We start from the raw sequence: 144,179 nt of genomic DNA on the forward strand, positions 1-144,179 counted from the left end.
TAGATCCCATGGGATCCAGGGCAAATTTGCAAATTGGATCCAAAATTGGCTTAATGGCAGGAGGCAGACTGGTGGCTGAGGGTTGTTTTTGTGACTGGAAGCCCGTGTCCAGTGGTGTTCTGCAGGGATCGAGGATGTTTGTCGTGTACATTAATGATCTAGACCTGAATGTCAGAGGTATGATCAGTAAGTTCACAGATCACACAAAAATTGGTGGTGTGGTAAATAGTGAGGAGGAAAGGGTTGGTCAGATGGGCCTTTATTAGCCCAAACATAGAATATAAGAACAAGGGGGTTATGATGGAGCTGTATAAAACGTTGCTTAGGCCACAACCTGAGTACTGTATGTTGCTACATGATAGCAGAGGATATTGCCTGGGCTGGAGCATTTCAGCTATGAAGAGAGATTGGATAGGCTGGGGTTGTTTTCCTTAGAGCAGAGAAGACTGAGGGGGGGGACCTGATTTGAGGTGTATAAAATTATGAGGGACATAGATGAGGTGAACGGGAAGGACCTTTTCCCCTTGGCGGAGGGGTCAATAACCAGGGGGTGGACAGGAAGGACCTTTTCCCCTTGGCGGAGGGGTCAATAACCAGGGGGTGGACAGGAAGGACCTTTTCCCCTTGGCGGAGGGGTCAATAACCAGGGGGTGGACAGGAAGGACCTTTTCCCCTTGGCCGAGGGGTCAATAACCAGGGGGTGGACAGGAAGGACCTTTTCCCATTGGCCGAGGGGTCAATAACCAGGGGGCAAAGGTTTAAGGGAAGGGGCAGGAGGTTTAGAGGGGATGTGAGGACAAACATTTTCACCCAGAGGATGGTTGTAATCAGGAACTCACTGCCTGAAAGGGTGATACAGGCAGGAAGCCTCACAACATTTAAAAAGCATTTTAATAATAATCTTTATTGCCACAAGTAGGCTTGCATTACAATGAAGTTACTGTGAAAAGCCCTAGTCGCCACGTTCCGGCGCCTGTTCAAATACACAGAGGGAAAATTCAGAATGTTCAAATTGCCTATCAAGGACGCCTTTCGGGATTTGTGGGAGGAAACCCACGCAGACACGGAGAACGTGCAGACTCCGCACAGACCGTGACCCAAGCCGGGAATTGAACCTGGGGCCCTGGCGCTGTGAAGCAACAGTGCGAACCACACTGCGACTGTGCCCCCCCCCCCCTCATTGTAAGTAATTGTTTAGCTCGATGGCTACAGGAGCAACACAACAACAACTTGAATTGATGTGGAGCCTTTAATGCAGCAGCAAACACAACCAGGCTCCCAGTTCTTGTGTTGGCCTTTTTTTCAATTAATTGCGCTGGTAATTTTGAATTACTTCAAATAGCGTGTTTGAAAACAAGGACTGCAACGGGACATTGCCGCTGATTGGAGTGAAATTATATTACAAATATAACTTCCAGCAGAAAGGACAGAGAAAAAATCAAACGTGTGGGAATGTCCACACCACCCGGGTCCGGGGCAGTTTGTGGGACCAGTACACTATAAACTAAAGCAGCATCCTGCTGAGCCTGGGATTAAGTGGGTTTCGGGTGAGGATATCTCCGCAGAGAAGGGGGGAGTCGAAGGTCGGTTTGGTCACTGTTTCACCATAAAAACATCAGGGCCGGAATTCACTTCATTGATAAGCGGCGGGAAGAGAGAATCCCGTTGCCAGCGAATGGTGGGCTGCGGAGAAACACGCGGCTGGTGGACAGGAGAATGCCTCCCCGGATGTGGGAAAGAAGGTAACGTAACCAAGCGCATAAAATAATTAGAAGAGATCCATGTTATTATGTTGTCTTTTGCACGTATGGAATATGTGGAGCTGGATTCTCCGATAATGGGGCTAAGTGTTGATGGCATCATAAAGACTGTAGAGTTTTACGACGGCGTCAACGGGCCCCCAGGTCCGCCATTTCAACGGCCCACAAGGGGTTTGCACGGGTGCCGCGGGAAGCGCCTGAGGGAGCGGCCGCCGTTACGCGGCGTCGCGGGCGCCTTAAAACAGATCACCCCCAACACACATCCGTCGCATGAAAATGGCCGCCCGCCGTGCAGCGCCGAGATTTCGGGACGGAGAACTGGACACCCTGATTCGGCGCCGTGGAGCAGAGGAGGGGGGGTACTGTACCCCGGCCACGGGACATCAGCCGTCAGCGTTCGTGGGTGGAGGTGGGCGATGCGTCAGCGCCGCCGGGCTGGTTGTCAGGACAGGCGAGCAGTGCCGCAAAAAGCTGCACGGCCTACTCAGGGCAGCCAGGGTGAGTACCCAGCACTGTGCCCCTGGCACCTACCCCACTACCCGACATATGTGAGCCCCCCCGCCTCCGCCAGTGGGACGGTCCCACCCCTGCCCTGACCCACATGGCTGCACCCACCCATGGCAGCCGCAGTAGCCTTTGCCTTGTGCACCAATGCCATCATTGACACAACCTCTGGGCTGCATACATTGGCCTGTCTAACACTTGATGTTTGTGTGCATCCCCCCCCCCCCCCCAGAAGTCTGCCCATAATCGCAGGGAGAGGGAGAAGACCGGGGGTGGCGGAGCGCCTGAACTGCTGCCCCTGACCGTGCACCAGCAGAGGGCACTTGACCTCGCTGGCAGACCTGAGGCGTGGGAGGTTGCCGATGCCGAGATCGGAGGCGCACCACCAAGTGAGGCGCGTCACAACACATTTGTACCAACCCACACCCCATCCCCGCTCACCCCTCTCTTCCCCCCCCCCCCCCTCCTCCTCCCCCCCACACCCCCGTCGGTCTAACCATACTTGCTGCCTTGTGTCTTACAGGACCAGCCGGTGATGTTCCGGACCCAGCCACCAACCCCCAGCCGGTGCCCCCCCAGGGATGAAATCACCGATGGGGAGGCGAGCCGTCACAACAGCCCTGTGCCCGCCATGAGCCAGGACATATCCACACTGGACACAACTATAGCCATCTAAAATGGCCACCTGCAATGGACCATGGGAACTATGGTCAAGCTGGGACACAGACAAGTGCACAGCCCCTGTGTATTGTGCAAAGAAGCCAGGCCTGACAGAAACTTGCATCTATTAAAAGTCAATCGCCATTTCCCCAGGTTAATAGAACTCGAATCAAGGAACTACAACAGCAGCAAACTAACCGGTTCCACGTCCCCTTATTTGGAAAGGCCTATGTGCCTAGGGCAATGACAGCTAGGACCCGCCCAGCCATCGAGGCATCCGCCCCCTAATTAGCCAGGATCAATGAGGGTGATCAAAACCCTATCGATCCATTGGATCTGGAGTTAGGACCGCCCAAAAGGGTGCGAAAGAGTAGGATAGGAAGCCCTGCGCACTAGGGATCGGCCTCTTTTGGACCAGCCTCTGTGCGACCAATTGCAGCATATCAACCAGCCAGGTTCAAGGACCCCCGATCACTACCTGAAGGACGAGCCCAGCCGAGACGAACCTGACGACTTCCAACCGACCCACATGGACACAGGTAAAAGGCCTTATCTCCCGTACAGAGCCGGTCACCCCGAAGTTAAGTGAAGGTCATCTTAGTTATTAGGTTTAGTTTGGTGCGTAGCCGCGTGTACCATTGCATATAACTATTGTGTTTTTTAATAAACTGTCTTTTGAACTAATATACCGGTTGTGTGATCATTTGGCCAAGACAAGAAACAGCTTCTGGTTCACATAGAAATATAGAAGTCAACACAACCACACCGGACACACCTACACAGAACACAACCACACTGGACACACCTACACAGAACACAACCACACCGGACACACCTACACAGAACACAACCACACTGGACACACCTACACAGAACACAACCACACTGGACACACCTACACAGAACACAACCACACCGGACACACCTACACAGAACACAACCACACTGGACACACCTACACAGGACACAACCACACTGGACACACCTACACAGGACACAACCACACCGGACACACCTACACAGAACACAACCACACTGGACACACCTACACAGGACACAACCACACTGGACACACCTACACAGGACACAACCACACCGGACACACCTACACAGGACACAACCACACTGGACACACCTACACAGGACACAACCACACTGGACACACCTACACAGAACACAACCACACTGGACACACCTACACAGGACACAACCACACTGGACACACCTACACAGGACACAACCACACTGGACACACCTACACAGGACACAACCACACTGGACACACCTACACAGAACACAACCACACTGGACACACCTACACAGAACACAACCACACTGGACACACCTACACAGGACACAACCACACCGGACACACCTACACAGGACACAACCACACTGGACACACCTACACAGGACACACCTACACAGGACACAACCACACCGGACACACCTACACAGAACACAACCACACTGGACACACCTACACAGAACACAACCACACTGGACACACCTACACAGGACACAACAACACCGGACACACCTACACAGAACACAACCTCACTGGACACACCTACACAGGACACAACCACACCGGACACACCTACACAGGACACAACCACACTGGACACACCTACACAGAACACAACCACACCGGACACACCTACACAGAACACAACCACACAGGACACACCTACACAGGAAACAACCACACAGGACACACCTACACAGGACACAACCACACCGGACACACCTACACCGAACACAACCACACTGGACACACCTACACAGGACACAACCACACTGGACACACCTACACAGAACACAACCACACAGGACACACCTACACAGGAAACAACCACACAGGACACACCTACACAGGACACAACCACACCGGACACACCTACACCGAACACAACCACACTGCACACACCTACACAGGACACAACCACACTGGACACACATACACAGGACACAACCACACAGGACACACCTCCACAGAACACAACCACACTGGACACACCTACACAGGACACAACCACACTGGACACACCACACAGGACACAACCACACCGGACACACCTACATAGGACACAACCACACCGGACACACAAACACAGGACACAACCACACTGGACACACCTACACAGGACACAACCACACAGGACATACCTGCACAGGACACAACCATACCGGACACACCTACACAGGTCACAACCACACTGGACACACCTACACAGGACACAACCACACCGGACACACCTACACAGGACACAACCACACTGGACACACCTACACAGGACACAACCACACCGGACACACCTACACAGGACTCAACCACACTGGACACACCTACACAGGACACAACCACACAGGACACACCTACACAGGACACAACCACACCGGACACACCTACACAGGACACAACCACACCGGACACACCTACACAGGACACAACCACACTGGACACACCTACACAGGACACAACCACACCGGACACACCTACACAGGACACAACCACACCGGACACACCTACACAGGACACAACCACACCGGACACACCTACACAGAACACAACCACACTGGACACACCTACACAGGAAACAACCACACCGGACACACCTACACCGGACACAACCACACAGGACACACCTACACAGGACACAACCACACTGGACACACCTACACAGGACACAACCACACTGGACACACCTACACAGGACACAACCACACCGGACACACCTACACAGAACACAACCACACTGGACACACCTACACAGGACACAACCACACTGGACACACCTACACAGGACACAACCACACCGGACACACCTACACAGAACACAACCACACCGGACACACCTACACAGAACACAACCACACTGGACACACCTACACAGAACACAACCACACTGGACACACCTACACAGAACACAACCACACTGGACACACCTACACAGAACACAACCACACTGGACACACCTACACAGAACACAACCACACTGGACACACCTACACAGAACACAACCACACTGGACACACCTACACAGGACACAACCACACCGGACACACCTACACAGGACACAACCACACTGGACACACCTACACAGGACACACCTACACAGGACACAACCACACCGGACACACCTACACAGAACACAACCACACTGGACACACCTACACAGAACACAACCACACTGGACACACCTACACAGGACACAACAACACCGGACACACCTACACAGAACACAATCTCACTGGACACACCTACACAGGACACAACCACACCGGACACACCTACACAGAACACAACCACACTGGACACACCTACACAGAACACAACCACACTGGACACACCTACACAGAACACAACCACACTGGACACACCTACACAGAACACAACCACACTGGACACACCTACACAGAACACAACCACACTGGACACACCTACACAGAACACAACCACACTGGACACACCTACACAGGACACAACCACACCGGACACACCTACACAGGACACAACCACACTGGACACACCTACACAGGACACACCTACACAGGACACAACCACACCGGACACACCTACACAGAACACAACCACACTGGACACACCTACACAGAACACAACCACACTGGACACACCTACACAGGACACAACCACACCGGACACACCTACACAGGACACAACCACACTGGACACACCTACACAGAACACAACCACACCGGACACAACTACACAGAACACAACCACACAGGACACACCTACACAGGAAACAACCACACAGGACACACCTACACAGGACACAACCACACCGGACACACCTACACCGAACACAACCACACTGGACACACCTACACAGGACACAACCACACTGGACACACCTACACAGAACACAACCACACAGGACACACCTACACAGGAAACAACCACACAGGACACACCTACACAGGACACAACCACACCGGACACACCTACACCGAACACAACCACACTGGACACACCTACACAGGACACAACCACACTGGACACACATACACAGGACACAACCACACAGGACACACCTCCACAGAACACAACCACACTGGACACACCTACACAGGACACAACCACACTGGACACACCACACAGGACACAACCACACCGGACACACCTACATAGGACACAACCACACCGGACACACAAACACAGGACACAACCACACTGGACACACCTACACAGGACACAACCACACAGGACATACCTGCACAGGACACAACCATACCGGACACACCTACACAGGTCACAACCACACTGGACACACCTACACAGGACACAACCACACCGGACACACCTACACAGGACACAACCACACTGGACACACCTACACAGGACACAACCACACCGGACACACCTACACAGGACTCAACCACACTGGACACACCTACACAGGACACAACCACACAGGACACACCTACACAGGACACAACCACACCGGACACACCTACACAGGACACAACCACACCGGACACACCTACACAGGACACAACCACACTGGACACACCTACACAGGACACAACCACACCGGACACACCTACACAGGACACAACCACACCGGACACACCTACACAGGACACAACCACACCGGACACACCTACACAGAACACAACCACACTGGACACACCTACACAGGAAACAACCACACCGGACACACCTACACCGGACACAACCACACAGGACACACCTACACAGGACACAACCACACAGGACACACCTACACAGGACACAACCACACAGGACACACCTACACAGAACACAACCGCACAGGACACACCTACACAGAACACAACAACACTGGACACACCTACACAGGACACAACCGCACAGGACACACCTACGCAGGACACAACCGCACAGGACACACCTACACAGATCACAACCACACAGGACACACCTACACAGAACACAACCGCACAGGACACCCCTTCACAGGACACACCTACATAGGACACCACCACTCAGGACTCACCTACACAGGACAGAAACCGCACAGGGCACACCTACACAGGACACACCTGACACACCTACATATGACACAACCACACAGGACACACCTACACAGGACACAACCGCACAGGACACAACCACACAGGACACACCTACACCGGACACAACCACACAGGACACACCTACACAGGACGCAACCACACGGGACACACCTACACAGGACAGATCTACATAGGACACAACCGCACAGGACACACCTACACAAGACACACCTACACAGGAGACACCTACACAGGACGCAACCACACAGGACACACCTACACCGGACACAACCACACAGGACACACCTACACAGGACACATCTACACAGGACACAACCGCACAGGACACACCTACACAAGACACACCTACACAGGACACACCTTCACAGGACACCTACACAGGACACATCTACATAGGACACAACCACACAGGACACACCTACACAGGACACATCTACACAGGACACAACCGCACAGGACACACCTACACAAGGCACACCTACGCAGGACACAACCACACAGGACACACCTACACAGAACACAACCACACCGGACACACCTACACCGAACACAACCACACTGGACACACCTACACAGGACACAACCACACTGGACACACATACACAGGACACAACCACACAGGACACACCTCCACAGAACACAACCACACTGGACACACCTACACAGGACACAACCACACTGGACACACCACACAGGACACAACCACACCGGACACACCTACATAGGACACAACCACACCGGACACACAAACACAGGACACAACCACACTGGACACACCTACACAGGACACAACCACACTGGACACACCTACACAGAACACAACCACACAGGACATACCTGCACAGGACACAACCATACCGGACACACCTACACAGGTCACAACCACACTGGACACACCTACACAGGACACAACCACACCGGACACACCTACACAGGACACAACCACACTGGACACACCTACACAGGACACAACCACACCGGACACACCTACACAGGACTCAACCACACTGGACACACCTACACAGGACACAACCACACAGGACACACCTACACAGGACACAACCACACCGGACACACCTACACAGGACACAACCACACCGGACACACCTACACAGGACACAACCACACTGGACACACCTACACAGGACACAACCACACCGGACACACCTACACAGGACACAACCACACCGGACACACCTACACAGGACACAACCACACCGGACACACCTACACAGAACACAACCACACTGGACACACCTACACAGGAAACAACCACACCGGACACACCTACACCGGACACAACCACACAGGACACACCTACACAGGACACAACCACACAGGACACACCTACACAGGACACAACCACACAGGACACACCTACACAGAACACAACCGCACAGGACACACCTACACAGAACACAACAACACTGGACACACCTACACAGGACACAACCGCACAGGACACACCTACGCAGGACACAACCGCACAGGACACACCTACACAGATCACAACCACACAGGACACACCTACACAGAACACAACCGCACAGGACACACCTTCACAGGACACACCTACATAGGACACCACCACTCAGGACTCACCTACACAGGACAGAAACCGCACAGGGCACACCTACACAGGACACACCTGACACACCTACATAGGACACAACCACACAGGACACACCTACACAGGACACAACCGCACAGGACACAACCACACAGGACACACCTACACCGGACACAACCACACAGGACACACCTACACAGGACGCAACCACACGGGACACACCTACACAGGACAGATCTACATAGGACACAACCGCACAGGACACACCTACACAAGACACACCTACACAGGACACACCTACACAGGACGCAACCACACAGGACACACCTACACCGGACACAACCACACAGGACACACCTACACAGGACACATCTACACAGGACACAACCGCACAGGACACACCTACACAAGACACACCTACACAGGACACACCTTCACAGGACACCTACACAGGACACATCTACATAGGACACAACCACACAGGACACACCTACACAGGACACATCTACACAGGACACAACCGCACAGGACACACCTACACAAGGCACACCTACGCAGGACACACCTACACAGGACACACCTACATAGGACACAACCACACAGGACACATCTACACACGACACAACCGCACAGGACACACCTACACAGGACACACCTACACAGGACACACCTACACAGGACACACCTACACAGGACGCAACCACACAGGACAAAACCACACAGGACACACCTACACAGGACACACCTACACAAGACACAACCACACAGGACACACCTACACAAGACACACCTACATAGGACACAACCACACAGGACACATCTACACAGGACACATCTACACAGAACACAACCACACAGGACACATCTACACAGGACACAACCGCACAGGACACATCTACACAGGACACACCTACATAGGACACAACCGCACAAAACACACCTACACCGGACACACCTACTCCGGACACATCCACACAGGACACACCTACATAGGACACAACCGCACAGGACACATCTACACAGGACACAACTGCACAGGACACATCTACACAGGACACAAACGCACAGGACACACCTACACAGGACACAACTGCACAGGACACAACCACCCAGGACACATCTACACAGGACACATCTACACAGGACACAACCACCCAGGACACACCCACACCGGACACAACCACACAGGACACACCTACACAGGACATGCCTACATAGGACACAGCCGCACAGGACACACATACACTGGACACATCTACACAGGACACACCTACACAGGACACAACCTACACAGGACACAACCTACACAGGACACAACCTACACAGGACACACCTACACAGGACACAACCACACAGGACACACCTACACAGGACACATCTACACAGGACACAACCACACAGGACTCACCTATACAGGACGCAACAACACAGGACACACCTACACAGGACACACCTACACAGGACACATCTACACAGGACACAACCGCACAGGACACATCTACACAGGACACATCTACACAGGACACATCTACACAGGACACATCTACACAGGACACAACCACACAGGACGGAACCACACAGGACACACCTACACCGGGCACAACCGCACAGGACACACCTACACAAGGCACAACCACACAGCACACACTTATACAGGACACATCTACACTGGCCACAACCACACAGGACACACCCACACAGGACACACCTACACGGGGGCCAGAAACAGAGAGGACAGAAACAGAGGTGACGGACACACAGCATACAACCACACGGGATGGACACTGAGGGATCCAACGGACAGCACACAAGGGCACAGGAGATGCCGGACTTCGGGTCCGATGATGACATGACGTTAGATTCTTCCCTCACTGCTATCAGGTACATCCTCCACCATCGCAGGGGCTATCACCTCGGTTGGGATCTTTAGTGAGGAGGCTCCTGGGACACAAACTGGTGTGCACCACACAGCCGATCTGGTACAGCAGGTGGAGGTAGGAGCAGTTGAGGGGCCGGATGGTCGGAGGGCAGCCCGGCCCCAGCATCCAGCATCTGCCCAGACGGGACCCGGGTTCCAGGAATCCCCACTCCCACCCATAGACCCGATGCAGTCAGCGACCCAGGGACCGGACAATGTGATGACGGCCGGCTTGCAGCACCTGCAGAGGCAGGTCGAGGAGTCCAGCCGCGTGCAGGAGCAGGGAGTGGTGCCGGTCATGGGTGCCACCCAGGCCGAAACCGCACGGGTGGCGTCCGCGGTGGAGGCAATGGGGGTGAAGGTGTCGGACATGGACCAAGTTATGATAGGCATGGTGCTTTCTGTGCATTCAGGGGCCATGGCCCTGGACAAGGCTGCCCAATCACAGGCAGCCATGTGCCAGAGCCATGTGCAGATTGCGGCAGCACTCCTCACTGTGGCCCAGTCACAGCAGACCATGGCTGAGAGCATCCACGCCATTGCCCAAGCGCTGACCGGCGTCGCACAGACCCAGAGGGAGATGGCGCAGTCACTGAGGAAGGTGGCGCAGTCCCAGACGGAGCTGCATGATGCCAGTCAAGGATGGCCCACTCCCTGGGCTCCATAGCCGATAATGTCCAGACCCTTGTCGATGCCATAGCGGGACTCCAAGACTGGCAGCACCAGATGTCGGGGGTGCCTTGGGGAGGGTTCCGCTCGCACCCCCATTTCATGGAGAAGCCCGGGGGCACCCCAAGGGAGGAGGTGCTGAGGACAGAACCGGTGACTCCTGCAGGGGAGGTCCTGGAACACCGCACTGCCTCGGACTACCCCCTCACTACCATCCCTGGGGCAGCGGGCAGAGCGGGGTGGCACACATCCAGGCTGGGCCGCCCCAGGAGACGTGTGCCAACGGGTACCCTCGTCACAGGGCAGGAGTCTCAGCAGTCCACCTCCACTCCTGCTGAGCTGTAGTCGTAGTGACAGGGCCCATAAGGCTAGACACGAGTAAGTTGGCACGGGTGCAGGGCACAGTTCAGTTATAGAGGCTAGGGCATATGTATATAACTGTACAAATTATACACTTTTTATCACCGATGGACGCTGCCTCTGTGCTCTTTCCGATGTGTGCGGGAGTGGGGAGGTAGGTTAGTGCCACTGTGGCCGAGGGGAGAATGTGCAATGTCCACACGGACAGTGACCCAGAGCTGGGATCGAACCTGGGACCTCGGTGCCGTGAGGCAGCAATGCTAACCATCACGTCACTGTGCCGCCCTCCCAGTTCCCCTTTGACACGCTGCTTACCTTTGTTTTGCCATTAACACATTCTGATCTCTTAATGTGTCTCTATCAGCGCCCTTCTTAGCCTTGATCACCACCACTTACATTCACTTTGTCTTTTTCTCCATATCTTTGTCAGTCTCCACCGACTGATGACCCTCTATCCAGCCCCACTGCTCCATGCACTCTCCCCCTCCCATCCCTGCACAACAGTATAAACCGCACCCTATTTCCAGTTCTCCTTAGCTTCGACAAAGAGTCATCCAGACTCAAAATGTTAGCTCTCTTCCCTCTCCATAGATGCTGTCAGCTCTGTTGAGATTGTTCAGTATTTTCTTTTTTTGTTTGGGACTGTGATATAATTGAACAGATTAGCATCAAGAGGGAGGAGTTGTTCGGGGGTTCAAAAGTGGATAAATCCCCAGGCCCAGATGAGATGTATCCTAGGCTGCTGTATGAGGCAAGGGAGGAGATTGTAGAGGCTCTGATGCTAATTTTCAAATTGGGTGCTCCGGTTTCCTCCCACAAGTCCTGAAAGACGTGCTGTGGAGTGAATTGGACATTCTGAATTCTCCCTCCGTGAACCCAAACAGGCGCCGGAGTGTGGCGACTAGGGGATTTTCACAGTAACTTCATTGCAGTGTTAATGTAAGCCTACTTGTGACACTAATATTATTAATATCTTTGCTTCACAAAAATCCAATTATGTCAGATTTCAAATTAACAACTGATCTCGCTTCAACTGCTGTTTGTGGGCGAGAGTTCCAAACCTCTACCACCCTTTGAGTGAAGACGTGCTTCCTAACATCTCTCCTGAACGGTCTAGCACTAATCTTTAGACTATGCACCCTAGTTTTAGAATCTCCAGCCTGTGGAAATAGTTTATCTTTATCTACCCTGTTTTCCCCTGTTAATATAATCCCTTAACATAAGAACATAAGAACATACGAACTAGGAGCAGGAGTAGGCCATCTGGCCCCTCGAGCCTGCTCCGCCATTCAATGAGATCATGGCTGATCTTTTGTGGACTCAGCTCCACTTTCCGGCTCGAACACCATAACCCTTAATCCCTTTATTCTTCAAAAACTATCTGTCTTTATCTTAAAAACATTTAATGAATGAGCCTCTACTGCTTCACTGGGCAAGGAATTCCATAGATTCACAACCCTTTGGGTGAAGAAGTTCCTAAACTCGGTCCTAAATCTACTTCCCCTTATTTTGAGGCTATGCCCCCTAGTTCTGCTTTCACCCACCAGTGGAAACAACCTGCCCGCATCTATCCTATCTATTCCCTTCATATAATTTTATATGTTTCTATAAGATCCCCCTCATCCTTCTAAATTCCAATGAGTACAGTCCCAGTCTACTCAACCTCTCCTCGTAATCCAACCCCTTCAGCTCTGGGATTAACCTAGTGAATCTCCTCTGCACACCCTCCAGTGCCAGTACGTCCTTTCTCAAGTAAGGAGACCAAAACTGAACACAATACTCCAGGTGTGGCCTCACTAACACCTTATACAATTGCAGCAGAACCTCCCTAGCCTTAAACTCCATCCCTCTAGCAATGAAGGACAAAATTCCATTTGCCTTCTTAATCACCTGTTGCACCTGTAAACCAACTTTTTGCGACTCATGCACACCCAGGTCTCTCTGCACTGCAGCATGTTTTAATATTTTATCATTTAAATAATAATCCCTTTTGCTGTTATTCCTACCAAAATGGATAACCTCACATTTGTCAACATTGTATTCCATCTGCCAGACCCTAGCCCATTCACTTAGTCTATCCAAATCCCTCTGCAGACTTCCAGTATCCTCTGCACTTTTTGCTTTATCACTCATCTTAGTGTCGTCTGCAAACTTGGACACATTGCCCTTGGTCCCCAACTCCAAATCATCTATGCAAAATTGTGAACAATTGTGGGCCCAACACTGATCCCTGAGGGACACCACTAGCTACTGATTGCAAACCAGAGAAACACCCATTAATCCCCACTCTTTGCTTTCTATTAATTAACCAATCCTCTATCCATGCTACTACTTTACCCTTAATGCCATGCATCTTTATCTTATGCAGCAACCATTTGTGTGGCACCTTGTCAAAGGCTTTCTGGAAATCCAGATATATCACCTCCATTGGCTCCCCGTTATCTACCGCACTGGTAATGTCCTCTAAATTATAACCTTCTAAATTATAGCGAAAACAGGCCTAATTTGTGTAATCTCCCCTCGTAACTTAATCCACATAGTCCAGGTCTCATTTTTGTACGCCCCACGTTGCACTCCCTCCAAGGCAAAAATATCCTTCCTAAGGTGCAGTGCCCAGAACTGCTCACAAGTGGGGCCTAACCAGGGTTTTGTATAGCTACAGCAGAACTTCTGTGTTTGTGCACTCCAATCATTGAGATATAAAGGCTAGCATTCGTAGCAGTTAAATACAACTGAACGACTTATGAAGCCATTGAGAATGGAGTCACATGTAGGCCAGACCAGGTAAGGATTTGCTTCCCTAAAGGCCATTAGTGAACCAGATGGGGTTTTACGATAATCGACAATGGTTTCATGATCATCATTAGACTTTTCATTCCAGATATTTAATTGAGTTTAAATTCCACCACCTGCTGTGGTGAGATTCAAATCCAGGTCCCCAGATCATTATCCTGGGTCTCAGGATTATTAGCCCAGCAACAATACCACCACGCCACTATACAATCCTGCAACATCCAGCCATCAATGTGGTGCACAATTAAACAACTCACTGGAGGAGAAGGCTCCACTAATATCCCCATCCTCAATGATGGAGGAGCTCAGCACATATGTGCAAAAGACGAGGCTGAGGCATTCGCAACAATCTTCAGCCAGAAGTGCCAAGTGGGTGATCCATCTCAGTCTCCTCCGGAGGTCCCCAGCATCACAGATGTCAGTCTTCAGCCAATATGATTCACTCCATGTGATACCCAGAAATGGCTGAAGGCACTGGATACTGCAAAGGCTATGAGCCCTGACAATATCCCAGCAATAGTACTGAAAACCTGTTCTCCAGAACTGGCCGCACCCCTAACCAAACTGTTCTACTATGGCTACAAAAGTGACATCTACACAGCAATGTGGAAAGTTGTCTAGGTGTGTCCTGCACACAAGAAGCAGGACAAATGCAACCCAGCCAATGAGTGCCCTATCAGTCTACTGATCATCATCAGCAGAGGGAAGGAGTCCTCAACAGTGCTATCAAGTGGCACTTACTTTAGCAATAACTTGCTCATGGACGCTCAGTTTGGGTTCTGCCAGGGTCACTCAGCTCCTGACCTCATTACAGCCTTGGTTCAAACATGGACAAAGAGCTGAATGCCAGAGGTGAGGCGAGAGTGACTGCCCTTGACATCAAGGCAGCATTTGACCGAGTATGGCATCAAGGAGCCTCAGCAAAACTGGTGTCAATGGAAATCAGGACAAAACTCTCCGTTGGTTGGAGTCATACCTGGCACAAAGGAAAATGGGATTCGAGGAAAACCATTTCACCCAGAGGGAAACGCCAGAGCTGACACAAGCCTTCGGACCAAGTGCTGGAAAATGGGATTGGGCTAAACAGCTGGCTTGTAATGCTGAACAAGGCCAACAGCGCAGGTTCAATTCCCGTACCGGCCTCCCCGAACACGCGCCGGAATGTAGCGACAGGGGGCTTTTCACAGTAACTTCACCGAAGCCTACTTGTGACAATAAGTGATTATTATTATTATTTTAGGCGCTTGATGGCCAGCAGACAGGAAGGGCCGAAGGGCCTCTTTTCTGTGCTGTTGACTGAAGTCAAACGCACGAAGCTAGCTGCTGATCCTGTTCCCTCGGCCCTGCCATTGGAGAAATGCTTTACTCCACCGGCTCTGGGGTGAATTGGAAAATTGCTTCAAAAAAAAAAATCAGGGGTTTTCCTGTTGCACTTGTGTGAACTGAGAGAAGGGGGCGGGTCTGAGCACGGCCGGGTGGTGGGGGAGGTTACTGAGTTGAACATGCAGATGTGGAGCTGAAGCGCCTGCCGCCGCGCTTCTGGTTCACCTCGACTTTCATCTGAGCGAATTCCTCTTGACTGGACGATGTGTCGATTGGCCTTTTGGGCTCTGCCCCTTCATCTCTTCCAGCTTTTCCAGGACCACCGTCTTGGTGGTGAAGGTGAGGAACTGACTGGGGAAACGAGGTTAAAATGGGACAGAGAGATGTGAGAGCAGCGTAATGGCTGTTTTGCTATTTAAGTTTTGAGCTGATGTAACACCAGCGAGTTTTAATCACCTGACCTTCTGTGGTTTAAAGTAGATGGGAAAGTTAACTTTAGTGTTCTTGTTTGGACTTGGAAGTCCCCTGAAGATGAGAATCTTTAATCCAGGTTCATTGTCCTCAGAAAAACCCAGAATTACCTGCCTTCCCCTTGCGTATTCCCAATTTTAATTCTTCCACTATTAGTAGTTGGTCCCCAGGCCTGCACCTCCCCCTCCTCTCCTCCCCCACCCCAGGAGCTTTTAAAAAGTCAGATCAAGCTTTTGGTTGGATAGGAGGCTCTGGGTGGACTTTTACGGTATGAACCACCTGTAAAACAGCTGGGACATTTTCTACACTTATGGCTCCCTCTGTCTATCCCACAGGTTGTGGTTCACCGCCCAGCGCCGAAGAGGCCACCCCTGTCCGGGGGTGGGTTTCAGATTTGATCAGAGTTTGGGGTAACTTTTTGGAGGGGTAAGCTTTGACCAGAGGTTTGGGTGTGGGGCACAATGGGCTTGACTAGCCTACAGGGTAGATTAAGAGGGAAGGAATTTATTAATAATAATAATCTTTTATTGTCACAAGTATGAAGCTAATGTGAAAAGCCTCTAGTCGTCACATTCTGGCGCCAGTTCGGGTAAGCTGGTCCAGGAATTGAACCTGCGCTGCTGGCCTTGTTCTGCATTACAAACCAGCTGTCTAGCCCACTGAGCCAGTAGCTTTTTGGTCAGTGATTGAGGAGTGGGAGGCTGGGTGACCAGATGAGGGGGTGGGGAGTGTTGAATGAAAAGAAAATGTTCAACCATGGGATGTGGGTGCTATTGGCTGGACCAACATTCGTTGCCCATCTCTCATTATCCTTGAACTGAATGACTTTTTTTGGGGGGGTGGGGGGGGGGAGAATTTCTGTAAATGTAGACTCACCAGACCCTGTAAGAAGGGTGGTAGATTCCAAAAGGGCATTTGTTGCTTTTACAACAATCGAACATGGTTCTATGGTCATCATTAAGCTCTTAATTCCAGGTTTGTATTGAATTCACATTTCATCTGCCTACGTGGGATTTGAAGATTATACAAGCAGTGCAGTAGCTACCTGCAAATGTCTTGAGGTCTAGTGTCACAGGAGCTTACACCTCTTCAGGGACACAGTGACATTCTCTTTGCAATGATAGCTCTTCAAATAGAATCTTGCACACTCCCAGGTACCAAGGATGTTTGTGGCTTCTGCAAGATTGGATGGGTGGCTCCTGGGTGACGAGGGCCATCCGAGAGGAAGGGGCTTGTGACCCCAGTCCGCCACCCAAAAACTGAGATAGAGGAGCCATTCAACAGGAGTCATGCATCCATGAGTGGTGGTAGAGAGGACCATCGGCCGACATGTTACACACTGAGAAGGCCTAATTGGTCACCCAGCATAATATTGCGTCAACAGTGTGATCTTGGGCCAAAGTGGGTTTCGCGTGTAGAACTCAACATTTTCCTGCTTCTTGACTGTGGTAGAAAGACTCAACAAAGTTCATTATGACAAAATAACAAGTCTTTATTTACGAAAAGACTGCATGCAGTATTGGCTGAAACTTGAGTTCAGAGAGTAGTTATTACCTACCACTGATTTCTCCTCAACTCCGCACTTTTACAGAAAATCAGTTCAGTATTTATACATTATCATTATCAAGATTGTGTGACTACAGCTTAGTCAGGAATTCGATCAGAGGTAGAAACATAAGCAATGTCATAAAACAGGCACAACCTGCTGACCTCAAGGACTCTTTGTCTCATCACTCATACCCTATCTTGTCCTTTGATAGAACATTAAAAGGTCGGTGACTCCTTCATTCCTGACCTTATCTTGTCTTTCTCATACAGCCCTGGGTCATGAGGAGTTAACCTTATCAGAATTTACAGAGGTCAGACATTTTGGAAAAGCTTGACCTTCTCTGATCTTATTCATGCTTTAAATTATGCGGAGTCAGCCTTATCAGGTCTTCCAGGGGTCTGACATATTGGAATAGCTTGGTCAGCTTTTCTTACATTGTACCAAGTAGTTGACCAATTTTCCCATCATGCCATTTCTTAATTCGTACAACTTCACATTCCCTTCTTTTGTCATATCATGACAACTAGTTAAATAGGGATATCCATGACTCGATTGAAAATTCATTTATACAAGCAACCAAGCAATCCTATTCCTAGTAGCATTAGTAGTAGCAGCATGACGGCATTAAAGATCCAATCAAATAACCTATGACCCAACCATCCTAACCAACCTGGCGGGTTATAGTCATGAAATTCACTGCCAATCTCTTGAATTTGATCAGCCTGTCTCTTAATGTGGTCGGCCAGGCTGGTGATATTTTCAGAGCCATCTGGAATATAAGTACAGCATTCCTGACCTACAAGAGCGCACGTTCCTCCCTGCGAGGCTAACAGATAATCCAAAGCCAGTCGATTTTGTAATGCCACGGTCCGGTCAGCAACTAGCTCAGCTGAGACCTCGACTAGTGCCTGTCCAGTTTTCCTGGCTTTTGCTGCCGTTACGTTCGCCAGTTGTTCCAATGCTGAGGCCATGTGGATCAGTTCGTCGGATGCCTTGCCTGTTCCATACAAGGGAAAGAACTGTTTCCGTTTTAGAAATAGTCCTTTTGGCTCGCGAGGGGTAGTGCTTAAGTGAGGGTAGGTAACGCATTTGGGGTACGACATATCCTAGAAAGCAGGATCCTGTCCAATCAATGGGGAGCCATGGATATGCTTTAGTGCCACATATGAAATATGTTCCATTATAGGCTGTAAAATCATCAGCTAATGTCATCCAGGGGATTGGGGATGTCTGTCCCCATGAACTATTAGAGATTATATTCCATACATTGGACCAATCACAGTTAAACATGCCCTTGTTGGATATGCCTGGTACCGGTCCTTGCCAGTCAACTGTAAGGGTGCACCTACTTTGCCCCATCAACTTTCCTTTCCCTGATTTACTAAAACACTTGGAACCTTGAACATTATTCGAGTGGACGGTAAGGGAAGGTGGAATCAAGGCATGATAATAAGCAGGCTGATACCAAGCCGAAAACCTAGTCATGTCATAGCAGCAGATTTCCATATTTGCATATCTCCCCTATCGCCCCTGCTCCCTGTGCGATTTTTTCGTAAAATCCATTCAACGGTTTCTGCGATATGGAAAGGGAGGGATTGGAGAGGTATTCCTTCCCTCAAATGGACAGGGATGTAGGTACAAACCCAACACTTGCTTACATTCAATTTTTCAGCATAAAGATATGACATATATAAATAAGTATTGCCATGCAGTTTCCAGGTAGTTCATTTGTTTTACTACCGAGTGGCCATTAAGGCCAAATAGTCCAGAGAGTCCAAAAACTATAATGAAGATCTTCATCCTGTGTTCGTGTCTGGGTTGGAGACTATCTTCTTGCAATTGGATAGATGTATCCAACTTGAACGTCCTTCAAGCTTGATGGAAGTCGGTGTGGTCAGTAGTACTTGAAAAGGTCCGCTCCAGCGTTGTCCTAGTTTCGTTCTATCCCAGTTCTTCACCAATACGTAGTCTCCGGGTTCGGTCACTGGATATCGAGGGATGGCTGTCCCTGCCGTTACTGGGAGATGTGCCTGTTTCACCTGTGAGTGGAGAAACTTCAAAGAAAGTGTTAATTGCTTCAAATAATTCTGCATCTGTTCCCCCATCACATGGAGGTCTACTCCCTCCAGAGGTTTTTCATGGGCATCCCAGGGAGTCCTCATTGGCCGACCATAGACTACCTCTGCAGCTGACAGTCCGGTCTGCGAATGTGGAGTCACCCGCATGCGAAACAGTGCCAAGGGTAATACCTTTAGCCAATTTAACCCAGTTTCTTCAGTCAATTTAGATAATTTTTCTTTTAAAGTCCCGTTGACTCTTTCCACAATTCCTGCTGCCTGCGGGTGATACGCGCAGTGAGTTGCTGTTTAATTACGAGTGCTTCGCACAATTCAGTATTGATCCGAGCCACAAAATGTGGTCCATTATCTGAGCTCACCATTTTGGGTACCCCAAAACGAGGAATAACTTCTGTTAACAACAATTTCACCACCATATGTGCAGTACATTTCATTGTGGGGAATCCATTTACTAAACACATTGATTATTACTAAACAATATTTATAGCACTGTAATTCAATAAAATCAAGCTGTATACAGGCAAAAGGGCCATCTGGCAAGGGAGTGGTTCCTGGAGGGCATTTAATGCCTTTACCCTTATTATGTTTCATGCAAATAAGGCATCGATCCAGCCGCGTTTGCGCTGCTGTATTCAAATCTGGGTGCCACCAAGTTTTCAGGAGTAGCTGTACCATTCCCTCTTTGCCAAGATGGGTACAAGAATGCAAATAATCAATAAGTACCGGCAATTGAAAGAATTCGGAATGCAAATTTGACCAACTGAAGTAAGCCAGAGGTCCCGTGTCAATGAGTGCGAACACACCATTGACTTCCATAGTGCGCGCTCAGAATCAGAGGCGTCCCTCTGTAATTTTTGAACCTCAGTTATCCCTGGCATGCCCTTCGTTCCTCCTGCAGGTACCTGATTTAGAGCCTGATTAGCCCCACTGGGAACAATCAAAGAGGCCGATGCAGCCGCCGCCTTAGCAGCTGAATCAGCATGGGCATTCCCTAATCGAACAAGAGTGTCTCCCTTCGTGTGCGCAGCACATTTGATAATTGCTAATTGACGAGGAAGCTGAATCGCATCAAGGAGATTTTTAACCCAAAGAGCGTTTTGAATGAGAGCTCCCGCAGAGGTGAGAAAGCCTCGTTGTTGCCAGAGGTGGCCAAAACCGTGGGTCACGCCAAAGGCACAACTAGAATCGGTGTAAACGTTTGCACTTTTATCTGCGGGCAAAATACATGCTCGAGTAAGGGCGAATAGCTCAGCTTTTTGTGCAGAGACAGGGGTCTGGAAGGCAGCTGCTTCCCCCGAACTTCAGTGTCTGTTACAACGGCATATCCCGACTGTGGGATGCCAGTGAGAGAAATGGAGGAACTGCCATCAACATAAAAAATGAGATCTGGATTATCAATAGGCCGGTCCGTTAAATCCGGGCGAGGCGCAGTAAGGAAGTGATTCCTAAGCAAACAATCATGCGGTGGGTCAGCAAGGTTATCGGGGGGCTGCTCGAGGAACACAGCAGGATTTAAGGTAGAATAGTAATGAAAAGAGAGGTAGGGGTTCGGCAATGGTGAAACCTATTTCAAGCGGGCTTGAGTCAGATGCTGGGTTTGCAGAGATGTTAGGAGAGCCACAATAGAGTGCACTTGTACTGGCTGGTGAAGGGTCAGATTAGAGGCCGCCTGCACTAACAAATGGACAGGCGTAAGAATTTGGGTGAAGGGAGGTAGACCGCAAGCTACAGGATCCAATTTAGTAGAATAGTAGGCGGCCGTGCAACGCCGGTCACCGTGCTCTTGTGTCAGAACACCAGTGGCACATTCATCAAGAACATTAATGTACAACTGAAAGGGTCTGTCATACATAGGTCGTCCTAGCGCTGGGGTGGTAGCCAGGGTGTCCTTGAGAGTAACAAAAGATTGCTTTGCTGAATCAGGTAGTTCGAACTTAAGAGTAGCATCTTGAGAGGAGTAAGGAGTTAGTTCTTTAGTATGGACAGTAACATTCGGAATCCATTGTCTGCAAAAGCTCACCAATCCTAAAAAGGCTCGCACCTGCTTGGGCGAGGTAGGAAATGGGGTCTGCAGTATAGGATTAATACGTTCCTGAGTAAGGGACCAATCAGTAGCACTTATTAGGACACCCAAAAATTTGACCTGCCGTTGGCCTTTATGAACTTTAGTGGGCCATGATCAAACATAGTTCCTGGGGCTTAACGGCCTGCCACACCTCAATGAATTGATCGTCATTAGCAGCAGCGTGGGGGTTGATGACATTCCTAATGGGATAATTTGCCGGGGGGGGGGGTGGTCGCGGGAAGGTCTCCGCTTCCTTAGGTTAGCGGGATAAATCAAGAAGAGCCTGATTGACAGAGGTGAAGGGCTGTTCCATATTCAGGGGTTGTGTTTGTGACCGGGTGTGTGATGCCACGGGATCAGCGGCAGCGGGGAAATCCGTGGCAGCGGGATCATAAGGGGGAGGCTGGACTCGGGACGGTGGCAATGAAGCAGCGGGGAGCGGTGGATAAAGGGAAGGTCTGGGGGCCAACTCCTCCCCTTCCTCCGTATCGCCTGAATAGGGAAACATCAGCATGCCAGGGCAATTGGGAGGATCCTCCTGTTGTTTAATATGATGGACTAGGCCAACCTGCCTATTACTCGACACTTTCTTATTGCTGCCCTGTCATTTCATCTCATGATGCTTCCTATCCCAAAGTTCACATTCCAATTTTAAAGTTTCCCAATCCTTTGATTTCCCGTCCACACACTCATCAATCCCTGTTCTATGGGCGTTATCCCTCCAACTCATTAATAGCGATTGTTCGTGGTGCCTAGTTGACTCTTTTTTCCATTCTGAAATTAAAGTTTTCCACTTGGAACCTGCATTTTTTGTCCAAATAGCCTTTTCTGCTGCAGTGCAATTTTCCAAGCTCCATGTGCCGCCTAGTGGCCAAATATCTATACCCAATTTACTATTTAGTGCAGCAGACAATCGTCGGAAATTACGTTCTTTAGTAGGGGTCTCAGAACACATAAAAAGCAAAGGATAGTTGCCCCCTGTTTTGTCTAAACTCTGTCCCATAGCGTCAGTATACTGTGCCCCTGGCAAAGAGTGCTGAAAAAAAATTCCTGGTACCAAAATCAAATTACAGGGTCCTTGATCCAAACGAAGCCTGATCCGGATCGAAAACGAGATCAAGGGGTCTCTTTTGACGCCACATGGCAGTTAAAGGGACAAGTTTGTCAGCAGACACCGGTTTTATGCAGTCATAACTCATCTTCTGATTCGACACGCAATTAGAGGAACAGGTTTCTCGACACAAACACCATTAGAGGAACAAGTTTGTCACCAGAAACACAAATTCTTCCCGTTTTGTCAGGTCACCCCGGCAATGGAGTAATGGCACTAATCCCCGCCCTGCCTGAAGACCCCCATCTGGTCAGCTAAGCTCGGGTCGTGCAGATACGGCACTGGTCACCACCCTACCCGGGGATTCCACCCATTCTTGCCCATACGCACCCCATTCGGCAAATCCAATTCAAACCTCTTTCACATGTTCTTTTCGTATGTGGTTTAAAGAATGCCCTTTGCCACACTTTTTGTTTGCTTTCCAGCGACCCTTCGGTCGCTATCCCCACCTGCTATTTACATGTCCAACACACTTGGTTGGAACACATTGGCTGCTGGAAGGACACATTCTCTGTCCACTCAGCGCATCGCACCATGACAGCATTTTCTTTTTGTGATGTCTTATCTCCCAAACAGCTGGTTTAAAAAAAAATGAGGGAGTCACACATGGTGAAAAATTCTAATGGGGAATTGATGATTAAAGGAGAAACAGACAGACATATGAGATATTAAATAGCAAGATAATAACAGATATTATGCTTGTGCTTACAGGAACAATCGAACTTGCCAGAATACAGAGGAAGACAAAGAGAAATTGAAAATGGACCTGATGACCTACATCTTGATCACCGTTGGATCACTACAGTTGCGCACGACAGCGTCCCCCCTACCCCTCACCACACATGCCCCAAACATATCCACCTATGACTACACGCCGCACCCAGATACTACACCACACATAGAAACAGCCACTGATACACCAACCTTTTGTGACAACCTCATAAAATGGTATTCACTTTCATACACAGTAGAAGCCCTATTAGTTATAGCGATACTTTGCAGTGTCATCCAGACACTGAGACTTCGGAAATGGTGAAGGAGAGCCTCCCGCAACCCAGTATACACACTTAGACCCCTATTTTTGGACTTCAACAAACCCCCCACTCTTTCTGAATGAATAAAGTGCACTGATCATTTTGGGTTGTTCGTTTAATAAAAAAATTTGATTTTGCTGCAATCAACATTAAGGTTAGGAAGAAATGTCATGCTGCCATTATATATTTTCGTACTGTACTATAAGTTATTTTGTTATTGGCTAGCAGCATGAGTGTAGTTTTGATAAAGATAGTTAGAGGTGCCCCTGTTTGGAGAAAGAAATTAAATGGATGATTAAATGTTATAGTGCCGCCCTTAGAATTTTATAAGTATGTGATGTATATAAATAAATTTAGGAAAATGGACAGAGTAGGATAGAACCTGACCATGATTGCGGGTGCCCGACTTAGGCAAAGAACAAAGAAGACTCAGTAATGTGATCCATCATGCTTCGTGTTGAGGATCAAGAGGAGGGAGTGTAGCCATCTGGGATGGCCACTTACAACAAGTAAAATGGACACTTGCAAAGCCTAATGGGTAAAATGGACAATGTGAAGTTACAGGCAGGCACAGAGCCTGAATGTATATTTGGGAACACAGAAAACAGACAGCATCGAAACTCTTGGCCGATTTACATATGGATGGCCCATCTCCGCAAGTCAAAAAACTAGTGCTCAGGTATCCGATACAGTTCCAAACATTTCAGCGCTACTCAGGCACAAACAAGCAAGGTCAATGACCGCTCAGGACACGCCCAGCCATCAAGGCACCCGCCCCTTTATTGGCTCAGATCGAACGCAGTGATCGAGAACTGTCCAATTAATCGGACCCAAGTCCAAGGCCCGCCCAAAAGCGCGTGAAGCCCCCCCCAAGGATAAAAAGGAACCCCGCCATATGTTCGCTCTCTTGGATCCGGCGCTCAACCACTGAGGCCTATCCGCCTGCAGCAGTACCACCAGAAGCAAGTTCAAGTTCAACGCTCGCTACCAGCCAGACGATCCTAGCTGTACCGCCGATACCTCTTTGAACCCAATAGATCCAGACAAGAACTGTTTCGTCTGACCTAAGCCGGGTACCGAAGTTAAGTATTAGGAGTAATTTAGCTTAAAGTGTTTATCTTGCATGAATAAGCTAAACTTGTGCGTAAATAAAGTACCATTGACTTTGAACTAACTAACTGGTTGTTTGGCTCTTTGATCCATATTCGGTTGAAACCTTGTGGCGGCTCCAATTGATACCTGGCGACTCTGAAAGCATTTCATTACCATATTAGAAGTAAGTAAAACTAAAAGACATACAAAAGAAATACACACATCTGCAATAACCACAGGTTTACGCTCAGTGATCAACGCAGCAGCTGATGGGCTTCCTGAACGAGAAGTTCACCCCGCAGAGGAAGGAGAACCTGGAGGACGAGGTTGGTGGGCCCGACAAAAGCGGGGATCGACACCATGGCGACGTGGTTGGAGGCCGAGAGCCAGGCGATCCAGAAGGTGGAGGAGGCGGTAGGGGAGCACGAGGAGCTGCTTGCCGCAATGGCACCCTCCCCATGTCACCTTTTAGAACCCCCCCCCCCCTCTCCTCCAACCACAAAATAACAACCCCAATCCCCAAGAAGGGAGGGAGGGGGGGGGTGGGGGTGGGGGGGAGGGGGGAAACAATAGAGGGGAACCAGAAGAGAGAAAAGAGTGGGAACACAAACGAGGTAGAAAACACAGGAGAAGACAACAAATGCAGCAAGACGAAAGGAGGAGAAAAGAACAGGAAAATGAACGGTCCAAGGTTGAAGCTCATGCCAATGAGTAATTAAAAAACTGACTGAAATGTAAATAGCATTAGGGGCACCACCCAGGTGCCCACCTTTTGTAAATAGACATAGAATTTGCAGTGCAGAAGGAGGCCATTCGGCCCAACGAGCTACATCGGCCCTTGGAAAGAGCACCCCACTTAAACCCACCCCTCCGCCCCATACCCGTAACCCAGCAACTCCACCCAACCCCTTTGGACACTAAGCACAATTTACCTCTTCGATCCTGACCAGGGCCCCCAGTCCGTCCACCAACTCTCTCCCCACTCTTGGGAAGGTCAGTCCATCCAGGAATCACCTCATCCTCCCCCGGTCCCCCGGGGGGTTCCAAAGTGTACAGCTTCCCTTAAAAGTCCCTAAAAACCTTGTTCAGCCCTGCCGGGTCACCCACTAGATTATCCTCCCCATCCACTACCCTCCCTATTTCCCTAGCCGCTTCCCTCTTCCTTAGTTGTTGCGCAAGCATTCGCTGGCCTTCTCCCCATGCTCATAAATCGTGCCTTTTACCTTTCTAAGCTGCTCTACAACCTTGCCTGTAGACAGCACCCCAAATTCGGCCTGCAGCCTCTGTCATTTCCTGAGTAACTTCTAGCCTCGGGAATTCCGCGTAACTCCTGTCCATCCGTAGAATTTCCTTGATCAGTCGGTCCGCCTCTGTCCTGTCCTGTCCCTGTACGCCCGGATTGAAATCAGCTCCCCTCTCACCACTGCCTTCAGTGCCTCCCAGAGCACTGCTGCCGAGACTTCTCCAGTATCGTTCACCTGCAGGTAATTCTGCATGCATTTCCTCAGCCTCTCACACACCGCCTCGTCCGCGAGTAATCCAACTTCCAGCCTCCATGGTGGGCGCTGAAAGCTGTCCTTACAAAACTACAGATCTACCCAGTGTGGAACATGGTCCGATATGGCAATTGCCGAATACTCTGCCCTCACCATTCCGGCCAGCAGGTCCCTACTCACAATAAAGTAGTCAATTCGGGAATACACCTTGTGGATGTGGGAGTAGTACGAGAACTCCCTCGCCGTCGGCCGGCTAAATCGCCACGGATCTGCTCCCCCCGTTTGCTCCATGAACCCTCTCAGTTCCTTTCCCATCGCTGGCAACCTGCCCGTACTTGAGCAGGACCGGTCCAGGCTCAGGTCCAGGACTGGATTAAAGTCCCCGCCCATGATCAGCTTACGCGAGTCCAAGTCGGGGATCCTCCCCAGCATCCTCCTAATAAAATCCACATTGTCCCAATTAGGGACATACACACTGACCAGGACTACTCTCACCCCTTCGAGCTTACCCCTCACCATAACGAACCTGCCACCCCCATCCACGACTGCGCCCTCCGCCTCAAATTGTACTAGTTTATTAATCAGGATCGCAAACCCCCTCGTCTTAGAATCCAGCCCCGAATGAAAGACCTGACTGACCCAGCCCTTCCTTAGCCTAACCTGGTCTGCCACTTTCAGGTGCATCTCCTGCAGCAAGACTATGTCCGCCTTCAGAACCCGCAGATGCGCAAACACACGCGCCCTCTTCACCGGCCCGTTTAACCCTCTAACATTCCAGGTGATCAGCCTGGTTGGGGGGCACTTCGCCCCCCCACCCCCCACTTTGCCGATCAGCCATCCCCTTTCCTTGGCCAACCCCCAGCCATGTGTCGCGCCTCATCTGGCCCGTCTCCTGACCGGCTCCACCCATGACCTCCTCACTATTGCCATGCCCAGTTCCCATCCCCGTCAGCAGAACGACTCCCTTCTCTCCCCCCCCCCCCCCCGCCCCCCCCTAGCAACACCATCCTATCACCTAACCCCTGCTCTAATCTAACGATATGCACACACCCCACCTGGCTTCCGTTGACTAGCCCCACTCAGCTAGTCTGGGGCTCCCAGCCTCGGTGCCAGCATGTCTCCCACTCATTGTTCCCAGTCACCCCGACCCCGACCCATCCACACCACTTCCCCAGATCAGCCCTACTTAAGCAAACACTCTATACAAGTCAGAAACATCCCCCACAATAGCACAGTTCAAGTTAAACAAGAAAAAAAAAGAGATAAGAAATAACAGGCACTCTCAGTCCTTCCTATACAGACACAGAAAAAGATTGCACAAAGTTCCCCCTGAACCATCCATCTTAACCCAACCCTTTTAACTCTTTTCTTTATTATTTTCCCCCAGCCAAACTCCAGCTAATCAAAGAGCCTAAACAGGAAACATTCAGGTAAACCACGAAAAAAGCACACAAAAAAAACCACATCACTACCACCTTCCGACACCCTAAAAATATCGAAAAAAGAAACGAAAAAAACGGACCCAAACATGCAGGCAATTCTCAAAAAGGGAGAGAAACCACATATCCTTAAAAATTCTAACATCCTCAGCTCAGGGCCAGCCCTTGCTTCTTAACGAAGTCCATTACCTCTTCGGGTTCCTCGAAATAGTGATGCTGACCCTCGTACGTAACCCACAGTCGCGCCGGAAAAAGCAGCCCGAATTTCGCCTTGTTTTTATACAGTATCTCCTTCATCTGCCTGTAGCCTCCCCTCCTCCTGGCCACCTCAGCGCTCAGATCTTGGTAAACACGCAGGGTGGTATTGTCCCAAATACAGCTTTGTGTGCTCTTTGCCCATTGCAGCACCCGTTCCTTGTCCAGGTACCTGTGAAAGCATACCACCATCGCTCGTGGGGTGCCCCCTCGTCGCGGCTGCCTCACCTGCACTCTGTGTGCCCTGTCCACCACCGGCGGGTGCGGGAACATCTCGTTCCCCAGCAACTTCTGAAACATACCCTCCACATACGCTGCAGCGTCCAGCCCCTCTGCCTCCTCCGGGAGGCCCATGATTCTCATGTTCTGCCGGCGAGATCTGTTGTCTAGGTCCTCCAGCCTTTCCAGAAGCACTTTTTGCTGGCCCCTCAACCTCTGAATCTCCAGATCCGCTGCCGTTTGAAAGTCAGCCTGCTCCTCCACTGACTTCTCCAACTGCTGGAGCTTCTTAGCCTGATCATCCAGCCTTTTTTCCATCCGGTCAATCAACTTCTGTAGTGGCTCCAAGTTGTCACGCTTCAGAGCCAAAAAGCCCTCCTGCATAGTCTGCAGCAACTGCTCCATTGTGGGCTGGGCTGTCGGCACCTTGCTCTGAACACCAGCCATGCTGGTCCCTCTCACAGCCTCCACCGTGCCCTTACTCGACCACTTCTTCTGCTGTTTACGGTCCCTCCGGCTTCTTAGGTCCATACAATTCTGTCTGGGTCCTGTGCCCGAGTACTATTGCTTTCCAGCTCCGCACTCTGAAGCGCAAAAAAGTCGGGGGAAAAGGTCCAAAAGTCCGACCGAAACGGGAGCCACCAAATGTGCGACCTACTCCCTCATAGCCGCCACCGAAACTGAACCCAACTCGGTCATCCTGGTGCTGAAAAATGATCTGGTTCCAGGATCAACCATCTCAAGACCCCAAACTTGCTTTCTTGCCAAGGTCCATGAGCTGGAGCAGTACAGCTGAAATAATTCACTAGTGAGTAGACAAAACAATAGTATTTATATAAAGTACTTGTAAAAATTAATATCATGCACTCGATCTTGATCAATAATATTCAAACTTTAATAATGAAATATGGCTATCCTACTGCTGTACTCTGTTTTTGTCTGATTGGGTGCCTGTGTTAAAACAGGGTTGTTTTAAAAAATAGCTAAACAAGTGCCATTCTTTATTTCCCATTTTAATTGCACTGCCTGGCAGCACGGTGGCGCAGTGGGTTAGCTGAGGTCCCAGGTTCAATCCTGGCTCTGGGTCACTGTGTGGAGTTTGCACATTCTCCCCGTGTTTGTGTGGGTTTCGCCCCCACAACCCAAAGATGTGCAAAGTAGGTGGATTGGCCACGCTAAATTGCCCCTTAATTGGAAAAATTAATTGGGTACACTAAATTTTTTTTTAAAATTGCATTACCAACAGAAGATGGTCACCAGTCTGCAACATGCACAGAAAAGCAGTTTAAAAAAGTATTGTGTCATTCGTAAACTTTGAAATTGTTCCTTGCGCACCCAAGATCTAGACCATTAATATTTTTAAAAATCTAAATGCGTGGTTATCGTTTGATTTTATATTTTAAAACTTGCGAAGTGGCAATGGGCTGGATTGGAGGCGTGTTTTGTGTTTGTGTCGGCGCTGTGCTTGGAGCGGCGGCCAGTCTCCAGGCGGAGGCTCTCTGTCCCGGGGCTGCAGATTTGCGGATGGACCGGGGACTTTCTCTCATGTTTTTCCTCGGCTGCTTTTACCTGGGCCTCTCCTTTAGAGCGGTCGGTGCGGCAGGTAAGGATGTAAATCCGGCAAATTGAGTGATCGGCTCCTCCAGGCGGGGAGGCCCGGGGAACAGAGTTGGGAAAGTTTACACGTCCCTGGAACTAGTTAGTTTATTCTGTGTTTGAGTCAGCGCTCAGGCCGGGGTTATTGAGTTAATCGCGTTCCGGTGTTTGCAAAACCCTAGCCCGGGGTTATTGAGTTAATCGCGTTCCGGTGTTTGCAAAGCCCTCCTCCGTTGGCCGCCTCCTCCCTGAGGTGGTTCCTCAGTTTTACTGGATCCTAAATACAGTAACGTTATTTGGACATTCAACAATGGCAGCAATAGAAACTCTCTGATTATTCTCGATTACGTGCCGAATCATCCAAAAGAGGAAAGGAATAAACACTTGAAATGAAAATCGCTTATTGTCACCAGTAGGTTTCAATGAAGTTACTGTGAAAAGCCCCTAGTCGCCACATTCCGGCGCCTGTTCGGGGAGGCTGGTACGGGAATTGAACCGTGCTGCTGGCCTGCCTTGGTCTGTTTTAAAAGCCAGCGATTAAGTCCAGTGTGGTAAACCAGCCCCTCCAGACCTCATTTATATTTTAATGCAACCAATGGGTCTCTGATGTTATACAATTTAACAGTCGGTGACCAAGGGATTTATGCCGTTACTGTAAATGGACATTGGAAATGGAGCGCAGAATTGGAACTCATTGGTAAGTATTTTCAATATATCATCAGGTGGAAAGTGATGCACATTTCAGCTGATAAACTATTCTCTACTTAGTTCTCCGAATAGGATTATGAAGATGCCATTCAGTTACCAAGCCTGTTCTGAGATTTTATTAAATTATGGTTGATCTGTACCTTACCTTCATTGTATCTGCCTTTATGACCAAAAGGCATTGGGGCAGAAGTCGGCCATTCTGCAGATCGAGTCTATGCCGTCATCATGACTGATCTGATATGATAATCCTCAACTCCACTTTCCCGCCTTATCCCCATAATCTTTGATTCCCAATCTGATTAAAAATCTGTCTACCTCAGCCTTGGAAATACTCAACGACCCAGCCTCTATAGCTCTCTCTGGTAATGGATTCCTAGTCGTTGAGAGAAGAAAATTCCCCTCATCCCGGTGTTTAAATGGGTGACTTCTTACTCTTAGATAATGCCCTCTGGGCCTAGACTCTCTCTCAAGGGGAAACATCCTCTCAGCATTTACTCTGTCAAGCCCCCTGTGAATCCTAACTGTCTCACATCTTTGGACTGCAGGAGGTACCCAGAGCACCCAGAGGAAACCCATGTAAACACAGGGAGAACATGCAAACTCCACACAAGACAGTCACCCAAGGTCGGAATTGAACCCAGGTTCCTGGCTCTGTGATGCAGCAGTGGTAGCCACCAAAGATTTTCTCATAAGAAAGTCTCTTCATACCCAGGATCAATCTAGTGAACCTTCTCTCGACTGCTTCCAATGCCAGTATATCTCTCCTTAGATTGGTGTCCTTATCTCCCACATCCGTTACCTAACAAAAAAATCTTTGAACTGAGTCTGGCACACTTGATGTGCAGAGAGATCTGGGAGTTCAGGTCCATTGTACCCTGAAGGTGGCAACGCAGGTCGACAGAGTGGTCAAGAAGGCATACAGCATGCTTGCCTTCATCGGACGGTGTATTGAGTACAAGAGTCGGCAGGTCATGTTACAGTTGTATAGGACTTTGGTTAGGCCACATTTGGAATACTGCGTGCAGTTCTGGTCGCCACATTACCAGAAGGATGTGGATGCTTTAGAGAGGGTTCAGAGGCGGTTCACCAGGATGTTGCCTGGTATGGAGGGTGCTAGCTATGAAGAAAGGTTGAGTAGATTAGGATTGTTTTTGTTGGAAAGACCTGAGGTTGACGGGGGACCTGATTGAGGTCTACAGAATTATGAGAGGTATGGACAGGGTGGATAGCAACAAGCTTTTTCCAACAGTGGGGGTGTCAATTACAAGGGGTCACGATTTCAAGGCGAGAGGGGGAAAGTTTAAGGGCGATGTGCGTGCAAGGAGTCAGGAGGGCTAGAAGGGGTCATGAAAAGGCATTGGCAAATAGGGTTAAGGAAAATCCCAAGGCTTTTTACACTTACATAAAAAGCAAGAGGGTAGCCAGGGAAAGGGTTGGCCCACTGAAGGATAGGCAAGGGAATCTATGTGTGGAGCCAGAGGAAATGGGCGAGGTACTAAATGAATACTTTGCATCAGTATTCACCAAAGAGAAGGAATTGGTAGATGTTGAGTCTGGAGAAGGGGGTGTAGATAGCCTGGGTCACATTGTGATCCAAAAAGACGAGGTGTTGGGTGTCTTAAAAAATATTAAGGTAGATAAGTCCCCAGGGCCGGATGGGATCTACCCCAGAATACTGAAGGAGGCTGGAGAGGAAATTGCTGAGGCCTTGACAGAAATCTTTGGATCCTCGCTGTCTTCAGGGGATGTCCCGGAGGACTGGAGAATAGCCAATGTTGTTCCTCTGTTTAAGAAGGGTGGCAGGGATAATCCCGGGAACTACAGGCCGGTGAGCCTTACTTCAGTGGTAGGGAAATTACTGGAGAGAATTCTTCGAGACAGGATCTACTCCCATTTGGAAGCAAATGGACGTATTAGTGAGAGGCAGCACGGTTTTGTGAAGGGGAGGTCGTGTCTCACTAACTTGATAGAGTTTTTCGAGGAGGTCACTAAGATGATTGATGCAGGTAGGGCAGTAGATGTTGTCTATATGGACTTCAGTAAGGCCTTTGACAAGGTCCCTCATGGTAGACTAGTACAAAAGGTGAAGTCACACGGGATCAGGGGTGAACTGGCAAGGTGGATACAGAACTGGCTAGGCCATAGAAGGCAGAGGGTAGCAATGGAGGGATGCTTTTCTAATTGGAGGGCTGTGACCAGTGGTGTTCCACAGGGATCAGTGCTGGGACCTTTGCTCTTTGTAGTATATATAAATGATTTGGAGGAAAATGTAACTGGTCTGATTAGTAAGTTTGCAGACGACACAAAGGTTGGTGGAATTGCGGATAGCGATGAGGACTGTCTGAGGATACAGCAGGATTTAGATTGTCTGGAGACTTGGGCGGAGAGATGGCAGATGGAGTTTAACCTGGACAAATGTGAGGTAATGCATTTTGGAAGGGCTAATGCAGGTAGGGAATATACAGTGAATGGTAGAACCCTCAAGAGTATTGAAAGTCAAAGAGATCTAGGAGTACAGGTCCACCGATCACTGAAAGGGGCTACACAGGTGGAGAAGGTAGTCAAGAAGGCATACGGCATGCTTGCCTTCATTGGCCGGGGCATTGAGTATAAGAATTGGCAAGTCATGTTGCAGCTGTATAGAACCTTAGTTAGGCCACACTTGGAGTATAGTGTTCAATTCTGGTCGCCACACTACCAGAAGGATGTGGAGGCTTTAGAGAGGGTGCAGAAGAGATTTACCAGAATGTTGCCTGGTATGGAGGGCATAAGCTATGAGGAGCGATTGAATAAACTCGGTTTGTTCTCACTGGAACGAAGGAGGTTGAGGGGCGACCTGATAGAGGTATACAAAATTATGAGGGGCATAGACAGAGTGGATAGTCAGAGGCTTTTCCCCAGGGTAGAGGGGTCAATTACTAGGGGGCATAGGTTTAAGGTGAGAGGGGCAAAGTTTAGAGTAGATGTACGAGGCAAGTTTTTTACGCAGAGGGTAGTGGGTGCCTGGAACTCGCTACCGGAGGAGGTAGTGGAGGCAGGGACGATAGGGACATTTAAGGGGCATCTTGACAAATATATGAATAGGATGGGAATAGAAGGATACGGACCCAGGAAGTGTAGAAGATTGTAGTTTAGTCGGGCAGTATGGTCGGCACGGGCTTGGAGGGCCGAAGGGCCTGTTCCTGTGCTGTACATTTCTTTGTTCTTTGTTCTTTGTTCTTTGTACTATACAGTGAATGGTAGAACCCTCAAGAGTATTGAAAGTCAGAGAGATCTGGGTGTACAGGTCCACAGGTCACTGAAAGGGGCAACACAGGTGGAGAAGGTAGTCAAGAAGGCATACGGCATGCTTGCCTTCATTGGCTGGGGCATTGAGTATAAGAATTGGCAAGTCATGTTGCAGCTGTATAGAACCTTAGTTAGGCCACACTTGGAGTATAGTGTTCAATTCTGTTCGCCACACTACCAGAAGGATGTGGAGGCTTTAGAGAGGATGCAGAAGAGATTTACCAGAATGTTGCCTGGTATGGAGGGCATTAGCTATGAGGAGCGGTTGAATAAACTCGGTTTGTTCTCACTGGAACGACGGAGGTTGAGGGGCGACCTGATAGAGATCTACAAAATTATGAGGGGCATAGACAGAGTGGATAGTCAGAGGCTTTTCCCCAGGATAGAGGGGTCAATTACTAGGGGGCATAGGTTTAAGGTGAGAGGGGCAAGGTTTAGAGTAGATGTACGAGGCAAGTTTTTTTACACAGAGGGTAGTGGGTGCCTGGAACTCACTACCGGAGGAGGTGGTGGAAGGAGGGACGATAGTGACATTTAAGGGGCATCTTGACAAATACATGAATAGGATGGGAATAGAGGGATACAGACCCAGGAAGTGTAGAAGATTGTAGTTTAGTCGGGCAGCATGGTCGGCACGGGCTTGGAGGGCCGAAGGGCCTGTTCCTGTGCTGTACTTTTCTTTGTTCTTTGTACGCAGAGCGTGGGTGCCTGGAACGCTTTGCCAGCGGAGGTGGTAGAGGCGGGCACGATAGCATCATTTAAGATGCATCTAGACAGATATATGAACAGGCGGGGAACAGAAGGAAGTAGATTCTTGGAAAATAGATGACAGGTTTAGATAAAGGATCTGGATCAGCGCAGGCTGGGAGGGCCGAAGGGCCTGTTCCTGTGCTGTAATTTTCTTTGTTCTCATGGTTCTTTGTACTTCAATTGATCCAGCTGGCACCGCCTCTGACAGCAGTTGTTTTGTGTGTGAGGATAAAATGTTTCACTGATTGCAGTTAGCTGTACGTTTCACTGGCTCTCGTTTTAAGATGATGTCCTCTTCTTCTGGATCCTCCCAAAGGATAAATTGGTGGTATCTAACTTCATTCCAAATTAAGCTGAACTATTGATCCACTCGGAAAATAAATGAAATTACAAGAATTTGAGTTAATTCACTTTCTGTTGTTGTGCTCGTTCTGTTGTCCTGTGTGGAATCCCTCAGGAAATGGGATCGATCATCCATCAATATAATACTCTTCCTCAGTTCAGTCTATTGGAAATTTTTGATGGGGGAAACTATACAAGAGGGAAATGAATGCTATTAGGATTGAGGCTGATCATCACACTTTCAATTTTTAGATCTCATTGCCAGTGGGAGACTTTAGAATCGTAGAATCCCTACAGTGCAGAAGGAGGCCAGCTGGCCAATCCAGACCCCTCAAAAGAGCACCCCACCTAGGCCCAATCCCATGCCCTATTCCTGCAACCCCACCCTAAGGGGCAATTTAGCATGGCCAGTCCACCTAACCTGCAAATCTTTGGATAGTGGGAGTAAACTGGAGCACCCGGAGGAAACCCATGCAGACATGGGGAGATGTGCAGACTCCGCACAGAGAGTGACCTGGGACCCTGGAGCTGTGAAGCAGCAGTGCTAACCACTGTGCCACCGTGCTTGCCAATGAGCTAAATACAGAGTGTATGGTAAATCCCATTGTCAATGACTTGACCAGAAGATCCCACCGTTGGCCAATGGCGGGCTTTCTCCTGCTGTTGAGCAACATGCCACAAGCGGCGGCCAGAGCAGCCTGCCCATCATCTGTTGTATTTGTTGGCATTGCTGATGCATTGTCTATAATGCGGCACAAACTTTCTGCTCAGTTGGCTGGAGAGCTGAGTCATGATGCAGAGCGAAGTCAACAGCGTGGGTTCAATTCCCGTACAGGCTGAGGTTATTCATGAAGGCCTCGCCTTCTCAACCTTGCTCCTTGCCTGGGGCGTGGTGACCCTCCGGTTAAATAACCACCTCTTCTGCACTCTCTCCAAGGCATTAAAATCCTACATCCAGAACTATACACAATACTTCAACTGAAGTCAAATGAGTCTTGTATAAGTTCAGCCTACCCTTCTTGCTCTTCCACCGTGCACCCCTATTAATAAGACCAGAATACAACATGATTTGTGAACTGTCTCCATCTGTCCTGATACCTTCAATGTTGATCTAGTTAATCTTTTCCAACTGGAGAAAATAGTACAAGTCCCCCAGCCAGGCGGCCACCCCTGGCAGTGTATCCAACCTCCAATTTAGCAAGATCCTTCACTGGGCGATTAGAGAGGCGAAGCCACAACATTGGCCCCCTTCCCCACCACCATCGCCTCACCACCTCCAAATTAGCTGCCCAATACTAGTGCAGCAGGTTTAGGAGCACAAACTCCCATTTCTGTGTCTGCCTCTGTAGAGGGCCCTCTTTTACTCTGGGCACCTTCTCTGCCCATATAAACCCCAAGATCACTCTGCAATTTCCAGAAGAAAGCCTGAGGAAGAAAGATCGGGCGCCCTGGAAAATGAACAGGAACCTTGACAGCATATTCGTTTTTACCACCGACACCCTCCCTGCCTGCAACAGGTGTCATGTATTCAATCTATTAAAATCCCCCCAATCTCCTCGCCAACGTTGTCAAATTCCACCTGTGCATCGTAGCCCATTCCCTTGTCACTTGAACCTTTCCCTAGCTACCTTGAATGGCAACAACTGTAAGGTGGCCCCTGCCCGCCACATTCACAGGAAACACCTCGCTCTTCCAGACATTTAACTTGCACCCAGAGAAGGCACCAAACCTCTCAAATATTCCCACGATCAAATATTCTCCAGCGGGTCTTGACACAAACAGCAACAGGTGTCCGCGTACAACAACACCTGGTGCTCCTTTCTCCCCCTCACAATTCCTCGCTACTCCACTGACCCCGAAGGGCCACTCCACTGACCCCGAAGGGCCATTGCCAAAGGCTCAATTGCCGTTGTCAACAACGGTGACAACGGACAGCTCTGTCTTGTTCCCCTGTGCAGTCCAAAACCCTGTGAACTTCGCCACCGGGGCTCTACAACAAGACGCACCCATGCCGCAAACTTTGAGCAAAACCTTCCCAGAGGGCAGCACGGTGGCTAAGTGGTTGGCATTGCTGCGTCATGCGGCTGAGGTCCCAGGTTCGATCCCGGCACTGGGTCATTGTCCGTGTGGAGGTTGCACATTCTCCACGTGTTTGTGTGGGTTTCGCCCCCACAACCTAAAAGATGTGCAGGGTTGGACACGCTAAATTGCCCCTTAATTGGAAAAAATGAATTGCTCTAACTTTTTAAAAAACCTCCCCAAGATCACAAATAAATACATCCACTGCACCCAATCAAAAGCCTTCTCTGCGTCCATGATGACCTCCAGGACCCTCGCGCCTCCTGCTCGCACCTCCCACTCCCCCCCCCCCCTCCCCCCCCTCTGGCCCCCACCCCCCTCCGGCCCCCACCCCTCTCACCCCCCCCTCTCATCGTCGTCGTCCCTCGTCGTCGTCGTCCCCCTCTCATCCCCCCATTCTCTGTCCCCCCTCTCTGTCCCCCCCTCTCTGTCCCCCCCTCTCTGTCCCCCCCTCTCTGTCCCCCCCTCTCTGTCCCCCCCTCTCTGTGTCCGCCCCCTCTCTGTGTCCGCCCCCTCTCTGTGTCCGCCCCCTCTCTGTGTCCGCCCCCTCTCTGTGTCCGCCCCCTCTCTGTGTCCGCCCCCTCTCTGTGTCCGCCCCCTCTCTGTGTCCGCCCCCTCTCTGTGTCCGCCCCCTCTCTGTGTCCGCCCCCTCTCTGTGTCCGCCCCCTCTCTGTGTCCGCCCCCTCTCTGTGTCCGCCCCCTCTCTGTGTCCGCCCCCTCTCTGTGTCCGCCCCCTCTCTGTGTCCGCCCCCTCTCTGTGTCCGCCCCCTCTCTGTGTCCGCCCCCTCTCTGTGTCCGCCCCCTCTCTGTGTCCGCCCCCTCTCTGTGTCCGCCCCCTCTCTGTGTGTCCCCCTCTCTGTGTGTCCCCCTCTCTGTGTGTCCCCCTCTCTGTGTGTCCCCCCTCTCTGTGTGTCCCCCCTCTCTGTGTGTCCCCCCTCTCTGTGTGTCCCCCCTCTCTGTGTGTCCCCCCTCTCTGTGTGTCCCCCCTCTCTGTGTGTCCCCCCTCTCTGTGTGTCCCCCCTCTCTGTGTGTCCCCCCTCTCTGTGTGTCCCCCCTCTCTGTGTGTCCCCCCTCTCTGTGTGTCCCCCCTCTCTGTGTGTCCCCCCTCTCTGTGTGTCCCCCCTCTCTGTGTGTCCCCCCCCCTCTGTGTCGTCCCCCCCCCTCTGTGTCGCCCCCCCCCTCTGTGTCGTCCCCCCCCCTCTGTGTCGTCCCCCTCCCTCTGTGTCGTCCCCCTCCCTCTGTGTCGTCCCCCTCCCTCTGTGTCGTCCCCCTCCCTCTGTGTCGTCCCCCTCCCTCTGTGTCGTCCCCCTCCCTCTGTGTCGTCCCCCTCCCTCTGTGTCGTCCCCCTCCCTCTGTGTCGTCCCCCTCCCTCTGTGTCGTCCCCCTCCCTCTGTGTCGTCCCCCTCCCTCTGTGTCGTCCCCCTCCCTCTGTGTCGTCCCCCTCCCTCTGTGTCGTCCCCCTCCCTCTGTGTCGTCCCCCTCCCTCTGTGTCGTCCCCCTCCCTCTGTGTCGTCCCCCTCCCTCTGTGTCGTCCCCCTCCCTCTGTGTCGTCCCCCTCCCTCTGTGTCGTCCCCCTCCCTCTGTGTCGTCCCCCTCCCTCTGTGTCGTCCCCCTCCCTCTGTGTCGTCCCCCTCCCTCTGTGTCGTCCCCCTCCCTCTGTGTCGTCCCCCTCCCTCTGTGTCGTCCCCCTCCCTCTGTGTCGTCCCCCTCCCTCTGTGTCGTCCCCCTCCCTCTGTGTCGTCCCCCTCCCTCTGTGTCGTCCCCCTCCCTCTGTGTCGTCCCCCTCCCTCTGTGTCGTCCCCCTCCCTCTGTGTCGTCCCCCTCCCTCTGTGTCGTCCCCCTCCCTCTGTGTCGTCCCCCTCCCTCTGTGTCGTCCCCCTCCCTCTGTGTCGTCCCCCTCCCTCTGTGTCGTCCCCCTCCCTCTGTGTCGTCCCCCTCCCTCTGTGTCGTCCCCCTCCCTCTGTGTCGTCCCCCTCCCTCTGTGTCGTCCCCCTCCCTCTGTGTCGTCCCCCTCCCTCTGTGTCGTCCCCCTCCCTCTGTGTCGTCCCCCTCCCTCTGTGTCGTCCCCCTCCCTCTGTGTCGTCCCCCTCCCTCTGTGTCGTCCCCCTCCCTCTGTGTCGTCCCCCTCCCTCTGTGTCGTCCCCCTCCCTCTGTGTCGTCCCCCTCCCTCTGTGTCGTCCCCCTCCCTCTGTGTCGTCCCCCTCCCTCTGTGTCGTCCCCCTCCCTCTGTGTCGTCCCCCTCCCTCTGTGTCGTCCCCCTCCCTCTGTGTCGTCCCCCTCCCTCTGTGTCGTCCCCCTCCCTCTGTGTCGTGCCCCCCCCATCTGTGTTCCCCCCCTCTGTGTCCCCCCCGCCTTCCGCCGCGCCCCCTCTCTCTCCCCCACTCTCTCTCTCCCCCCTCCTCCTATCCCTGTCCGCCTTGAACAAGGCAATCTTTTAAATAATTTTCAACTGATGACCATCGTAAAACTAACGGAGGTGGCCTTTTCCTATTAACTCCATCAAAAACAAAATCTCTGGTTTTTTACCTCTGCTGTGGAATAAATGCAAGCTTCCTATCTCCATGTACAAGGAGATCTTCCGTATTCATCCTTAATGCAAAGACAATATTTAATGCCCATACCTAGTTGACATGACTGTGGCTTATTTGGCTACTTCAGAGGACAGTTGAGTCAGCTGCAATGCTGTTGGACTGGAGTCACTTATAGGCAAGATTGGGGGAAGGACTATATGTTTTCTCCTAATGAAGTTCATTAGTGAACCTATGGCAGGCCTCATCTCTGGCCTTCTAGTCCAGAAAAATTTCCATTACACAAAGGTGGTCAGTTCTGGTGATGTCATCAATCCACCATGTACAGAATAAAAGAGCATTGGTGTCCTGGTACAATGATTAGACTATAGAATAAGCTGTGTAGTTTTGCGCACTCGATACAGAAAGGAAATGTAAAGGAGGCGAATTACATCCATCCTCCCTGTTCCATGAACCACAGTGGCACAGTGGTTCCTCATGGCGCTGAGGACCTGGGTTCGACCCCAGCCCTGGGTCACTGTCCATGTGGAGTTTGCACATCCTCCCCGTGTCTGCGTGGGTCTCGCCCCTACAACCCAAAGATGTGCAGGGTAGGTGAATTGGCCATGCTAAATTGCCAACTTTTGTGTCATCAGCAAACTTGGAAATATTACTTTTAGCTCCCTCACCAAATCGTTGATGTATATTGTGAAGAGTTGGGGCCCAAGCACTGATCCCTGTGGACTAGTCACCACCTGCAACATTTCTGTTTCCTGATGCTAACTAAAAAAAGTTCTTCCTCATGTCCGCTCCATCTGTTCTGTCACTTATCTTGAATCTATATCCCCTGGTTCGAGAATTCTCCTCCAATTAAAAATTTGGACGTGCACATGGGGTGTATGATTGGGAAATTTGCAGATGACACAGATTGGCCGAGTGCTGGACAACGTAGAGGGTAGCTATAATCTCCAAAATGATATGGATGGGTTGGTGGAGTGGGCGTAAAGTGGCAGATGGAATTTAACACAGATAATTTAGGCAGGTCAAACAGTTATAGGAAGTACAATAAATGGGAATATACTAAGAGAGGTAGATGAAGTGAGATACCTTGGTTGTACAAGTACACAGGTCCCTAAAGGTAGCAGTTCAAGTAGACACGGTTGTAAAGAAAACATATGGGACCGGAGCCAATGCGGGTCAGTAAGGACAGGGGTGATGGGTGACTGGGACATGATGTAGGATAGGAGACGAGCAGCAGCGGTTTAACTGAGCTGATGGATGGGAGGCCACCTATAGAGCGTTGGAATAATGGAGTTTAGGGGTGAGCAGGGTGGTGGTGAGAATTTCAGTAGCTGCTGGGCTAAGGTATTTCCAGAGTGGGCTGATCTTGGAAGTGGACTGTCTTTGTGATCGGATTATGGCATCAGATAATTTGGCTCGGGATTGAAGTATTCTGAACCATTATGTACCCATGAATGGATAAGCTATTATTAGTTAATTATGTTAAGATAATATGAAGTAGTGATGCCCTCTTGCTCAGAACTATTTATCTAATTCTCTCCCATAGAACCATTGTTGGGACCTTTCATCAATGAGACTAATGTGAATACCACAATTGAATTAACCTGCTCGCTGTCTGTGGGGGAAGCAAGTTCCATTCTGTGGTGGAAAGATAATAAAGTGATAACAAATGGTCAATGTTAACAACAGCACACTGATTATCTCTCAAGCCAAGGGATCTGACTGTGGAAACTACATTTGTACCATGGAAAACCTTGTTGCAAGACCAACTGTTCACATACTCTTACTCTTCCCAGTGAGTCAAACCAGCAGAGCCAATTGGTTTAATAGTTAAAGCAATATTCCACTAACCTGTCTTGCATTCAGCTTCGTGAAAGAAGTTAATTTGGGAATAATAGTGTAAGTTTTCTTGACAGGAGAAAGTGGGATGGAAAGTCACAAAACTGGTAGTGCACGGAGAACATGAGTGGGTGTTTGTCATTTTTTATAAATGACCTGGAGGAGGGCGTAGAAGGATGGGTGAGTAAATTTGCAGATGACACTAAAGTCAGTGGAGTTGTGGACAGTGCGGAAGGATGTTACAAGTTACAGAGGGACATAGATAAGCTGCAGCGTGGGCTGAGAGGTGGCAAATGGAGTTTAATGCAGAAAAGTGTGAGGTGATTCATTTTGGAAGGAATAACAGGAAGACAGAGTACTGGGCTAATGGTAAGATTCTTGGCAGTGTAGATGAGCAGAGAGATCTCGGTGTCCATGTACATAGGTCCCTGAAAGTTGCCACCCAGGTTGAGAGGGTTGTTCAGAAGGCGTATGGTGTGTTAGCTTTTATTGGTAGAGGGATTGAGTTTCCAAGCCATGAGGTCATGTTGCAGCTGTACAAAACTCTGGTACGGCCGCATTTGGAGTATTGCGTGCAATTCTGGTCGCTGCATTATAGGAAGGATGTGGAAGCATTGGAAAGGGTGCAGAGGAGATTTACCAGAATGTTGCCTGGTATGGAGGGAAGATTTTATGAGGAAAGGCTGAGAGACTTGAGGCTGTTTTCGTTAGAGAGAAGAAGGTTAAGAGGTGACTTAATTGAGGCATACAAGATGATCAGAGGATTGGATAGGATGGACAGTGAGCGCCTTTTTCCTCAGATGGTGATGTCTAGGACGAGGGGACATAGCTTTAAATTGAGGGGAGACAGATATAGGACAGATGTCAGAGGTAGGTTCTTTACTCAGAGAGTAGTAAGGGTGTGGAATGCCCTGCCTGCAACAGTCGTGGACTCGCTGACACTAAGGGCATTCAAATGGTCATTGGATAGACATATGGACGATAAGGGAATAGTGTAGATGGGCTTTAGAGTGGTTTCACAGGTCGGCACAACATCGAGGGCCGAAGGGCCTGTACTGCGCTGTAATGTTCTATGGGTGTGATTCAACTAAAAGGGAACAAAGTCCCATACCGAGTGCACTTAGCCACGTGTCACCCGGCGCTCGTAGCACCGAGAAACATATAACTATAAGATGCCATTGGCGTTAGATAAGGGGCCAATGCAGGAGACACGTGGCCAAGGCCGCACATTGCCCTGTTTTGTGCACTGAGGAACTCCGCTCTCCGGAATTCAGTGCAGCGAGAGATCGGGACACCAGTTTTTAAATGGCAGCCCAATCTCCGAAGCCACATTACATGACCCCCCCCACCCCGCAATCCCCCAAGCCACTCATGGAATCATAGAACCCTCTCCACGCTGAAGGAGGCCATTCAGCCCATCAAGTCTGCAGCAACCCTTTGAAAGGGCAGCCTTCCTCGGCACATCCCACTAACCCCACCTAACCTTTTGGAAGGGAAATTCAGCATGACCAATCTACCTAACCTGTACATCTTTGAACTGTGGGAGGAAACTGGAGCACCCGGAGGAAATATATACAGACCGTACAAACCCCACACACAACCAAGGCTGGAATTGGTCCTGGGTCCCTGGGTGCTGTGAGGCAGCAGTGCTAACCACTGTGCCACTCTTATGGGAGGTCCCCGGCCGCCCGATCACAAAAGATTCCAGCTTGGCATATCAGTCATGACAACCTGGCACCCTGCAGTGCCCCTACCTGCTGGCAGTGCCACCTGGGCACCTAGGTGACACCTAGCAGTTCCAGGATACCACCCTGCCCAAAGGGCATGCACCTGGGTGACAGCCTTTTCTGCATGTGCGAGATTGGGGGGGGGCGGGGTACACGGACATCTCCCCATAGTGTATTTGGCTGGGGGTGGGTCGGTGGTTGCTTCGTGGGCCTCGGAGATCGCTACACTGGGGAGTTCCGGTGAGCGGAGCTTAGTGTACAAAACGGGGCTATGTACGACCTCGGCCGTGTGTTCCCCGTCGAGGCCCCTTGTACAAGTCACGTTGTATAGATGTAGGTTTCTCTGTGCTGCGAGAGCTAGGAAACACGCAGCTAAACCTGCTCACTATGGAACTTTTTCCCCAATTTGTAGAATTGCGGCAGAAGTTTTTTTTTAATAAACAATTTCAATGAGGTATTTTTGGCATAGTAAACAGCAACAGTATAAAACAATGTGCAAAGAACAATAAACATAGTGCAAAAACCGGCTCCCATCCCACAAGGACCCGCCTAATTGACCCCTTAATCTATGCTACCCTAACCCACCTCCTGCTGACGATTAATTCTCCGCGAAGAAGTCAATGAATGGTTGCCACCTCCTGGCGAATCCTAACAGTGACCCTCTCAAGGCGAACTTAATTTTCTCCAGACCGAGAAAGCTCGCCATGTCCCATAGCCAGGCCTCCGACTTCGGGGGCTTTGAGTCCCTGCATGACAGCAGAATTTGTCGCCGGGCTACCAGGGATCAAAGGCCAGAACGTCGGCCTCCCTCTCCTCCTGGACTCCCGGGTCCTCCGAAACCCCCAAAATTGCCACCTCTGGACTTATCGCCACCCTTGTTTTCAGTACTCGGGACATAACGTCCGCGAATCCCTGCCAGTACCCCGTAAGGTTTGGACATGCCCAGAACATGCTGGTCCACCCGCACATCTTGCACACCTGTCCTCCAACCCAAAAAATTTACTCAGCCGGGCCACTGCCATGTGGGCCCGGTGAACGACCTTGAATTGGATCAGGCTGAGTCTGGCGCATGTTGTGGTCGCGTTTACCCTACTCAACGCCTCCGCCCATACGCCATCCTCTATCTCACCTCCAAGCTCCTCTTCCCACTTAAGCTTCAGCTCCTCGGCCTGCTTCTCCTCTGCTCCCATAAGTTCTTTATATATATCTGAAACACTACCCTGTCCTGGATCCCCCATAGTGGCAGGTGTGGGAAGGATGGTATCTGTCTACGAAGAAAGTCCCGCACTTGAAAGTACCTGAAATCGTTCCCTCTTGCCAGCCCAAATTTCTCCTCCAGCGCCCTAATGCTCGGGAAGATTTCCTCTAAGAACAGATCACCCATCCTCTCAATCCCAGCCCTCTGCCATATTCGGAACCACCGTCCATATTCCACGGGGCAAACCGGTGATTGTCGTAGATTGGGGACCAAACTGATACTCTCACTTTCCCCCATGTGCCTCCTCCATTGGCCCCAGATCCGCAAAGCTGCCACCGCTATGGGGCTGGTGGCGTTCTGTGCCAGTGGGAGCAGCAGAGGCACCGTTACCAAGGCTGCCAAACTGGTGCCCCTGCACAAAGCAGCCTCCATCCGCTCCCAAACCGAGCCTGTAACCACCATCCACTTCCTTATCATGGCTATGTTAGCCGCCCAGCAGTAATGACTAAAATTCGGCAGCACCAGCCCCCCTTCCCCTTGGTTCCTCTCGAGCATCACCTTCACTCGCGGGGACTTTCCCGCCCACACAAATCCCAAGATAATTTTATTGACCCTCTTAAAGAAGGACCGCGGAATGAAAATGGGGGAGACACTGAAATAGGAACAGGAATGTCGGGAGGATCGTCATTTTCACCGTCTGTACTCTCCCCGCTAGTGACAGCGGGAGCGCATCCCACCTCCGAAATTCGTTCCTCATTTGCTCCACCAACTGGGGCAAGTTCAACTTGTGTAACCGACCCCAGTCTTGTATCCCTAAATACCCCCCCCCCCCCCGCCCCCCGCAGCCGGAGCAGTCCCTTGAAGCTCTCAGAGCAATTGCCAGCGGCTCTATAGCTAACGCAAACAGCAGTGGGGAGATGGTGCACCCCTGCCTTGTCCCTCGGTACAGTCTAAAATAGGAAGACTTCGTCCTAACACTAACCTCCGGGGCCTGGTTCAACAGCCTAACCCAGTCGATACAGCCTAACCCAGTCGATAAAGCCCTCCCCGAACCCAAATCGTCCTAGCACCTCCCATAAATAGTCCCACTCAACCCGGTCAAAAGCCTTTTTGGCATCCATTGCCACAACTACCTCTACCTCCTTACTCTCCGGGGGCATCATGATCACATTTAGCAGCCTTCTTAGATTGGCCACCAGCTGCCTGTCCTTGGCAAACCCGGTTTGATCCTCTATGATAACGTCCGGCACACAGTCCTCAATCCTGGAAGCCAAAAGCTTGGCCAATAATTTAGCATCTACATTAAGCAGAGAGATCGGCCTATAGGACCCACATACCTCTGGGTCTTTGTCCCGTTTCGGTATCAGCGAGCTAGTGGCCTGCGACATCGTTGGGGGTAGAACCCCTCTGTCTCTTGCCTCATTGAAAACCCTGACCAGCACCGGCCCCACTATCCCGCAGAACTTTTTATAGAACTCCAATGGGTACCCGTCTGTCCCCGGGGCTTTACCCGACTGCATGGCCCTCAAGCCCTCAAATATTTCTTCGTCCCTAATCGGGGCCCCCAGCCCGTCTACCAAACCCCTACCCACTTTTGGGAAGGTCAGTCCGTCCAAAAAGCGCCTCATCCCCTCCGGCCCCGTGAGGGGTTTTGAGGTATAAAGCTTACTATAGAAATCCCTAAACACGTTGTTGAGTCCTGCCAGGTCCCCTACCAAGTTTCCCTCCCCGTCAACTACCTTCCCTGCCCGCCTCCCTCTTTCTACGTTGCTGTGCTAGCATTCTACTGCCTTTCTCCCCATGCTCATAAATCGTGCCCCTCGCCTTTCTAAGCTGCTCCACCGCCTTACCTGTGGACAACGCACCAAACTCAGTCTGCAACCTCCGTCGTTCCCTTAACAGCTCTGCCCCTGGGGTCTCCGCATACCTCCTATCTATCCATAAGATCTCCTTTACCAGTCGGTCCGTTTCTGCCCTGTCCGTCCTGTCCCTACGAGCTCGAATCAAAATCAGCTCCCCTCTCACCACTGCCTTCAGCGCCTCCCAGTGCACCGCTGCTGAGAGGTCATTGACCTGCAGGTAGTTTTGCATTAATTTCCTCAACCTCTCACACACCGTCTCGTCCGCCAACAATCCAACCTCTAACCTCCATTGTGGGCGCTGAAAGCTTTCCTTACAGACCTGCAGATCCACCCAATGTGGAGCATGGTCCGAAATAGTGATCGCCGAATATTGTGCATCCGTCACCCCCGCCAGTCCCTACTCATGATTAAAAAAATCTTATGAACGTGTGAATAGAATGAAAACTCCTTCCCCGTCGGCCGACTAACCCTCCATGGGTCAACCCCCCCCCCTCCCCATTTGCTCCATAAGCCCCCTCAGTTCCTTTGCCTTTGCTGGCACCCTACCCATTTTCGAACACGACCGTTCCAGGCCGGGATCAAGGACTGTGTTAAAATCACCTCCCATGATCAGCCTGTGCGAGTCCAGGTCGGGTTTCTTCCCCAGCAGCCTCTTGATAAAATCTACATCATCCCAATTTGGGGCATATATATTGACCAAAACTACCCTCACCCCCTCGAGCTTACCACTAACCATGACAAATCTACCACCCCCATCCGAAACTGTACTGCCCACCTCAAATTGCACCCGTTTGTTAACCAAAATCGCAACCCCTCTGGTCTTAGTATAACCAAAATCGCAACCCCTCTGGTCTTCGAATAACCAAAATCGCAACCCCTCTGGTCTTCGTATAACCAAAATCGCAACCCCTCTGGTCTTAGTATAACCAAAATCGCAACCCCTCTGGTCTTAGTAGAACCAAAATCGCAACCCCTCTGGTCTTAGTATAACCAAAATCGCAACCCTCTGGTCTTAGTATGCGGCAGAAGTTTTTTAACTAATGGTGCTGGTGAGAATTACAATTTCTGTATTTGTCATTTCTATTACAGATAAGGGGCGGAGAATCGCCGGGGGCTGGCGTGAATCCCGCCCCCGCCGGTTGCCGAAGCCTCCGGCACCGGAGATTCGGCGGGGGCGGGAATCGCGCTGCGCCGGTTGGCGGGCCCCCCCGCTCGATTCTCTGGCCCGGATGGGCCGAAGTCCCGCCGATAAATTGCCTGTCCCGCCGGCGTGGATTAAACCACCTTTTGAACGGCGGGACAATGCGGCGTGGGCGGACTCCGGGATCCTGGGGGCGGCGCGGGGCGATCTGGCCCCGGGCGGTGCCCCCACAGTGGCCTGGCCCGCGATCGGGGCCCACCGATCCGCAGGCGGGCCTGTGCCATGGGGGCACTCTTTCCCTTCCGCCTCCGCCACGGTCTCCACCATGGCGGAGGCGGAAGAGACTCCGTCCACTGCGCATGCGTGGGAAACTGTCAGCGGCCGCTGACGCTCCCGCGCATGCGCTGCCCGGGGATGTCATTTCCGCGCCAGCTGGCGGGGCAACAAAGGCCGTTTCCGCCAGCTGGCGGGGCAGAAATTCCTCCGGCGCCGGCCTAGCCCCTCAATGTTGGGGCTCAGTCCCCAAAGATGTGGAGCATTCCGCACCTTTGGGGCGGCGCGATGCCCGTCTGATTGGCGCCGTTTTGGGCACCAGTCGGCGGACATCGCGCCGTTTCGGGAGAATTTCGCCCCATGTATGTGAACCAGCAGCCAGTCAACAAACCAATATAATTCTTGCTGTGGCGGTGCCAATACTTTTCTTGCTTGCAATCATATACGTCATCTGTAAGTATTGATGATGTAGCTGCAGGTTATTTCAAAACTGCTGCAACAAATGTAAAGTTCTGAGGGAAGGATCTGTGACTGACTCACATGTTGATGTTTGTTTCACTCGGTGAACACCAGGAGCGCATTTGGAAACCTCTCTGCCTCCAGGACATTGCTACTTAACCACTGATTTTTACTTTGAGTAAAATAATTAATTTTAAGTTCCATCAGCTGTTGTATTCTGGGGGCATTAGCTTGGGCATCTGGATTACTAGCCCGGTGACATTTCCACGCGGACACATCTGCCCCTGAGCTGTAACAGTGAAATCCATTCAGGATGTGAACTAGATCAAGCTGGACTACTTAATGCACTCTCTGGTTCTGCTCCTGCCTGCTAAAACTGCACACTTTCCAGGGTCATCCAGGAATGCTAAGATCATCTTGGCATCTTTTCGCCTTGCAAACCTCTTTCCTGATTCCTCCACCCTCCCCTCCAACAATAATTATTGAAGGGCTTATGGACGTCTTTGGTATCAAGTTGAAGAAACCCACTCCATTATCCCACCTGGCCCAAATATTTTTGCCCCCACCCCCAACCATCCAGCGCCGAACCCCATCTGGCTCTATTTTATTTTGCATCACCATTCTTTCTCCATGTGAGATCATCCTGCCTCTGATATCCTCTTCCTGTCTCCTCGATCCTGCGCCAATAAACTCGAGACCGTTAATGTCCTCTTCTGGTTCCCATGTTCACTGGTATTGTCAAAGGTTTCCACTTTTCAGGTGTTGTCCCTCTCTTCTTGAAACCTGCAGCCATCAATCCTCTCGTTTTAAAAAAAACAACCATTAACTTCACTGTTCTTGCAAAATTCCATCCCATCCCTTCTGCAACCTCCAATTTCCCTCCCAAGTCCTTGAACATGTTTGCACATCTGAAATCCATTGAAGTCTCCCCTCCTTCTAATCTGGGGCGAAATTCTCCCGAAACGGCGCGATGTCCGCTGACTGGCGCCCAAAACGGCGCCAATCAGACGGGCATCGCGCCGCCCCAAAGGTACGGAATGCTCTGCATCTTTGGGGGCCGAGCCCCAACATTGCGGGGCTAGGCCGGCGCCGGATGAATTTCCGCCCCGCCAGCTGGCGGAAATGACCTTTGGTGCCCCGCCAGCTGGCGTGGAAATGACATGTCGGGGCGGCGCATGCGCGGGAGCGTCAGTGGCCGCTGGCAGTTTCCCGCGCATGCGCAGTGGAGGGAGTCTCTTCCGCCTCCACCATGGTGGAGACCGTGGCGGAGGCGGAAGGGAAAGAGTGCCCCCACGGCACAGGCCCGCCCGCGGATCGGTGGGCCCCGATCGCGGGCCAGGCCACCGTGGGGGCACCCCCCGGGGTCAGATCGCCCCGCGCCACCCCGCCCCCAGGACCCCGGAGCCCGCCCGCGCCGCCTGGTCCCGCCGGTAAATAGGTGCTTTAATTTACGCTGGCGGGACAGGCAATTTATCGGTGGGACTTTGGCCCATCCGGGCCGGAGAATCGAGCGGGGGGGGGTGGCCCGCCAACCAGCGCGGCGCGATTCCCGCCCCTGCCGAATCTCCGGTGTCGGAGACTTCGGCAACCGGCGGGGGCGGGATTCACGGCAGCCCCCGGCGATTCTCCGACCCGGCGGGGGGGTCGGATAATGACGCCCCTGGTTCCTGCTCCAACCTCAGCGCAAAATGGTTCCTATCAAAGCAAAAAATGGCATCTTTGCTGTAATTCTCCAGCCATTGGGATTCTCTATTCCCACCAGCAGCGCACCCCATCCTGTGGGTTTCCTGGGAGTGTGGGGTGGCTTCAATGGGAAATCTCATTGGCCAGCGGTGGCAGTAGAGAATCCTGCCGCCAGCGAACGGCGCATCGCCGAAAAACATGTGGTGGAGGAAGCAGAGAATCCAGCCCCCTATGTGACTGACGTGTAAACATTCTCCTCTTGTCCTTCTCAACCCTCAGCAGCTCTTGACATAGTTGACTAACCCATCCTTCTCCAATGCCTCTCCACTTTTGCTCAGTGGGGTGGTGTTGCTCTCACCTTGTTCCATTCTTGTATATCTATTCCATAAGCCTCTAATCTATTGATCAGTCTTTTATGTGGTACTTTGTCAAGTTCTTTCTCAAAATCCCTTTGTCAACTTTCTCTTTTATTTCATCACAAAGTTCAGTTGGATTAGCTTAGCATAATCTGCCTTTTGCAAATTTGTGCTGACTCTGAATTTAAAGTTAATAAGAGTACCCAATTCTTTCTTTTCCAATAAAGAGGCAATTTAGCCTGGCCAATCCACCTAACCTGCATATCTTTGGGTTGTGAGGGTGAGACCCATGCAGACATGGGGAGAATGTGCAAACTCCACACGGACAGTGACCCAGAGCCAGGATCTCGGCGCCGTGAGGCAACCGTGCTAACCACTTGCGCCACCGTGCTGCCCTACTAATCCTTCTCTTAACTACCCGCGTACTATTTGCATTCCGGTAGAATAATTTTATGTTGACTGCCATTCTATTCTCATACTCTCTCTTTCCCAGTTATATTTTTCTCTTCTTCTCTCTTGAATAATTCACCTGACGTTCATCGCACATCCTCTTTTTTTGTTTGTTCCATTTCTATCTCCCTCATCTTTGGAGGAGCCAGGTTTTTTTTGGCTCCCTTCATGCCCTTGGTGAAATCTACCTCACCTGAACCTGAAGCATATCTTCTTTAAAGATTACCCATTGATCCATTAGTTTTTCTATCAGTCTCTGGTTGCATTCTATCTTGGCTAGACTCCTTCTTGTGAGCTCTGTTCCAGTTCAGATGTTCTATATTCGATTTACCTTTCTGTACTGCTAAGCTAAATCTTGATATATATGATCATTCTGAACCAAATGTTCCCACACAAGCACTTGGACTGTGATTCTCCAATCGCGTTCTCCCCACCATCGCTGCCAGCGAGAACGGAGAATTTGGCACTCGGCCAATACTCCATTCACCGCAGCGAGGCCGGAGAATCCCAGCCGAGGTTGGAGAATTCCGGCCCTGGTCTATTTCACATTTCCCATCGCCAGCCCCAGCAATCCCTCCTTTCTAGTTGGTCCAGACCACACTAATCAGGGATATTCTCCTCAGGAGGCTCTTTGTTCCCCTTTGAGGAGGTAACAAGGAAATTAGACCAAGGAGAACCAGTGGATTGGATTTATTTAGATTTCCAGAAGGCCTTTGACAAGGTGCCGCATAGGAAACTGTTAAATAAGTCCACGAGCCCATGGTGTTAAGGGTAAGGTCCTGGCATGCATAGAGGATTGGCTGACTGGCAGAAGGCAGAGAGTGGGGATAAAGGGGTATTTTTCAGGATGGCAGTCGGTGACTAGTGGTGTGCCTCAGGGGTCTGTGCTGGGACCACAAACTTTTCACAAATGATCTGGAAGAAGGAACTGAAGGCACTGTTGCTAAGTTTGCAGATGATAAAGATCTGTAGAGGGACAGGTAGTATTGAGGAAGCAGGAGGGGCTGCAGAAGGACTTGGCAGGCTAGGAGAGTGGGCAAAGAAGTGGCAGTGTGGAAAAATGTGAGATTGTGCACTTTGGAAGGAGGAATGGAGGCATAGACTAATTTCTAAATGGGAAATCTTCGGAATTTCTTAGGAAGTCAGACAACACAAAGGGACTTGGGAGTCCTTGTTTAAAGTTCTCTTCAGGTTCTCTGCAGATTCAGTCGGCAGTTAGGAAGGCAAATGCAATGTTAGCATTCGTGTCGAGAGAGCTCGAATACAAGAATAGGGATGTACTTCTCAGGCTGTATAAGGCTCTGATCAGAGTATTGTGAGCAGTTTTGGGTCTTGTATCTAAGGAAGAATGTGCTGGCCTTGGAAAGGGTCCAGAGGAGGTTCACAAGAATGATCCCTGGAATGAAGAGCTTGTCGTATGAGGAACGGTTGAGGACTCTGGGTCTGTGCTCGTTGGAGTTTAGAAGGATGAGGGGGGATCTTATTACAAGATACTGCGAGGCCTGGATAGAGTGGACATGGAGAGGATATTTCCACTTGTAGGAAAAGCTAGAACCAGAGGACACAATCTCCGACTAAAGGGACGATCCTTCAAAACAGAGATGAGGAGGAATTTCTTCAGCCAGAGGGTGGTGAATCTCTGGAACTCTTTGCCACAGAAGGCTGTGGAGGCCAAATCACTGAGTGTCTTTAAGACAGAGATATATAGGTTCTTGATTAAGAAGGGGATCAGGGGTTATGGGGAGAAGGCAGGAGAATGGGGATGAGAAAATATCAGCCATGATTGAGTGGCGGAGCAGACTCGATGGGCCGAGTGGCCTAATTCTGCTCCTATGTCTTAAAGTCTTTATTAACACAATTCAGAACTTTCTCCCTCTTGTTAGACTTTAGTCTAACAATAACCCAATCGATATTTTTGGTAATTATGTTTCGTTAATGCAAAAGTGATTACCTCAAGTATATATTCAATATAGGTTCAACATGTGGTGGAATATTCATTCATTTTTGTTTCCGTTTTACTTGACTTTGTACATGAAAAATCAGTCCCTTGCGCTTTTTCTCACCACACCAATTATAGAATGGTAAATTACCCGAAAATCAAAGGACAGTGTCCTCTGGTTTTTTGATATATTCAAGTTTTAACATATTTCACTGAAATTCCTTTGTTACTTTAGCTGAGAGCTGATATAAATGGGTTAATATTTCCTTTGATCTGTTGGCCCTTGGGACACCACATGGTAAAAATTAAAGGAATGAAAGAATTTATAGGCCGATATTCTAATCTATTGATTGAAGACTTTGCTCAGTTCATTTTCTCATTGATATAACGCATTGTGTTTTTATGTACACCATCAACAGGTAGAACATACGCCAAAAGGGCCAAATGGTCCAAATGGACCAATATACCAACTTCTGAGATAAATGTATTGTAAGTATTGGTACCAAATACAAGTAGCGAGTTAGAAATTCAGCTGTTGCTTTGAACCATTCTGTAAATGGGCATTATTATTGCTTTCACACATTATTGTAGTCAGAAAAGGCATTTTGCTTTTGGAGAGTACGGAAACTGAGCAAAATGCATGCGCTCCCAACGTTGACTGCAAATGTTGTTGTTTGATCTGGTGATCGAATAGAATCCCTAAGTGCAAAAGGAGTCCATTCGTCCCATCGAGTCTGCACCAGTCCTTGAAATGAGCACCCTATGCCCCCACCCTGCCTTTTGGATAATAAGGGGGAATTTAGCATGGTCAATCCACCTAACATGCACAGTGCACAGTGGAAGGAAACGGGAGCACCCGGAGGAGACACTGGGAGAAAGTGCAAACTCCACCCAGTCACCCGAGACCGGAATTTAACCTGGGTCCGTGGTGCTGTGAGACAGCAATGCTAATTACTGTGTGACCTGTATAGTGATACACGGATGAAAGAATTATTTTTCCTTTCCTCAGCCAATATTTAATGGGGCAATGTAAATAGCAAACCTCTGATTGGAGGCTAAATATACAAGATTAAATTCATTTCTAGAGTTTAAAAATTTAGAACCAATTTGTCTTCCATCAAATTGCAGTTAATGTACTCTTGAAAAGTGACTACTTGAGAATACTCCAGTTCTGCCTGCATGGAGGATTTAAATTGCTGTATTACTGACTGGTCCATAATTAAAATGTTTATTGTCAAAATCAGACTGCTTTGAGGTTTACACTAAAAACTTGAATAATAAGATTTCTTCATGTCTGAAAGAAAAAGAAATTCAATTGAAAACATATTTTAAAGAGAAAAACAAATGGGCATTATTAATTAGTGTTCCTAATTGCAGATTTAAGTTTTTTTTTTTAAATTTAGAGTACCCAATTCATTTTTTCCAATTAAGGGGCAATTTAGCCGAGGCCAATCCACCTACCCTGCACATCTTTGAGTTGTGGGGGCGAAACCCACGCAAACACGGGGAGAATGTGCAAACTCCACACGGACAGTGACCCAGAGCCGGGATCTAACCTGGGACCTCGGCGCCATGGGGCTGCAGTGCTAACCACTGCGCCACCGTCCGGCCCATTGCAGATTTAAGTTAACCTTTTACTTTCCAAGCAAAATACTGCAGGTGCTGAAAATCTGAAATGAAAACAGAAAATGCTGGAAATACTCAGCAGGTCGGGCAGAATCTGTGACGGGGACACGAATTAGCCTTTCGGATCAACAACCTTTCATCCAGTCTTCTGAAAGATCGAACTATAATTGGTTTTGAACAAGTGAGAGGAGGAAAGAGGAAGAACAAAAGGGAATGAGGGTGAAGGGAAGGAGAGTAAATGGAAGGGTTTATGGTACTGAGTCCAAGGCAGTGACGGAACATCATGGAATTGAAATTTTAACTCTGTTACTGTCCACAGATGCTGCCAGATGTGCTGGCCATCTGTAGTATTTTTTATTACAAAAAGAGTGGTAAAAGGGAAAGAAACAAAAGATATTTCTTGATAATGTGAATTCCTCCCTTAGTGCTTTATTAACTACTCCTTCCATCTTTCCTGATGCCTTCAACCATCTATGCACAACCGAGTCCCTGTGTTCCACCCCTATTAAAAATGTTAGCTCTTTTTTTCTATCGTCTCTCCATTTTATTCCTCCCAATGTGCATCACCTGGCACCTCTTCGCATTGAACTTCGTCTGCAACCTATCTGTCCACTCCGCTAACTTGTCTCTGTCTTTTAGAAGTTCTACACTATTTTGTTCACTGTTTACAGTACTTCCAGGTTTTGTGTTATCTGCAAACTTTGAAGACTTCCGGTGACGGCGGGCGGGAGGCAGCTGCACATTGGAGGGCTCCCGTTCGGGAACGGAATTTTCGGGGTATTAACGCCCGGTCCCAGGGGCAACGGACGCTGCAAAAGCAGTAAGAATGCACAGTGAAGTGAAATGTCTAAGTTGGGTAAAAAAACGGCCGTGAAAAAAGTGGCTAATGAAAGTCCGTCGGGAGTGGACAGGTCAGCGCGGTGACTGCAAGGAAAGTGGAGGCTGGGGCACCAGGGGAGGCCGCATTGCCCACGGCTGAAGAAATGACTACGGTGATGGCCGTGGAACTCGAAAGGCAGTTCACAAAGCATATGGAGGCGATGAGGAAGGAGATGGGGGCGGTATTGAAAGTGCTGGTGGAGGAGACGATTGCCCAGGTGAGGGCGGCGGTATGGAGCGCAGTGGCGGAGTTGGGGGAGCAAGGTGAGACACTGAAGGAAGTGGAAGAGGCATTATCGCAGCACAGAGATCAACTCAACTTGATGGGGAAGGAGTTGCGGAAGGTGATAGAGACCAACAAGGGTCTGTGAGCCAAAATGAAAGACCTTGAAAACAGATCCAGGTGGCAGAATCTGAGGCTTGTGGGTCTGCCCAAAGGAGTGGCAGGCCTGAGGCCGGCGGGAGTATTTTGCCACAATGTTGGCGAAGCTATTGGGGGAGGGGGACGATCCCTCACGATATGAACTGGATCGGGCCCATCGGTCCTGGAGGCCTATACCAAAGGCGAGTGAGCCGCCAAGAGTAGTGACTTTGTGTTTCTGTAGGTACAGCGTGAAGGAGAAGGTCCTGTGCTGGGCAAAGCCGAAGCGGGTGGTGCAGTGGGCTGGAGCTGGTATACGCATATACCAGGACTTTACGGTGGAGCTGGCGAGGAGGCGGGCTGCCTTCAGCCGGCTGAAGAAGGCGCTGTACATCAGCAAGGTGCAGTGCGGCAGAGTATATCCAGCTAAGTTGAGGGTGACCTACAAATCCAAGGTCTTATATTTTGGGGTGGCGGAAGCAGCGGAGGAGTTTGCGAGGGCAGAAGGACTGTGGCAGAATTGAGAAATGGTCGTGTACCGATGTAGCCTCATGTAACTTTATTTTTTCACTGCGTGCTGGTGTCTGTACTAAATGAGTCAACGGTGTATATATTTGGACAAGGGAAGTTGGGACTTTCATTTGCAATGATGGTTCTTTGGGGCTGGGGTGTGTATGCGGGGTTTTGCGCTAAAGGGGATTTTGTTTGGTTTTCTTGGGACTGGGCAAGGGGGAAAGAGACCTGGGCGGGGGCCTCCACGCTGGCCGGTTTAAGACGGGCACTGAACGGGAGTGAGGTGGTTGGGGGGGGGCGGCTGCGGTGATCGGAGTCTGGTAGAACAGGTTCCGATGAGTCTAGCCGGGTGAAAAGTTGGGGGAAGGAACAGAGGTTCTGGGGAGAAGTTTTACAAGAGGGAGTGGAGGGGAGGAGTCGGGGAGGGCGGGGGGGGTGTCTGCAATTCATGGGTGTCATTCACGGCACTCTTTCGGGGATTGGATGGCGTTGAATATTAGGGGGGGGTGGAATCTATATGTCAATGGTGACATATTCCTTTTTTTCTCTTTTTCCCACATTGGGTGGGTTTGTTTTATTTGATGCTTATATTGTTAGGTGGGCCGTTGTTTGGGGCGGTGGGAGGATGGATTCGTTGTTGATAAGGGGATTGACATTGTATTTGTTACCGTTTACTGTTTGTTGGTGGGGTGTAAATTCTGAAGAAAATGTGAAAATGGAGAATAAAAATATATATTTTTTAAATTTGAAATTACTCCCTGCACACCAAGGTCTAGATCATTCATATATATATATATCAGGAAAAGCAAGCGTCCCAATATCAGTCACTATTATACCTATTATTTAGCCACTGGTACATCCAAAGTTTCTCGTGTCCCTTTTATTCGATCAGCTGTAACGTTTCGCACAAATCTTTTCTGTGGCAACATGTCGGAATGCATTCTGAAAGTCCAAGTACACCACAACACCATTCCCCTCTCTGTTGTCTCCTCAAACTACTCCAGAAAGTTAGTTAAATATAATTTCCTCTTTAGAAATCCATGCTGGCTCCTCCTAATTAACCCACATTTTTCCACGTGGTTACCAATTGTGTCCCAAATAAGTGTTTCTGGAACCATCACTGCTAAACTGACTGGCTTGTAATTGCTGGGGTTTACCTTGCAAACATTTTTGAACAAGGGCATAACATTTGTAATTCTCTAGTCCTTTGGCACCTCCGAGTCTGGCGATGACTGAAAGTCTCGTGACGGGTGATAGGAAGCTATGGGGTGACTGGAGGTGTTCACAAAACAGTTATCCTGTCTGCGTTTGGGGAGACCGCACTGTAAGGAGCGAAAGGAGAAGATTCGGGTCAGGAAAATAGAAAGTGTTAAAGTGATGTCGGACCATGGAATGATGAAGGTAAGAAGAGACTGGAAAGGGGGGGCAATATTCAGTATAGGAAGTAATACGTTCAGTGGCAGAAACTGGCAAAGCAATGGGTTTTCCATGTCATTCCTATTTGCAAAATTTATAACTTCTTTTTCATCCTGTTCTGTAGGAGCTGACTGAACAATTTTAAGTCCAACAACAATCACCTACTTGAATCTGGGAACATTTCTCAGTGAAGAATTGCTGTATATTGAGAACATTGGTCCTGGTAACAAGCTGCTGTATATTGAAGGACATTTTTCAGTGAAGAACCGCCAAATGCAAAGAAACACGTGGAATTTGAGAAACTGACTTGAACTTAACATTTCAGAACCTGCAAGTGGCGTTTCAAGTGGCAGAATTTTCTCAGATCTTGTGTCATTTGTGGGGCCTTGTCGTGAAGGTGCCTTATCAGAAAAAAAGCAACTGCAAAGCTTATAATGTTGTACAGTAAGAAGTCTAACAACAACAGGCTTGTTTTGAATCACTAGCTTTCGGAGCACTGCTCCTTCATTCACCTGAGGAAGGAGCAGTGATTTGAAACAAACCTGTTGGACATTAACCTGGTGTTGTAAGACTTCTTACTGTGCCCACCCCAGTCCAACGCCGGCATCTCCACATTATAATTTTGTATCCACTGCCATTTGTACTCCTGGAAATCCATGAACTAGGAACTTGAGTAGGCCATTCGGCCCATTGTGACTGCTCCACCATTCAATAAGATCGTGACTGATCTGATTTGGCCTTTTATTAACTCATCTGTCTCATTGAGCCTTGAATATATTCAATAACTCCAGACTCCCTGTGGAAGAGAATTACATAGATCATGACTCTGAGCAAAATACTCCTCCTCATCTCTGTCCTGAAACAGAAACCCCATATTTTTAAACTCTGTCCTCTTCTTCTGGATTCCCAAACATCCTTTCAGCATCTACCCTGCTGCACACTCTCAGAATCTTTTTATGTTTCAGTACGATCACATATCTGTCTTCTAAAGTCTAATGAGTACAAACCCAGCCGTAACTTTATAAGACAACTCCTTCATCCCAGGAATTGATCTTGTGAATTTCCCCTGAATTACTTCTGATGCAAGTATATCCCTCCTGAAATAAGGAGACATAATTGTACATCATACTCTAGACTAGCAAGTTCCCTGATTCTCCTGACCTGTCACTTCCCATTTTCCCCCATGTTTTTTCCAAGCTTATATCATCTGAGATCGCTGTTGTGGATGATATAAAAGATATTTCCCCAAAGTCACCAGTGAACAACAGCCAGGATTTTTTGAACGGCCGTTATGGTTCTCTCCATGGCCATTTTATGCTTCCAAAGAACAGAAATTGTCTGGAGATAAGGGGCCCCCCTCAAACAGGAGGAAGTCCCGTCTCAGAGAGCTGCCGGTCTATCTGATTTTGTCAGCTCATCTCCCTTGTCCCTGCAGTTCCCAAAGCTTAAGCGAGAGGAGTCCAGTACCGGGCAACTTTTTGGGGCTCTTGGAAAAGGGAGGATAGGAGAGGTCTGGGGGCATGGACATGGAGTTTGAGGTGTCTGTGAGGAGACTGGGAGGTTGTTGTGGTTAGAGAGGTCCTGCGGTGATCGTGCCCAATGTTAAAGGGGGCCGCTAATGGAATCCCCCTTCCTGCCTGAGGCCTGAATCCAATTTATTTTCAGCCTTCCCTCTTATCCTGAAATTCTTGTCAGCCTGAAAGTTGAGAGTGGGCTGGAAGCAGCCCTTGGATTTTAGATGATTGGGTCAAGGTAAGGAGGAAAGGTGGGTGGGCAGACAGGCACGGGCCTTGTCTGTCCCAGTGCAAAATTCCAGAGGTCAGGGTGGTTGGGAACTCAGTGGGAAACCCACCCAAAAATCACTTCCCCACCCATGAACCCGCCGGCCAGCTGGGTATGGGATTGGGTGGGTGGGTTACCTGTGGATCTGATATAACCCAGCAGCAAATCATTTTACGTTTATATTTTAAAAAAAGATTAATTTATTTGCATATTGCTCTGAAAGTTACTGGAGATAAAGTTACTAACACATGCACACAAAGGTATAGATGAAGATGAAATTATACTTAAGCATGAATTCAGTTCTATCCATATTGTTCGATGTAGGGCTAGTATGTTTTGAAATCAAGATATTGAGTTGTCTGAAGTGACGATCTTTAGGTTGTAGAATTGGTGCTGCAGCCTCCAATGTCAATTACCAGAGGATGTTCTAAATGGTAAGGTTAGTAAGTGGAGTAAAGGTTCCTTTTCTCTCATGCTATAGATGGACTTACAGCACTGAGATAATTCATATTTAAATGTCCCAGCATTAACCTGGATGGCCACAACCCTTGTGTAGTTGTTGAGATAGGATGGAACAGTTCACATCTCCAGTGAAAGCGATTGTCGAGGACTCATTGACTCTTTTGTGAATCCTCTTGAGGTGAGCACAGTCTGATCCACTATCTGGCTGATGGCAGGCGAATACACATGTCATGTGACCTCCTATAGTCCATGTTGACTAATAGTCCTTTTTAAACAAATTTGACCTTTTCTAAAAAATACTAATACCGTAAAAGCATATGGTACTTACCTCTTGCTTCCTCTTGCATTATTTCAATTGACCTTTGAACCATCCAACTTCCTTTCCTGGGCTCCATTGCAAACACACAGATTACTCGCCCCCTACCCCTTCCTGCTGACAATAACGCAGATCTGTGAATGTTCTGCTACAAATAATTTGGGTTTATACCAAACTTGATCTGCTTCGTAAAGATTGCATTTTGTCTTGTGGAGAAGCTTTACTGAACATGTGGGGCGGGATTCTCCGCTCACGGGACTAAGTGCCCGCGCCGTCGTGAACGGCGTCGCGTTTCACGAGGGCGCGGAAGGGGCCCGGGCAGGACCGATTCTGGTCCCCTCTCGATTCTGGCGAGGCGCCAACTGACGTTTGCGCGGTAGCCCCACGGAGCGCTCCGGCCCCTCAGCAACATGGCATGGGTGTTCTGGGGCCGGAGGCGGAAGAAGGTAGGCCCCAGGGGGAGGCTGGCCCGCCGATAGGTAAGCCCCGATCGCGGGCCAGACCCCATCGGAGGCCTCCCCCGGGAACGGAGCCCCACCCCGCAAAGCCTTCGCAATGAGTACCTGCTGGCAGCGACCAGGTGTCCCAATGTATGTATTTTTCAAGAGAAACACTTTATTTTATTTTTTATTATAATTTTTCATGTTTTTTATTTATTTTATTTTATATAAGCTACTGGAATGCTTTCTGGATTTTTATGGTGAATGTGAGCAAGGCAGCTTTTAATGTCTATCACAGGCGTTACACTGAGATCACAAGGGGCAACTACTCTTATGGTATTGTTCATTCTCAGGATATCGGCCTGTCTGACGACATCTGCATTTACTCAGGATTCTTAGTTGCCCTTAAGGTGAAACACGTTCTTGAACTGCTGCGGTCTGGTGTATCTTACTCCCGCCATAATGTGAAAATATCCCTGGTGTGGGGAAACCATCTCAAGATTTGTTCTTGTTAATTGGTTCCAATGAAATAGAAGCAACGCTAGACTTGCAATTTTTTTGTGGAATTAAAGATTTCACTTGTAGAATAGCACTAATATATGACGAGTAACACTATTTTAAGATAATATAGTATTATATATAAGATAGTAACCTTGTTAGTCCAACAAAAAGTGGCTAATTAAGCGCAGCTACCTTTGTAAGGAAACCTAAAATATTTCATTATGAAAAAGGTCAATTACATTCTCCAATGGCGTTTTGAAACTTTTATGAACTTTATAACTTTTATATACTTCTTGAACATGTGTGTGATAACATAAGGGAAGTCAGAGAATTGCATAAAGTATGAAGTATTTGGATTCATTAAAGACCTAAGATCCTGAATTCAGAACTATGACAGCTTTCAAAATTCAGTCAGGTCATTGGGCCTGTTGTAAATATGACCATTTACTTGCTTGTACTGTTTGTTTAATAAACCAAGAGTGTGACTGAAAACCTTGCACAGAAACACCTTAGGCTGGACATTCTCTTGGTCTGATTGCAGGAAGACCCTGAATAGAATTAAACATAACTCCATTCAGCAGGCAACAACCTTGATTTCTGACTTTATTTTTATTTTCTATTAAGTGTACCCGATTCATTTTTTGCCAATTAAGGGGCAATTTAGCGCGGCCAATCCACCTAGCCTGCACATCTTTGGGTTGCGAGGGCGAAACCCACGCAAACACGGGGAGAATGTGCAAACTCCACACAGACACGGACACAGAGTCAGGGTCGAACCTGGGACCTCAGCGCCCTGAGGCTGCAGGGCTAACCCACCGTGCTGCCCACGTTATGATGAAGGAATGGTCATTGATGAAACAACTAAATGTAACTGGGCTTGGGACAACACGACTCCTGCACCAACCTAAGTGTGACTAATGTAACCAAGTCTTCGAAGCAGATAAGATTGCGTGAATCATTGCTGCTTGCTAAACCGTAACCTTTGACTCCGGTTTGAGATCCTGGTCCTCAGATTTCCTCATTTATTTAATTTTGTAAATGCCAATTAAGGGGCAATTTAGCATTGCCAATCAACCTACCCTGTCCATCTTTGGGTTGTGTGGGTGAGACCTACACAAACACGGAGAATGTGTAAATTCCATATGGACAGTGACCTGAGGCCGGGATCTGACCCTGGGCCTCAGTGCCGTGAGGCAGCCGTGCTAACCACTGCGCCACCATGCTGGCTGCAAATTTCCTCAGTTGACCAAAGGCTGAGTTGGCACATTGGAGGTGATAATGAACTTCATTGTCTATTGCTGCCTTTTGTTGAGGAAGCTCCCGAGATTCAGAAAATAGTCCGCAGTTCCCAGGAACATACCTTTTGATTTTAATTGACAGGGGGGTTGGACAGAGTGGGGTGTTATGTTGTGGGAGCTGGTTGGAAGAGAAGCTTAACTTTTCTGGGTGTTTGGTAAAAGGTCCATATTTTTTCATGTGCTTTAGAAAAGGAGCTGGAGCTTAGTTTTTGAGTACGTGGAGAAATAAACTACACTCAACAGTCACAGCGTCATTTTCGAAGTGGGGGTCGTGACCCGCAGGAGGGTCGTGGAGCCATCCATCGCGGCATTCACTATCATGGGAATTCACGTGAAATGACCGCAGCAGCCGGGTGTTAACAATGCTGGTTTCAAGCGGCTTTAAAAATGACAGACGCGACTGGCTAAAAGAACGCGGGCGCCCTTGCAGAATTTGCAGTGGCAAAGCACAGAATTTGAAACATCTAAAAAAGCTAGCTAAAGCTTATTCAACATTATACTGAAGGTCAAATTGACATTATAGTTCATATGAGCTCTGCCATTGTTCAAATGAACAAAATCGCAGAGTTCAGCACATACCAGTTTAATGAGAAGAGCAGAGTTTGCCTTCCAAAGCACATTTAAGAATTCCACATGCAACATTTATATTAATTTGAAAAGTTCAACAAGATAATGTTGCACATTGATGATTGACAGCTAACCATCCAACCAAATGCATTTGAGACCCATCCAAGCCAATCAGCACATTGCTGGGGGAAGGACAGATGTAGTCAGACTGATGACATTCTCTTTAAAGATAGAGGTCCGGGCAGCCATTTTCCATCCTGGACCAGTCTATACCTTTCATCTAACTACTTGCTATCCTTATTTAGTATTTTCATATTTCCACTCTAATTCTTGAAGCTTACGCAAGCTGTTTTGCTTTGAGCAAAAAACCATTACTGTATTTTGAAAGTTAAGTTTGTTGTAAACCATTAAGCCAATTATTTCTCAAAGTCTTTTGCTGGCAAGGGCTTATTGAGAACACTTGATTTGTAACCACAAGAAGATCTTAGTCTCTCAATTATAATCAATAGACACAATAAAAGATTATTTCGCATCCGAGAACTGTAACTTAAAGTCTACTGAGTTTTGAAGTGTATACGAGGCTACACTTCAACCGCATGGTAGATTCCGACACAGGAAGATTTTTTTAAAAAATTCAGTGCAGTCTTCCTGCCTGAAGTGAGGCAGACGCCCCAAATGAGACACCACGTGCTCTGGACACGATTGTGATTCCTCCATTTCAAATCTTTCCAAAAGTCATTCAAAGTTTGCATCTGGCTGCAGAAGGAGGCCATTCGGCCCATCGAGTCTGCACTCTTGGAAAGAGCACCATAACCCAGTAGCCCCACCCAACACTAAGGGCAATTTATCATGGCCAATCCACCTAAGGGATTTCAAACTGCCCCTCCCCTACACCGACCATAACACGTACATTCCCAGTGTGGTCGATGAGTACTCCAGATTCCCCTTCGCTATTCAATGCCCCGATATGACGTCTGCCACCGTTATCAAGGCCCTCAACACCATCTTCGCTCTGTTCATTTTCCCCACTTACATCCACAGTGACAGGGGGTCCTCATTTATGAGCGATGAGCTGCGTCAGTTCCTGCTCAGCAGGGGTATAGCCTCCAGCAGGACGACCAGCTACAACTCCCGGGGAAATGGGCAAGTAGAACGGGAGAATGGGACGTTTTGGAGGGCCATTCAGCTAGCCCTACGGTCCAGGAACCTCCCAGCCTCTCGCTGGCAGGAGGTCCTCCCTGATGCTCTACACTCCATCCGGTCACTATTGTGCACTGCCACTAATAACACACCCCATGAACGTGTTTTTACCTTCCCCAGGAAGTCCACATCCAGGGTGTCGCTCCTGACTTGGCTCGCAGCTCCAGGACCGGTCCTTCTCTGTAGGAACGTCCGACTCCACAAGGCGGATCCCTTGGTGGACAGGGTTCACCTGCTCCACGCCAACCCTCAATATGCCTACGTTAAGTTCCCTGACGGCCGCCAAGATACTGTCGCACTCAGGGACCTGGCACCCAACACACACCCCCACCCATGCCCCCCCCCACCTCCCACCGCGCCGCCCACACTGACCCCACCAGACCCCCCCCCTTTCTGCACAAGAGGACAAAGAGGACTTTGGCACGCTCCCGGAGTTCCCCGATGACTGGCTAGCAACAGCACCGCCACCGCCAGCACCGACTTCGCCGCCACCTTTACGCCGCTCCCAACGAAGCTCCAAAGCACCGGACCGGCTGAACCTTTGATGGACTCCGGACCGTCAACATGGACTTTTCTTTCCCTACGACTGTACATAATTGCACTAATTGTATATAGTTTCACGTCACCCCCGCCGGACTCATTTTTAACAGGGGGTGAATGTGGTGAACCACTGTATTAGGGGATGTAAGGTAGGACCTGCACTACAGGTTCGCCGGTAGCCCCTGCCGGCTGGCTACGCCCACGGAGAACTGTATAAATATGCATGACCTCCAGTGCCCTGCCATTTCGCCAGCTGCAGCAGGAGGCTATGCATCTGACTGTAATAAAGCTACAGTTGTGTCCAATCTGCGTCTTTGTGCAATTGATTCTGCATCACATCACACATGAGAAATAAGAATCTGTTGAGTGGAATGCAGATAATAAGGAAAGCAAATGAAATGTTGGCAATTATAGCAAAAGGAATTACATAGAACATACAGTGCAGAAGGAGGCCTGTGAGCCTCCTTTGAGTATAAAGGTAAGGTAGTGTTGTTGCAACTGTACACGGTATTGGTGAGGCCGCACCTGGGGTACTGTGCACAGTTTTGGTCCCCTTTGAGGAAAGATGTAGTGGTATTGGAGGCAGTTCAGAGGAGGTTCACCAGATTTATTCCAGAGATGAAGGGTTTGTCGTATGAGGAGAGAGTGAACAGTTTAGGCCTATATTCTCTGGAGTTTAGACAAATGAGGGGAGATCAAATTGAGGTATACAAGATGCTAAAAGATATGGATAAAGTAGACATGGAGCAGATGCTTCCTCGTGTGGGGCAATCCAAAATGATAGGCCATAATCTTAGAATAAGAGGTAGCAAATTGAAAACAGATTTGAGGAGAAACTACTTCTCCCAAAGGGTTGTGAATCTGTGGAATTCGCTGTCCCAGAGTGCGGTGGATGCTGGGACAGTGAGTAAATTTAAGGAGGAGTGAGACAGATTTTTAATTGGTAATGGGTTGAAGGGTTATGGAGAAGGGGCAGGACGGTGGAGTTGAGGCCAGGATGGGATCAGCCAAGATCACATTGAAGGTGTTTAAGCTTGGGAGGCTAAATTGCTGACTACTGCTGCTAGGTCATGTATTCGGGGGAGAAAATGCATCTGGTTGATTTTGCAATTCAGCTCACAGGGGCTGGTTTAGCACAGTGGGCTAAACAGCTGACTTGTAATGCGGAACAAGGCCAGCAGCGCGGGTTCAATTCCCGTTCCGGCCTCCCCGAACAGGCGCCGGAATGTAGCGACTAGGGGCTTTTCACAGTAATTTCATTGTGACAATAAGCGATTATTAGTATTGGTCTGTAACATTGTAGGTAGCAGATGAGGAACATATCAGCCATGATAGAATGGCGGAGCAGCCTTGATGGGCCAAATGGCCTAATTCTGCTCCTATATCTTATCAACTTAGTAAGAAGTCTTACAACACCAGGTTAAAGTCCAACAGGTTTGTTTTGAATCACTAGTTTTCAGAGCACTTCTCCTTCCTCAGGTGAATGAAGAGGACGGTTCCAGAAGCATATATATAGACAAAGTCAAAAATGCAAGACTTTGAATGCGAGTCTTTGCAAGTAATGAGGTAATTTGCAGGTAACTCTGATGGAAATGTCCAGTCAAGACAATTTGAAATGTTCTGTAATGTTTAGTATAGTTTTTATGAATAAAGTATATTTTTTTGGAGAAAGAAAGGATTTTGATGTCGATCGTGGATTGGAGAACACGGAGGGATTAAAGTCGTTGAAGAGGAAACGTTTAGAGCTCTGCTGCTATTGGTGGATCTACATGCTGGTCTAAGCCTCTGGTTTAGGCCTAACGCCAATACAGTTTAGACTCAACGTGTGAGCTATGGCTGCAGCTGCATCCCGACCACCAGGCTGGGGAGTGCGAAACACTGTACGAGTCACAGTGAAGAAGGCGGAAGGGGGGTCACCTGTGGACCGCAATTTCTTCGTTAAGCGGGTGCTGTTCGAGTGCTGCGGGTTTCAAGCAACAGATTTCTTCTGCTTGCAAGACTTCCCCAACAATGGATATTTTTAATTCACCTTCAAGAGTGTCGCAACTTGCATCAAATTCTTGAATGTGTTCAAAGAAAAAGGTAACCAGAGCCCCCTGTCTATCCTGACTGCGGAGCCTCTGTTTACGCTACCGTCACAGCAAAACCGGGTTGTTACACTGCACATGTACAACCCCACGTCCCTGTGTCTGATGTGCTCACGTTCCTCGCCAGGTACGTCAAGCTTAAAAGTAACAGCATGCAACTGAAGGACACCTTTGGCATCTGGACAAGTGAGCACCAGATCAAGGTGACTCTGAGATCAGATGACGACGGAACCATCCTGCATCCCCCCTCCAGTTTCGCCATTGGAGGAAATTGAGGCTATCTCTACTACGTGGGACAGCCACGAGTATGCCGCGCCTGTGGCAAAACGGGGCATGTTGCCGCCAACTGCAATGTCGCTTTCTGCAAAAACTGCAGGCAGGAGGGACACATGACAAAGGACTGCAAGGAAGACAAGTGCTGCAACCTGTGTGGGGAGGACGGCCATCTTTACAGGGCCTGCCCAAAACGCGGGGCAAGGTACGCACAAATCATCAGCGGCGGAATCAAAAAGGCGACCACAGAGGAGGTTCATGCACCCTCCATCGACAAAGACACCACAGCACAGAATGCAGAAAATCAACTGAAGGGCCCTCAACAAAAAGTGGAGGTCCCAGCTCAACCTGACAACTCAACCCCAACCTCATCTGACGAGGAAGACTCAATGGAAGAGGACAGAACGAAGAATCAAGGGCCCTGGGAAACGGTGAACAGGGACAAATGAAAGAGGAAACAAAAAAATGAACTGAAGAAACCCCTGATGGGGAATGCAAACAGCGGCACCTTTCAGCCACCGGGCTTAGCGCCGACACCTCCTCCGCTGAGGGAAAACAAGACCAGAATCGGCCTCAAATAAAGAGGCAAAGTACCAATGTAGAATGGGATGCACAGACCCCCCAGACCACAGACAGGGAAGGGAATAAAGCACGGCGAGATCATCAACCTCTGGTGGATGGGAACAGCAATATGACCAACGGACGCCGGACATTAAAAATAAAGTCACAGACCAACTCCAGAAAGTAACAAGCAGCAACAACCCAGGCGAAAACCGGCCTGCAACTCCAACACCCACTGAATGCCACAACGGACGCCAGGGCTACACTACCCCCCCCCCCCCCCCCCCTCCTCAATGCATCCCCGTAGAGTGCACGGGCCCAGTGCGGACCAGGACAGCTTTCTCAGTCCTGCAACTGTGCAACAGTTTGCGAGCACCACCGGCATGCTGGGGAGCATTCAACAGCTGGAACACCCAACTGCACAGACTCTGGACTCTGAGACTGGTAAATCTACCTTTTTAAAATGGGGTTTAAAATTGCATCTATTAATGTGCGAAGCATTAAAGATACTTCGCGGTGTGTAGCCACACTCGGCTACTCAGCAAACGTGAAAGCCGACCCACTGTTCCTGCAAGTGTGTGGAATTCCTCACCTCAGCAACTACAGGCGCTGGTGGTCCCACGGGCCATCCACCTGGTGAGGAGGAAACGACTGTCGTTCCTCAGGCCTGGGTATTCTGCTGCGGGGAGGCAACTTCACCATCTCCGACGTTAAGGAGGTACAAGATGGACGCCTCCTTGTAGCAGACGTTAAATACACAAACGTCCCTCTCAGACTCATTAACGTGTACGCTCCGGCCAGAAAGAGTGAGCGGCCGGCAGTCCTTGTAACTCCCGCTGCTGTTGGCCACCTCCAAGCCGGTCATTCTGGGCGGTGACTTGAACTGCATTATCGATGCGGTTGGGCGATCCAGCAGAGCCAACAGCAAACTAGACGCTGCCTCCAGGCTGCTGATGGAAACGGTAAAAGATGCCAAGCTGCTCGACGTCTTCAGCAACCCTGCAGACGGAGCGCAGCGTAGATACACATGGTCACGGCCAGACGGGTCTGTCCGCTCCAGGAAAGACTTCTTCTTTATGTCCCGTGCTTTCACGGTCAGGTCCACCGCCGTTAAGCTGGTGTTCTTCTCTGACCACTGCCTCCTACTGGCCGACTGCCACCTGCAGGAAAACCAGGGGGCGGGCAGGGGACATGGAAGCTGAATGTAAAACTGTTGACTCCAGAGAACCTCGAGGAACTTAAAAGGGATTACAAAGGTTGGAGAACCGTGAAACCCCTCTTTGAGTCTCCACATCTCTGCTGGGAAGCAATCAAGGGGAACATCAAAAGGTTTTTCATCCTCAAAGGCATTCAAAAGGTGAGAGAGAGACGAGGGGCCATGTCCAGGCTCCAGAAATGTATGCAGAATCTGCTCCAGCTGCAGTCGATGGGGGTTGATGTCAAGGAGGATCTCCAAGAGGTGAAGAGCCAGCAAGCCTCACTCTACACCTCGGAAGCCTCCAAGGTTATCTTCCGTTCTAGAGTCCGCTCCGTGGAGCAGGATGAAAAGTGCTCACGCTTCTTCTTCCAAAAGGTGCACAGAGAGACCTCTGTGATCAGCAGCCTGAAGGAAGAAGATGGCTCTGTAAAGTCATCGCAGTCTGACATCCTGAGGATCAGCAACTCTATTTATGCTGGACTGTATGATCCGAAGCCAACAGATAACACTGTTTCTCAGACCTTCCTGTCGTCTATCACGGAGGTCTTGGGCGACAGCGAGAGGGAAAACCTGGACAAACCGCTAACTCTGGAAGAGCTGACAAAGGCCGTCAGGTCCTTTGAGACGAGTAAAACCCCCGGAAGCGACGGCTTACCGGTTGAGTTGTATTCGGCTCTGTGGGACTGGATGGGCCCAGACCTGCTGGAAGTGGACGAGAGTATGTTTCTGGATGGCAGCATGTCAGAATCCATGAGGAAAGGCATCATCACCCTCGTCTACAAGCAGAAGGGGGAAAGGGAAGAAATTCGAAATTGGCGAACCATTTCACTGTTGAATGTAGATTATAAAATTCTAGCCAAGCTCATCGCCAATCGGGTCAGGTCTGCTCTGGAGTCGGTGATCCACCCTGACCTGACCTGTGCTGTACCCGGCAGGAAAATCTCTGATAGCCTCGCGCTACGATCGCCTACGTGCAGGACAGGAAGTGGACACCTGCCTCATCAGCCTTGACCAGGAGAAGGCTTTTGACAGAATATCGCACACCTACAAGATGGATGTGCTCTCCAAAATGGGGTTTGGAGTGGGAATTGGCAATTGGTTCAAACTGCTCGACAAAACAGCGATAGCGCAGTCTCAATCAATGGGTGGGAATCAGAAAAGTTCCAGATCAAATCTGGAGTCAGGCAGGGCTGCTCTCCTTCCTCGGCCCTGTTTGTGTGCTGCATAGAACCTTTAGTCGAGTCCATCAGGAAGGATCCGGGTATAAGAGGAGTGACGATCCCAGGAAGCGGAGGCGTGCAAGTTAAGGCCTCCCTGTATATGGACGATGTCAACGTCTTCTGCTCGGATCCCACATCTGTACGCAGGCTCTTGAATGCCTGCGACCAGTTTGAACTGGCCTCGGGAGCCAAGGTAAACCACGGCAAGAGCGAGGCCATGTTCTTTGGGAACTGGACCGACCGGTCCTTTGTCCCCTTCACTGTCAGGTCAGGTTATCTGAAGATGCTGGGAATATAGTTCTGAGCGGCTGGGGCGTGCACCAAAAACTGGGAGGAGCGCATCGCCAAGGTAAGACAGAAACTGGGCGGGTGGGAGCAACACTCCCTCTCCATTGCGGGCAAAACCCTGGTCATCTGCTGTGAGGCACTCTCGGTGTTACTGTACTGGTCTGGCCCATTACCCGCAGCAGTCACCCAGGCCATCTTCAAATTCATCTGGAGATCCAAGATGAACCGTGTCCAAAGGGACACCATGTACAAACCTCTGGATAAGGGAGGGAAAAACGTACCCAACGCCTCCCTCATCCTGATGGCCACCTTTGTGTGCAGCTGCACCAAGCTGTGTGTGGACCCCCGGTATGCAAACACCAAGTGTCACTACATACTGAGGTTCTACCTGTCCCCGCTGTTACGAAGGCTGGGCCTGGCCTCATTGCCGCGGAACGCTCCAAGTAGTTGGACCGTGCCGTACCACCTGTCCCTCGTGGAAACGTTTTTGAAGAAAAACATCTTTGACCACGAGGCAATGAAGCAGTGGTCAGCACGTATTGTCCTCGAGGCCCTCAGGGAAAAGGAGACTGTGAAGGACCTTGGACGGTTCCTTGAGCAGACTGTCAGAGTCATCTGGCAGAACGTCTCATCACCAGAACTTACAAACAAGCACCAAGACCTAGCTTGGCTGGTGGTGAGAAGGGCCCTCCCTGTCAGAGTCTTCATGTAAACGCGAAGGCTCAGCGCCGTTGCACGCTGTCCTCGGAGTGGCTGTGGGGGAAATGAGACGGTCACCCACCTCCTTGTGGACTGTGCCTTTGCAAAGAAGGTCTGGAGAGAGGTGCAGTGGTATTTGTCAAGGTTCATCCCGAGCAGCTCTGTGACACAGGACCCTGTGCTCTACGGACTGTTTCCAGGGACACACACCGAGACAAATATCAACTGCTGCTGGAAGGTCATCAACTCGGTGAAAGACGCTCTTTGGTCTGCCCGAAACTTGCTGATCTTCCAGTGCAAAGAACTGTCCTCGACCGAGTGTTGCAGACTGGCACATTCCAAGGTCCAGGACTACGTACTGAGGGACGCACTCAAGCTTGGGGCAGCTGCTGCCAAGGCGCAATGGGGAAAGACCACTGTGTAAGGTCTTTCCAACAAATGTACATCGAGGGGCGGGTAACAGTGTAAACCCCCCTCGGTCTGGGTCACCTACACTCCAATGTATAAAATAAACATGACAATGTAAATGTTTAAGAAGGAATTGTAACGTAAAGCGCGATATGTGTGTAAGGTTATCAAAATTGAATGGATGAAAGTCAAGGGAATGTGTAACTCTGATGGAAATGTACAGTCAAGACAATTCGAAATGTTCTGTAATGTTTAGTACAGTTTTATGAATAAAGTATATTTTTTTGAAAAAAATCACATGCCCGAAGGTGGGCTGTTTCAGGGTGGGCGGGTACGTGCTCCAGCACGGGCACTGCCATCTTTTCCAGCGCATGTGTGGGGGTTGTAGGTATATGGGCGGCTGCAGCTTGTCAGCCCTGCGCATGTGCCGCACGGGACCTTGCAATTCTCCAACCATTTTCCGTGCGTTCCACGAGTGTTTCACGCAACGCCAGTGCGAGCCACCCACCGGTAGCGGAATTGGTGAGGGTTTTGTGTCAATTTTCCCATCGTGAAACTCCACGGATCCTCCGTTGGCATCAGCACTTAGCCTGAGGAATGGAGAATCCAGCCCACGGTGTTTGGAATTTGCCAGCCACAAAATAAAATGTCAGGGGGAGAATTGTGTGGGCTGAGGGTAATTTTTTCTGGTGGAAATAAATTCTAGTTGTGGGTGGATTGCAGGCAGAGTAATAAACTCTGAGCAGGAGGAATAATTGTGTGGTGATAATGGAAGGGAGTAGAATGATGGACGTCGGCAATTACTGTGTAGAAAAACCGGGTAACTGCAGCAGATCCATGGATGGGTATGGACAGGGTTGAGCACTCTGCTGGCAAGTGTATGAACAGCAGTTCTATTTTAGTTTTGTAAACCAGGGGAGAGCGCGAACGCAGTCCCCCACTACCACAAATTTTGCAGTCGAGTATCCCGCATTTGGGGACATCGCAGGCGTCAGCACACCCGAAGTGCAATAGGCTAGCCTCGTCCTGGGCGAACCACCTTTTTGATCATCGTTTCACCCCTGCCAGGTAAGTATGCTTAAAAACACGACACACGCCCAGCCCACACCACACATCACATCTTTCACTCACACTTACTGCATTTACACCGCCGAACTGTCGCTTTAATTAGAATTCACTCTATCAAAAAACGCCGTGTTTCTCCGTTATTCTGACAAATGTGTGAATGTTCCCCTCAGTTAGGGAAGATATTCAGATAAGAAGCCCTCATTCATATTTGCATATTGCCCTTAAAAGGAAGTGAACCGCCCCTCATGTACTTGTCCGTCAAACCCAGGGACCGTTTCCGGAATAAAACCTTTTCTAACTTTGTTCAGCAAGGAAAGACTTGTCTGAAACGAGGGGCTGGGTGGAGGGAGATTAATGAGGAGGATTTTGGAATGGAATATATTGATTCATTTTTCCAGGAGAGGTATTATGGGGTGATGAAGAAGTTATTGACAATCTGAGGAGATTTTCTTGGTGGGGGGCGGGGGAGGGTCAGGTTAATGTTGGAGGGAGGGGTGGTACTGGATGGGCATGGAGGGGGTGTTATTGAGGTGACAGGATGGTCAGGGGGTGATGGGGTGTGAGGGGGACTCTGACTCTAACTCACAGAGGAATAGCTGTTTGTAATATGGATACTCCCAACGTTTTTTTTTGCAAAAATAAACTTTATTCATAAAATATCCGAACAAAACATCCGTCCGCTCCAGGATAGACTTCTTCTTTGTGTCCCGTGCTTTCACGGTCAGGTCCACCGTCGTTAAGCCGGTGTTCTTCTCTGACCACTGCCTCCTACTGGCCGACTGCTACCTGCAGGAAAACCAGGGGGCGGGCAGGGGGACATGGAAACTGAATGTAAAACTGTTGACTCCAGATAACCTCGAGGAACTTAAAAGGGATTACAAAGGTTGGAGAACCATGAAAACCCTCTTTGAGTCTCCACATCTCTGGTGGGAAGCAATCAAGGGGAACATCAAAAGGTTTTTCATCCTCAAAGGCATTCAAAAGGTGAGAGAGAGAGACGAGGGGCCATGTCCAGGCTCCAGAAATGTATGCAGAATTTGCTCCAGCTGCAGTCGATGGGGGTTGATGTCAAGGAGGATCTCCAAGAGGTGAAGAGCCACCAGGAGAGGGGGATTGGCGAGCTCCCACTAAAAAGGGCGGAGAGGAGTTTCAGGTATTTGGGGGTCCAGGTGGCCAGGAGCTGGGGGGGCCCTGCATAGGCTTAACTTTACAAGGCTGGTGGAACAAATGGAGGAGGAGTTCAAGAGGTGGGGCGCGTTGCCGCTGTCCCTGGCGGGTAGGGTGCAGTCAATCAAAATGACGGTGCTCCCAAGGTTTTTGTTCCTGTTCCAGTGCCTCCCCGTGTTTATCCCGAAGGCTTTTCTCAGGCGGGTTAACAGGAGTATAATGGGGTTTGTGTGGGCGCGAGGGACTCCGAGGGTGAGAAGGGTGTTCCTGGAGCAGAGTAGAGATGGGGGGGGCTGGCACTGCCCAACCTCTGTGGGTACTACTGGGCTGCCAATGCGACAATGGTGCGCAAGTGGGTGATGGAGGGGGAGGGGGCTGCATGGAAGAGGCTGGAGACGGCATCCTGTGTGGGTACGAGTCTGGGGGCGCTGGCAACGGCGCCGCTGCCGCTCCCTCCAAGGAGGTATACCACGAGCCCGGTGGTGGTGGCGGCCCTCAAAATGTGGGGGCAGTGGCGGCAGCATAGGGGGGAAGTTAGGGCCTAGGCGTGGACCCTATTATGGGGGAAACACCGGTTTGCCCCAGGAAGAACAGGTGGAGGGTTTTCGGGGTGGCAAAGAGCAGGCATACAAAAGTTGGGGGACCTGTTTGTGGACGGGAAGTTTGCGAGCTTGGGTGAGCTGGAGGAGAAGTACGGGCTCCCCCTGGGGAACACCTTCAGGTACTTACAGGTAAGGGCGTTTGCCAGACGGCAGGTGATGGAATTCCCACGGCTACTGCCACACACAGTACAGGACAGGGTGCTCTCGGGGGGGTGGGTGGGAGTGGGGAAGATCTCGGAAACTTACCAGGTGATGCAGGAGGAGGAGGAGGCCTCGGTGGTGGAGTTGAAAGGTAAGTGGGAGGAGGAGTTGGGAGAGGAGATCGAAGAGGGGTCGTGAGCAGATGCCCTAGGGAGGGTGAACTCTTCCTCTTCATGCGCGAGACTCGGCCTCATACAGTTTAAGGTGCTGCACAGGGCACACATGACCGGGACAAGGATGAGCAGGTTCTTTGGGGGTGAGGACAGGTGTGTTAGGTGCTCAGGGAGCCCAGCAAATCACACCCATATGTTCTGGGCATGCCCAGCGCTGGAGGAATTTTGGAAGGGCGTAGCGAGGACAGTGTCGAGGGTGGTAGGATCCAGGGTCAAACCGGGCTGGGGGCTCGCAATATTTGGGGTGGCAGAGGAGCCGGGAGTGCAGGAGGCGAAAGAGGCCAGAATTCTGGCCTTTGCGTCCCTGGTAGCCCGGCAAAGGATTCTCCTTCAGTGGAAAGATACGAGGCCCCCAAGCGTGGAATCCTGGATCAGCGATATGGCAGGGTTCATTAAATTGGAGAGGGTGAAATTCGCCTTGAGAGGGTCGGTACAAGGGTTCTTTAGGCGGTGGCAACCGTCCTTAGACTTTCTGGCAGAACGATAGACATTGGTCAATGGCAGCAGCAGCGTGGGGGGTGGGGGGGGTTCACTTTATTTTTGTTTATGTTATTTACACTGGAAGGGTCTGAGGGGGTGTATACACCTGTTGTCTTAAGTCGGGGTGTTAATGTTAATTTATTATTTAGGTACAGGGGGGGAGGGGTTTGGGGGGTTTGCTTTTTTAGATTGTGTTTTGTACTTAACCCTGTTTGGGGTTTTTTTCTCATTTTGTTATTGATATTTGATGAAAAGTTTTAACAAAAATTATTTTTTTTAAAAAAGAGGTGAAGAGCCAGCAAGCCTCACTCTACACCTCGGAGGCCTCCAAGGTTATCTTCCGTTCCAGAGTCCGCTCCGTGGAGCAGGATGAAAAGTGCTCACGCTTCTTCTTCCAAAAGGTGCACAGAGAGACCTCTGTGATCAGCACTCTGAAGGAAGAAGATGGCTCTGTAAAGTCATCGCAGTCTGACATCTTGAGGATCAGCAACTCTTTTTATGCCAGATTGTGTGATCTGAAGCCAACAGATAGCACTGTTTCTCAGACCTTCCTGTCGTCTATCACGGAGGTCTTAGGCGACAGCGAGAGGGAAAACCTGGACAAACCGCTAACTCTGGAAGAGCTGACAAAGGCCGTCAGGTCCTTTGAGACGAGTAAAACCCCCGGAAGCAACGGCTTACCGGTTGAGTTGTATTCGGCTCTGTGGGACTGGATGGGCCCAGACCTGCTGGAAGTGTACGAGAGTATGTTTCTGGACGGCAGCATGTCAGAATCCATGAAGAAAGGCATCATCACCCTCATCTACAAGCAGAAGGGGGAAAGGGAAGAAATTCGAAATTGGCGACCCATTTCACTGTTGAATATAGATTATAAAATTCTAGCCAAGCTCATCGCCAATCGGGTCAGGTCTGCTCTGGAGTCGGTGATCCACCCTGACCAGACCTGTGCTGTACCCGGCAGGAAGATCTCTGATAGCCTCGCGCTACTCAGGGATACAATCGCCTACGTGCAGGACAGGAGGGTGGACACCTGCCTCATCAGCCTTGACCAGGAGAAGGCTTTTGACAGAATATCGCACACCTACATGATGGATGTGCTCTCCAAAATGGGGTTTGGAATGGGAATTAGCAATTGGATCAAACTGCTCTACACAAACATCTATAGCGCAGTCTCAATCAATGGGTGGGAATCAGAAAAGTTCCAGATCAAATCTGGAGTCAGGCAGGGCTGCTCTCCTTCCTCGGCCCTGTTTGTGTGCTGCGTAGAACCTTTAGCCGAGTCCATCAGGAAGGATCCAGGTATAAGACGAGTGAGGATCCCAGGCAGCGGAGGCGTGCAAGTTAAGGTCTCCCTGTATATGGACGACGTCGCCGTCTTCTGCTCGGATCCCGCGTCTGTACGCAGGCTCTTGAATGCCTGCGACCAGTTTGAACTGGCCTCGGGAGCCAAGGTAAACCGCGGCAAGAGCGAGGCCATGTTCTTTGGGAACTGGGCCGACCGGTCCTTTGTCCCCTTCACTGTCAGGTCAGATTATCTGAAGGTGCCGGGCATATGGTTCGGAGCGGCTGGGGCGTGCACCAAAAACAGGGAGGATCGCATCGCCAAGGTAAGACAGAAACTGGGCGGGTGGGAGCAACACTCCCTCTCCATTGCAGGCAAAACCCTGGTCATCAGCTGTGAGGCACTCTCGGTGTTACTGTATTGGTCAGGCCCATTACCCGCAGCAGTCACCCAGGCCATCTTCAAATTCATCTGGAGATCCAAGATGGACCTTGTCCGAAGGGACACCATGTACAAACCTCTGGATAAGGGAGGGAAAAACGTACCCAACGTCTCCCTCATCCTGATGGCCACCTTTGTGTGCAGCTGCATCAAGCTGTGTGTGGACCCCCGGTATGCAAATACCAAGTGTCACTGCATACTGAGGTTCTACCTGTCCCCGCTGTTACGAAGGATGGGCCTGGCCTCATTGCCGCGGAACGCTCCAAGTAGTTGGACGTGCCGTACCACCTGTCCCTCGTGGAAACGTTTTTGAAGAAAAACATCTTTGACCAGAAGGCAATGAAGCAGTGGTCAGCACGTAATGTCCTCGAGGCACTCAGGGAAAAGGAGACTGTGAAGGACCTTGGACGGTTCCCTGTGCAGTCTGTCAGAGTCATCTGGCAGAACGTCTCATCACCAGAACTTACAAACAAGCACCAAGACCTAGCTTGGCTGGTGGTGAGGAGGGCCCTCCCTGTCAGAGTCTTCATGTACACTCGGAGGCTCAGCGCCGTTGCATGCTGCCCTCGGAGTGGCTGTGGGGGAAATGAGATGGTCACCCACCTCCTTGTGGACTGTGCCTTTGCAAAGAAGGTCTGGAGAGACATGCAATGGTACTTGTCAAGGTTCATCCCGAGCAGCTCTGTGACATAGGACCCTGTGCTCTACGGACTGTTTCCAGGGACACACACCGAGACAAACATAACTGCTGCTGGAAGGTCATCAACTCGGTGAAAGACGCTCTTTGGACTGCCTGAAACTTGCAGATATTCCAGTGCAAAGAATTGTCCTCAACCGAGTGTTGCAGACTGGCACATTCCAAGGTCCAGGACTACGTGCTGAGGGACGCACTCAAGCAGCTGCTGCCAAGGCGCAATGGGGAAAGACCACTGTGTAAGGTCTCACCAGCAAATGTACACCGAGGGGCGGGTAACAGTGTAAACCCCCCTCGGTCTGGGTCATTAACACTCCAATGTATAAAACAAACATGACAATGTAAATGTTTAAGAAGGAATTGTAACGTAAAGAGCGATATGTGTGTAAGGTTATCAAAATTGAATGGAAGAAAGTCAAGGGAATGTGTAACTCTGATGGAAATGTACAGTCAAGACAATTCGAAATGTTCTGTAATGTTTAGTATAGTTTTTATGAATAAAGTATATTTTTTTGAAAAAAAACACATGCCCGAAGGTGGGCTGTTTCAGGGTGGGCGGGTACGCGCTCCAGCACGGGCAGTGCCATCTTTTCCGGTGCATGTGTGGGGGTTGTAGGTATATGGGCGGCTGCAGCTTGTCAGCCCTGTGCATGTGCAGCACGGGACCTGGCGATTCTCCAACCATTTTCCGCGCGTTCCACGAGTGTTTCACGCAAAGCCGCTGCTAGCCACCCACCGGTAGCGGAGTTGGTGAGGGTTTTGTGTCAATTTTCCCATCGTGAAACTCCACGGATCCTCCGTTGGCATCAGCACTTAGCCTGAGGAATGGAGAATCCAGCCCACGGTGTTTGGAATTTGCCGGCCACAAATAAAATGTCAGGGGGAGAATTGTGTGGGGTGAGGGTAATTTTTTCTGGTGGAAATAAATTCTAGTTGTGGGTGGATTGCAGGCAGAGTAATAAACTCTGATCAGAAGGAATAATTGTGTGGTGATAATGGAAGGGAGTAAAATGATGGACGTCGGCAATTAATGGGTGGAAAAACAGGGTAACTGCAGCAAATCCAAAGGACTGGATGGGTATGGACAGGGTTGAGCGCCCTACTGGCAAGTGTGTGAAGAGCAGTTCTATTTTTGTTCTGTAAATCAGGGGAGAGCGCGAACGCAGTCCCCCACTACCACAAATTTTGCAGTCGAGTATCCCGCATTTGGGGACATCGCAGGCGTCAGCACACCCGAAGTGCAATGGGCTAGCCTCGTCCTGGGCGAACCACCTTTTTGATCATGGTTTCACCCCTGCCAGGTAAGTATGCTTAAAAACACGACACACTCCCAGCCCACACCACACATCACATCTTTCACTCACACTTACTGCATTTACACCGCCGAACTGTCGCTTTAATTAGAATTCACTCTATCAAAAAACGCCGTGTGTCTCCGTTATTCTGACAAATGTGTGAATGTTCCCCTCAGTTAGGGAAGATATTCAGATACGAAGCCCTCATTTATATTTGCATATTGCCCTTAAAAGGAAGTGACCCGCCCCTCATGTACTTGTCCGTCAAACCCAGGGACCGTTTCCGGAATAAAACCTTTTCTAACTTTGTTCAGCAAGGAAAGACTTGTCTGAAACGAGGGGCTGGGTGGAGGGAGATTAATGAGGAGGATTTTGGAATGGAAAATATTGATTCATTTTTCCAGGAGAGGTATTATGGGGCGATGAAGAAGTTATTGACAATCTGAGGAGATTTTCTTGGTGGGGGGGGGGGGGGGTCAGGTTAATGTTGGAGGGAGGGGTGGTACTGGATGGTCATGGAGGGGGTGTTATTGAGGTGACAGGATGGTCAGGGGGTGATGGGGTGTGAGGGGGACTCTGACTCTAACTCACAGAGGAATAGCTGCTTGTAATATGGATACTCCCAACTGTTTTTTTAAGCAAAAATAAACCTTATTCATAAAATATCCGAACAAAACATTACAAAACATTTCAAATTGTCATAACAGGAAAGTGCAATGATGGTCACATTTTCTCCAGAAATTTCACTTTGAGATATTTCAATTCAGTAATGCGAACATTACAAACATTCCAGTGGTTAGCACTGTTGCTTCACGGCACCAGGGTTTGGAAACCAGGTTTGTTTCCCGGCTTGGAAGACTGTCGGCAAGTTCTCCCTGTGACTGCATGGGTTTCCTCTGGGTGCTCCGGTTTCCTCCCACAAGTCTCGAAAGTTGGGTGAATTGGACATTCTGAATTCTCCCTCTGTGGACCTGAACAGGAGCCTGAGTGTGGCGATTAGGGGATTTTCACAGTAACGTCATTGCACTGTTAATGTAAGCCTAATTGTGACATGAATAAAAATTATAGATTACAATATTTTTGTTACAGAGAGTACAATTCTCAAAAGATATACTTCTATCATGTTGCACACTTCAGCAGTCAAGGGCATTCAGCCTCTGATCTCCGGGTAAGCGTTCTCCAAGGCGGCCTTCAGGACGCGCGACAACGCAGAATCGCTGAGCAGAAACTTATAGCCAAGTTCCGCACACATGAGTGCGGCCTCAACCGGGACCTGGGATTCATGTCGCATTACATTCATCGCCCACCATCTGGCCTGTGAAATCCTACCAACTGTCCTGGCTTGACACAATTCACACCTCTTTAACCTGGGGTTACCCCATCTCTGGATCTGTAAAGATTTAATCACCTGCTAATGTTCGCATTCCAAGCATTGTCTGGTATCTTTGAATCTGTCTATATATATGTTTCTGGAACATACCTCTTCATTCACCTGAGGAAGGAGCAGCCCTCCGAAAGCTAGTGACATCGAAACAAACCTGTTGGACTTTAACCTGGTGTTGTAAGACTTCGTACTGTGCTCACGCCGGCATCTCCACATCATGGCTACCATCGACACCGCAAACTGCCGGCTCAAAGTGGAGAGGATCTCCAGGAAGATCGCGCATATAGACACTGACATTAAGTTTCTACAAAGATGCAAGAAAGCAGGCAAGATCCCGAAAGGGCTACAGATCACAAACCCACTCAAGTCAACCTATAACACAGACTATGCTGAGAGACTCTGCCGTTGCAACTCTCTCACACTCCTCAACCACCTCGTCCGCCAGCTCTACAGCAGGTGACGCAACCTGGAAACCAAGATAGAGGCCATATTCTCAACTTGCGCTCAAGATGCAGCAGACCAGCTGCGGAACACCGCCAAACAGATGAGACAACAATACTATGCCACCTATATGCATACCAAGAACACGAAGCTTGACTTCCGGGTGCGGCGATGACCAGCTAAGTTGCATGTTTCGGCAGCTCCCGGTGGAACGGACTTTTGGGCTCGTAATAGGAGCCCCATCGGCAATTTTAATGGCAAATAACACTGTGCGGAAATCCAGAAGGGAATCCCCTGGACACGGATGGAAAAAAGAGAGGAAAGTAGCCGGATTGCAATGGATCCTCAAGAGCAGCGGCCAGGAAGGCAGGCACAAAGCAAGATGGCGTCGGAAGGAGGCAGTTTAATATGGGGTCCTGACCAACAAGAGTTCCTGCGGCATTGCGTAGATGAACTCAAAAAGGAGATGAAGAAGGAGCTGTTCGCCCCGATATTACAAGCGATTGAGGGGCTAAAGGAGGAGCAAAAGACCCAGGAACAGGAGCTTCGGGTCGTGAAGGCAAAGGGTGCTGAGAATGAGGACGACATACAGGGCCTGGTGGTGAAAACGGAGATCCACGAGGCACAACACAAAAGATGCGTGGAAAGGCTGGAGGTGCTGGAGAACAATGCGAGGAGGAAGAACTTAAGGATTCTTGGTCTTCCCGAAGGTGCAGAAGGGGCGGACGTCGGGGCATATGTGAGCACGAGGCTGCATTCGTTAATGGGATCGGAGGCCCCGATGGGTCCGCTGGAGGTGGAGGGAGCCTATCGGGTTATGGCGCGAAGACCGAGGGCTGGAGAAATTCCTCGAGCAATAGTTGTGAGATTTCTCCTATACAAGGACAGAGAGATGGTCCTCAGATGGGCCAAGAAAACTCAGAACAGTAGGTGGGAGAATGCGGTGATCCGTGTGTATCAAGATTGGAGTGCGGAGGTGGCGAGAAGGAGGGCAAGCTTTAATCGAGCCAAGGCGGTGTTGCATAAAAGGAAGGTCAAATTCGGAATGTTGCAACCGGCAAGACTGTGGGTCACACATCTAGGGAAACACCAATATTTCGAAACGGCAGACGAGGCGTGGACATTTATTGTCGAGGAGAAGCTGGAGTGAGCGGGCCAGAAAAAGAACGTTTGGGACAAAAGTGGGGGGGTGAATTTGTGGGATGAAGGGGGGAAAAGGGGGAAGAGAGGACTTCCCAGATTGTTAAACCTGCGACCCTGTAACTTCCCTCTCTTCCCCATGTCATGGGGGAGGGGGTGAGGGAGGATGAGGAGCTGTGGGCGCCGGCCATTGGGGGCGGGGCCAAAAGGGGAAGCGCGGGCTTTGTTCCCACGCTATGGTAATCATGGCGGGAACAGGGAAGCAGGAAGGAGGGGGCCTCGCACAGTGTGAGCCGAGGTCACGGGGGGAAGCCGAGGTCGGCCAGAGTTTGCTGACTTCTGGGAGCAACATGGGGGGTGCAATTACGCTAGCTTGGGATCTAGCGGGGGGGGGGGTTAACTGGGTTGCTGCTGTTGGGGAGAAGGGGGAGCTGGTATGGGAGGGGGGGGTCGGGGCGGGGGGGCGCCGCCTGGGGGGGATACAGCTACGTGGGAACCAGGTGAGGAGCTGGATTGAAAAAGGAAATGGCTAGTCGTCAAGGGGGGTGGGTAAAGAGCCCCCCAACCCGGTTGATCACGTGGAATATGAGAGGGCTGAACGGGCCGATTAAGAGGGCACGGGTACTCGCACACCTAAAGAAACTTAAGGCAGATGTGGTTATGCTTCAGGAGATGCATCTGAAGCTGACAGACCAGGTTAGACTTCGCAAAGGATGGGTGGGGCAGGTGTTTCATTCGGGGCTAGATGCAAAAAACAGGGGGGTGGCCATACGAGTGGGGAAGCGGGTAATGTTTGAGGCAAAGACTATAGTGGCGGATAGCGGGGGCAGATACGTGATGGTGAGTGGCAAAGTGCAAGGGGAGGTGGTGGTATTAGTGAACGTATATGCCCCGAACTGGGATGATGCCAATTTTATGAGGCGTATGTTAGGACGAATCCCGGACCTAGAGGTGGCGAAGTTGGTAATGGGTGGAGATTTTAATACGGTGCTGGACCCAGGGCTGGACAGATCGAGGTCCAGGACCGGAAGGAGGCCAGCTGCAGCTAGGGTACTTAAGGATTTTATGGTGCAGATGGGAGGCCTGGAGATTTAGTAGACCTAGGAGTAAGGAGTTTTCGTTTTTCTCCTATGTACATAAAGTATTTTCACGAATAGATTTTTTTGTTTTGGGAAGGGCACTGAACCCAAAGGTGACGGAGTACACGGCTATAGCCATCTCGGATCATGCTCCACACTGGGTGGACCTGGAGATAGGGGAAGAAAAACAACAGCTTCCACCCTGGAGAATGGACATGGGATTATTGGCAGATGAGGGGGTGTGTTTAAGGGTGAGGGGGTGTATTGAAAGGTACTTGGAAATTAATGATAATGGGGAGGTACAGGTGGGAGTGGTCTGGGAGGCACTGAAGGCAGTGGTTAGAGGGGAGCTGATATCTATTAGGGCACATAAAGGAAAGCAGGAGGGTAGGGAAAGGGAGCGGTTGCTGAAAGAACTGCTGAGGGTGGACAGACAATACGCGGAGGCACCGGAGGAGGGACTATACAGGGAAAGGCAAAGGCTACATGTAGAATTTGACTTGTTGACTACGGGTAAGGCAGAGGCACAATGGAGGAAGGCACAGGGTGTACAGTACGAATATGGGGAGAAGGCGAGTAGGTTGTTGGCCCACCAACTGAGGAAAAGGGGAGCAGCGAGGGAGATAGGGGGGGTGAGAGATGAGGAGGGAGAGATGGAGCAGGGAGCGGAGAGAGTGAATGGAGTGTTCAAGGCATTTTATGAAAGATTATATGAAGCGCAGCCCCCGGACGGGAAGGAGAGAATGATGTGCTTTCTGGATCAGCTGGAATTTCCTAAGGTGGAGGAACAGGAGGGAGTGGGGCTGGGAGCACAGATTGAGACGGAGGAAGTAGTGAAAGGGATTGGAAGCATGCAGGCGGGGTAGGCCCCGGGTCCAGACGGATTCCCAGTTGAATTCTATAAGAAATATTTGGACTTGCTGGCCCCGCTACTGATGAGAACCTTTAATGAGACGAGGGAAAGGGAGCAGCTGCCCCCGACTATGTCAGAGGCAACGATACCGCTCCTCCTAAAGAAGGAAAAAGACCCGCTGCAATGCGGGTCATACAGGCCCATTTCCCTCCTGAATGTGGACGCTAAGATTCTGGCCAAGGTAATGGCAACGAGGATAGAGGATTGTGTCCCGGGGGTGGTCCATGAGGACCAAACTGGGTTTGTGAAGGGGAGACAGCTAAATACGAATATACGGAGGCTGCTAGGGGTAATGATGATGCCCCCACCAGAGGGGGAAGCGGAGATAGTGGTGGCGATGGATGCCGAGAAAGCATTTGATAGAGTGGAGTGGGATTATTTGTGGGAGGTGTTGAGGAGATTTGGCTTTGTGGACTGGTATATCAGGTGGGTACAGTTGCTGTATAGGGCCCCGATGGCGAGCGTGGTCACGAATGGACGGGGGTCTGACTATTTTCGGCTCCATAGAGGGACGAGGCAGGGATGTCCTCTGTCCCCGTTATTGTTTGCATTGGCGATTGAACCCCTGGCTATGGCACTGAGGGGTTCCAGGAAGCGGAGGGGAGTACTTAGGGGGGGGAGAAGAACACCGGATATCTCTGTATGCGGATGATTTGTTGCTATATGTGGCGGACCCGGCGGAGGGGATGCCAGAGATAATGCGGATACTTGGGGAGTTTGGGGATTTTTCAGGGTATAAACTGAACATGGGGAAAAGTGAGCTATTTGTGGTGCATCCGGGGGAACAGAGCAGAGAGATAGAGGATTTACCGTTGAGGAAGGTAACAAGGGACTTCCGGTACCTGGGGATCCAGAAAGCCAAGAATTGGGGTACATTACATAGGCTTAATTTAACACGGTTGGTGGAACAGATGGAGGAGGACTTCAAGAGATGGGACTTGGTGTCCTTGTCATTGGCAGGTAGGGTGCAGGCGGTTAAAATGGTGCTCCTCCCGAGATTCCTTTTTGTGTTCCAGTGCCTCCCGGTGGTGATCACGAAGGCTTTTTTCAAAAGAATTGAGAAGAGCATTATGAGTTTTGTGTGGGCTGGGAAGACCCCGAGAGTGAGGCGGGGATTCTTGCAGCGTAGTAGGGACAGTGGGGGGCTGGCACTACCGAGCCTGTGAGTACTACTGGGCCGCCAATGTTTCAATGGTGTGTAAGTGGATGGGAGAAGGGGAGGGAGCGGCGTGGAAGAGATTGGAGAGGGCGTCCTGCAGATGGACCAGCCTGCAAGCAATGGTGAGGGCGCCGCTGCCGTTCTCACCAAAGAAATACACCACAAGCCCGGTGGTGGTGGCTACATTGAAAATTTGGGGGCAGTGGAGACGGCATAGGGGAGGGACGGGAGCTTCGGTGCGGTCCCCGATAAGAAACAATCATAGGTTCGTTCCGGGGAGAATGGATGGGGGATTTGGAGCATGGCAAAGAGATGGGGTAGTACAATTAAGAGATCTATTTGTAGATGGGACGTTTGCGAGTCTGGGAGCGCTGACGGAGAAATATGGGTTGCCCCAAGGGAATGCATTTCGGTATATGCAATTGAGGGCTTTTGCGAGGCAACAGGTGAGGGAATTCCCGCAGCTCCCGACGCAGGAAGTGCAGGATAGAGTGATCTCAGAGACATGGGTGGGGGACGGTAAGGTGGCGGACATATACAGGGAGATGAGGGACGAGGGGGAGATCATGGTAGATGAGCTGAAAGGGAAATGGGAAGAAGAACTGGGGGAGGAGATTGAGGAGGGGCTGTGGGCTGATGCCCTACGTAGGGTAAACTCATCGTCCTCGTGTGCCAGGCTAAGCCTGATACAATTTAAGGTGCATATGACTGGAGCACGGCTTAGTAAATTTTTTGGGGTAGAGGATAGGTGTGCGAGATGCTCGAGAGACCCAGCGAATCACACCCACATGTTCTGGTCATGCTCGGCACTACAGGGGTTCTGGGTGGGGGTGGCAAAGGTGCTTTCGAAAGTGGTGGGGGTCCGGGTCGAACCAAGCTGGGGGTTGGCTATATTTGGGGTTGCAGAAGAGCCGGGAGTGCAGGAGGCGAGAGAGGCTGACGTGTTGGCCTTTGCGTCCCTTGTAGCCCGGCGCAGGATATTGTTAATGTGGAAGGAAGCCAAACCCCCGGGGGTGGGGACCTGGATAAACGATATGGCAGGGTTCTTAAGTTAGAACGGATTAAGTTCGTGTTAAGGGCTTCGGCTCAGGGGTTCACCAGGCGGTGGCAACCGTTCGTCGACTGCCTCACAGAAAGATAGAGGGAATGGAAAAGAAGTAGATAACAGCAGCAACCCAGGGGGGAGGAGGGGGGGTAGGGAGGGGGGGGGGGAGGAATCGGATGGACTCTCATGGATGTTATTGTATATGTATAGGTATTTGGTATATGTAATTGTATATTGGATTGTTGGATTGTATTTTTGGAGAGTATTTATTTTGGACATGGCAGTTGCCATTTAGTTTTGTTTTTTGTTTTTGTTTATATATTACTTATTTATTTGTTTAAAACTGGCCACGGTTATTTATATTGCTTTATTGTTGTGTGAAAGAAACACTACGTATTGTTTTGTTTGGCCAAAAAACTTGAATAAAATATATTTTAAAAAAAAGAACAGGAAGCTTTAGAAACTCGTTATCACCACCGGCAGCAACCAAGCCACCCCCGGTACCACAGTAGAAAACAATACAGGGAAATCTATTGTCAACTTGTCAGACTACACCCTTCAACCAGACAAAATCGAAGTCCTCAGCAGAGGGCTCAATTTCTGCACCACCACCAAAATGGACCCCATCAGTCTCGCGGCAGACACGGAGGAATTGATCAGGCGAATGAGGCTCCGGGAATTCTTCCACAGACCCCAAGAGGCCAACAGCGAACCCAAGCAGACTACCAATGAACCGGAACAGCAGACCGAGAGATCTGCGGTGCGGCAAACGAAGGGGAAAGAATCGAATTGGACCCCTCTGGAAGGCCGCTGCCCTAGACTCAACATGTATGCTCAAGCCGTCAGGAGTCGCGTCAATGCCAGATTCATCAGTCGCATTCACAAGACAGCCCCGAACGTCACCCAAGCACAACGCAATTCCAACGGCGCTCTCAAGACCAACCGCAGCATCGTCATCAAACCAGCAGACAAAGGAGGGGCCACTGTCATACTGAACAGAACGGACTACTGCAAAGAAGTATACCGACAACTGAACAACCAAGAACACTACAGACAGTTACTCGCAGATCCGACCAAGGAACACATCCGCCAACTTAACAGACTGATCCAGATCTTCAGAGCACCCTACGTGCTCTCATCCCACGTACACCCCGCATTGGAGATCTCTATTGCCTCCCGAAAATACACAAGGCCAACACACTAGGCCGTCCTATCGTTTCAGGCAATGGGACCCTGTGTGAGAACCTCTCTGGCTACATCGAGGGCATCTTGAAACCCGTCGTACAAGGTACGCCCAGCTTCTGTCACGACACAACGGACTTCCTACAGAAACTCAGCACCCATGGACCAGTTGAACCAGGAACATTCCTCGTCACAATGGACATCTCGGCACTCTATACCAGCATCCCCCATGACGACGGCATTGCTGCAACAGCCTCAGTACTCAACACCGACAACTGCCAATCTCCAGTCGCAATTCTGCAACTCATCCGCTTCATTCTGGATCACAACGTCTTCACCTTCGAAAACAAGTTCTTCATCCAGACGCACGGAACAGCCATGGGCACCAAATTCGCACCCCAATACACCAACATCTTCATGCACAAGTTTGAACAAGACCTACTCACCGCACAGGACCTTCAACCGATGTTATACACCAGATACATCGATGACATTTTTTTCCTTTGGACCCACGGAGAAGAATCACTGAAACAACAACATGATGACATCAATACGTTCCATCCAACCATCAGACTCACCATGGACTACTCTCCAAAATCAGTTGCGTTCTTGGACACACTCATCTCCATCAAGGACGGTCACCTCAGCACTTCGCTTTACCGCAAACACACGGATGACCTCACGATGCTCCACTTCTCCAGCTTCCACCCTAAACACATTGAAGAAGCCATCCCCTATGGACAAGCTCTCCGTATACACAGAATCTACTCAGACGAGGAGGAGTGTAACAGACATCTACAGACATTGAAAGATGCCCTCGTACGAACGGGATATGGCGCTCGACTCATCGATCGACAGTTCCAACGCGCCACAGCAATAAACCGCACCGACCTCCTCAGAAGACAAACATGGGACACAACCGACAGAATACCCTTCGTCGTCCAGTACTTTCCCGGAGCGGAGAAACTACGTCATCTTCTTCACAGCCTTCAACACATCATCGATGAAGGTGAACATCTTGCCAAGGTCATCCCCACACCCCAACTACTTGCCTTCAAACAACCGCGCAACCTCAAACAAACCATTGTTTGCGCAAACTACCCAGCCTTCAGAACAGTGACCACGACACCACACAACGCTGCCATGGCAATCTCTGCAAGACGTGCCAGATCATCGACATGGTACCACCATTACACGTGAGAACATCACCCACCAGGTACGCGGTACATACTCGTGCAACTCGGCCAACGTTGTCTACCTCATATGCTGCAGGAAAGGATGTCCCAAAGCGTGGTACATTGGCGAGACCATGCAGACGCTGTGACAACGAACGAATGGACATCGCGTGACAATCACCAGGCAGGAATGTTCCCTTCCAGTAGGGGAACACTTCAGCAGTCAAGGGCATTCAGCCTCTGATCTCCGGGTAAGCGCTCTCCAAGGCGGCCTTCAGGACGCGCGACAACGCAGAATCGCCGAGCAGAAACTTATAGCCAAGTTCCGCACACATGAGTGCGGCCTCAACCGGGACCTGGGATTCATGCCGCATTACATTCATCCCCCACCACTGGCCTGCGAAATCCTACCAACTGTCCTGGCTTGACACAATTCACACCTCTTTAACCTGGGGTTACCCCATCTCTGGATCTGTAAAGATTTCATCACCTGCTAATGCTCACATTCCAAGCATTGTCTGGCATCTTTGAATCTGTCTATATATATGTCTCTGGAACATACCTCTTCATTCATCTGAGGAAGGAGCAGCGCTCCGAAAGCTAGTGTCATCGAAACAAACCTGTTGGACTTTAACCTGGTGTTGTAAGACTTCTTAATATACTTTTAGGGCTAAGTACAGTCTGACAATTAAACAACTTACTGGAGAAGGAGGTTCCTCAAATGTCCCCATCCTCATTGATGGGGGTGCCCAGCACATCAGTGCAAACTGTAACGCCGAAGCATTCGCAACAATCTCCAGTCTTCTGCATTGTAAATTCTATGAAGACGTGTTTGATTCATTCCACGTGATACGAAGAAGCGTCTTAAGCCACTGGGTCTTGCAAAGGGGATGGGACCTGACAATATTCTGAAATAATACTAAAGAAATGCGCTTCAGAACTTGCCACGACCCTAGCAAAGCTGTTTCAGTACAGCTACAACACTGGCACCTGAAATGAAATGAAAATCACTTATTGTCACAAGTAAGCTTCAAATGAAGTTACTGTGAAAAGCCCCTAATCGCCACATTCCGGCGCCTGTTCAGGGAGGCTGGTATGGGAATTGAACCGTGCTGCTGGCCAGCCTTGGTCTGCTTTCAAAGCCAGCAATTTAGCCCCGTGCTAAACCAGCCCCTACCAGCAATGTGGAAAATTGTGGATTGGAGTATGTTTAGGCACAGTGAAAAGTATTATTGTTGGCTATATCCTGTAGAAGAGGGCGTCACGGTAGCGCAGTGGTTAGCATTGATGCAGAAGGTGGTTCGCACAGGACGAGACTAACCCATTGGTTTTGGCTAAGATCAAGTGTAGTCTCTGTTGATCATGGATTGGAGAACTCGGAGGGATTGAAGTCGTCGAAGAGGAAACGTTTAGAGCTCGGCTGCTATTGGTGGATCTACATGCTGGTCTAATCCTCTGGTTTAGGCCTAATGCCGATACAGTTTAGACTTAACGTGTGAGCTATGGCTGCAGCTGCATCCCGACCACCAAGCTAGGGAGTGTGAAACACTGTCCAAGTCACAGCGAAGAAGGCGGAAGGGGAGTCACCTGTGGACCGCAATTTCTTCGTGAAGCGGGTGCTGCTCGAGTGCTGCGGGTTTCAAGCAACAGATATCTCCTGCTTGCAAGACTTCCCCAACAATGGATATTTTGACGTCACCTTCAAGAGTGTCGCAGCTTGCATCAATTTCTTGAACGTGTTCAAAGAAAAATTTAACCAGAGCCCCCTGTCTATCCTGATTGCGGAGCCTCTGTTTACGCTACCATCGCAGCAAAACCGGGTTGTTACACTGCACACGTACAACCCCCACGTCCCCGTGTCTGATGTGCTCACGTTCCTCGCCAGGTACGTCGAGCTGAAAAGTAACAGCGTGCAACTGAAGGACACCTTTGGCATCTGGACAAGTGAGCACCAGATCAAGGTGACTCTAAGAACAGATGACGACGGAACCATCCTGCATCCCCCCTCCAGTTTCGCCATTGGAGGAAATCGGGGCTATTTCTACTACGTGGGACAGCCACGAGTATGCCGCACCGCAAAACGGGGCATGTTGCCGCCAACTGCAATGTCACCTTCTGCAAAAACTGCAGGCAGGAGGGACACATGACAAAGGACTGCAAGGAAGACAAGTGCTGCAACCTGTGTGGGGAGGCCGGCCATCTTCACAGGGCCTGCCCGAAACGCGGGGCAACGTACGCACAAATCATCAGCGGCGGAGTCAAAAAGGCGACCACAGAGGAGGTTCATGCACCCTCCATCGACAAAGACACCACAGCACAGAATGCTGAAGATCAACAGAAGGGCCCTCAACAAAAAGTGGAGGTCCCAGCTCAACCTGACAACTCAACCCCAACCTCATCTGACGAGGAAGACTCAATGGAAGAGGATGGAACGAAGAATCAAGGGCCCTGGGAAACGGTGAACAGGGACAAACGAAAGAGGAAACAAGAAAATGAACTGAAGAAACCCCCGATGGGGAATGGCAAAAAGCGGCACCTTTCAGCCACCGGGCTTAGTGCCGAAACCTCCTCCGATGAGGGAAAACAAGACCAGAATCGGCCTCAAATAAAGAGGCAAAGTACCAATGTGGAACGGGATGCACAGACCACCAGACCACAGACAGGGAAGGAAATAAAGCACGGCGAGATCATCAACCTCTGGTGGATGGGAACAGCAATATGACCAACGGACACCAAACGCCGGACATTAAAAATAAAGTCACAGACCAACTCCAGAAAGTAACAAGCAGCAACAACCCAGGCGAAAACCGGCCTGCAACTCCAACACCCACTGAATGCCACGACGGACGCCAGGGCTACACTAGCCACCCCCCCCCCCCCCCCCAATGCATCCCCGTCGAGTTCACGGGCCCAGTGTGGACCAGGACAGCTTTCTCAGCCCTGCAAATGTGCAACAGTTTGCGAGCACCACCGGCATGCTGGGGAACATTCAACAGCTGGAACACCCAACTGCACAGACTCTGGACTCTGACTGGTAAATCTACCTTTTTAAAATGGGGTTTAAAATTGCATCTATCAATGTGCGAAGCATTAAAGATACTTCGTGGTGTGTAGCCACACTCGGCTACTCAGCAAACGTGAAAGCCGACCTACTGTTCCTGCAGGTGTGTGGAATTCCTCACCTCAGCAACTACAGGCGCTGGTCGAGCTGGTGGCCCCATGGGCCATCCACCTGGTCAGGAGGAAACGACTGTCGTTCCTCCGGCCTGGGTATTCTGCTGCGGGGAGGCAACTTCACCATCTCCGACATTAAGGAGGTACAGGATGGACGCCTCCTTGTAGCAGACGTTAAATACACAAACGTCCCTCTCAGACTCATTAACGTGTACGCCCCGGCCATAAAGAGTGAGCGGCCGGCAGTCCTTCAGCGACTCCCGCTGCTGTTGGCCACCTCCAAGCCGGTCATTCTGGGCGGTGACTTGAACTGCATCATCGATGCGGCTGGACAATCCAGCAGAGCGACAGCAAACTAGACGCTGCGTCCAGGCTCCTGATGGAAACAGTAAAAGACGCCAAGCTGCTCGACGTCTACAGCAACCCTACAGACGGAGCGCAGCGTAGATACACATGGCCACGGCCAGACGGGTCCGTCCGCTCCAGGATAGACTTCTTCTTTGTGTCCCGTGCTTTCACGGTCAGGTCCACCGTCGTTAAGCCGGTGTTCTTCTCTGACCACTGCCTCCTACTGGCCGACTGCCACCTGCAGGAAAACCAGGGGGCGGGCAGGGGGACATGGAAGCTGAATGTAAAACTGTTGACTCCAGAGAACCTCGAGGAACTTAAAAGGGATTACAAAGGTTGGAGAACCGTGAAAACCCTCTTTGAGTCTCCACATCTCTGGTGGGAAGCAATCAAGGGGAACATCAAAAGGTTTTTCATCCTCAAAGGCATTCAAAAGGTGAGAGAGAGACGAGGGGCCATGTCCAGGCTCCAGAAATGTATGCAGAATTTGCTCCAGCTGCAGTCGATGGGGGTTGCTGTCAAGGAGGATCTCCAAGAGGTGAAGAGCCAGCAAGCCTCACTCTACACCTCGGAGGCCTCCAAGGTTATCTTCCGTTCCAGAGTCCGCTCCGTGGAGTAGGATGAAAAGTGCTCACGCTTCTTCTTCCAAAAGGTGCACAGAGAGACCTCTGTGATCAGCAGCCTGAAGGAAGAAGATGGCTCTGTAAAGTCATCGCAGTCTGACATCCTGAGGATCAGCAACTCTATTTATGCCAGACTGTGTGATCCGAAGCCAACAGATAACACTGTTTCTCAGACCTTCCTGTCGTCTATCACGGAGGTCTTAGGCGACAGCGAGAGGGAAAATCTGGACAAACCGTTAACTCTGGAAGAGCTGACAAAGGCCGTCAGGTCCTTTGAGACGAGTAAAACCCCCGGAAGCGACGGCTTACCGGTTGAGTTGTATTCGGCTCTGTGGGACTGGATGGGCCCAGACCTGCTGGAAGTGTACGAGAGTATGTTTCTGGATGGCAGCATGTCAGAATCCATGAGGAAAGGCATCATCACCCTCATCTACAAGCAGAAGGGGGAAAGGGAAGAAATTTGAAATTGGCGACCCATTTCACTGTTGAATGTAGATTATAAAATTCTAGCCAAGGTCATCGCCAATCGGGTCAGGTCTGCTCTGGAGTCGGTGATCCACCCTGACCAGACCTGTGCTGTACCCGGCAGGAAGATCTCTGATAGCCTCGTGCTACTCAGGGTAACGATCGCCTACGTGCAGGACAGGAGGGTGGACACCTGCCTCATCAGCCTTGACCAGGAGAAGGCTTTTGACAGAATATCGCACACCTACAAGATGGATGTGCTCTCCAAAATGGGGTTTGGAGTGGGAATTGGCAATTGGATCAAACTGCTCTACACAAACATCGATAGCGCAGTCTCAATCAATGGGTGGGAATCAGAAAAGTTCCAGATCAAATCTGGAGTCAGGCAGGGCTGCTCTCCTTCCTCCGCCCTGTTTGTGTGCTGCATAGAACCTTTAGTCGAGTCCATCAGGAAGGATCCGGGTATAAGAGGAGCGATGATCCCAGGCAGCGGAGGCGTGCAAGTTAAGGCCTCCCTGTATATGGACGATGTCAATGTCTTCTGCTCGGATCCCGCGTCTGTATGCAGGCTCTTGAATGCCTGCGCCCAGTTTGAACTGGCCTCGGGAGCCAAGGTAAACCACGGCAAGAGCGAGGCCATGTTCTTTGGGAACTGGGCCGACCGGTCCTTTGTCCCCTTCACTGTCAGGTCAGATTATCTGAAGATGCTGGGAATATAGTTCGGAGCGGCTGGATCGTGCACCAAAAACTTGGAGGAGCGCATCGCCAAGGTAAGACAGAAACTGGGCGGGTGGGAGCAACACTCCCTCTCCATTGCGGGAAAAACCCTGGTCATCAGGTGTGGGGCACTCTCGGTGTTACTGTACTGGTCTGGCCCATTACCCGCAGCAGTCACCCAGGCCATCTTCAAATTCATCTGGAGATCCAAGATGGACCGTGTCCGTAGGGACACCATGTACAAACCTCTGGATGAGGGAGGGAAAAACGTACCCAACGTCTCCCTCATCCTGATGGCCACCTTTGTGTGCAGCTGCATCAAGCTGTGTGTGGACCCCCGGTATGCAAACACCAAGTGTCATTTACATACTGAGGTTCTACCTGTCCCCGGTGTTACGAAGGATGGGCCTGGCCTCATTGCCGCGGAACGCTCCAAGTAGTTGTACCGTGCCGTACCACCTGTCCCTCGTGGAAACGTTTTTGAAGAAAAACATCTTTGACCACGAGGCAATGAAGCAGTGGTCAGCACGTAATGTCCTCGAGGCCCTCAGGGAAAAGGAGACTGTGAAGGACCTTGGACGGTTCCTTGAGCAGACTGTCAGAGTCATCTGGCAGAACGTCTCATCACCAGAACTTACAAACAAGCACTAAGACCTAGCTTGGCTGTTGGTGAGGAAGGCCCTCCCTGTCAGATTCTTCATGTACACCCGAAGGCTCAGCGCCGTTGCACGCTGCCCTCGGAGTGGCTGTGGGGGAAATGAGATGGTCACCCACCTCCTTGTGGACTGTGCCTTTGCAAAGAAGGTCTGGAGAGAGTATTTGTCAAGGTTCATCCCGAGCAGCTCTGTGACACAGGACCCTGTGCTCTACGGACTGTTTCCAGGGACACACACCGAGACAAACATAACTGCTGCTGGAAGGTCATCAACTCGGTGAAAGACGCTCTTTGGTCTGCCCGAAACTTGCTGATCTTCCAGTGCAAAGAACTGTCCTCGATCGAGTGTTGCAGACTGGCACATTCCAAGGTCCAGGACTACGTGCTGAAGGACGCACTCAAGCTTGGGGCAGCTGCCGCCAAGGCGCAATGGGGAAAGACCACTGTGTAAGGTCTCACCAGCAAATGTACACCGAGGGGCGGGTAACAGTGTAAACCCCCCTCGGTCTGGGTCATTAACACTCCAATGTATAAAAGAAACATCACAATGTAAATGTTTAAGAAGGAATTGTAACGTAAAGCGCGATATGTGTGTAAGGTTATCAAAATTGAATGGAAGAAAGTCAAGGGAATGTGTAACTCTGATGGAAATGTACAGTCAAGACAATTCGAAATGTTCTGTAATGTTTAGGATAGTTTTTATGAATAAAGTATATTTTTTTGATAAAAACACATGCCCGAAGGTGGGCTGTTTCAGGGTGGGCGGGTACGCGCTCTAGCACGGGCAGTGCCATCTTTTCCGGCGCATGTGTGGGGGTTGTAGGTAATTGGGGAGCTGCAGCTTGTCAGCCCTGCGCATGTGCAGCACAGGACCTGGCGATTCTCCAACCATTTTCCGCGCGTTCCACGAGTGTTTCACGCAACGCCGGTGCAAGCCACCCACCGGTAGTGGAATTGGTGAGGGTTTTGTGTCAATTTTCCCATCGTGAAACTCCACGGATCCTCCGTTGGCATCAGCACTTAGCCTGAGGAATGGAGAATCCAGCCCACGGTGTTTGGAATTTGCCGGCCACAAATAAAATGTCAGGGGGAGAACTGTGTGGGGTGAGGGTAATTTTTTCTGGTGGAAATAAATTCTAGTTAGAACATAGAACAATACAGCGCAGTACAGGCCCTTCGGCCCACGATGTTGCACCGAAACAAAAGCCATCTAACCTACACTATACCATTTTGTGGGTGGATTGCAGGCAGAGTAATAAACTCTGATCAGAAGGAATAATTGTGTGGTGATAGTGGAAGGGAGTAAAATAATGGAGGACGGTAATTATTGTGCGGAAAAACCGGGTAACTGCAGCAAATTCGAAGGACTGGATGGGTATGGACAGGGTCGAGCGCCCTACTGGCAAGTGTGTGAAGAGCAGTTCTATTTTTGTTCTGTAAATCAGGGGAGAGCGCGAACGCAGTCCCCCACTACCACAAATTTTGCAGTCGAGTATCCCGCATTTGGGGACATCGCAGGCGTCAGCACACCCGAAGTGCAATGGGCTAGCCTCGTCCTGGGCGAACCACCTTTTTGATCATGGTTTCACCCCTGCCAGGTAAGTATGCTTAAAAACTGTACACACGCCCAGCCCACACCACATATCACATCTTTCACTCACACTTACTGCATTTCCACCGGACTGTCGCTTTCATTAGAATTCACTCTATCAATTAAGACCGTCTTTCTGCATTATTCTGACAAATGTTTGAATGTTCCACTCAGTTAAGGAAGAGATTCAGATACAAAACCCACCATTTATATTTGCATATTGCCCTTAAAAGGAAGTGAACCGCCCCTCATGTACTTGTCCGTCAAACCCAGGGACCGTTTCCGGAATAAAACCTTTTCGAACTTTGTTCAGCAAGGAAAGACTTGTCTGAAACGAGGGGTTGGGTGGAGGGAGATTAATGAGGAGGATTTTGGAATGGAAAATATTGATTCATTTTTCCAGGAGAGATATTATGGGGCGATGAAGAAGTTATTGACAATCTGAGGAGATTTTCTTGGTGGGGGGGGTCAGGTTAATGTTGGAGGGAGGGGAGGTACTGGATGGTCATGGAGGGGGTGTTATTGAGGTGACAGGATGGTCAGGGGGTGATGGGGTGTGAGGGGGACTCTGACTCTAACTCACAGAGGACTAGCTGCCTCTAATATGGATACTCCCAACTGTTTTTTTTGCAAAAATAAACTTTATTCATAAAATATCTGAACAAAACATTACAAAACATTTCAGATTGTCATAACATGAAAGTGCAATGGTGGTCACATTTTCTGCAGAAATTTCACTTTGAGATATTTCAATTCAGTAATGCAAACATTACAAACATTCCAGTGGTTAGCACTGTTGCTTCACGGCACCAGGGACCCGGGTTTGTTTCCCGGCTTGGAACACTGTCGGCAAGTTCTCCCTGTGTCTGCATGGGTTTCCTCTGGGTGCTCCGGTTTCCTCCCACAAGTCTCGAAAGTTGGGTGAATTGGACATTCTGAATTCTCCCTCTGTGGACCTGAACAGGAGCCTGAGTGTGGCGATTAGGGGATTTTCACAGTAACGTCATTGCACTGTTAATGTAAGCCTAATTGTGACACGAATAAAAATTATAGATTACAATATTTTTGTTACAGAGAGTACAATTCTCAAAAGATGTATTTCGATCATGTTGCACACTTCAGCAGTCAAGGGCATTCAGCCTCTGATCTCCGGGTAAGCGTTCTCCAAGGCGGCCTTCAGGACGCGCGACAACGCAGAATCGCTGAGCAGAAACTTATAGCCAAGTTCCGCACACATGAGTGTGGCCTCAACCGGGACCTGGGATTCATGTCGCATTACATTCATCGCCCACTATCTAGCCTGCGAAATCCTACCAACTGTCCTGGCTTGACACAATTCACACCTCTTTAACCTGGGGTTACCCTATCTCTGGATCTGTAAAGATTTCATCACCTGCTAATGCTCGCATTCCAAGCATTGTCTGGTATCTTTGAATCTGTCTAGATATATGTTTCTGGAACATACCTCTTCATTCACCTGAGAAAGGAGCAGCGCTCCGAAAGCTAGTGACATCGAAACAAACCTGTTGGACTTTAACCTGGTGTTGTAAGACTTCTTACTGTGCTCACCCCAGTCCAACGCCGGCATCTCCATATCATGGCTACCATCGACACTGCAAACTGCCGGCTCAAAGTGGAGAGGATCTCCAGGAAGACCGCGCATATAGACACTGACATTAAGTTTCTACAAAGATGCAAGAAAGCAGACAAGATCCCGAAAGGGCTACAGATCACAAACCCACTCAAGTCGACCTATAACACAGACTACGCTGAGAGACTCTGCTGTCGCACCTCTCTCACACTCCTCAACCACCTCGTACGCCAGCTCTACAGCAGACGCAGCAACCTGGAAACCAAGATAGAGGCCATATTCTCTTTTTAAAAAAATATATGTATTAAGAATTTCAACACAGTTTTTCACCCTTATAAACAAACCCCCCCTCCCCGTAACAAAAATAAAGAAAGCACACATAGCAAGACATGAACATGGTAAATCGATATGATACAGAGCTTGTACATTGGATTCCTCCCGTACATGTCAGTTTTCCAGATCCTTCATGTATTTTCTTGCTCAAAAACCCTCAAATAAACCCCCCCCCCCCCCCCCCCCACGCAAGACATTTCCACCCCCTCCCCCCCGGGTTGCTGCTGACCGACCTTCATCTAACGCTCCACGAGATATTCTAGGAACGGTTGCCACCGCCTGTAGAACCCCTGCGCAGACCCTCTCAAGGCAAACTTAATCCTCTCCAACTTTATGAACCCAGCCATATCATTTATCCAGGCCTCCAGGCTGGGGGGCTTCGCCTCCTTCCACATTAGCAAGATCCTTCGCCGGGCTACTAGGGACGCAAAGGCCAGAATGCCGGCCTCTTTCGCCTCCTGCACTCCCGGCTCGTCCACTACTCCAAATAGTGCTAGCCCCCAGCTTGGCTTGACCCGGACTTTCACCACCTTAGATACTGTTCCCGCAACTCCCCTCCAGAACCCCTCCAGTGCCGGGCATGACCAAAACATATGGACATGGTTCGTCGGACTTCCTGAGCACCTCCCACATCTGTCTTCCACCTCAAAGAACCTACTCAGCCTCGCCCCCGTCATATGCGCTCTATGAACCACTTTGAATTGTATTAGGCTAAGCCTGGCACACGAGGAAGAGGAATTAACCCTACTTAGTGCATCAGCACACAACCCCTCCTCAATCTCCTCCCCAGCTCCTCTTCCCATTTACCTTTCAGCTCCTCTACCAAAGCCTCCCCCTTTTCTTTCATCTCCTGGTATATCGCCGACACCTTGCCCTCCCCGACCCATACACCCGAGATCACCCTGTCTTGAATCTCCTGTGCCGGGAGCAACGGGAATTCCCTCACCTGTCGCCTCACAAACGCCCTCACCTGCATGTATCTGAAAGCATTTCCCGGGGGTAGCCCAAACTTCTCCTCCAGTGCCCCTAGGCTCGCAAACGTCCCATCAATGAACAGGTCCCCCATTCTTCTAATCCCTGCTCGATGCCAGCTCTGAAACCCCCCGTCCATCCTCTCTGGGACAAACCGATGGTTACCCCTGATCGGGGACCACACCGAGGCTCCCATTGCACCCCTATGCTGTCTCCACTGGCCCCAGATCTTTAGCGTTGCCGCCACCACCGGACTCGTGGTGTACCTTGTCGGCGAGAGCGGCAGCGGTGCCGTCACCAGCGCCCCCAGGCTAGTTTCTTTGCAGGACGCCATCTCCAACCTCTTCCATGCCGCCCCCTCTCCCTCCATCACCCACTTACGGATCATCGCCACATTGGCTGCCCAGTAGTAGCCACCCAGATTCGGCAACGCCAACCCTCCTCTGTCCCTACTGCGCTCCAGAAACCCTCTCCTTACCCTCGGGGTCTTATTCGCCCACACAAAACCCATCCTACTCCTGCCTGCCCTCTTAAAAAAGGCCATGGTGATTACAATTGGAAGGCACTGGAACACAAAAAGAAACCTCGGGAGGACCACCATTTTGACCGACTGCGCTCTACCCGCTAGCGAGAGCAGCATCATGTCCCATCGTTTGAAGTCCTCCTCCATCTGCGCCACCAGCCTTGTCAGATTAAGTTTATGTAGGGCCCCCAACTCCTAGCTATTTGGATCCCCAAGTACCGAAAGCTCCTTTCCGCCCTCCTCAACGGTAGATTGTCTATCCCCCTTTCCTGGTCTCCTGACTGTACTACAAAAAGCTCACTCTTCCCTACATTAAGCTTATAGCCCGAAAAATCCCCAAACTCCCTTAGAGTCTGCATGACCTCCACCATCCCCTCCACTGGATCCGCCACATACAGCAACAGGTCGTCTGCATAAAGCGACACTCTATGCTCCTCTTCCCCTCGGACCACCCCCCTCCATTACCTAGACTCCCTTAATGACATGGCCAAGGGTTCAATTGCGAATGCAAACAACAGGGGGGACAGGGAGCACCCCTGCCTCGTCCCACGATACAGCCGTAAATACTCCGACCTCCGCCGATTCGTAACCACACTTGCCACCAGGGCTCTGTATAGGAGCTTAACCCAATTAATAAACCCTCCCCCAAACCCAAACCTCCGCAGCATTTCCCAGAGGTACTCCCACTCTACTCGGTCAAAGGCCTTCTCCGCGTCCATAGCCGCCACTATCTCCGCCTCTCCCTCCACCGATAGCATCATTATCACGTTTAGGAGCCGCCGCACATTGGTGTTTAGCTGCCTGCCCTTTACAAATCCCGTCTGGTCCTCGTGAATCACCCCCGGGACACAGTTCTCGATCCTCGTAGCCAGCAATTTTGCCAGCAACTTAGCATCCACGTTGAGGAGCGAGATCGGCCTGTACGACCCACATTGCAGTGGGTCCTTGTCCCGCTTCAGGATCAAAGAGATCGTCGCCTCAGACATTGTCGGGGGCAGGGTCCCTCTCTCCCTTGCCTCATTAAAAGTCCTCACTAGCAACGGGGCTAACAGGTCTACGTACATCCTATAGAACCCAACCGGGAACCCATCCGGTCCCGGGGCCTTCCCAGCCTGCATACTCCCCAGACCTTCGATCAGCTCCTCCAACCCAATTGGTGCCCCCAAACCAGCCACCTCCTGCTCCTCCACCCTCGGGAACCTCAGTTGGTCCAAGAACCGTCGCATCCCCTCTTCCCCCGCTGGGGGCTGGGATCTGTACAGCTCCTCATAGAAGGCCTTGAATGCCTCATTTACTTTCATCGCACACCGCACATAGCTCCCCTTCCATCCTTGACTCCACCTATCTCCCTCGCTGCCATCCTCTTACCGAGCTGGTGTGCCAGCATCCAGCTCGCCTTCTCCCCATACTCATACGTCGCCCCCTGCGCTTTCCTCCACTGTGCCTCTGCCTTCCCTGTGGTCAACAGGTCGAACTCCGTCTGGAGATTTTGCCTTTCCCTAAGCAGTCCCTCTTCAGGGGCCTCTGCGTATCTCCTGTCCGCTCTTAAAATCTCCCCCACTAACCTCTCCCTTTCCCTGCCCTTCTTCTTCCAAAAGGTGCACAGAGAGACCTCTGTGATCAGCAGCCTGAAGGAAGAAGATGGCTCTGTAAAGTCATCGCAGTCTGACATCCTGAGGATCAGCAAATCCTTTTATGCCGGACTGTATGATCTGAAGCCAACAGATAACACTGTTTCCCAGACCTTCCTGTCGTCTTTCACGGAGGTCTTGGGCGACAGCGAGAGGGAAAACCTGGACAAACCGCTAACTCTGCAAGAGCTGACAAAGGCCGCCAGGTCCCTTGAGACGAGTAAAACCCTCGGAAGCGACGGCTTACCGGTTGAGTTGTATTCGGCTCTGTGGGACTGGTTCGGCCCAGACCTGCTGGAAGTGTACGAGAGTATGCTTCTGGAAGGCAGCATGTCAGAATCCATGAGGAAAGGCATCATCACCCTCATCTACAAGCAGAAGGGGGAAAGGGAAGAAATTCGAAATTGGCGACCCATTTCACTGTTGAATGTGGATTACAAAATTTTAGCCAAGGTCATCGCCAATCGGGTCAGGTCTGCTCTGGAGTCCGTGATCCACCCTGACCAGACCTGTGCTGTACCCGGCAGGAAGATCTCCGATAGCCTCGCGCTACTCAGGGATACGATCGCCTACGTGCAGGACAGGAGGGTGGACACCTGCCTCATCAGCCTTGACCAGGAGAAGGCGTTTGACAGAATATCGCACACCTACATGATGGATGTGCTCTCCAAAATGGGGTTTGGGGAGGGAATTCACAATTGGATCAAACTGCTCTACACAAACATCTATAGCGCAGTCTCAATCAATGGGTGGGAATCAGAAAAGTTCCAGATCAAATCTGGAGTCAGGCAGGGTTGCCCTCTCTCCTCGGCCCTGTTTGTGTGCTGCATAGAACCTTTTGCCGAGTCCATCAGGAAGGATCCGGGTATAAGAGGAGTGACGATCCCAGGCAGCGGAGACGTGCAAGTTAAGGCCTCCCTATATATGGACGATGTCGCCGTCTTCTGCTCGGATCCCGCATCTGTACGCAGGCTCTTGAATGCCTGCGACCAGTTTGAACTGGCCTCGGGAGCCAAGGTAAACCACGGCAAGACGAGGCCATGTTCTTTGGGAACTGGGCCGACCGGTCCTTTGTCCCCTTCACTTGGGGTCTATGTTCATACATCTTTGAAAGTTGCCACTCAAGTGGATAGAGCTGTGAAGAAGGCCTATGGTGTGCTCGCGTTCATTAACAGAGGGATTGAATTTAAGAGCCGTGAGGTGATGATGCAGCTGTACAAAACTTTGGTAAGGCCACATTTGGAGTACTGTGTACAGTTCTGGTCGCCTCATTTTAGGAAGGATGTGGAAGCTTTGGAAAAGGTGCAAAGAAGATTTACCAGGATGTTGCCTGGAATGGAGAGTAGGTCTTACGAGGAAAGGTTGAGGGTGCTCGGCCTTTTCTCATTAGAACGGAGAAGGATGAGGGGCGACTTGATAGAGGTTTATAAGATGATCAGGGGAATAGATAGAGTAGACAGTCAGAGACTTTTTCCCCGGGTGGAACAAACCATTACAAGGGGACATAAATTTAAGGTGAAAGGTGGAAGATATAGGAGGGATATCAGAGGTAGGTTCTTTACCCAGAGAGTAGTGGGGGCATGGAATGCACTGCCTGTGGAAGTAGTTGAGTCGGAAACATTAGGGACCTTCAAGCAGCTATTGGATAGGTACATGGATTACGGTTAAATGATATAGTGTAGATTTATTTGTTCTCAAGGGCAGCACGGTAGCATTGTGGATAGCACAATTGCTTCACAGCTCCAGGGTCCCAGGTTCGATTCCGGCTTGGGTCACTGACTGTGCGGAGTCTGCACGTCCTCCCCGTGTCTGCGTGGGTTTCCTCCGGGTGCTCCGGTTTCCTCCCACAATCCAAAGATGTGCAGGTTAGGTGAATTGGCCAATGATAAATTGCCCTTAATGTCCAAATTGCCCTTGGTGTTGGGTGAAGGTGTTGAGTTTGGGTAGGGTGCTCTTTCCAAGAGCCGGTGCAGACTCAAAGCGCCGAATAGCCTCCTTCTGCACTGTAAATTCAATGATAATCTAGGACAAAGGTTCGGCACAACATCGTGGGCCGAAGGGCCTGTTCTGTGCTGTATTTTCTATGTTCTATGTTCACTGTCAGGTCAGATTACCTGAAGGTGCTGGGGATATGGTTCGGAGCTGCTGGGCCGTGCACCAAAAACTGGGAGGAGCGCATCGCCAAGGTAAGACAGAAACTGGGCGGGTGGGAGCAACGCTCCCTCTCCACGGCGGGCAAAACCCTGGTCATCAGGTGTGAGATACTCTCGATGCTACTGCACGTGGCGCAGGTCTGGCCCATTACCCGACCCTACGCCACAGCAGTCACCCGGGCCATCTTCAAATTTATCTGGAGATCCAAGATGGACCGTGTCCGAAGGGACACCATGTACAAACCTCTGGATAAGGGAGGGAGAAACGTACCCAATGTCTCCCTCACCCTGAAGGCAACCTTTGTGTGCAGCTGCATCAAGCTGTGCGTGGACCCCCGGTATGCAAACACCAAGTGTCACTGCATACTGAGGTTCTACCTTTCCCCGGTGTTACGAAGGATGGGCCTGGCCTCATTGCCGCGGAACGCTCCAAGTAGTTGGACCATTAGTACCACCTGTCCTTCGTGGAAAAGTTTTTGAAGAAAAACACCTTTGACCACAAGGCAATGAAGCAGTGGTCAGCACGTAATGTCCTCGAGGCCCTCAGGGAAAAGCAGACTGTGGAGGACGTTGAACGGTTCCTTGAGCAGACTGTCAGAGTCATCTGGCAGAACGCCTAATCACCAGAACTTACAAACAAGCACCAAGACCTAGCTTGGCTGGTGGTGAGAAGGGCCGTCCCTGTCAGAGTCTTCATGCACACCCGAAGGCTCAGCGCCAATGCACGCTGCCCTCGGAGTGGCTGTGGGGGGAAATGAGATGGTCACACACCTCCTTGTGGAATGTGCCTTTGCAAAGAAGGTCTGGAGAGAGATGCAGTGGTATTTGTCAAGGTTCATCCCGAGCAGCTCTGTGACACAGGACTCTGTGCTCTACGGACTTTTTCCAGGGGGACACACCGAAACAAACATCAACATCAATCACTCCACAGATCTCTCATCTATAATGTTACATACTTGTATAATCCCTCCAGCTAAAGAATAAAGGCTACTTGCTTCAGGGAATCTCTGTTACTATTTGCATGCCACCCTTAAAACGAAAAGCCTTCGGGAAGGTTGCCTGCAATACGGATAATCGCCAGTTGGTGGGGCTGTTACCGTCGCTCTCCAGCTGACACTCCACTGATAAGACCACGGGGGAGTGAGTCAGTGATGTATCTGCAGCAAGGTTTTGCTGATTGTTCACAAAATTCGTTCATGTGATGTGTGGGCGTGGCTGACAAGATCAGCCTTTATTTCCCACCCCAAAATAGCCCCTCGAGCCGGTCGGTCGTTTCAGGCAGTCCTCTTGAACCACTGCAGTCCGTACTGTGTAGGTGCTCCCACTGTGCTGTCAGGGAGGGAGTACCTGGATTTTGACCCAGCGGCAGTGAAGGAACGGCCAACATATTTCCAAGTCAGGATGGCGAGTGGCTTGGAGGGGAACCGGATGGTGTTGGTGTCTACTGCCCTTGTCCTTCCAGCTGGTAGAGGACGTGGGCTTTGGAAGGTGCTGTTGAAGGAGCCTTGTCGAGTTGTTGACATGTTCCGAGAGACAGCATTCCTTGATGGTGCGGACAGCAATGAGCCGGTAGATACTGTCTTCAAGAAGCAGTTAGCTATAGCACTTAGGGTAAAGGGATCACAGGATTTGGGGCAAAGCAGAATTAGGCTATTGAGTTGGATCAGCCATGGTCATAATGAATGGCGGAGCGGGCTCGAAGGGCCGAATGGCCTCCTCCTGCTCCTATTTTCTATGTTTCTGTCTGGGACAAGCTTGATGGATCTGCTAGAAATATACTAAATGATGAGTAAGTGAAGTCTATGCGCTTTGTGTCTGGACCCAGTCTGGCATGTGGCTCAGAGAGTTTGCTCAGTCAGTAACTGAGCCCATTGGCAATCCCCAGACCGCAATTACCCTCCCCCCAATTGGAGAATTCAGCTCTTCCTCTCTTTGTCCTTGCTGTGATCCATATCACATATGGATCCATATCACATTTCACTGTTTAATTCTCCTTCCATGTTAATTTCTCACATTTTAAGTAATTGAAATAAAAAGGAAATGGCTGAGGGGAGATCTGATTGAGGTGCACAAAATTAGATAGGGTAGATAGGAAGAAACTTTTCCCTTTTGTAGAGGGATCAATAACCAAGAGGCATAGATTTAAGGTAAGGAGTAGGAGATTTCGAGGGGGTTTGAGGAAAAACATTTTCACCCAGAGGGTAGTGGGAATCTGGAATTCAGAATCTCAGAACTTCAGAATACAACAGTGCAAAAGAGGCCCTTCGGCCCATCGAGTCTGCACCAATGCATTAAAAGGCCCTGACCTGCCCACCTAATCTCATTGGCCAGCACTTGGCCCGTAGCCTTGAATGTTATGATGTGCCAAGTACTCATCCAGGTACTTTTTAAAGGATGTGAGGCATCCCTCCTCGATCACCCTTGAGACTTCAAGGAGGACACAGAATTAGCGAGGCAGAGAAATGTAGGGAGGGAATTCCAGAACTGAGAGCCTTAGCAGCTAAAGGCACAGTCATAGAATCCCTACAGTGCAGAAGGAGGCCATTCGGTCCATCGAGTCTGCACCAGCCCTCCAAAAGAGCACCCTACCTAGGCCCACTCTCCCGTCCTATCCCCGTAACACCACCTAACCTTTGGACACGAAGGAGCAATTTTTTAGTATGACCAATCCTCCTAACCCGCACATCTTTAGACTGTGGGAGGAAACCGGAGCACCCAGAGGAAACATACTCAGGCACAGGGAGAATGTACAAACTCCACACAGTGACCAGAGGTTGTATTTGAACCTGGATCCCTGGCACTGTGCGGTGCTAACCACTGTGCCACCATGCTGCCTATCATTAATGGTGGATTGATTAAAATCAGGGTTGGGTAAGAGGCCAGAATTGGAGAAACCCAGGTATCTCGGAGCGTTGAGGTCTGGGGCTTATTGCAGGGATAAAAAGGGGCAAATTCAGAGAGAGATGTGAAAACAAAGAAGGGAATTTTTAATTCAAGGCATTGCTTAACGAGGAACCAAAATAACACAATAACATCGGGTAGGTAATGGAATTTGATGCGAGTTAGAGCACAGGCAGCAGAGATAACATCAAGTTCACAGTGGATGCAATGTGAGAGACCAGCCAGGAGAACATTGGCATAGTCCCAAAAACAGGTAATGAAGGCATGAATAAGGGGTTTAGCAGCTGAACAAGGAGCGTGATTGAAATATTCTTGAGGTGGTGGCACATTTGGAGGCCGTGCCAGTTCTTTTTGGTGCTCCTGCTCTACGTTAGCATCACACAGCACCACATACTCAACCCCCAACGCCGGCTGGACCTGCCACCATTGCTTTAGATTTCGGGGTCACAAGGAGAGGGAGACCATCAGGCAAAACCTCCCAACACAAGGAGAAAAGAAATGTCAGGCTCAAAGCCTTCTGAGGCTGAGAATCTTTGCCAGTCTCATTTCTTTTCCAGTCTTTCTTCACTAGACTTTTCACTTTCAATCTGTTTGATTACTCACACTTGACTCCTAAACAATTACACCAGGATCATCTTGACTACACTAATTTCACTTTCAGGCTCCCGCATGTTGTAAATTTACTCTCAAAAGTGGCCCTGGGAAAATACTGAGCTTCTTTTAAAAGCTATGAATGTCTTTGGGTCGATTTCAGTTCAAACCTTCAATAATCACTACTTTAATAATGAACAGTATCTTCGAGCTTAACGAACAAAGGTTAATAACTCCCATTACTAAAGAAAACTAAACAACTTCATTACATGAGCAAACTTCAAATCAGTCTGATTAAATATTCTCCTTAACTCTTAGCTATTCATAAGAAGACTACAATATGTAGGGCTGTACTGGAGTACAATTTTTAATGGGACATCTTAAAGGATGCTCCTTTTTAATGGGGACAATCTACATAGCTTCAAATTGTTTGGTACTTGTCCGCATGCTCCCAATGCAGCTGCTTCTTCTTCAAGAACGCTCATTTGAATTGCAATGAAGTAAGAAATGCAACAAATACTCAGCAGGTCAGGCATCATTTGTGGAGAGAATCATAGTATGGTACAGTTCTTGTAAAGTATCATCAAACAGAACTGGGAACCGTTTCCACAGATGCTGCCTGCCCTCATGAGCATTTCCAGCTGAGAAAGCAGGCAGCCATGAGGGAAATAGCTCAGGTTAGGGACAGCAATGGCAGGCTAGTCTCCACGCTAGGAAAGGTCAACGAGGCCGTCGTGACCGTCTACCGGGGGCTGTACGCACCCGAGGGGGACTCGGGGATGAAGCAGTTCCTCGACGGACTGGGCATGCTGGTTGTAGGGGAAGAGAAGAGACGAAGCTTGGAAACCATTAGAACTGGGAGAAAGGGAGGCATGTGGCACAGTGGTTAGCACTGGGACTGTGAGGCTGAGGACGCAGCTGAGGACCTGGCCCCGGGTCACTGTCCATGTGGAGTTTGCACATTCTCCCCGTGTCTGTGTGGGCAGAACCTTCTCCTTAGTAATGGCAACAACACTCACCTCTGCCCTCTGATTGTCTTCAAGCTCTGGTATGCCACTACTGTCTTCCACCGTGAAGACTGATGCAAAGTAACTATTCAGTTCCTCGGCAAGCTTACTTATCACCACCCCCCACCCTCATATTTTCTTCTATATCGTTTATATATTTCACAAACAATAAGAGACCCAGCACTGATCACTGTGGTACACCACTGGGCACCGGCCTCTAGTCACACAAACAGCTTTCTATCATCACACTCTGTCTCCCCTACTGAGCTAGTTTTGGATCCAACTTGCCACATTACTCTCGATTCAATGTGCTTTTACCCTCTTTATTAGTGTGCTATGTGGAACCTTGTCAAAGGCTTTGCTGAAATTGATATAAACTATAACTCAGGTGGCACAGTGGCACAGTGGTTAGCACGGCCGCCTCACAGCATCAGGGACCCGGGTTCGATTCTGGCCTCAGGTGACTGTGTGGATTTTGCACGTTCTCCCCTTGTCTGCATGGGTTTCCTCCCACAGTCCGAAGATGCGCAGATTAGGTGAATTGGCTATGCTAATATATCCAAAAGGTTACGTGGATAGGGGCGGGGGTTTGCAGCCTAGGCAGGGTGCTCTATTGGAGCAAGGGCTGGTGCAAATGGCTGAACTGTAAAGATTCTATATAAAACATTAATAGCATTCTGCACTGACATCTGAAAATGCAGAAATATGTTGAAAATGGAGTGAAAATTAGATTGTATTTAACTTGAATTATTTAAATGTTTCACCAGGCAATACAGACAGTGGCAGGAAACTGAGACACTCCAGAAGCACGGGGGGGTGGGGAGAGGCTGTGAGGACACACTTGCCATTGTGGGACTCAGTGACACTCAGACACACACAGACTAAACGATCCACATTGACATCACTCTAAATTCACAAACAGAATCCTCATGCTTTGTCCAGTCCTGTGCTGGGAGTTTAATATTTGATATTTCAAATGGAGCGACATTCCCGACAAGATAAGAGTTAAAGGTTTCATATTAACCAAAAATTGTCCCAAAGCACCGCTGCTCTAGGATTACTACATCAATGGGCAGGCCTCCAAGTGGTCAGATTGAGAGACATCTCAACATGTCAGGGACTCTGGGATGGAGTCTGCGAACTGCTCATTCAGGATAGACCTGGCTAGGAACCCAATCTTAAAACCGTTTCCAGAGAGTGGACATAAACCCCCACCTTGGTTCAATGTGTGTGCGTGTTTCCTCTGTCTCAATCTGTTTTATAAGTCTGACTTGTTCATATTTGGATGTTACTGAGAGATTGTGCAACTGAGAGTGAATTGTTCGCTCATGTGCTATTCTGTATAAAATGTCCTTGTTTTGTTGTTCAATCAAACTTATTCTCTCGACCGCAAGCAATGTGAAAACCTGCAAGGTGAAGATCCAAAGAGTTTGGGACCAGGACTCCTGACCAGAGGGGATGGACTGGGATCTCCTCCAAGATTGCGCCCCTTGGACCCACGCGAGTTTGTGTCCGTTTCTTACCCGAGGTTTAACTTCCTCTCTCGGACCCTGTATTTTGTTGGTTCTGCGTAACTCGTCCATGTTGGACTGCGGCCCTGGAGTTTTACATAGGTTGAATCCCTGGGTTGAAGTAGCCGAACCTTGCAAATTATAATAAACATGATCACCCCCCCCAGGTGCTGTGGTGATATGTGCATAGGCATATCAATGTATAACTGTATATAGTTGCACCAATGTATATATCTGTATATAACAGTAGCAGTGTACATAGCCACTGATCAATACATGTAGTGACAGTCATGACCTCCCGCCAGTAGGTGGAACCAGACACCCATAGAGACATATATATACCGGGGGATGGATGAGACGGGGGCACTTGGTAGTAGAACGGACAACGTCACTTCTTAGCTTCACAGAAACGTAGACATAATTGTTTGGACATAGAATTGAATGGTTGCCATTCCTTTAAAAAAAAAATAATAATTTTTTATTCAGATTTCACAAAATATTAACAACAAAATACAGAAACAAAAGAACAACCCCCTCCCCCGTATACATAAATGATAAAGGAACAGCCTTCATCAACACAAAGGCAAATATACACACCCACTCAAGAAAAACAAACCAACCGCCCCGCCCGAGGGCCCCCCCCCCCCCGGAGAACCCTTCCCCCCCCCCTCGGGTTGCTGCTGCTGCTGACCCTCTTCTAACGCTCTGCCAGGAAGTCTAGGAACGGTTGCCACCGCCTGAAGAACCCTTGTACCGAACCCCTTAACACAAATTTCAGGGGGTTCGCGTTCGCGCGCAACCAAATGTTCATTAGGGTGATGAGCAACACGGAGGATGTCCTCATGGTTCTTCTTCTTTCTCTTCTCTTCTCTTCATTTTGTCTCTTTTCCTGGAGCTTCTGGGGTTCTGTGGGATCAAGCATTGTGTCCGTTACTATCTTGGTTTAATATCTCGTCTGTTAGTATGTCTGTCCTTCAGTGCCAATTCTCCCTTTACAATTTGTCACCTTGTGTGACTCACTCATTTTTTTTTTAAACTGAATATTCCAGACAAGACACACTTAAAAATACTGAAACAGTGCGAGCCGTCTCGCAGGCTGTGCGATATACCATCCAAATGTTTGAGGATGTAAATAGCATAGGGATGGCAACCTAAGGGTCACCTGAAACAAAACAAAACTTTTTGAACCAAAAGTGCCGAAATGAGGTGCGTATGGGCCGCGACGGGTAAGATTTGGATGGAATCCCCGGGTAGGACGGCGACCAATGCCGTGTGTGCTCTACCCGAGCGTAGCTGACCAGAGGGGGGGGTCCTCAGGCAGGGCGGAGACCAATGCCGTTTCTCCACTGTCTGAGCAACCGACAAGAACGGGCAAAAATGTAGTCATCGTGGGAGGTTGCCGTATTGGTTCTACCTTCGAACCAGAAGAGCAGTTATGAACGGGGGGTTTGGCAAGCTCTCAGCGGTTTCCGCCGATGAGCGTGCTGGCAAGTTCTCAAAGGCTTCTGCCGAAAAATAAGGCGTGGGGCCATGGAAAAAATTTCCGACCTTACAAACAACATTTAACAATACCAGTAACAAACAACATTAAACTACAAACATACAACAAACATGGTGCAGGTTCCATCAGAATACAGGACATCGTAAATCACATTTGGGCTGGAGTGTAACTAGCATATGGAGGGAGTGCAGCGTGACCGAAGAAGAGAGGAAGGAGGAGTGAAACAAAAATGAAGTGGCCTTGCTGAGGTAACGCTGCCATGAGAAGTGGTGGGTAAGCGCTCACAGTTTGCATGGGGCAGCTGGGACCTTGTAGCTGCTGTGGGTGGTGTTCTCTTTCATATCTGGGGGCTAGTCTAGCTGGTGGGGGTCTCCTGCAATCTCGGGCGAAGTGTCCTGACTGCCCACAGTTGTAACATGACCCCTGGGGCACAGAAGGTGGAGCAGGCTCTCTGGTGCATTGTTCCCTTGGGTATGGTTCCCTGGGTGGGGGGGGGGTCGGGGCTGTTGGTGTCTTTGCTGGTTCGGGGGGCATTGGTGGGCTGATTCCGTGGCTGTTTCAGGGGGGCTTGACATTCTGGTGCGTGATGTCCTAACTGTCCACAATTGTAGCATTCCTGGGATTTAAGCTGCTGTGGGCTATTTCCCTCATTTACCCATGCGGGGTTCTGGTGCATCCTAACTGGATGCATGTCTGCCTGCTCTTCCTGTTGTTCCTCGGGTTTCTTAACTGCGGGTTTGTTTTGTACAGATTGTTCCCAGGCACGGGACAATCTTTTTAAAACCCATTTCTCATTGTGGGCTTCCTCTGAGGAGTCATAATTCGTACAGGCTTTTTGTCCTGCCTCTGTGGCATGGGAGATAAGGGTGCGGGTCCATTTGGCCATGTTATCTGGGGACAAATGGGCACGGTCTAAATTGCCAAAAACTGCTGTGAAATGAATCCACAGGCGTCCAGCAAACGCTGTGGGGTGTTCTGTCTTTTTCTGCCTGCACTTATTCAGGCCTTCTACGGGGTCACCTCTGTTATAGCCGATCGCATCTAGGATCGCTGTGTGCATTTCCTCAAGGGTGTCTCCTCCTACATTCTGTGGGTCGGGAAGGGCTGCTATGACCGAAGAGTCTAAACTCAAAACTGTGAGCTTTACTTGCTCTCGCTCATCCAGGCCGCACATGGTCGCCTGCTGCTTTACTCTGGCAAAGAAGTGGTGGGGGTCTGAGTGGGGAGGAACGGTGTGATTTTCTCGCACGCTTCCTGTAATTGGGTCACCATTAAGGGGGTGGTGTACAGGAATTCCGTGTCTCCTTCCGATGTGACTGTGCGGTGGGTGGTTACTAGATTCATTGGTGCCTGAACTATCTGCGATGTGGGGGGTTGGGGCACTTTCCTCTTCTGGGGCTTTCCTTGCGCACATTTTCCCTGAACATATCTATGCGCGGTCTCATTTAATTCTTCCCAATCCTGGCCGTCTTCCTCTTCTAATTGGGATCCAAAGGTGCTCTGGAATCCTTTCTGAACCGAAAGTAAAGATTGCAGTTCTGCAATCTGCTTCCGGCACTTTGCGTGATCTAGTGAGCTTTGTCTGTGCTCCGTGGTGGTAGTATGGGGTGCTCTTAATGCTGCTTTCAGGTCGCTACACTGCCTTTGCAATGCCTCTACCTGTTTCTCTGTTTCCTCTCTTACCAGGACTGCACGTTGCGTGTCCTGATAGGCCTTTTCGTACTGTGTCTGGAAGCTGTTTCGGTGCGCCAGACAAGACTGGTGTGCCCACTTGGCATCATCCACCTCTCCGTCCTTTGCTGCTAACTTCCTTCTTAATTCTAGGTTCTCTTTCTCTATCTCGCCCACATCGACCTTACTCATTCGATGTGTCTCCTCTATCTCTTTACGGAGCGTCCGAACGACCTCCTCTGTGCCTCGCAATTGTGCCAAACAGGACACGATTGCCATCGGCTTGCGAGCTTTTCCCAAGCTTTTCTTATGAATTTTGCTCAGGTTCTCCCACCAAGTATGTCCTATACTCCCGGCCTGTTTCCTAATTGTCACAGAATCTGCTCCAAAGGGGCCATCCTTTCCCTTTGAGGTACTTTCTGATTTCCTCTTCTCAAACGGGACACTGTCCTACTCTACTGCTGGTCGCTGCGACCATGAATTCTTCGGGCTTCATGAGGCATTGCATTGCCTGCATTGCCATCTTTCCTCTCAGTATACTTCTCTTAAAATTTGGAACGAGGGGGTGGTGCTGTAATTACGGGTATGGCTTTCGCTAATTTCCGGAATACAAACTCCCGACAGTTTTTTTCGCAACAAAAATCTATCAGTTTACCTTATAGCCCTGTTAGTTACGCGTGCATTAACACACTTCCGAATTATGAGGACTGATCAGAACTGCTTGAACACTTGTGGTTTTTCTGTTCCCAATTTGATTTCTAATTCAAATTTTGGGTTCTCCCGGAGTGGTTAAGCCACTTCTAGATCGGGTCCCGTCAGGATGTCGCCAGTAATATGTTGCTAACTTTTGGATGGTTCAATTGGCTCTGTTTTATAACCTTTGCTCTAGAGTCGCCAGGTATCTTTATGATACCGCCACGAGGTTCAAGTTCAAGTAATGATCAATAACTCAACACACCAATTAGTAAGATTCAAATCAAAACACATTTATTATACACAGTAAATCGCTACTCATGCATAAACTCTACTTAATAAACTATCTCTATAACTAACAGGCCTATACTTAGCTTTGGATGGCCCACCAGGTCAGGGAAACAAATGGCCTTTCATTCAGGTCCTGAGTCTGCAGGATTCAAAAGCTGGTATGGACTGGTAGCTAGGAGCGACTATCTCGTAGTGGGCGTTGACTTGAGACTTACTTGCTTGGAGGAAGCTTGGGCAGTTTGCTCTCGAGGGTTGATTCGCTGCTGAATGACCCTGCCAAGAAGGACGATTTGAACTTGGGGGCTTTACTTTAAAATCCCCAGGGGCTTCCCACCCTTTTGGGCAGACCCCGTACCTGGTTCCAAGTGATTGGACTACTTTCTGATCACTTGGATCGATTTCTCCAAAGCTGGAGCGGTTCCCTGATCACTAGGCGGTCCTAAGTGTCCGTTGGCCTTCCTTTGTCTTGGCTCCTGCTGGCGCCGAGGAGTCTGGCTTGGCTTTGTTTACCTTTACTGTTGCCATTGTTCCCGGGATCGCTCATTACTATGCAGATGACTCCTGGTTTTGGTGCTGTCTGGTTGTTTTGCAGGTTCCAATATACATGATTCCTGTATTTGCTAGTCTTTGCCTGTGTTGGCTGAATTTCCCTTCAGCCTTTGCGGTTCTCCATTTTAAGTCGGGAAATGGCCAACTCAGGTGGCTACAGGCACCAACAGAACCACAAACTGTTGTAAAATTCCACAGGGAATCCATCCTGTCCCAGTACCTTCCCCAACTGCACTGCATTAATACAATTCACAATTTCTTCCTGGCCCAGCGGCGCCTCCAATTCCTGCCATCCTTCACATTCCACCACCAGGAAGGCCAACCCATCCAAAAACTATACCGTGGTCAAATCCTCCTCCGGAGACCTCGGAATTGTATATCCCCTGGTAAAAGGCCATAAACACCTCATTGCTCCTCTCTGGAGCGGAGACCAATCCTCCATCTGAATCCTGGAATATCTCCTGACAGGCCGCCTGCCTCATCAACTGGTGAGCCAATAAATGGCTGGCCTTCTCCCCATACTCGTAAAACCTCCCTCTCGCATGACGAAGTTGGCTCACTGCCTTTCCCAGTGACACTAACTCGAATTCCATCTGTAACTTCTTCCTCACCGCTAACAGCTCTGCCGGTAGGGCAGCAGAGTATTGACAGTCCACCTCAGGGATGAAATCCACCAACTTCGGTCTCTCCGCTCTACCAGACTTATCACTATTAGCCTTAAAAGAAATGATCTCTGCCCTGGTAACTACCTTCAGTGCTTCCCAGAATGTGGAAGGTGAGACTGTCTTGTTCTTATTAAATTGCACATAATCCCCAATAGCAGAAGCTATTCTCTCCAAAATCCTGAGTCAGAAAGCAACCCCGTGTCCAACCTCCACGGGGGTCGCTGAGAGTGGCACATCTCCAAAAACTATCCACATAATGTGGAGTGTGGTCCGATATTACAATTGCTGAATACCCCGCTGCCACAACCCCGGGGACTTACCCACTGCAAAGAATTCAATATGGGAGTAGACACAATGCACATGCAAAAAGAAGGAAAGCTCCTTCTCTCTCTGGTCTCTAAAGCTCCACGGGCCAATGCCCCCATCTGCAGCACTTACCCCACTCCACTCCCGTTAACTAGCATAACTGCTAGCCAGATGACCTCCACTCGCGCTCAAGAGCAATGAGGCCGGTAAATAGCGGGAGAGGCCAAAAACAAGATCTGCGCCGGGCATCAAACAGTTTGCGATGCAACCGGCCCACTCCCCTAGGTGAAATCGGGATCTCGCCGTAGCGTGGCGAGAAACCAATTATCACCACTTTAGCTCACAGGTGACTGCATCCAGATGGACAAGACAGTCAGCGATCCTAAAAACCCCCAATCTCCACATTGTCTGGGCTGTAATGATATGTATAATCTAAGGAGAGTAAAGGGTTAACAGGATGATGTTCATATACATCAACACTAGGTGGCATCACTGAGTAGTCTTATAAAAGGCTGCGTCTCTGAGCATTCTGGGAGAAGCTGATGGAGAAGGGTAGTGTGAGGTTGAGTTAGAGTGTTGGTTGTATTAGAGAGAGATAATTAATTACTGTAACATAGATTCAATACTATTATCTTGTGAGCTGTTACTCAGTAGAGTGTGCGAACCATTTCAGTAGTGTAAAATAAACTAGCTTTGGTTAAAAATATAGCTCAATGTTCTTTGTAAACACTACGACTTTAGCTATCTTGGAGAACAATTCAAGGAACATTACATGGTACCAGGTAATTACAGAAGTAATTTAGCTGAAATTAGATAGAATCTAAGAAGAAAGAAAATCAGCACGTGCTCAGACTTTGACGGCAAGACTGCTTCCAGACCTGTTACATCAACGCACACACACAAGTTCAGATCTCATGGAGAAACTGCAGGCTCTGAAACAGCTCCGGACTTCTGGTCAAATTTAAACTGTACCTCTCCGCCTCAGATTTAGATACTGCTAGTGATAACAGAAAACCTGCATTATTTTTAACAATGGCTGGACCACAGGCTGTTGAACGATATAACTCCTTCCAATTCTCCACGGAAGATGATAAAAAGAAATTTGATGTAGTTATTGAAAAATGTGATCTTCATTGCTCAGCTCAAATTAATGAAATGTATGAACGGATTGTCTTTAAAATGAGCGTGCAGAAAGATGGAGAATCCGTAGATTGCTTCGTTACTGATTTAAGATTAAAGTCACAAACCTGCAATTTCTCAATTTTGTCAGACTCAATGATCAGGGATCAAATCGTTTTTGGCATTAAAAATGAGAAACTCAGAGAACGTTTATTAAGGCAAAAAGAATTAAAATTGGAAGATGCAATTGAAATGTGTAGAGCGAATGAAATATCCAAAAATCAGTATTCAGAAATACTGATTAAGGAAAAGGGCGCAAAAACGCACCTCAGGGCCGACTGTGTTGGATCTGTGGCGCAGTTGTGAAACAAGCGCGTTTCGGATGGCAACCGTATTGCACATGCGCATAGTCAATCTGCACATGGCTCACTTCAACAAACTATGAGATTTGGACGATGACCGTTCTGCATATCCGCGCAACCAATTTGCGCATAACAAAAGCAACGTCATGGCGTGTGGACATTGTGGACACACCCACTCACCTAAAAAATGCCCAGCACATGGAAAGATTTGCTCCAAATGTGGCAAACTGAATGACTTTGCAGACCTGCATTAAAAGGGACACACTTTAAAACTTAAAATTTAATGAAGAAACAAATGAATGTTCAGAGTGTTAATACAAGTGCTGAAACCTTCAAGATGGATAACCCTAATGTCAATATAGATGCTTATTGTCCTGAAGATTCTTTCTTTGTGGGAATTGTGGAGAAGTATCAGACAACTGTAAAGAACACTTCCTATCCACAAATACTGCTTCCCATATAATCAATTAACACGGAATCCGAAAGGAACACTCCATTACAAGTCAATGGTTCTGAGATTGTGTTCAAACTGGAGCATCTGCAAATTTAATCAATACTCTTGATTTATCACAACTATATCATAGTCTTCAGATTCAGAAAACTAACTGCCAGTTACGTGACTACAATGGTAACACGGTTACTTCTCTAGGGTCATGCTTGGTGACAAATAATGACACTTATATCCTGCGGTTCGAGATTGTTGAAGCTAAACGATCTTCACTATTAGGTCCACAAGCCTGTCAGGATTTACACCTTGTGAAACGAATCTACAGCACAGACAAACCTCCTCCACCTGTGCAGGAAGATATTGAAAGCATCCTCACTAAATTTCCTCAGGTATTTGAAGGTATGCGTACTCTTCCTTTCCAATACAAAATTCAACTAAAGCGAATGCTATACCAATGGTACACCCTCCAAGAAGAGTACCTGCTCCATTACGTGTACCTGCTCCATTACGTGTACCTGCTCCATTACGTGTACCTGCTCCATTACGTGTACCTGCTCCATTACGTGTACCTGCTCCATTACGTGACCGTCTCAAAAAAGAACTGGGAAGCATGCAGCACCTTGGAATCATTTCCAAGATGACAGAGCCTACAGATTGGACCAGCTCGATGGTGTGCGTTAAAAACCCAATAGTGATCTCAGGATCCAGAACCTACAGATTGGACTAGCTCGATGGTGTGCGTTAAAAACCCCATAGTGATCTCAGGATCCAGAACCTACAGATTGGACCAGCTCGATGGTGTGCGTTAAAAACCCCAATAGTGATCTCAGGATCCAGAACCTACAGATTGGACTAGCTCGATGGTGTGCGTTAAAAACCCCATAGTGATCTCAGGATCCAGAACCTACAGATTGGACCAGCTCGATGGTGTGCGTTAAAAACCCCAATAGTGATCTCAGGATCCAGAACCTACAGATTGGACTAGCTCGATGGTGTGCGTTAAAAACCCAATAGTGATCTCAGGATCCAGAACCTACAGATTGGACCAGCTCGATGGTGTGCGTTAAAAACCCCAATAGTGATCTCAGGATCCAGAACCTACAGATTGGACTAGCTCGATGGTGTGCGTTAAAAACCCCAATAGTGATCTCAGGATCCAGAACCTACAGATTGGACTAGCTCGATGGTGTGCGTTAAAAACCCCAATAGTGATCTCAGGATCCAGAACCTACAGATTGGACCAGCTCGATGGTGTGCGTTAAAAAACCCAATCGTGATCTCAGGATCCAGAACCTACAGATTGGACCAGCTCGATGGTGTGCGTTAAAAACCCCAATAGTGATCTCAGGATCCAGAACCTACAGATTGGACCAGCTCGATGGTGTGCGTTAAAAACCCCAATAGTGATCTCAGGATCCAGAACCTACAGATTGGACCAGCTCGATGGTGTGCGTTAAAAACCCCAATAGTGATCTCAGGATCCAGAACCTACAGATTGGACCAGCTCGATGGTGTGCGTTAAAAACCCAATAGTGATCTCAGGATCCAGAACCTACAGATTGGACCAGCTCGATGGTGTGCGTTAAAAACCCCAATAGTGATCTCAGGATCCAGAACCTACAGATTTGACCAGCTCGATGGTGTGCGTTAAAAACCCCAATAGTGATCTCAGGATCCAGAACCTACAGATTGGGCCAGCTCGATGGTGTGCGTTAAAAACCCCATAGTGATCTCAGGATCCAGAACCTACAGATTGGACTAGCTCGATGGTGTGCGTTAAAAACCCAATAGTGATCTCAGGATCCAGAACCTACAGATTGGACTAGCTCGATGGTGTGCGTTAAAAACCCAATAGTGATCTCAGGATCCAGAACCTACAGATTGGACCAGCTCGATGGTGTGCGTTAAAAACCCAATAGTGATCTCAGGATCCAGAACCTACAGATTGGACCAGCTCGATGGTGTGTGTTAAAAAACCCCATAGTGATCTCAGGATCCAGAACCTACAGATTGGACCAGCTCGATGGTGTGTGTTAAAAAACCCCATAGTGATCTCAGGATCCAGAACCTACAGATTGGGCCAGCTCGATGGTGTGCGTTAAAAAACCCAATAGTGATCTCAGGATCCAGAACCTACAGATTGGACCAGCTCGATGGTGTGCGTTAAAAACCCAATAGTGATCTCAGGATCCAGAACCTACAGATTGGACCAGCTCGATGGTGTGCGTTAAAAAACCCAATAGTGATCTCAGGATCCAGAACCTACAGATTGGACCAGCTCGATGGTGTGCGTTAAAAACCCAATAGTGATCTCAGGATCCAGAACCTACAGATTGGACCAGCTCGATGGTGTGCGTTAAAAAACCCAATAGTGATCTCAGGATCCAGAACCTACAGATTGGGCCAGCTCGATGGTGTGCGTTAAAAACCCAATAGTGATCTCAGGATCCAGAACCTACAGATTGGGCCAGCTCGATGGTGTGCGTTAAAAAACCCAATAGTGATCTCAGGATCCAGAACCTACAGATTGGACCAGCTCGATGGTGTGCGTTAAAAACCCAATAGTGATCTCAGGATCCAGAACCTACAGATTGGACCAGCTCGATGGTGTGCGTTAAAAAACCCAATAGTGATCTCAGGATCCAGAACCTACAGATTGGACCAGCTCGATGGTGTGCGTTAAAAAACCCAATAGTGATCTCAGGATTTGTATTGATCCGAAGGGCCCGAATATGAACATCAGACGTGAACACGATCCAATACCGAAACATGAAGAAATAGCGAGTGAGATGGCTAATGCCAAGATATTCTCTAAACAAGGTGACTTTCAGAAGCCGTTGGACAAATCTACAACTCAATTGACTGGATTGAGGAGATCATCCAGAATCAGAAAGAAACTTGACAGACTGAATTTGTAAAGAAACACAAATGAACTTTTAAACAAATTTTGACTCACTTGTTAACTTGTGGCATACATAGCAATGTATCATGTAATATTGTTATTTCTATTTTCTTGTTTGTACAGTACAAATGTCTAAAAATAAAAAGGGGGGCGTAATGATATGTATAATCTAAGGAAAGAGTTAACAAGGTGATGTTCATGTATATCAGCACTAGATGGCATCACTGAGTAGTCTTATAAAAGGCTGCATCTCTAAGCATTCAGGGAGAAGCTGATGGAGAAGGGTAGTGTGAGGTTGAGTTAGAGTGTTGGTTGTATTAGAGAGAGATAATTAATTACTGTAACATAGATTCAATACTATTATTTTGTTAGCTGTTACTCAGTAGAGTGTGCAAACCATTTCAGTAGTGTAAAATAAACTAGCTTTGGTTTAAATATATAGCTCAATGTTCTTTGTAAGCACTATGACTTTGGCTATCTTGGAAAACAATACAAGGAGCATTACACGGCTAGCCCGGTGAACCCATCATCTATGCTCCCGCTTCCCGAGGAGCAAGAGGGGGGAGGAGAGGGACATGACTGTGTGGAGATCTTGAACGAAATGGAGGAATTGAGCTTGGTGACAGAGGAACCATTGGACAATCTAGACCTGATCCTATTTACAGATGGCTTCTCCTTTGTTGACAATGGTATCTGAAAAGCAGGAGGCGGTCACAACCCTACATGAGATTGTGGCAAAGGGATTCCTGCGCTCAGAGACGTCAGCCCAACAGGCTGAGTTACGGGCCCTGGTGGAGGCATGCCGGATAGCAAAAGGACATATGGCTAATATCTATACAGACTCAAGGTACAGCTTTGGAGTTAATCACGACTTTGGCCAGTTATGGCAGAGAAGAGGATTTCTCACTGCTGCCGGTACACCTATCCGAAATGGGAAGGAGGTACGAGACTTACGAGAGGCCATACAACGACCTTGCGAAGTGTCCATTTTGGAGTGTAAGGCCCATATGAAGGAAAATACCACAGAAGCACAATGAAACTAGCCAACAAGGCAGCCAAATACGTCACCTCACAATGCGCTCCTCTAGAGGTACCAACACAAACATGCAGACTGGGAGCAATCAGTTTGAGTGGACTCGAATAAAAGCTCTCAAGTGAACCGAAGTCCCTGCTACGGTTATGCCTCTCAAGACTATCAATCATCCCTTTGGCCTAATAAGCGTGCTTCCTCTATTTAAAAGCTTGTAACACTTTATAGGCTTGCCCATTCCAGTGTTGAAGGCTGTTCCTAAACAAAGGGACCTGGGGCGGGAGGCAGCCGCACAATGGAGAGCCCCCGCTCGGGAATGGCAATTTCGGGGCTTTAAGCCCGGTCCCAGGGTCCGCGGAGGCAGCAGAAGAAGGGAGAAGGCACGGAGGAGGCACTGAGAAGACACAGGAGGGAAAAAAACCCCCAAAGAAAAATGTCGAGGGTGAGCAGAAAAACGGCCGAAAAAAACCAGCTGGAGGTCCGTCGGGGAGTGGAAAGGTCACCGCGGGGTCACCAGGAAAAATGGAGGCTGGAGCACCAGGGAAGGCCGCACTGCTTACGGCTGAAGAAATAACTAAGGTGATGGCTGCGGAATTTGAAAAGCAGTTGGCGCAGATTGCGAAATGCATGGAGACGGTGAGGAAGGAGATGAGGGAGGTCTTGAGTGTGCTGGTGGAGAGGGCGGTTTCCCCGGTGAGGACGGAGGTGGCGGAGTGGCGGAGGTACGAGAGCAAGGGGAGGCGCTGAAGGAAGTGAAGGAGATGTTATTGCAGCACGGTGATCAACTTGCCTCGATGGGGAAAGAGATGCGGAAGGTGATGGACACTAACAAGGATCTGCGAGTAAAAATGGAAGACCTGGAAAATAGATCCAGGCGACAGAACTTGAGGATTGTGGGGCTGCCCGAAGGAGTTGAAGGACCGAAGCCGACTGAGTATTTTGCCGCGATGCTGGCAAAACTACTGGGGGAGGGGGAGGACCCCTCCCGATATGAACTGGATCGGGCTCATCGGTCGTGGAGGCCTGTACCAAAGGCGAGTGAGCCGCCAAGGGCAGTGACTCTGTGCTTCCGTAGGTACAGGGTGAAGGAGAAGGTCCTGAGCTGGGCCAAGCAGAAGCGGGTGGTGCAGTGGGCTGGAGCTGGTATACGTGTATACCAGGACTTTACGGTGGAGCTGGCAAGGAGGCGGGCTGCCTTCAACCGGGTGAAGAGGGCACTGTACATTAGCAAGGTGCGGTGCGGCATTGTATATCCAGCTAAGCTGAGGGTGACTTACAAGCTCAGGGAATTTTATTTTGGAACGGCGGAAGCAGCGGAGGAGTTTGCGAAAGCAGAAGGACTGTGGCAGAACTGACAAATTGAGGAATGGCCATGTGCCGATGTAACCTCGTGACTGTATTTTCTTCTTTTTTGTATCACTGCGCGCGGGTGTAGAGATTAAAGGAGCCAATGTGGTATATATTTGGACAAGGAAAGGGAAGGGACTTTCACTCAAAATGAGAGTTCTTTGGGGTGTAGGTGGATAGGCGGGGTTTGTGTGCTAAAAGGGGATCTTTGGGCTTTCCTAGGGCCGGGCAAGTGGGAAAGGGACCCGGGCGGGGGCCTCCACACTGGACGGTGTGTGCCGGCCAGTGAACGGGAGTGAGGTGGGGGGAGGGGCTGCGGCCATCGGAGCCTGGCAGAACAGGGTCCGTGTGGTCTAGCCGGGGTGGAAAGTTGGGGGGGAAGGAACCGAGGGTAGGAGGAGGAGTTTTACAAGAGGCAGTGGACGGGAGGAGCTGGAGACCTGGGGTGGAGGGGTGGGGGGGTGGGAGCTGTGTAAGATTAAGGGTGACTACGGGTAATCCCTGATTTCTTTTTGTCGTTTGTTTATGTAAACAGGCGGGTTGAGGTTTGGGGGTTGGTGGGTAGATGGGATCGTTGTTATTATGGGGACTGACATATCTTACTGATTATTGTTTATTGTTGATGGATGTAAATGTGGGAGAAAATGTGAAAATGGAGGAGAATAAATAAAAAAAAACCCAAAAAACAAAGGGAACGTAAAAGGCCTCTGTGAATGTGTTCCTCTCGCTATTTCCTGCTTGATAACTTTTATTGATTCACTCTCTTAGAATTTTTTGAAGAATCAATAGGTGGATTGTGGGGAAATAGTTAAAATCCAAGTTTTACAAATATTGTAACTGCAATTGAAATACACGTAACAGTCCCAGTCCCTGACGGGGCTACTCTGCAGCTCAGTTCCTACCTGGGCTGACGTTTATGGTTACGAATGAACTAGCAAGCTGAGGAACCTCTGCCTCTCAGCAGGGGTGCATGTATTCCAAGAGGCTCACGGGGAGATTAATTGGATCATCCCCAAGGATATCATGGGGTTATAACAGTTATCTTCCTCCGGGTAGTCTAAATTTCAATTGTTTTTTTTCAGCTAGATTGTAATTTCCCAGATATTATAAAGGTCTGGGTGAGAAAACCTCAGAAATTATTCCCTCACCAAAGGGAAGAGGAGTTCGGTTCGGAGAGAGTTTAATCCAGAATGTTAGATGAGACTTTTTCAGTTTTAAGTAAACATATGAATTTAATCTTCTGAAAAAGCAGACAATTTGGTTGTTATGCAAAGAGTACAAATCACAAATCTTATAATAAATGTTTTATTAAAGTTTTTCCAATGAGCGTTTTTACATAACAAAAATAGAAATACAAATAGTAATACAAAATAACAATAACCATAACCCAAAGCATTTCACCCCCTTACAACAGTCCCTTAGTTCAGGTCCAGCTTCTCCTGCCTGATGAACGACCACACCTCGTTTGGGGTATCAAAATAGCAAAATAGTGGTGCCTATCCTGGTATGTTACCCACAGTCTCGCTGGGTGCAGGAGCCCAAACTTCACCCCTTTACCGTGGAGGACCGCCTTCGCCCGGTTAAAACCCGCACGCCTCCTCGCCAGCTCAGCTCCCAGGTCCTAGTAAATTCGCATCTCGCAATTCTCCCACTTACTGCTCCGCTCTTTCTTCGCCCACCGCAGGACTCGCTCCCAGTCTGCCAAGCGCTGAAACCGTATCACCATTGCTCTCGGTGGCTCGTTTACCCTCGGATTTCTGGCGAGAACCCTGTGCGCCCCATCCAGCTCCGAGGGCTGCGGGAAGGCCCCCGCGCCCATCAGCGCCCCCAGCATTGTGGCCACGTACGTGCTCGCGTCCGCCCCCTCCGCTCCTTCGAGAAGGCCCAGGATCCGCAGATTGTGGCTCCGAGACCTGCACTCAAGGTCATCCAGCCTCTCCTGCCATCTCTTATGGAGCGCCTCGTGCGCCTCCACTTTCACCGCCAGGCCCAGGATCTCATCCTTGTTCTCCGCCACCTTCCTCCTCACTCCTTGATCTCCTTCTCCTGCGCCTTCTGGGTCACCACAATTCTTTCCATGGAGGCCAGCATCTCCGTTTTCAGCTCCATGTAGCAGTTTTTAAGGAGCTCCTGCTGTTCTCTGGCCCACTGGGCCCACACCTCCCGATCTTCTCCGGCCGCCATTTTGTCCTCCCTGACCTTCTCGACCTTCTTCCCCGGGTTCGCGCGGCTGTCGGCTCCGCTCCTGATCCTCTCCATGCACCAGCGGGGGTGGGGGGTCTCTCCCACGTCCGTTCCCACGCCGGTCCCTCCTGTTAATTGCCGCCGCCGCTCCTTTTAGCGGCCCAAAACACCGATCCCGGCGGGAGCTGCCGTTCGCGCGACCTAGCAGGTCATGGCCGCTACCGGAAGTCACAAATCACAACACTTACATAATATCCCAGAAAGAAAAAACAACTAATTCCTTTTTATATCAGAGAATCCAAAATTACATTTTTACTTCATACAAGTACTAGACTTAATACAGAATTTGGATATCCATCAAACATCAAAGTAATATTATCTTGATCCCGAGGGTGTGAGTCTTGTTTGGTTTAAGATGGATCTGACATGGAGGTGACCACTAACAACATTCTCTCCCAACAAAACCTAATGATTCAAATGATGCTGAGATATTTTAGTGTTGTATAATTGAAAGGTGGTGTGGAAGACAGTCATTCATTCTATACTGGACTACCTCAAATCATTATCCCATATTTGGTGAGAATAATAATAATCTTTATTAGTGTCACAAGTGGGCTTACATTAACATTGCAATGACGTTGCTGTGAAAGTCCCCTGGTCGCCACACTCTGGCACCTGTTCGGGTACGCGAAGAAGAATTCAGAATGTCCAAATCACCTAACAGCACCTCTTTCGGGACTTGTGGGAGGAAACCGGAGCTTCCGGAGGAAACCCACGCAGACACAGGGAGAACGTGCAGACTCCGCACAGACAGTGACCCAAGCCGGGAATCGAACCCGGGTCCCTGGCACTGTGAAGCAACAGTGCTAACCATTGAGCTGCCGTGCCGGCCCACTCCTGTTATAATTAGGTTCCCAATTTAATCTCGAAGAAATGTTTTTTGTGAATTTATTCTTGAAAAACTAGAGTTGGATAATGGTCATATTGGCCAAACTGCTTGGTCAATGCATCAAGTCCAGGAAGATAATAAGATTGTGGTTTTACTTATCCAAACTAGCATTGCACTTGAGTGTGAGTTGCCATTGTCAGGACCCTCAGGATAGTGGCTTCTAGATGTGTGTACTCTTTATCAGCAATGTCACATGGATGTGAAGGTGTTGACCCTGTGCCTGCTTGGTCAACTTTGTTCTTAGAAAGTGGAGCTTGTTGTAGGTTTTATTGAAAGGCAATTTTTAAATGAATTTCTTGCATCTATATCATATATTATCACACTTATTTCTTTGCACTCCCACATATCCCGAGCCCCCTCCCTGACTGATTTTGTTTTGTGTTATTTTTCAACTGCGTCATTCGAAGAGAATATTGAGAATGGTCCTGCTGTGAAGACCAGCTTCCAGCCTCCCCCTGCCAGCCACCAACTTCCTCCCAACTTCCTTCATCTTCGCTGACCCCTAATTCCCATTCCTCACTATCCATGCTCCCCTTGAGCTCATCACCTTAGATGTAGATATTTCTGTCCTGCTCTCTGAACCCATTATTGTTGATGTCCCATGTTCTTTGTCGACCTGACACCTCTTCTTCTTGTGGCCACATGCATGCTGATTTTCTGAGAACCCCTCACCCTCGCTACTCCTCCCCTACCCCACACACACTAGGAGATCACATAGCACGCTCCACCCTCATGACTTTTGAAATCCTGACTTAAAAGATGCCGATGCTTCCCGTTGATCAATACTGTACAATCTGCCTCACAGTACAAAGCCTCTAACTGCTAAGACTAAAATCTGATCAGTTTATCAACCTAGTTTTCGAGAATTTTAACAACATGATAAAATGATCATTTGGAGGGCAATCAGAGGATGTGGCCTGGCCAGTCACCTTACCACATGAGCCCACAATGAACACTGGCCTGGTCATTTGCAGCCAGCTGAATGTGAGTCTCTTGCTTGGATGCATTGCTCAACCTATAGATTCAGATCTGGTTTTAAATTAAGCTCTTGTCAATTCTCAGAAATCTTGGGTTAAAGAATGTTAAATCTGCAAGGCGCAGGAGTGAAGCCTTTCATGTATTGAACCACTGTGGTTCTTCATATATATTAATAACCTCAACCTAGATGTGCTGGGCAGTTTCAAAATTTGAAGATGACACAAACCAGAAAGTATATTGACCTGTGAGGATACTGACAGATATCAAGAGGACATAAACAGGCTAGTAAAAAGGACAGGGAGATGAATTTTAATACAGCGAAGGGTAAAGTGGTACATTTTGGAAGATAGAATGAGGAATGTAGAACATAGAACATTACAGCGCAGTACAGGCCCTTCGGCCCTCGATGTTGCGCCGACCTGTGAAACCACTCTAAAGCCCATCTACACTATTCCCTTATCATCTACATGTTTATCCAATGACCATTTGAATGCCCTTAGTGTTGGCGAGTCCACTACTGTTACAGGCACGGCATTCCACGCCCATACTACTCTATGAGTAAAGAACCTACCTCTGACATCTGTCTTATATCTATCTCTCCTCAATTTAAAGGTATGTCCCCTCGTGCTAGACATCACCATCCGAGGAAAAAGGCTCTCACTGTCCACCCTATCCAATCCTCTGATCATCTTGTATGCCTCAATTAAGTCACCTCTTAACCTTCTTCTCTCTAACGAAAACAGCCTCAAGTCCCTCAGCCTTTCCTCATAAGATCTTCCCTCCATACCAGGCAACATTCTGCTAAATCTCCTCTGCACCCTTTCCAATGCTTCCACATCCTTCCTATAATGCGGCGACCAGAATTGCACGCAATACTCCAAATGCAGCTGCACCAGAGTTTTGTACAGCTGCAACATGACCTCATGGCTCCGAAACTCAATCCCTCTACCAATAAAAGCTAACACATCGTACGCCTTCTTAACAACCCTCTCAACCTGGGTGGCAACTTTCAGGGATCTATGTACTTGGACACCGAGATCTCTCTGCTTATCCACACTGCCAAGAATCTTACCATTCGCCCAGTACTCTGTCTTCCTGTTATTCCTTCCAAAATGAATCACCTCACACTTTTCTGCATTAAACTCCATTTGCCACCTCTCAGCCCAGTGCTGCAGCTTATCTATGTCCCTCTGTAACTTGTAACATCCTTCCGCACTGTCCACAACTCCACCGACTTTAGTGTTATCTGCAAATGTACTCACCCATCCTTCTACGCCCTCCTCCAGGTCATTTATAAAAATGACAAACAGCAGTGGCCCCAAAACCGATCCTTGTGGTACACCACTAGTAACTGGACTCCGGTCTGAACATTTCCCATCAACCACCACCCTTTGTCTTCTTCCAGCTAGCCAATTTCTGATCCAAACTGCTAAATCACCCTGAATCCCATGCCTCCGTATTTTCTGTAGTAGCCTACCGTGGAGAACCTTATCAAATGCTTTACTGAAATCCATATACGCCACATTAACTGCTTTACCCTCATCCACCTGTTTGGTCACCTTCTCAAAGAACTCAATAAGGTTTGTGAGGCATGACCTACCATTCACAAAACCGTGTTGACTATCTCTAATCAAATTATTCCTTTCCAGATGATTATACATCCCATCTCTTATAAACCTTACCAAGATTTTGCCCACAACAGAAGTAAGGCTCACTGGTCTATAGTTACCTGGGTTGTCTCTACTTCCCTCCTTGAACAAGGGGACAACATTTGCTATCATCCAGTCTTCTGGCATTATTCCTGTAGACAAAGATGACTTAAAGATCAAAGCCAAAGGCTCAGCAATGTCCTCTCTAGCTTCCCAGAGAATCCTAGGATAAATTCCAGGGGACTGATCTATTTTCACACTTTCCAGAATTGCTAACACCTCCTCCTTATGAACCTCAAGCCCTTCTAGTCTAGTAGCCTGAATCTCAGTATTCTCCTCGACAACATTGTCTTTTTCCTGTGTGAATACTGATGAAAAATATTCATTTAGCACCTCTCCTATCTCCTCGGACTCCAAGCAAAATTTCCCACTACTGTCCTTGACTGGCCATACTCTTACCCTAGTCATTCATTTATTCCTGACATATCTATAGAAAGCTTTCGGGTTATCCTTGATCCTACCTGCCAAAGACTTCTCATGTCCCCTCCTGGCTCTTCTTCGCTCTCTCTTTAGGTCCTTCCTAGGTAACTTGTATCTCTCGAGCGCCCTAACTGAACGTTCGTTTCTCATCTTTACATAAGCCTCCTTCTTCCTCTTGACAAGTGTTTCGACTGCTTTAGTAAACCACGGTTCCCTTGCTCGACCACTTCCTCCCTGCCTGACAGGTACATACTTATCAAGGACACGCAGTAGCTGTTCCTTGAACAAGCTCCACATTTCCATTATGCCCATCCCCTGCAGTTTTCCTCTCCATCCGATGCATCCTAAGTCTTGCCTCATCGTATCATAATTGCCTTTCCCCTAGATATAACTCTTGCCCTGTGGTATATACCTATCCCTTTCCATCACTAAAGTAAATGTAATCGAATTGTGGTCATTATCACCAAAGTGCTCACCTCCCTCCAAATCTAACACCTGTCCTGGTTCATTACCCAGTACCAAATCCAATATGGCCTCCCCTCTCGTTGGCCTATCTACATACTGTGTCAGGAAACCCTCCTGCACACATTGGACAAAAACTGACCCATCTGAAGTACTCGAACTATCGCGTTTCCAGTCAATATTTGGAAAGTTAAAGTCCCCCATAACAACTACCCTGTTGCTTTCGCTCCTATCCAGAATCATCTTTGCAATCCTTCCCTCTACATCTCTGGAACTTTTCAGAGGCCTATAGAAAACCCCTAACAGGGTGACCTCTCCTTTCCTATTTCTAACTTCAGCCCATACTACCTCAGTAAACGAGTCCTCATCAAACGTCCTTTCTGCCACCGTAATACTGTCCTTGACTAACAATGCCACCTCTACCCCTCTTTTACCACCTTCCCTGAGCTTACTGAAATATCTAAACCGCGGCACCTGCAACAACCATTCCTGTCCCTGCTCTATCCATATCTCCGAAATGGCCACAACATCGAAGTCCCAGGTACCAACCCATGCGCAAGTTCACCCACCTTATTCCGGATGCTCCTGGCATTGAAGAAGACACACTTTAAACCACCTTCCTGCCTGCCGGTATACTCCTGCAACTTTGAAACCTTACTCATGACCTCACTACTCTCATACTGGAGCTACAATTCAGGTTCCCAAGCCCCTGCTGAACTAGTTTAAACCCTCCCGAAGAGCATTAGCAAATTTCTCCCCCAGGATATTGGTACCCCTCTGGTCCAGGTGTAGACCATCCCATTTGTAGAGGTCCCACCGACCCCAGAATGAGCCCCAATTATCCAGAAATCTGAAACCCTCCCTCCTGCACCATCCCTGTAGCCACGTGTTCAACTCCTCTCTCTCCCTATTCCTCGTCTCGCTGTCACGTGGCACGGGTAACAACCCAGAGATAATAACTGTTTGTCCTAGATCTAAGTTTCCACCCTAGCTCCCTGAATTCCTGCCTTACATCCCTATCCCTTTTCCTACCTATGTTGTTGGCACCTATGTGGACCACGACTTGGGGCTGCTCCCCTCCCCCTTAAGGATCCCAAAAACACGGGACATCACGCACCTTGGCACCTGGGAGGCAACACACCAACCGCGAGTCTCTCTCGTTCCCACAGAATCTCCTATCTATCCCCCTAACTATGGAGTCTCCAATGACTAATGCTCTACTCCTCTCCCGCCTTTCCTTCTGAGCAACAGGGACAGAATCTGTGCCAGAGACCTGTACCCCATGGCTTACCCATGGTAAGTCATCCCGCCTAACAGTATCCAAAGCGGTATACTTGTTACTGAGGGGAACGACCACAGAGGATCGCTGCACTGACTACTTCCTCCCAGCCCCTCTCACCATCACCCATCTATCTTGATTCTTCAGAGTAACTACATCCCTGAAGCTTCTATCTCTGACCACCTTTGCCTCCCGAATGATCCGAAGTTAATCCAGCTCCAGCTCCAGTTCCCTAACGCGGTTTCTGAGGAGCGGGAGATGGGTGCACTTCCCACAGATGAAATCAGCAGGGACACTGATGGCGTCCCTCACCTCAAACATTCTGCAGGAGGAACATTGCTCTACCTTCCCTGCCATCCCCTCTAGATAAAAAAAGAAAAAGAAAGAAACAGCTTACCTGTTATTCACTCCCCTTCTCAGCAAGCACTCACTCAGCAACCTCTGTGCCCCGCACGATAACACCTGAGGGAAAATAAAAGAAAAAGTACTTACCAGTCACTAGCCAATCCTTTACCTGCAGGCTGTGACGTCACGGTTCAACTTCTTTCTACTTCTTTTTTTTTTCAAAAAATATACTTTATTCATAAAATCTATCATAAACATTACAGAACATTTTGAATTGTCTTGACTGTACATTTCCATCAGAGTTACACATTCCCTTGACTTTCTTCCATTCAAGTTTGATAACCTTACACACATATCGCTCTTTACGTTACAATTCCTTCTTAAACATTTACATTGTGATGTTTCTTTTATACATTGGAGTGTTAATGACCCAGCCCGAGGGGGGTTTACACTGTTACCCACCCCTCGGTGTACATTTGTTGGAAATACCTTACACAGTGGTCTTTCCCCATTGCGCCTTGGCGGCAGCTGCCCCAAGCTTGAGTGCGTCCCTCAGCACGTAGTCCTGGACCTTGGAATGTGCCAGTCAGCAACACTCGGTCGAGGACAGCTCTTTGCACTGGAAGATCAGCAAGTTTCGGGCAAACCAAAGAGCGTCTTTCACCGAGTTGATGACCTTCCAGCAGCAGTTGATGTTTGTTTCGGTGTGTGTCCCTGGAAACAGTCCGTAGAGCACAGGGTCCTGTGTCACAGAGCTGCTCGGGATAAACCTTGACAAATACCACTGCATCTCTCTCCAGACCTTCTTTGCAAAGGCACATTCCACAAGGAGGTGGGTGACCATCTCATTTCCCCCACAGCCACTCCGAGGGCAGCGTGCATTGGTGCAGAGCCTTCGGGTGTGCATGAAGAATCTGACAGGGAGGGCCCTTCTCACCACCAGCCAAGCTAGGTCTTGGTGCTTGTTTGAAAGTTCTGGTGATGAGGCGTTCTGCCAGATGACTCTGGCAGTCTGCTCAGGGAACCATCCAACGTCCTCCACGGTCTCCTTTTCCCTGAGGGCCTCAAGGACATTATGTGCTGACCACCGCTTCATTGCCTTGTGGTCAAAGGTGTTTTCCTTCAAAAACTTTTCCACGAAGGACAGGTGGTACGGCACGGTCCAACTACTTGGAGCGTTCCGCGGCAATGAGGCCAGGCCCATCCTTCGTAACACCGGGGACAGGTAGAACCTCAGTATGTAGTGACACTTGGTGTTTGCATACTGGGGGTCCATGCACAGCTTGATGCAGCTGGTCACATAGGTGGCCAACAGGATGAGGGAGGCATTGGGTACGTTCCGCCCTCCCTTCTCCAGAGGTTTGTACATGGTGTCCCTTCGGACATGGTCCATCTTAGATCTCCGGATGAATTTGAAGATGGCCGACTTCCGGGTGCGGCGATGACCAGCTAAGTCACACGTTTCGGCAGCTCCCGGTGGAAAGGACTTTTGGGCTCTTAATAGGAGCCCCAACGGCAATTTTAACGGCTAAAAACACTGTGCGGTAAACCAGAAGGGAATCCCCCCTGGACATGGATGGAAAAAGGAGAGGAAAGTGGCCAGATTGCGGTGGATCCTCTAGAGCAGCGGCCAGGAAGGCAGGCACAAAGCAAGATGCCGTCGGAAGTAGGCAGTTTAATATGGGGCCCTGACCAACAAGAGTTCCTGCGGCATTGCGTGGAAGAACTTAAAAAGGAGATGAAGAAGGAGCTGTTGGCCCCGATATTACAGGCGATTGAAGGGCTAAAGGAGGAGCAAAAGACCCAGGAGCAGGAGCTTCGGGTCGTGAAGGCAACGGCTGCTGAGAATGAGGACAACATACAGGGCCTGGTGGTGAAGACAGAGATGCACGAGGCACAACACAAAAGGTGTGTGGAAAGGCTGGAGGTGCTGGAGAATAATGCGAGGAGGAAGGATTTAAGGATTCTTGGTCTTCCCGAAGGTGCAGAAGGGGCGGACATCGGGGCATATGTGAGCACGATGCTGCACTCGTTAATGGGATCGGAGGCCCCGACGGGCCCGTTGGAGGAAGCCTATCGAGTTATGGCGCGAAGACCGAGGGCTGGAGAAATTCCTCGAGCCATAGTGGTGAGATTTCTCCGATATAAGGACAGAGAGATGGTCCTCAGATGGGCAAAAAAAACTCGGAGCAGTAGGTGGGAGAACGCGGTGATCCGCCTACATCAAGATTGGAGTGCGGAGGTGGCGAGAAGGAGGGCAAGCTTTAATCGGGCCAAGGAGGTGTTGCACAAAAGGAAGGTTGAATTTGGAATGCTGCAGCCGGCAAGACTGTGGGTCACACACCAAGGGAAGCACCACTACTTTGAAACGGCAGAAGAGGCGTGGACATTTATTGTCGAGGAGAAACTGGAATAAGCGGGCTAGAAAAAGAACGTTTGGGACAAAGTGGTGGGGCGAATATGTGGGGTGAAGAAGGGGAAAAGGGGGAAGAGATGATTTCCCAAGTTGTTAATCCTGCGACCCTGTAACCTTTCTCTCTTCCCCATGTCGTGGGGGAGGGGGGGAGGGAGGATGAGGAGCTGGGGGCGCCGGCCATTGGGGGAGGGGCCAAATGGGAAGCGCGGGCTTTGTTCCCACGCTGTGGTAATCATGGCGGGAACAGGGAAGCAGGAAGGAGGGGGCCTCGCACAGTGGGAGCCGAGGTCACGGGGGAAGCCGAGGTTGGCCAGAGTTTGCTGACTTCTGGGAGCAACATGGGGGGTGCAATTACGCTAGTGAGGGATCTAGCGGGGGGGGTGGGGGGGGGGGGGGGTTAACTGGGTTGCTGCTGCTGGGGAGAAGGGGGAGCTGGTATGGGGTGGGGTGGTCGGGGCGGGAGGGCGCCGTTGGGGGGAGATACGGTTACGTGGGAACCGGGTGAGGAGCTGGATTGAAAAAGGAGATGGCTAGTCGACAAGGGGTGGGGGGTAAAGAGCCCCCCAACCCGGCTGATCACGTGGACTGTGAGAGGGCTGAACGGGCCGATAAAGAGGGCACGGGTACTCGCACACCGAAAGAAACTTAAGGCAGATGCGGTTATGCTGCAGGAGACGCATCTGAAACTGATAGACCAGGTCAGACTATGCAAAGGATGGGTGGGGCAGGTGTTTCATTCGGGGCTAGATGCAAAAAACAGGGGGGTGGCTATACTAGTGGGGAAGCGGGTAATGTTTGAGGCAAAGACCATAGTGGCGGATAGTGGGGGCAGATACGTGATGGTGAGTGGCAGATTGCAAGGGGAGGCGGTGGTCTTAGTGAACGTATATGCCCCGAACTGGGATGATGCCAACTTTATGAGGCGTATGTTAGGACGTATCCCGGACCTAGAGGCGGGAAAGTTGGTAATGGGTGGAGATTTTAATACGGTGCTGGACCCAGGGCTGGACAGATCGAGGTCCAGGACCTGAAGGAGGCCGGCTGCAGCTAGGGTGCTTAAGGACTTTATGGAGCAGATGGGAGGAGTAGACCCCTGGAGATTTAGTAGACCTAGGAGTAAGGAGTTTTCATTTTTCTCCTATGTCCACAAAGTTTATTCACGGATAGACTTTTTTGTTTTGGGAAGGGCACTGATCCCGAAGGTGACAGGGACGGAGTACACGGCTATCGCTATTTTGGATCACGCTCCACATTGGGTGGACTTGGAGATAGGGGAGGAAAAAGAAGAGGTTCCACCCTGGAGAATGTACATGGGATTATTGGCAGATGAGGGGGTGTGTTTAAGGGTGAGGGGGTGTATTGAAAGGTACTTGGAACTCAATGATAATGGGGAGGTTCAGGTGGGAGTGGTCTGGGAGGCGCTGAAGGCAGTGGTTAGAGGGGAGCTGATATCTATTAGGGCACATAAAGGAAAGCAGGAGGATAGGGAAAGGGAGCGGTTGTTGAAAGAACTTCTGAGGGTGGACAGACAATATGCGGAGGCACCGGAGGAGGGACTGTACAGGGAAAGGCAAAGGCTACATGTAGAATTTGACTTGTTGACTACGGGTAATGCAGAGGCACAATGGAGGAAGGCACAGGGTGTACAGTACGAATATGGGGAGAAGGCGAGCAGGTTGCTGGCCCACCAACTGAGGAAAAGGGGAGCAGCGAGGGAGATGGGGGGGGTGAGAGATGAGGAGGGAGAGATGGAGCGGGGAGCGGAGAGAGTGAATGGAGTGTTCAAGGCATTTTATGAAAGATTATATGAAGCTCAGCCCCCGGATGGGAAGGAGAGAATGATGTGCTTTCTGGATCAGCTGGAATTTCCTAAGGTGGAGGAGCAGGAGAGGGCGAGACTGGGAGCGCAGATTGAGACGGAGGAAGTAGTGAAAGGGATTGGGAGCATGCAGGCGGGGAAGGCACCGGGACCAGACGGATTCCCAGTTGAATTCTATAGGAAATATATGGACTTGCTGGCCCCGCTACTGATGAGAACCTTTAATGAGGCGAGGGAAAGGGGGCAGCTGCCCCCGACTATGTCAGAGGCAACGATATCGCTTCTCCTAAAGAAGGAAAAAGACCCGCTGCAATGCGGGTCCTATAGGCCTATTTCCCTCCTGAATGTGGACGCTAAGATTCTGGCCAAGGTAATGGCAACGAGGATAGAGGATTGTGTCCCGGGGGTGGTTCATGAGGACCAAACTGGGTTTGTGAAGGGGCGACAGCCGAATACAAATATACGGAGGCTGCTAGGGGTAATGATGATGCCCCCACCAGAGGGGGAAGCGGAGATAGTGGTGGCGATGGATGCTGAGAAAGCATTTGATAGAGTGGAGTGGGATTATTTGTGGGAGGTGCTGAGGAGATTAGACTTTGGAGATGGGTATATCAGATGGGTACAGTTGCTGTATAGGGCCCCGATGGCGAGCGTGGTCATGAATGGACGGGGGTCTGATTATTTTCGACTCCATAGAGGGACGAGGCAGGGATGTCCTCTGTCCCTGTTATTGTTTGCACTGGCGATTGAGCCCCTGGCCATAGCATTGAGGGGTTCCAGGAAGTGGAGGGGAGTACTCAGGGGAGGAGAAGAACACCGGGTATCTCTGTATGCGGATGATTTGTTGCTATATGTGGCGGACCCGGCGGAGGGGATGCCAGAGATAATGCGGATACTTGGGGAGTTTGGGGATTTTTCAGGGTATAAATTGAACATGGGGAAAAGTGAGTTGTTTGTGGTGTATCCAGGGGAGCAGAGCAGAGAAATAGAGGATTTACCGTTGAGGAAGGCAACAAGCGACGTTCGGTACTTGGGGATCCAGATAGCCAAGAATTGGGGTACATTACATAGGCTTAATTTAACACGGTTGGTGGAACAGATGGAGGAGGACTTTAAGAGATGGGACATGGTGACCCTGTCACTGGCAGGTAGGGTGCAGGCGATTAAAATGGTGGTCCTCCCGAGATTCCTTTTTGTGTTTCAGTGCCTCCCGGTGGTGGTCACGAAGGCTATTTTCAAAAGAATCGAGAAGAGTATTATGAGTTTTGTGTGGGCCGGGAAGACCCCGAGAGTAGTAGGGACAGAGGGGTGCTGGCACTAACGAGCCTAAGTGAGTACTACTGGGCCGCCAATATTTCAATGGTGTGTAAGTGGATGGGAGAAGAGGAGGGAGCGGCGTGGAAGAGATTGGAGAGGGCGTCCTGCAGGGGGACTAGCCTACAAGCTATGGTGACGGCACCGTTGCCGATCTCACCGAAGAAATACACCACAAGCCCGGTGGTGGTGGCTACATTGAAAATTTGGGGGCAGTGGAGACGGCATAGGGGAAAGACGGGAGCCTTGGTGCGGTCACCGATAAGAAATAATCATAGGTTTGTCCCGGGGAGAATAGATGGGGGATTTGGAGCATGGCAGAGAGCTGGGATTGTGCAACTGAGAGATCTGTTCATAGACGGGACGTTTGCGAGTCTGGGAGCGCTGACGGAAAAATGTGGGTTGCCCCAAGGGAATGCATTTCGGTATATGCAACTGAGGGCTTTTGCGAGGCAACAGGTGAGGGAATTCCCGCAGCTCCCGACGCAGGAGGTGCAGGATAGAGTGATCTCAGAGACATGGGTGGGGGATGGTAAGGTGTCGGACATATATAGTGAAATGAGGGACGAGGGGGAGATCATGGTAGATGAGCTGAAAGGGAAATGGGAAGAAGAGCTGGGGGAGGAGATTGAGGAGGGGCTGTGGGCTGATGCCCTACATAGGGTAAACTCATCGTCCTCGTGTGCCAGGCTAAGCCTGATACAATTTAAGGTGTTACACAGGGTGCATATGTCTGGAGCACAGCTCAGTGAATTTTTTGGGGTAGAGGATAGGTGCGCGAGATGCTCGAGAAGCCCAGCGAATCACACCCACATGTTCTGGTCATGCCCGGCACTACAGGGGTTTTGGGTGGGGGTGGCAAAGGTGCTTTCGAAGGTGGTGGGTGTCCAGGTCGAACCAAGCTGGGGGTTGGCTATATTTGGGGTTGCAGTGGAGCCGGGAGTGCAGGAGGCGAGAGAGGCTGATGTTTTGGCCTTTGCGTCCCTAGTAGCCCGGCGCAGGATATTGTTAACGTGGAAGGAAGCCAAACCTCCGGGTGTGGAGACCTGGATAAACGACAAGGCAGGGTTTATAAAGTTAGAACGGATTAAGTTTGTACTAAGGGGTTCGGCTCAAGGGTTCACCAGGCGGTGGCAACCGTTCGTCGACTACCTCACAGAAAGATAGAGGGAATGGAAAAGAAGAAGGCAGCAGCAGCAACCGGGGGGGGGGGGATCGGACGGACTCTCAGGGATGTTATTGTATATGTATAGGCACTTGTTTTAGGTAATGTATATTGGACTGTTGGATTGTATCTGTGGAGAGTATTTATTTTTGACAAGGCAGTTGCCATTTAGTTTGGTTTTTGTTTCTGTTCATATATTATTTATTTATTTGTTTAAAACTGGCCACTGTTATTTATATTGCTTTATTGTTGTTTAAAAGAAACACTACGTACTGTTATGTTTGGCCAAAAAATCTTGAATAAAATATATTTAAAAAAAAAAAGAATTTGATGGCCCGGGTGACTGCTGTGGCGTAAGGTCGGGTTATGGGCCAGACCTGCGCCACGTACAGTAACACCGAGAGTACCTCACACCTGATGACCAGGGTTTTGCCCGCAATGGAGAGGGAGCGTTGCTCCCACCAGCCCAGTTCCTGCCTTACCTTTGCTATGCGCTCCTCCCAGTTTTTGGTGCACGCCCCAGCAGCTCCGAACCATATCCCCAACACCTTCAGGTAATCTGACCTGACAGTGAAGGGGACAAAGGACCGGTCGGCCCAGTTGCCAAAGAACATGGCCCCGCTCTTCCCACGGTTTACCTTGGCTCCCGAGGCCAGTTCAAACTGGTCGCAGGCGTTCAAGAGCCTGCGTACAGACGCAGGATCCGAGCAGAAGACGGCAACGTCGTCCATGTACAGGGAGGCCTTGACTTGCGTGCCTCCACTGACTGGATTCGTCACTCCTCTTAAACCCGGATCCCTCCTGATGGACTCGGCAAAAGGTTCTATGCAGCACACAAACAGGGCCGAGGAGAGAGGGCAGCCCTGCCTGACTCCAGATTTGATCTGGAACTTTTCTGATTCCCACCCATTGATTGAGACTGCGCTATAGATGTGTGTGTAGAGCAGTTTGATCCAATTGCGAATTCCCTCCCCAAACCCCATTTTGGAGAGCACATCCATCATGTAGGTGTGCGATATTCTGTCAAACGCCTTCTCCTGGTCAAGGCTGATGAGACAGGTGTCCACCCTCCTGTCCTGCACATAAGCGATCGTATACCCTGAGTAGCACGAGGCTATCAGAGATCTTCCTTCCGGGTACAGCACAGGTCTGGTCAGGGTGGATCACCGACTCCAGAGCAGACTTGACCCGATTGGCGATGACCTTGGCTAGAATTTTGTAATCCACATTCAACAGTGAAATTGGTTGCCAAATTCGAATTTCTTCCCTTTCCCCCTTCTGCTTGTAGATGAGGGTGATGATGCCTTTCCTCGTGGACTCTGACATGCTGCCTTCCAGAAGCATACTCTCGTACACTTCCAGCAGGCCTGGGCCCATCCAGTCCCACAGAGCCGAATACAACTCAACCGGTAAGCCATCGCTTCCGGGAGTTTTACTCGTCTCGAAGGACTTGACGGCCTTTGTCAGCTTATCCAGAGTTAGTGGTTTGTCCAGGTTTTCCAGCTCGCTGTCGCCTATGACCTCCATGATAGTCGACAGGAAGGTCTGGGAAACAGTGCTATCTGTTGGCTTCAGGTCATACAGTCCGGCATAAAAGGATTGGCTGATCCTCAGGATGTCAGACTGCGATGAATTTACAGAGCCATCTTCTTCCTTCAGGCTGCTGATCACAGAGGTCTCTCTGTGCACCTTTTGGAAGAAGAAGCGTGAGCACTTTTCGTCCTGCTCCACGGAGCGGACTCTGGAACGGAAGATAACTTTGGGAGCCTCCGAGGTGTAGAGTGAGGCTTGCTGGCTCTTCACCTCTTGGAGATCCTCCTTGACATCCACCCCCATCGACTGCAGCTGGAGCAAATTCTGCATACATTTCTGGAGCCTGGACATGACCCCTCGTCTCTCTCTCACCTTTTGAATGCCCTTGAGGATGAAAAACCTCTTGATATTCCCCTTGATTGCTTCCCACCAGAGATGTGGGGCCTCAAAGAGGGGTTTCACGGTTCTCCAACCTTTGTAATCCCTCCTGAGATCCTCGAGGTTCTCAGGGGTCAGCAGTTTTACATTTAGCTTCCATGTCCCCCTGCCCGCCCCCTGGTTTTCCTGCAGGTGGCAGTCGGCCAGTAGGAGGCAGTGGTCAGAGAAGAACCCCGGCCTTACATCGGTGGACCTGACCGTGAAAGCACGGGACACAAAGAAGAAGTCTATCTTGGAGCGGACGGACCCGCCTGGCCGTGACCATGTGTATCTACGCTGCGCTCGGTCTGCAGGGTTGCTGCAGACGTCGAGCAGCTTGGCGTCTTTTACCGTTTCCATCAGGAGTCTGGACGTAGCGTCTAGTTGCTGTCGGCTCTGCCGGATCGTCCAGCCACATCGATGATGCAGTTGAAGTCACCGCCCAGGATGACCAGCTTGGAGGTAGCCAACAGCAGTGGGAGCTGCTGAAGGACTGCCAGCCGCTCACTTTTTACGGCCGGGGCGTACACATTAATAAGTCTGAGAGGGGTGTTTTTGTATTTGACGTCTGCTACGAGGAGGCGCCCGCCCACCACCTCCTTAACGTCGGAGATGGTGAAGTTGCCTCCCCGCAGCAGAATTCCCAGGCCGGACGAACGACAGTCGTTTCCTCCTGACCAGATGGATGGCCCGTGGGACCACCAGCTCGACCAGCGCCTGTAGTTGCTGCGGTGCAGAATTCCGCACTCCTGCAGGAACAGTAGGTCGGCTTTCACGTTTGCTAAATAGTTGAGTGTGGCTACACACCGCGAAGTATCTTTGATGCTTCGCACATTTATGGATGCAATTTTAAAACCCATTATGAAAAGGTAGATTTACCAGTCTCAAGAGTCCAGAGTCTATACAGTTGGCTGTTCCAGCTGTTGGATGTTCCCCAGCATGCTGGTGGTGCTCGCAAACTTTAGCACAGTTGCAGGGCTGAGAAAACTGTTCTGGTCCGCACTGGCCTCGTGAACTTGATGCAGATGCATTGGGGGGGTGGTGTAGCCCTGGCGTTCGTTGTGGCATTCAGTGGGTGTTGGGGTTGCAGGCCGGTCTTCGCCTGGGTTGTTGCTGCTTGTTACTATCGGGGGTTGGTCTGTGGCCTTGTTTTTGATGTCCGGCGTTTGCTGGCCGTTGGTCATATTGCTGTTCCCATGAGCCAGGGGTTGATTGTCTCGGCGGGTTTTATTTTCTTCCCGGTCTGTGGTCTGGGGGGGTCTGTGCCTCCCGTTCCACGTTGGTGCTTTGCCTCTTTATTTGAGGCCAATTCTGGTCTTGTTTTTCCTCATCGGATGAGGTGTCGGCGCTAAGTGCGCCGGCTGAAAGATGTCGCTTTTTGCCACTACCCCTCGGGGGGTTCTTCAGTTTGTTTTTTTGTTTTCTCTTTCGTTTGTCCCTGTTCACTGTTTCCCAGGGCTCTTTATTCTTTGTTCCATCCTCTTCCATTGAGTGTTCCTCGTCAGATGAGGCTGGGGTTGGGTTGTCAGGAGGTGCTGGGGCCTCCTCTTTTTGTTGAGGGCCCTTCTGTTGCTTTTCCGCATTCTGTGCCGTGGTGTCTTTTTCGGTGGAGGGTGTATGCACCTCCGCTCTGGTCGCCTTTTTAACTCCGCTGCTGATGATCTGTGCATATGTCGCCCCGCGTTTCGGTCAGGCCCTGTAAAGATGGCCGGCCACCCCACACAGGTTGCAGCACTTGTCTTCTTTGCAGTCCTTAGTCATGTGTCCCTCCTGCCTGCAGTTTTTGCAGAAGGTCGCACTGCAGTTTGCGGCAACATGCCCCGTTTTGCCACAGGTGTGGCATACTCGTGGCTGTCCCACGTAGTAGAGGTAGCCACGATTTCCTCCAATGGTGAAACTGGAGAGGGGGATGCAGGACGGTTCCATTGCCGTCTGTTCTCAGAGTCACCTTGATCTGGTGCTCACTTGTCCAGATGCCGAAGGTGTCTTTCAATTGCACTCTGTCACTTTTCAGCTCAGCGAACCTGGCGAGGAACGTGAGCACATCAGACACGGGGACGTGGGGGTTGTACGTGTGCAGTGTAACAACCCGGTTTTGCTGCGACAGTAGCGTAAACAGAGGCTCCGCAGTCAGGATAGACAGGGGGCTCTGGTTACCTTTTTCTTTGAAGACGTTCAAGAATTTGATGCACGCTGCGACACTCTTGAAGGTGACATCAAAATATCCATTGTTGGGGAAGTTTTGCAAGCAGGAGATATCTGTTGCTTTAAACCCACAACACTCGAGCAGCACCCGCTTCACGAAGAATTTCCGGTCCACAGGTGACTCTCTTTCCGCTTTCTTCACTGTGACTTGGACAGTGTTTCGCACTCCCCAGCCTGGTGGTCGGGATGCAGCTGCATCCATAGCTCGTACGTTGAGTCTGAACTGTATCGGCGTTAGGCCTAAACCAGAGGCTTAGACCAGCATGTAGATCCACCAATAGCAGCCGAGCTCTAAACGTTTCCTCTTTGACGACTTCAATCCCTCCATGTTCTCCAATCCACGTTCGACATCGACATCGAAATCCTCAGCTTCCCTCGATCAAACAAAACTACACTTGATCTTAGCCAAAAGGCCGAGAAGCGATCTTCTTTCTACTTCTTTAAAAAAAAATTTTTTTTAATTTTTATTCAAAAAAATATACTTTATTCATAAGTATGCAGAGTTACATCTATCTGCCCTTGAGCCTTCCTCTTGATCTTTACAGCAGTTGTTTTTTTTTGGCCACTTGACAACAGCTCCTCCACAAACCACCTTCAAGTTAGGGTGAGCACAACAGACGTATGCAAATTGCCCCCACAACAGCCAATCCCCCAGCAGCTCTGCTCTACTGCCCTCTGCTGGAAGGGCAATACTAAACAAACGATTAACATTTTAAAGTATGCACAGAGTGATCTGGGGCGTATATGCACAAACCAAAAGAAGATGGCAGGGCAGGTTGAGATAGTGATTGAAAAGTCAATCAGGATCTTGGCTTTATGAATAGAATCCCTACAGTGCAGAAGGAGGCTATTCGGCCCATCAGGTCTGCACCGACCCTCTGAAAGAGCAGCCTACCTAGGCCCACTCCCGTGCCCTATCCAAGTAACCCACCTAACCTATGGATACAAAGGGGCAATTTAGCACGGCCGATTCACCTGACCTGCACATCTTTGGACTGTGGGAGGAAACCGCAGCACCTGGAGGAAACCCGTACAGACACGAGGACAACGTGCAAATTCCGCAGTTACCCAAGGTCGGTGCTAACCACTGTGCCACCATACTGCGAGAGGCATAGAGTACAAAAGCAGGTAAGTTATGGCGAAAGGACATTTAAAACACTCCTAAAGCCTCAACTGAAGTGGAAGTCTTGATTTTCTGGTCAGCGGCAATGCTGGTAGGTGAGTGTTGGTGCTGTTGTATTGTTTCCTCAAGGTCATGTCTGCTCATGCGCATTGTGCTAGTCCTGGGCTGCATGCGCTCAGACACCAACCATGGGGAGACCTGAGTAGCAGAGTGTAGAGTGGGAGTGGGAAGCTGGCAAGATCTGCAGATTGATAGGGAGGCAGTGGCATGTGGTGTTGATTAATGGTGGGATGTTGGCGAGACCTGAGAAACTAAACATTATTGGGCAGCAACAAGAACAGAGACGTTGAGGACAAATGGTGCACTCGGAAGCCCACACCTGGATCACAGGACAGGAGAGTAAATTCTACTTTATTAAAACAAAAGAAAAAACAATATTTGAACTTTTAAACTTCAACCCTATCACTAACAGATTACATGTAATTTCTTAACCTTAACGCACTAGTTCCCATTAAACAGCACGTCCAATAAACACACAGCACACACAAGGCATTGGTAAGACCACAACTTGAATATGTGCACAGCTTTGGTCCCCTTATTTGAGGTGAGATGTAATGGCATTGGAGGCAGTTCAGAGGAGGTTCACTAAGTTGATTCCAGAGATGAGGGGTTTGTCGTAGGAGGAGAGATTGAACAGTTTAGGTCTATATTCTCTAGAGTTTAGAAGAATGAGGAGAGATCAAATCGAGGTATACAAGATGCTAAAAGGTATGGATAAAGTAGACGTGGAGCAGATGCTTCCTCGTGTGGGGCATTCCAAAATGAGAGGTCACAATCTTAGAATAAGAGGTAGCAAATTGAAAACAGAGTTGAGGAGAAACTTCTTCTCCCAAAGGGTTGTGAATCTGTGGAATTCGCTACCCCAGAGTGCGGTGGATGCTGGGACAGTGAGTAAATTTAAGGAGGAGTGAGACAGATTTTTAATTGGTAATGGGTTGAAGGGTTTTG

At 49.7% G+C, this 144,179-nt stretch overlaps 2 long non-coding RNA genes and 3 other non-coding genes across 7 annotated transcripts; 2 read left to right on the forward strand and 3 right to left on the reverse strand.

Annotated features, from left to right (window-relative positions):
* The first annotated feature begins 16,779 nt into the window (after nucleotides 1-16,779).
* On the forward strand, nucleotides 16,780-26,086 carry LOC140389411 (uncharacterized). Its single transcript, XR_011934387.1, has 2 exons — nucleotides 16,780-16,939; nucleotides 24,586-26,086. It is a non-coding gene; the product is annotated as an uncharacterized lncRNA (long non-coding RNA).
* A 4,777-nt stretch (nucleotides 26,087-30,863) lies between these two features.
* Nucleotides 30,864-62,428, forward strand: LOC140390333 (uncharacterized). Of its 3 annotated transcripts, none has more exons than XR_011934616.1 (5): nucleotides 30,864-31,012; nucleotides 42,247-42,495; nucleotides 42,617-42,719; nucleotides 54,047-54,116; nucleotides 58,547-62,428. It is a non-coding gene; the product is annotated as an uncharacterized lncRNA (long non-coding RNA). The 3 variants fall into 3 exon arrangements; XR_011934617.1 differs by lacking the exon at nucleotides 30,864-31,012 and adding an exon at nucleotides 31,202-31,702; XR_011934615.1 differs by lacking the exons at nucleotides 30,864-31,012; nucleotides 42,247-42,495; nucleotides 42,617-42,719 and adding an exon at nucleotides 49,105-49,193.
* Nucleotides 62,429-73,174: 10,746 nt separating this feature from the next.
* On the reverse strand, nucleotides 73,175-73,338 carry LOC140390779 (U1 spliceosomal RNA). The gene has a single exon (XR_011934836.1). It is a non-coding gene; the product is annotated as a U1 spliceosomal RNA (small nuclear RNA).
* Nucleotides 73,339-79,515: 6,177 nt separating this feature from the next.
* On the reverse strand, nucleotides 79,516-79,679 carry LOC140390971 (U1 spliceosomal RNA). The gene has a single exon (XR_011934997.1). It is a non-coding gene; the product is annotated as a U1 spliceosomal RNA (small nuclear RNA).
* A 16,928-nt stretch (nucleotides 79,680-96,607) lies between these two features.
* On the reverse strand, nucleotides 96,608-96,771 carry LOC140390603 (U1 spliceosomal RNA). The gene has a single exon (XR_011934663.1). It is a non-coding gene; the product is annotated as a U1 spliceosomal RNA (small nuclear RNA).
* Nucleotides 96,772-144,179: the final 47,408 nt, after the last annotated feature.

Source organism: Scyliorhinus torazame, chromosome 14 (assembly GCF_047496885.1).
Source record: "Scyliorhinus torazame isolate Kashiwa2021f chromosome 14, sScyTor2.1, whole genome shotgun sequence".
Lineage (NCBI taxonomy): Eukaryota > Metazoa > Chordata > Chondrichthyes > Carcharhiniformes > Scyliorhinidae > Scyliorhinus > Scyliorhinus torazame.